We start from the raw sequence: 105,785 nt of genomic DNA on the forward strand, positions 1-105,785 counted from the left end.
GCAGATGGCAATTCCCAGTATGTGTTTTTCCCATGCGGGGACATTAAAGTGAATGTATTGAATTCTGGTTTATGAAAATGCTTCGATGTTTGTCAATTCATATCTTTAACGTCCAGGTTTGTTTTCTAGATGATATTGTGGTTTAAACGCCTCACGGGACAGAAACATTAAAAACATCCAAATATTATGCTTCACCAGATTTACGCCTAAAATGTACACAAAATACACATATGTACATAAAATGGACTTTTCCTCACCCACTCATGCTGCGTCTTGATTTAAACTTTTCGGCGATGATTAATTCCTGCGAACAAAACATCAAATTATAGTAAGTTGCTCTCCACTGCGACCTTGTGCTCAAATACATTGAATTCGTGATAGAAAGGCGACGCAAACATTATTACGGAGGAGGCAATCTGAGTCACCTAAATAAAGCCTGAGTATTTCATGGAGTGGTTGGTGATTATAGTGGAAGAGAGAACTGTGATGGGATTGAAACTGCTGCTGAAACATTGGAGCACATAGTTAACGTTGACCATTTATTGAGGGGGTGATGGATGGATGAATAATTTTTCAGCATAATAAACATAAATCAATATATAGCAGTGCCTACCATTACTAAAATAAGAAATAAATATATATATAAATGTGCTTAAAGAACGTATGCGTCCACAGAGGTTTGAGGGCAGCATCAGCAAATGTAAAAACAGCATCATAGAAGATAATAACTTTATCCTCTACACTTTACAATTCAATTTATAAGAGGTAGTTTTCAACTAAAATCACCAAATGTTTGGGGCCATTAGGAACTGGTTTAATATCACAAACATTTAGGGAATCTGGGCACATAATAGGTAGAATAAAGCAAAGGAAATGAAATAAGCTGCTGGAAGTACAATTTGCCGAATGATTTCAAGCAGACGTACCAGTGGCCGCATGGTCTCAAACAAAGAGATTTTGGTCGGACACACCCAAACCTTATAAAACCTCCCCTCATCCAAACTCCTCCTCCGCACACACAGGTGAATCCTGCAGCTGCTCCCGGGCTGAACTCACCACGGACAGAATGTAGCAAACATTTATTAGAGAAGAGAAGATTCAAAATTCCCTTAGAGCCGCCGGTTGCCCGAACGAGGTAGAAAAGAGGACAAATGAAAGTATAAAATAGATCAAAAACAGGCAATAATAATAAAAAGGAATATAAATATATAATTGGCACTGCGTTATTTACAGCCTGCGATCTTGACGCCCCTTTTCTAGCTCTCTAAACTCATTCACCCACGGTTCAAAGTAACATCTTCACCTGCTCTGTCACTGATTTCAGTCTAAAAAAACACAGGTGATGGTTAAAGAGAAGTTGGAGACGGATGAAAAGACTCTGAGGCCTCTGGGCTTAATTAAAGACATTTTTTTGTCTTCAGAGAACAATCCTGGGACGATTTGATTGATGCTATTTATTTACCTGGGAGCGCATGTTGGAAACCGCTTCCTCCGAGGTCAGCGACCATTTATTCAGCATGACTCACTCGCCTCCGGCACAAATTCCTTGAAAGTATGAACTCATGTTAAAATGAATATTAGCGCACAGGCACACACCCCCGCAGACCTGCTGCTGGTTTGCCCACACACACACACACACACACACATGCAGACTGTGTGTGTTAGCGAATGCTGTCCATGCATGTCTAGTAGAGCTGAGCTATGTGGAGGGGATCTTTGATGTCAGCCAGGCAGCCAACCAGCTTCTCCACTATTTGCATTCAGTCTCCTGGGTCCGTTGGCTCCTTGGCCCCTCACCAGCTTCAGATGCAGGTTACAGAGGTAGCCAGAGGGAGATTCCCACACATTCCTACTTGTGAGAATGTGTGTGTGTGTGTGTGTGTGTGTGTGTGTGTGTGTGTTTAAGGTTGTGCGATTTTGTGCATGCACGAGCCTGTGTTGTTGCCGGCTCAGAATGTAGCCGTGTTGAGTTTGTGTGTAGGAGACATGCAGAGGGAAGAAAAAGAGGCCGAGCGAGAGTATACCTGGGCCGGCACCGCATCAAAAGTACAGAGGTCTTGACAGCGAGAAAAAGCGAGTGAGAGGAGAGTGGAGAGGGAAAACAAGCTGGAGAGGATGAGGGAGAGAGAGAGAGAGAGAGAGGGAGAGAGAGCATGCACGGGTAGTGAGCGGAGAGGGAGTAAAGAGAGAGAGGCCTCTCCAGGAGGTCACTGAGTTTCTGGATCTCCGCTCCTTTTGTCCCACAGCACATTCCATAGCAACAATCTGACCAGTCAGCCAGGGAGCCGCAAAAATGAAAAGAAATATAAAGAGGAAAAAAAAAAGAAGAAGAGAAAACTCTCAGCCCACCTCAGACTGGCGTAGAGAGATTTTCAGATTTGAGTTCCTCCGCAGCACAGATTTGATTTTAGACTCTTCGCTCCCTAAAGGCCTCCAACACATTTTTCAATTTTTTTCTTTTTTACAAAACTCGCTTCCCTGGAATTTAGATTTTGATTCCTTTTAATCTTTTTGATTATATGTAAATTTAAAGGATCAGAGATTGACAAGCAGACTCAATAAAATTCAAAAACATGATGATGGAAGATATTTATGCTTTATTAAAAAATTAAGCACATGCTGCTCACGCTACGTCTCCTGTGTAAACTCGCATTTCAGCTGACAGCAGGGGGCAGTATTGGAAATTTCTCGCATTACAAAATTTCGCATCCCTTTGCCACTTCCCCGATTGACAGCTGGTGGCGGAAATGTGCCAAGAAATGTAAAAAACATGCCAATTACAAGGTTTGTTAAGTTTTAAGGTTCAAGCTTTCGAAAACACAAGGTCACTCATTAAAAGGAACGCATTAAATAAAGAACTCTTAAAAATATTTGAAGCTTTCAGATGCACTGGGAATAAAATTGAATTGTGTAGCAAGGTACTTTTGTGAAGTGTACCCATAATGCAGTGCAACAGGAGAGCGGACGGCTCTTCCAAGGCCAAACAATCGTGGATTCAGAATTCACTTCCTCCACATGGCTGATTATTATTTAGATCTTAATCGAAATCATGACATGAGAAACTGACAGAAAATCCAAAATGCTTTATATTTCACTCAACATGTTTGATATTAATCCGATTGAGACAATATTCTGAATAGGACACTTCCATGTAAACAGCTTTCTCTGATAACCTTAACCTGAATATGGTCACACTGGGAATAATCACTGATTTAAAAAAGACGAGGAGAGTATTTCGATCGCATTAAAACGTCCTATGGGAGCTTTCACTTTATTTTATTTTTTATTTTGGCCCCCCCACATGTACGTCAGGCACCAACCGCTCGATGACATGTCCCCTGGGCTCGGGTGTATACAATAGTAGTAGTGGTGAGTGGTGAGTGCATAAAGCTGCAGACAAGCAAATAACCAAGTAGCAGATATTAGGGGGGAAACAAACTTCCTTGTTTTGGCTGATTTACGTCGGAGTGGCCCTCAAAGCGGCTATTTCCAACTATGCAAATCAGCTCCGCCTCAACACAGGAAACCAACAGATCACCTATTTGCTCGCTGATTTCAGCGGCGCTCTTAATGCATCTCCCCGAGCAAAGAAGTCAGGGAGTTTGCTCTCGTTCCCGTCGGTAATTTGAAATGTAATTACCCATCATTTTGAAGTGCTCCAGGAGCCTGACACCTACATCTTCCTCCCCCAGCCCCCTCCAGCCCCCCCACCCCCCTCTCTCACTCTAGCTGTTTTTGTATGCTGCTGGAGGATTGTATATTTTCCACCACCGCACATTTTTGAGCACCACCCCTACCATTACCTATGTAAATGACTCAGACGGGCAGTTTACAGAGCCACCTCTCCCACACCATGACTAAATGAGTGCTTTTTACATGCGCGGGCAGGATTCAGGATCCTTTCCCTGCCGAGGTTCAGGGAAAAAATCAGATCGGCCCGTAGATGAAATGTTAAAGCAACAGGACATGAACAGGGATGTTTAAATGCATCAATAATGTGTGTGAACCATAGATATATATGTATAAAGATGTACGACAATACCTGTGCTCGACCAATCTTCAAATAACTAAGTAAAACCAGACATACAAGGAATTAAGCTTACGAGAAACTTATGAGAAACTTTAGCTGTAAAATGAACACTTGGACATCCACGAGTGAGTGATGGGAACTGCCAAAATTGGTGGAATCCATCTTTGAGAAAAAAAATCCATTCGACGTGTACTTAGTGGGAATGAATTTGAAGTTTATGAAGCTGCAGGATTTAGTCTTGGACGAGTCAAGCGATCATTTTCATTTCATTGTCTGTATCGTGTGTTATGCATAAACCTTCCCCCGTGCAGCTTGGCCTCTGTAACCTCCTGAGCTCAGGTTCCACGATGAGAAATATTAGTTTGGAAAACATCCACGGAGACTTGCAGAGCAGAGAGCGCCAGTTTATTAATGAGGTGGGTGCAGGTCCAGCCCTGAGAACAGAGGCAGGTACAGTCTGTAAAAAACAGCAGAGGATTCGATTCATCTCTGACAACACGGGCCTGATTCCGTGTTGTCAGAGATGTGTTGTCCTGTGAGCTCCCGCGGTCTGAGATTGTGCAGCTACCTGCAGAGCGCCGGGCTTTTCACAGCGTCCTTGCTATTATTTACAGTTGTTTACCTCCGCCTGCCTCACGCACAGACAAAGAGAAAGCCTTGCTCTTTGTCAGATATTGTTTTACATCATTATCCCTGGAGAAATTAATCAATTTTTCCATTAAATTAAAACAAATCTGCTTCCGATTCTGCCAGATAAGGAGATTGCACCACTGATGAGTAGAAATCGTGGCTGCAGCTGTGTCCTCATCCCATTTGTTTCATATTTCTGTCCATGCACAAATGAAAATGTGGGTTTAAACGTCTGAGACAAGCTTTTCTGTGACATTATAAGTACAAATGCTTCATTGCCCATAGAAGCCACAGGTTGGAGCCTATGGGATGGAGGGACACATTCAGAAGGCTTCTCTTCTGGGGAGCTGTCGTGTTCCGGTTCCAGATGTTCTGCCCGGTTCCACATCTGGTATCGTCGTCCTCTGAATAAACTGCAGCTGAGGCGAAGCATGTGGCAGCTTTCATCCTCCGTAGCTCCACAGACGTCTGGCCTCCTACCTCGAAGATGTTTTCATTTTTTTTTAATTCTACCTCCATCTCCCTTGTCAGAAGTCATCATTATAGTGATGAAGCCTGTCGGCCGTCAATCACTCCTCCTCACCTGCCAAACCCTAATCATCACCCACTCGTTCTTATGATGGCTGCGCATTAAGAAACACAAAAAAAAGAAACTATTTCCAAGTCTTAAAACAGAAGAACTTGTATCTTCTTTAAAAAATGATACAAACACAAGATTTTAACGCTGATTCTCTGAGCTTGTCAACATGTTGCATTCTGGTAATTTTCTTTGCCAGTATTAAATTTAACCCCTGGTGATATCACCGCTGAATCGCTTCACATCTGATGGCTTCACCGCCTCGCAGAGCCACACGCAGGCATGAATTCAGACCACTATTTTTAACCTTGTTGCAGTGCAGGTGGCTCAGATTCCCTTTATTTCAAATTAGCTCTGGCGGCTGAATATCTCGAGCTCTCGTTTCAATCCCTATCGAAGGGAATCAACATTTCTCTTCATCTTGGAGTCATTCTTGTGCAGAAATTCGGTGAAAGAGTATTTCTGTGATGTTCAACGTTATGTAAAAGCCTCACAGCAGGATGAGTAGTTCACCCAGGTAGCCTGATGGCCTGTAGCCGCCTATTCACCCGCTCCGCCACATGGTTCTTGCCCATATTGGATGTAACCACTGCCATTACAAGCTACTCTGCATGAGTCACAGGTGTTCAGAGCCCGAGCTGGGGATACTCTGCTGCCCTCCTCAAGACATATACCCCCCCATCCCCCCCAAAAAAGAAAAAACATGCACACAATTGATGCGTAGGGGTGTGGAGTGGTCAACTGATGAGGCACTGTGGAGGCTGAGAGCTCTGGAGAGTGGTGTGTGTGGGTTGGAAGCCTCCTCTCCTCGGAGTAAAACACACATACACACACCGACACACACACACACACCGACACACACACAAAGCTGGGGGAGGTGGAGGCAGCCGAGCTCGCCTCGCCGGCTGTCCATTGATCAGTGGAGAGGTTGGTAGACTTAAAAGATCAGTGTGGAGACTGGTGGAGAGCAGAGAGAGGGATGGAGAGGAGGATACCGGGGTCCTGAATGCAGGATGAGGCAGAGACGGAGAGATAGAGGGGAAGGTGAGCAAGGCAGAAAAGAGAGAAAGGGAGATATAAGACGTGAGGAAAGTGTGTGAAGAGAGAGAGACATGAGGGACGAGGGGGAGAAATAGAGAGGCAGATGAAGACGTCTGCTGGCTGTCCTGGGTTTTAACAGTCTGGATAAAGCCTGCTGGTAAGCACTTGATGTTCCTGTGTTTTCTGCATGCAATGTATGTATATATGTGTGTGTCTGTGTGTGTGTGTGTGTGTTCCCACATTTGTATGCCTGCCTGCGCCTCGTGCTGCCCATGCTTCGCCGTAGAGCCACTGCAGAGAGCGAGATGCCGGGCGTTTGTCTCCACGGTGCAGCAGCAGCAGCAGCAGCAGCAGCAGGAGGAGGCGCACCAAATCCTCCAGGCTCTCCTCACACTGCAGACAAAAAAAAAAAAAAATGTCCAGTGTGTTATCTGTTCAATTAAAAACAGCAGCGCTCTCCGGGCTGCTGCTGCTGCAAGATGCATTCACTCACCCAGCGTGCATGTGCATGTGCATGTGGAAAGGTGTTAGGGTGGGAGAGAATCACACGCAGACTCTCAAGTTGTCGCCTGTGAGGCAAAGAAGAGTGATGTTCCCCCCCCCCCTGACTGCAGCTTGTGTGTGTCTGTGTGCATGATTTGACATTTCTGTGTTTTTCCTACCAGACTGTTGCATTGCCTCATGTTGCCCGTGCTGCAGGCAGTTTGTAAAACAAGCCCGAAAGTAATCACTGCAGTGTCCCTCGGTCACAGGTTCGATTCCCAGCAGGGGCCTTTCGCTCATTTAGAGGCTGAGGCATCGAACCTGTGACCGAGCTGCAGTCAGTGGTGGTGCAGTCGGTTTGATAAAGAGGAAGGTCCAGCACTCGGAGGGACCACAACGCAAACAACCATTTGAAAATAATGGAGAATATAGAGAAAATGCTGCTAAAATACTCAAATTACTCAACATTCAAAACCACGTTTATCCTCATGTAATCATCCAGTCGTGCATTTCAAAAATAATGGTGACTATAGAGGAAATGCATGGTCTCGCTAGAGCAAAAACAACATTAAAATCGTATGTGCAATTGGAAAATATACATCTCCACATGTATGATTTAATTATCCAGGAAACAAAATGAAGGAGTGGTCGTGCACATGTATTTCAAAATGATGGTGAATATAGAGAAATGCATGCTCCCTCTCAATACAAACATGTGTGCAACTGCAAAATATTCATATCATTCATATAAGGTTTTAACACGATTTTAGAGACAAAACCTTTAAATCAACGTAAAAAACACCGAAATCAGTACAGTTGATCCAAATGATCACATTGGAGGATGCACACACACACACACACACACACACACACACACACACACACACACACTTGTTGCCCGCTGCCTCCGGAGGGGCCCCGGACCACCGCTTGTGCACCACAGAGTCCCCCCCCCCTTATGATATGGAGAAAACACGCGTTGACGTGTCGCGCTGCTGCGCTTCCGACCTCTAGTATTGGTATGCGTCTCTCTCTCTCTCTCTCTCTCTCTCTCTCTCTCTCTCTCTCTCTCTCTCTCTCTCTCTCTCACACACACAGACACAGACACAGACACACACACACACACACACACACACACACACATTCTCTCTATCTCCTCTCTCTCTCTCCTCTCTCACACACTCTCTCTCTCTCCTCTCGCTCTCTCTCTCTCTCTCTCTCTCTCTCTCTCTCACACACACACTCTCCTCTCTCTCTATCTCCCCTCTCTCTCTTTTCTCTCTCTCTCTCTCTCTCTCTCTCTCTCTCTCTCTCTCTCTCTCTCTCTCTCTCTCTCTCTCCTCTCTATCTCTCTCCCTCTCTCTCACACACACACACACGCACCAAATACTCTCATGGGGACATGCGGCCGAGCGGACGCAGCCTGCACGGTAAGTGGAGCCACTTTTTCACATTGGGTGGGGGGGAATCGAACCCACAAGTGTTGCGTCGCGGTTGTTGTTATTGTTGTTGTCCTCGTCGGGATCGAGCGGAGACTTTAGGACACTTTCCCTCTTGTCCTCTTGTCCACGGCACCGCACTGTCCCCGCAGATTGCGCAACGCGGCGTGTGATCGCGCCGGAGGAACCGGGCGAGAGGGGGGGGGGATTCAGTGTTGTTACTTTTTGTTGTATTTTGTGACACATTGTTGCCGTGAGTCCACCTCATCGCTTTGCTGGGGCCATGCGGGGTTTCTCCTGGGGGGGGGAGCACATTTCAGCCTCTCTACACAAAAAAAACGCGGATATTTACTCACAAATTCACGTGTTTATTTTTTTTCCAACACAACCCCGCATCTGCAGTGTTGTGTTGTTGAATCGTCACTTTGTGTTTTTCTGACTCACAACTTTAATGCTGCGCTTCTTTGGGGGGGCCAAGTGTGTGTGTGTGTGTGTGTGTGTGTGTGTGTGTGTGTGTGTGTGTGTGTGTGTGTGTGTGTGTGTGTGTGTGTGTGTGTGTGTGTGTGTGTGGTGAGGGGGGGAGCAATGCGCAAAGTGTGTGGTCTCCAAGCTCACCCGCGCAGAGACGCACGGTTTACGCACGCTCTCTCTCTCTCTCTCTCTCTCACACACACACACACACACACACACACACACACACACACACACTCATGTCTCCGGGCCTCAGGAATGCACTCCGGTGTTTGTCTCTGTATTTTTCACATTAAGAGAAGTTTCTCTCAGAAGCGTCGCCTGCTCCAGAGTCAAGTCCGCCGGCGTCACACCCGCACATCCAGCGTGAGGTGAGAGAATAATGGTCACACTTTTCCAAATTGTCCCTCGATGGATCCACTCACTGTGGGTGAAGTGCAGTTATCACTGAAGTCACTTATTGTTAAATCAAATCAACAATTTCACATTTTTTAACAGTTGTGAATTATTTGTCGTTTGTTTTTCAAATGTGGATTCATGTGCAAATTACTGTATTCGTGAAACAATTGATATTTGGTCTATAAAATGCCAAAATGTACTTGAAAAAAACCAATTGATATTCTTCAAAAAACAATAATAATCTAATACCTGACAATTATCATTTATAAAGCAACAAAACATAACAGAAAAGAAACGTTTATTAACAATGTGTTAGTTTCGCTCAACAAAGTTCATTGACAATAAGAATAAGATTTTCAGCTATGAATAATGATGCTGTCTCTCCATTGACTTCATATATAATCTTAATATGATTGCTGTTGTAAAGGCAGCCTTCATATGTCTTTATTTTCCGATATTGGCCAATTGTCATGAGCAAACACAGTCTGTTACCATGGAGATAGTCTGTATCATTTTATAACATGGCCACTTTTGTATTTGCGGTCCAACTAGTTTTCTCCCGAGTGCTTTTAATTTGAATGCAAAAGCCAGAGCAGCTTCCGCTTGGTTCCTGGTGAACTCGAGCCAGTCTGACACTGTTGGAGAGAGGGAGAGAAGGAGGGAGGGAGGGAGGGATGGAGGGAGGGGGTAGCCCCAGCCTGGAGAGGAGAGAGAGGGGGAAATTCTTGTGTTTTTTGGTATGCGATTACCCAGTGGAGAACCCATGACTGAGGGGGAGGAGGAGGCGGCGGAGGAGGAGGAGGAGGAGGAGGTGGACCGGGGTTGAGAGTAGGATACATTCCTCGTCTTCCTCTTTAAGTTTGAGCCGCACTAGAGGAGCAGCTGACATGTTGCCTTCCTCGCTCACTTAGCAAAGTTCCCAGACAGAGGAAGAGAAGCGGAGACACAAAGAAGCTGCTCTCAACTCCGGACATTCTCCCGTTCGTCCGAGTCGGCTGCTCAGAAGTTGAATTTTTTCTGGAACTTCTCCTGCCACGTTCCAGAAAAAGGTCCTGAGTTTAGCCTGTGTGAGAATACAGCAGGAAAATCTCCAGGAGTTGGTTGGTGATGTTTCTAGAACACAAATATCGGCTTGAGGGCGGCTCTAAACAAAAACATGTGAAGTCCAACGCAGAATTTATACGTCACGTCCCTCCTGCACGCTCGACCGGACATCTTCCCGTTGTTGTGACCTCGCCTGACCCGGAAGATCTCCTGACGTGTTCTCCATAGATGAAATGGCAAAAATGTCCACAAAATTCCAGAGTAAATAAGAAAAATGTATCTAATGTCGACCAAATTTACCTTTTTCCCATTTCCTCTCGAGTAATTTGTGCAAATTCCTTAAAAAAAGGATGAATTCACCTCGTCACCGTCAAATCCTTTTTACCCTCAGGTGGTCAAACACAAAAACACACACACACACACACTCACACACACACACACACACTCCCTGCTGCTAACCCCACATTACATCTGACACATGAAAACGGTGCCTCGGCACATTTGCATAAAACCAGCCGAGCTCTGCCTGTTCATCAGCATCCATTGAAAAGCATATTCGCCCACTCGCTAACGACAATTACTATAATGGACTGATCGGCGGATTATGCCACCAAAGTGGTTTCAGCACGCATCTGCATAATTGTTCTTAGCACATATGTATATGCTAAGCGCCCGTGGGCTCCTGGCTGCCATTAACTGCTGCTGCGGAGAGAGAGAGAGAGAGCGAGAGAGCGGCGCGATGCTTGAAGAACAACGGCAAATTGTGTTGCCAACTGTGTGGGTGTTTGGAGTGTGTGCTGGGAGGAAGTGCACAAAGCATCGTCTTATTAAAGTTGTTTTTAGGATTAGATTCCTTCTGGTACAGAGCAGAGGCTGAATAGAGCAAGTTACACACGCAGGGGTCAAGTCAGGGGCTCATGAGCAAGGCACCGAACCTGCAGCTGCTCCACTGTGCACATGAGGAGATTTATATGCATTTTAAAGAAAGATGTTTGAGCTGCATCCTGCTGAATCAAACTTGGTAAATGATAAGTTAAGAAGCGATTTCCCGATTCGTAAAACCGATTTCAGTTTTTCACCTTTTTAGCCAGAAGTATTTAATATTAAAAAGTAGTGATTTTTAAAGCCTCTTGCAGACGTAATGTTGCTTTACACTTTTCACCGATCCCTCATTTCATCACCTCCTATTGCAAAGACCCACAATGCATCAAATATTCAAACAAAAGAACTTCAAAACTCAGACATTTGCTTGCAGGCTTTCTCAGATTCATTCAGAGTTTCTCACACCAGCGACGATCCAAGTCGCAGACAGACGAGGAGACAAAGACGAGATGTTATCGAGTGTCCCGCTTTGCCAAAGACTCAGAAAGGAGTGAACCCGGCGTCACGTGACCGACAGATGGACGGACACATGCGGCAGCGCGAGCCAGATCCAACAGCTGAACCCAGACTTCCTGTCGCAGCCGCTGTTCAAACACGCAAGTGAAGGCTTCGCAAATCTGCTGAACTCTTTCCTCCGGGAGGAAGAAGAGCTGATTTCCTCATCGAATTCAATAATGTAAAACAAAAAATATTTTAAAAAAGCACCGGTTATTGTCCTGTGGCTGGTGCGTAGTGATTTTTCACGCCACCAGGCCGCTGTTACTTCATCGCCCTCATCTCTTGAAAGCAGGCCAACATCACACACACACACGTGAAGAATCACACCCGTTCGCCCTCCCTCCATTTTCTCCCCACAACTGTGCTAATTACTCGCCCGTTACCATGGTGACGGGTAGCACTTTCTTTCTTTGTCACCGTCCATCGCAGAACACGCGTCCCCACCGTTCAGCCGAGGCGACACTCTCCACACCGTCGTCCCCCAATTAGCAAGAGCTCGCAGATAAATGAAGAGTTTCTACTTTTTGTGAATCCACCTTTTATATAGTTCTTAATGTTGCATTCCAGGGATTCTTTACATTTCCCAGAATGCCTTTGGACACGGGGTTGTATTATGTGACGACAACAGCAGAGATTCAGTTTTGCCGTAAACATAAAATAGAGTGTCTCATGAGGTTCCAATGATAATAACATGGCTTTGAAGATGTGAATGAATGCCCCCCCCCCCCTCTTTCTCTCTGCCTCCTCCGATTGGACGCAGTATAAGTGAGTCGCTTTGTCTCAGTCGTGAGTTTCTATACATAAACCTGTAAGTCAGCAAGGGGTGGGGGGGGAGTGTGTTAACATTGAAAAGGGTCAGAAAAAACATGGAGGGGCGGTATTTTCAGGAGGGAGAAAGAAGACTGGAGGATTCAAGGTGTGTGTGTGTGTGTGTGTGTGTGTGCGTGTGTGTGGAACCAAAGAGAGAGAGAAAGAGCGATAGCCGGAGATTATCACACCTCGCTTCATTACTCATTAAACACACAGGAATGTGCCGCCTCTCTGTGTCCGCCTGGATGGAGCGAGACTCAACAGGATACTTTAAAAGAATTTAATTCACTTACACTTCTGCTTATTTAGATTTGCTGCGCTACACTACACTAGACACACACTGTTTGTGAGCTGTTGACAACAAACAACATTACTACAGATTCTGTTTACATGTAATAAACCACCAGTGTTTATTCTCTTTCGTTCGCATACGTCCAAGTGGTATTAATAATTAATTTTGCAGGGTGAAGTGGGCTGGCTCCTCCTCCCTGCACGTGCCTTTAATAACACATTATCCTCAATGACCCTGGGTTTTATGAATGGGCAGCAGGGAGCTCTGTCATTGGCTGGGGGGGGACGGCCAATCAGGGAGGAGCACCGGCAACAGAGGTGGGAGTGGATGAATGGAGAGTCAGACATTTTTAGAGGTCAGGGCCCGGTGTGTGTGTGTGAGTGTGTGTGCGTTAGTGTGTGTGTGTGTGTGTGTGTGTGTGTGTGTGTGTGTGTGTGAGACCTACTTGGTGTATTGTAGGCATCTATACATAGCTGTGGGAAACACGGGGCAGACAATCGGCCCCGGTTTAAAATTAGCAGTCCGGGCCACCTGCCTGTTCCTCCACAAAGGCGGAAACGAGGAAGCGCCGGGCGGAGATGGAGGGAACAGGAAGGGGGGGAAAAGGAGGGATGAGAAGGGAGGGGGGGATATGGGGCATTGATCCCTCTGCTGGTTTAACTCTTTCTCTCCTTCCTCTCTTTTTGTGTGTGTGCGTGTACCTCCCTCGACACAGGGAGACATTGTTGGGCAGACTGGATCTGGATTTGAAGGTGGGGGGGCGGGGGGGTGGGGGGGGGGGGGGGGTTGATGGTCCCGGGCCAAGCAGAGTTCACATACCTCTCTGCTGGAGCCCGGCCAGATTTCACACACCGTATAAGTGGGAAACAGGGATGGGGGTGTGGGGGGGGGGAGTTAAAGGGCCCTCTGCGATCGGAGCCAATGAAACACCACAACGAGATTTCTTTCGAATTAAAGAGCCACCTGCACCCCCCACTCCCCCCCCAACCTCACTACATTCATCACCAATGTCACCATATTTCACAACTCGTGTTTCCTGCCTTCGCCCGACAGGAAGTCTTTCGTCTTCGTAACCTACACGCATGTTAACACCTCGTTTCCTAGAATCCACACCCACCACACAAGTTTCTTTTCTTCCTGTGAAGAAGGGAAACGTCTTCTTAAAAAAGCAATATGAACAGCGAGTGGTTGCTTCACGGCCCCCCAGAGGACTCCGCTCTTATTGCTGCTTTCAAATGCGTTTGAATATTATATCTGAAACTGTCGGATGCTTAATTTCCCTTGGACCCCAAAACTCAGTCGTCTTGTTCTCTGTCTGCACTCTGATATAAACAAAATGAGTCTCACCAGTGTTTTTCTTTTCCTTTCCAGTGTTTCCAGTTGTCCTCCTTGGTCAATCTGTGCAGCTCGGCTCCGACGACGGCCATCTTGGCTCCAGTGTGGGAACAGAAGGACAGAACAGCTCTGAAAGGCAAAGAGGGAGATTCCTTTTTAATACTCCCCCACATGCACCTCAACCTCTTTTTCCATATTTGTTTTAGAGATGCTCTGATTCATGAAGCTGCTAAACATCCAGGTAATAAACGCCCAAATGGTTTCGATCACATGGAGACAATGGACCGCAAAGATGGACGACACGGCTCCGCTTCCTCCCACGATCCAGATATGAAGCCAAAATATCCTGGATACGAACGCTGCCATCTTGTGTAAAGTCTGTTCAGTAGCGTTCAGGGGAAGGAGGCGTGGAAGCTCGACTAATTGCATCAATTAAAATCAAACTTGAATCAGTGAGTCAAACTTCACATTTGATGTATAATTTGACTTTTTAGTTGTCATCCATGTCTCATCCAGATGTTTTGGCTTCACTTTTGGGGAACACATCGCGTCCATCTTTGATTTACAGTCAATGGCAGAAACACGCTTGATACTAGAAAACAGAAAAGAGTCAAACAACTTTTTCCCATATTACCTCAAGAAAATTGCTAAAATATTCATGGGTAAAGTTGAAAAAGTTGCCTTATCTTCCTCTAATTGTTTTATTTATGAGTCTTTCCGATGCAACGTCATCATTATTCAAAGACTTTCTGTTAAAAGTTTGTTTTACACACCTCCTACCCCAGGAAACACACCTCTTGTCCTCTCAGTACGAGGTTTGTTTTTCTCCTGTTCCACCGTTTCCTGTGTCGGCCACAGCGTGTGAACATCAGGCGGCATCATCCTGGCTCCGGGTGGCGCTGCAGAGCTGTGGGGGGGGGGGGCGCCCAGCGGTTGCTCAGTAGTCAGTGTAGATCCTGTGGGGCTGGCAGCAGCTACATCTGGCTACTGGGTCTCCGCTGGCAGCCACGTTACCCAGGATACAGTGAAGACACAATTGAATGTGATGTTGTCGTTTGGATATCAGGATTATTACAAAATAAAAGTGAAAATGAAGAGAAATTGTATAAGTTCTGAACCTGGCATACAGTGTAGGATTCTGTGTGTCAGTCTACAGCTACATTGTCTGCTGGGTTTCAGGCCTGTACTCACACACTCTTCTATTTGTATTATTCTAAATAACTACATGTACTGTGTGTGGGTGTGAATGACGACATGAACCAATGAAAAAAGGATAATTTGACAACTTTGTGTTTATTGACTCATCATAAAACATTCTTCAAACAATAAAACAATTTTAAATGTCCGTTTCTGTACAATGCTTGCTAAGCAATTTTATTTATATATAGAAAATGTAAGAGGAGTCGTGTTAAAATGACAAAACTCCTTCAAATTTAATGGCAGGTACTCTGGGAAAAAATAACAGCATTCCATCGACAATTTTTTTTTCCAAGCAATAAATATGTATTTATAAATAGTGTAAATTTACATCAAGATTAGAAACAAAACAAAAAAAATCACAAATTAAACTTTATTCCATAAGTCTATGTGCAACCCATTTTCTTTGTGACTTGGCTAGTAAGTTTTTTTTTTCTAGTTATTTCCTTTTTTTTACCTAAGAAACAAACAAAACGTCGTAGTTTGAAAAGAACGAGACAGAGATAAAACATAAAAGCTGTATAAAAAAAATTTAAAAAAAGGAAGAGAGAGAAAGAAAAGAGAGAAATCACCTAAACTCTTCACATTACAAATTTTTTTGGGGAGATTTTGCTGTCCAAAGAGTCTCTGAATTACCATCTATACCGTAGAAAAAGACCAGTTCGGCTAGTGCTCGTTAGGAGGGAAGAAACAAAGAGAATTCAGGGGAAATCTATAAATCAAATCCAACATTTCATCCTGTTACCAGAATGGAAAAAGAGAGAGAAAGAGAAGGAGGGAGAAAGGTTGTCAAGTCAGTAGTCTTTTATGGGTGGTGTTGCCAGTTGTGTCAGTGAACAAGTATCTACAAAACATTTTTATCACGCCTTAAAGAATCCCGACCCCCCCTGTTCCCAACCCTTTTTGATTAAGTCCTCCAGTAAAACAGGGCAGAACTATTGTCATTAGAGGGGGCAGGCGGGGAGGGGGAGACAAGTCCTGTTTAGCGAGCTCGGCGGCGCCCCCCTCTGGAAGGGCCGGGCCCCAGCACTTTGAAAAACAGGTTGCATAGACAGACACACTCAGCCTCCAGCCGTCGCTATGGAGACCAGCCATATGGGAAGGGCGGTGGAGAGGGCGGGGGGGGGGAGACGGCCTTGGCTTTCCTGAATATCAGAAATGGTCCGTGTATGAAGATGTTTGTTTTGTTCCATTTTTTTTCTTTTTATTCGTTTATTTATTTAACACAAGTTCCTGTGCATGGGCGTCGCGGCTCCGCAGCAGAAGAAGAAAGAGGCGTCGCCTAATGTCAAGATGAAGATGAATGAAGAGGAGGGGCCTGGGCGGGAAAATGATACGAGAATTAGTCATTGAATGCATCACAGGCCTCTGGGGTCAACAGGTCAAGCACCACAGACACAAAATAAGACCTATGTCGTTTAGCATGTTGAAGTTGTACTGCAGATATATTTGGCTTTATATGTATAAAAAACTACTGTCACTGGATGCTTGATAATCAATAAAGCACCTAACACCTTTCTTTAAACTATTTATTGTATTATAAATTGAATATTAACCAGTCAACAAACTTTTTTATTATATATAAACATCCCTGACTCTTTGTTTGGGGCGTAAGCTAAAAGCATATATAGGAAACCATGTGCCGTTAAATGCCAATAGAGTCCGACCAATATGGATTTTTGGGGGCGATGAGATATGAGGGAGTAAAAGAAAATTTATTGATGTGGTTTCAGCCAAAATAAATATATTATAAAAAATTGGCAATGATTCCTCAGAAGTAAGTTTGATAGTTTCCAGTTTAACCATAAACTTTATATCAAATAACTGTGAATCAACAGAAAACACAAATAAAACCAAATATACAGAACCTGGAATAAGAAAATATATATTTTCCACATAAAATGTAAACATAAATGCACATCATTGTTCTGTCAAATAGGTGAAAAGCTCATATTCACAGACATATTGGTCGGGCTTCAATTTTCCACCTCTAAGATAACGTGAATGGGACTGAAATGAAAAGACCATGAGCACTGGTAAAAGTTTGTGCTGTCAAAGTTGGACGAGTTCGGAAAAGATCTGTTCTCGTTCCCGCACTCTGAGAGAAGTCCAGCTCTCCTTCACTCTGCCGAGCGACTTACTAATGTGAACTGGTCGTAGACCTGCATCAGGTCGTCCATCCGGTGCATCTCCAGCACCACAAAGTCGTCCAGTGTCGCGCTGCCCTTCCTGGCGCAGTCCTGGCAGTGGACCACGTGCTGCTTCTTGGAGAGGAGCTCGCGGCGCACAAACAGCAGGTCGAACACCTCCACCTGCAGAGAATGCACACGATCCATTTAGTGAAAAACACCCGCTGCATCGTTCCTTCAGCTGGAGAAGTGTGCGTGAGGATGGACAGCAGGCACGGACTGCACAGGATGATGTCATGCACAGACAGATCCTGGAGCTGCTGCACAGACAGTGAGTAATGGAACGATTGCTACGACACAATAACAGCAGATGTTAAACGGAGACGTTTCTGCTCGACAGCCGAGAGCCCTGTACTCAAATCTAAAACCATTAGCATTAGCGAGCTCAAAAGAAGTCGGCCCTCGGTGCAATGTCACTGAAGCAAGCAAACCGTCATTGTGTTGTTGGGCATGTTAGCGGGAGCGAGCACATGGCGAGACATTCAGATCAAAACGAGTGTGAGCGATGTGAGATCCGGTGCGCTCCACTGACCTCGCAGATGGTGCAGTAGTGAGCCGATTCGTCCCTGGTCCTCGACTTCAGGACGGTCTCCTTGCCCGTCGACACCAAGGCTTCCTTCACGCTCTGGCACTGCTTCAGCGTCCGCAGCAAGCAGTACCTGCCACGAGACCACACGGGAGGTTAGAAAAAGACCGTACAAAATTCAAACAATCGCCAAAAGTGCTAAATGTGACGGATCCTGAGACTCACTTGATCATCTCAAACAGCTTGTGGTCGGACACTTTGATGTTGCGAGCCATGTTCCAGGAGAGGTGCACCATGGGAACCATCGACTTGACGCTCTGGAGCTTGTTCCACTCGTAGCGCTCCACCGCCAGCTTGTACTGGTGAGCTGCAAACACAGAGAGCGTTACGACCAAAAGCTGGGATGCACCGATTAATACGGAAACGTTCAAAACAACAATTTTCAAAAAAGGGCAAATAATTAGCTAAGACACATTTTAAAAATCACAGGAAAGGTCACAACATGAGTGATAAGTCCTGGTTGGTGGATAAATACAGAAACTTTCCCACTGGTGCATAACCAGATGTTCCTTTTCTCGTCTTAAAATGCTAAAAGATTGTCTAAGTGTTTCCTGTATCTGCAGCATTGACCGATATCCCATGATGCAATGCGCGTACCCGTGAGAGGTCCCACGTTCCACGCGATGTTGTTGCACCAGCCGATGGCCTGCACCCAGTGCACGGTGCCGGTGTTGAGCCACACCAGGTCGCCCGGCCGCTGGATGAACCGGTACACGGGCACGTCGGCCTCGTACAGGTCCTCCAGGTTGGGCCACCACGAGCCCATCAGGAAGTTGATGTTGTTCCTGCAGGTGAGGGGGAGAGAGAGAATTGTGATGGATGCATGAAAGAAAGAGGGGAAAGGAGAAAGAAAGGAGAGAAGATCATCTTACTTTTCACAGAAGTTGCTCATCACTCCCCAGTAAGGCTCGGGCACAGCGAACCACTCACAGTCTCCGGGTCCGATGTTGATGTTGACTGCACAGAAGTTGTTGTGCTCTTGGTGACCTGGAGGGACAGACGTGGAAACTCTTCACTGAGCGAAGCTACACATCAAAACTGACCGAAGCAAAAACCCTCTGAAGAAATAAGCACTGACCTGCTATCCTGCTCCCGGGGACCTTCATGTAGAGCTGCACCGTGTTCATGCCCAGGATGGTGTGACCCACGTGGCTCAGCAGGTTCCCGGCGGATACGACCCGAGCGAAGGCCGGGAGTTTGCTGAGCTCCTGGAGCTGCTGCTTCCACCTGGTGGAGGAAGAAGATGAGGAGATTGTGAATTCAGGCTTTTAATTGTAAAATAATCAGAGTCAAGAGCAGGAGGAAATCCACACTCACTTCCTTTCGTCCGACACATCGATGTTGGTTCCGAACTTGATGTGCTTTAAGGGTCCTCTTCTTTTGCGTGCAACACTGTTGATACACAGGAATATAAAATTAACCACAGTTTAGTCTGGTCACCCTCAAGAAAAGGGGGAAGTAGCAGAAGCTGTTCGGCGAAAAAGGTGCCAAACATTATGACATAGCGTCTGAACTGTAATTACTAGGGTGGAGGCTCACATGCTGGATATTGTCTTGCTTTTAAAACCATTCCTCGAACAATTCAGCCAAACCAAACCAAAGTAGTGGTGCAAATAAAACATTTAAAGGTCTGGAGCTTTTGAAAGGAGAAAACAGATCCAAACGTGACGTACCTCTCTGCTGATGCTGGCTCTGCGTCCGAGGGTTCTTTCAGTGCCTTCTTCTCATTCTCCTCCTGAAAACAAACAGGAAGAGTTTCATCAGATTTCCGTCGGTCTCTCTGATCCTGAATATGGTTCTTTAAAGTGAACTCCAGGGGGCGTAGTTGAAAGCGAAACTCACCCGCAGGGATTCCTGGAAGGAGGCAGCCTGATACTGGGCGTATTTGGCGATAGTGGTGTGGGCGCGGGCGCTTTCGCAGCGCCACATTTTCTTGGTGCCGGCCGGGTCCCAGTTCTCGTCGGCGGGCTGCGAGAGCTGAGTCCAGACCTCCACCAGGTGCTCGGGGTTGGCCTCCACCAGCGTCTTTGTGGAGAACAGACCCAGGTCTGCAGGGAAATGGCAGAGACGGCTTTGTTAACATTATTTAATCACGTCTGTGACCATAGATGAAGACAAGTGGGATACCATTTGGTCCCTTGCTAAAAAGATTTCAATTTGCACTCGGGCTAGAGCAATACAAATTAAGATTTTACACAGATTACATATTTCCCCTCACCGCAGGTCTTTCTTCAACCGCTCTCTCTCCCCTCTGTGTCTCAAGTGTAAAACTGATGTGGGAACTTTAACTCATTGTTTCTGGTCTTGCTATAAACTTCAAAGATATTGGGCTGAAGTTATAAGTGAAATAGAGAGAATTTTTCATATTAATATAGGAATGGACCCCATATCACTGATTCTAGGTCTCCCAAGTGACTGTTTGAAAACAGCAGTCAACAAAAGATTGTGTAATATTTTAACATTTGCAGCTAGGAAAAATATTCTTGTGCAGTGGATTAGTGACAAGGTTCCTTCTGTCTGTGGTTGGCGCAAAATAATTTTTGAATTGATCCCTTTAGAATATCTCACCAACATCATACATCACAGTGTAGATCAGTTCTACAGAGTGTGGCGCCCATTTTTGGATTATATCGGTCCAGACCTTTCTTCCACCCTACTAAAAGGACTGCTGTGGACTTGAATGACATTCGTGCACTGTGAGATTCATCACCTCTTGTATCATGCCATATGTTTATCCTTTATGTAAGAGCTGTCACGTATGTTTTGTGCTTGTTTTGTTTTGTGTCTAGTTTTGTAGACACTGTTTGTTTGTTGAATAGAAACAAAAAAACTGCAATAAAAACAATGAAAAAAACAAAAAAAACATAATTTAATCACAAAACAGGATGATTATGCAGCGTTTCATTTTGATAAACAATGTATTTACCCAGTTTGAGAGCTCCAGCCAGTCCTCTGATGACAGTGACGGGGTTGGAGGGGTTTGTGCAGAACTGGTGCAGAGGAGGGAAGAAAGCATCCCTCTTGTTCTCCAGCTGGTCGGGCAGAAATCAGACAGTTAACATACATACAGCCTACATCCATCTTAAGACTTGCATCCGTCCACTGGGTCCCACTCACATAGATGCTGGGTGTGGGGGGGTTGAGCTTGTCTTTGGGCAGGACTGGCGAGGGCGGAGGGGGCAGCCGGGGCGGGGGGCACTTGTCGAGGAGGATGCTGCTGTTGGAGAGGCCGTTCTTCCCCAGGTTTCTGCACAGAGGAGGAGGTTTTCAGTCGTGGCAAGAAAACAATACATCAGTAAAATAATTAGACTCACACCTCAGATCTCATGTATTTAATCCTGTATGTGCAGAGTGTAAATGTCACGTGTAACTAATCAAATGTTAAACTGCAAACAAACAGAGCTGAAACCATTCAAATGTGTTGGGAATAATATCTGCATGGCAACAGGGCTGCCCAGTCGCCTTCGGTGTTGTTTACGGTTACATAATATTTTTTCCACCATTCCTGCAGTTACGCCGCTAATCCACCGGGAGGAGATCTCTTCAAAAGGAAAAGAGACGCACAGTTCGACAGCTGCATGTCCTCATTTGCACCGACTGTAAATACAAGTCGGTGCCACACTTGACTTCATGTGTAAATAATTTTTGGAAAACATGGAAGAAACACATCAAACAAGGCTGCTTTCTTTTTGGTATTTAAAGTAAAAACAGCATTTTTAGCAGCTTCAATTTACTATATTCAAATGTTGTGACGCTTCATAATAATAAGAACGGATTCATACATCCATTACTGATGATCACGACCACTTGCATCAGCAGGAAGCTACACAGTAAAGAGGCGGAGCTGTCTCACCTGCAGGCCTTCAGCACGTCGGTGGAGCTCGGGTAGATGGAGACCGAAGACGACGATGACGAGCTGTGACCATGTGGGGGCGTGGCCTTCAGACCCGTGACGGCGGGCGGCTCCGCCTTCTGCGGGCTCTGGGAGTCCTCGGAGATTCCCCCTTTGCCGTTACCGTTCACGGCCGGTGCAGCAGATGTGGTGGTGGTGGCGGTGGCGGTGGCAGGACTGTGGACGCCAGTCTGGGTGTGTTCTGAGGATTTGGGCGAGGGCGTGGCCGTGGACATGGCGGAGATGGGCGAGGAGGCGGCCGAGCTGCCCTGCGCGTGGGGGGTGGAGGGCAGGACGGCCGGGTGGATGTTGTTGACCTTCTTGTGGGGGTCGGGCGTGGCGGACGCTGCGGACACAGTCCCGTCTGACGACCCCTCGCCCACATCGGGTCCCTTCCCCCCCGCCAGCAGGGCAGAAAGTCTCAGATTGTCTGCGCTAAGGCTCGGCTTCTCGCCGCCTTCTGCCACCGTGCCGCCCTCCCCCGAGTGGACATGATTGGCGAGGCCGTCCGCCTGTGCCTTCTTGCCCTCGGCCGACGGCAGCGGCGATGGCGTCTTGCCCTCTGTGCCCCCGTTGCCGAGGGACGCGGTCGCCGTGGCGAGGGCGGCTGTGGTGTTGCTATCTTTGGTAGCGGACGCACCGGGTGCTGCTCCACCTGAGGTAGAGGAGTGCGGGAGGGAGGGAGGGGATGGGAGGTGGTTGTGAGGCGGCTGCCGTGGCGATGGGGCGTTAGTGGAATGTCCAACCTGATTGTTGGGGTGCACAGGGGCAGTGGAGTTGGGGGTCTGCGAGTGAGAGGGGGGCCCGTCACTGTTGGAGCCCATCGCATGTGGAATAGACCCTCTCTGAAGCCCCTGGAGGAGGAAGACAGCAACTGTTCAGACCGGCAGGAAAACATAGAGCTGGGGCAACGGGTCGTTAATAAAGTTGCAAACATATAGACAATAATCAATACACCTAATGACTATTATAACTCTCCATTAACCGTCTATAATTATAAGGAGCATAAAGTACGAGTTAAGGACTCCACCCTTTGTTCCTTTTCTATTTTTAAATCTGTTACGATCATAGTCTGCGTCAGAGACTGAGGATGTTGTGTTATGTCTCACCTGAGAGGTGTTTAGGTGCAGGCCCTGGTGCGGCGCGGCGTCCTGTGGTTGCGTGCTTGTGCAGGTGTGAGGTAGCAGTGTTGGCTCGCCGCTGCCGGCAGGTTGCAGGTAAGGCACGTCTCCGTTGGGCCCCGTGTCCGTCGGCCCCGGCTGATTATTACTACTACTGTTACTACTCTTACTGGTGTCGCCCACGGGGAGGGGGTCCGAGGGCCCCAGCGTCCCGGGGCCCATGGGCCCGTTGGCCAGCAGCTGCGGCGGGCACAGGGGCCGGTGGGGTCCCAGGTGGGGCCGGAGGCTGGGGCTGGGGGAGGGGAGGGAGTTGGAGGTGGGGCCGTTGGGGAGAGAGGGACGCACCGGACCTCCTGAGGCGTTCTGTCTCATCTGCAAAAGAGAACATAATGATCAGAACAACACATCTTTAATTGAGTCACCGGTCATCGTCTGAACCTTTTTTATTTACACATTACTTGCCCAAACATGACTGAGTCACATCTGAAAACGACTGTCAGTGTTTAGACTCCTCGGAATTAGTGACAGTAATTATTCTAACAATCTTTAGCTTTTTTTGGAATCACGACCTGTGTGCCAGTGCATTACGTTTTCCCTATTATAAGCATAGACCTTCTTGCCTATATGTTCTTTACGCGGAATCTACATTTTTGACGTGTTAAACGGATTTTTTTGTGTGTGTCGTCCACGAAAATGGTTCATATGAGTTATTTGGTCTTTGACTCGAGTCTGACGTGTGTGTTGCTTGTTCACCTGGTGCTGGTGCTGCTGCATCATGGCGAGCTGAGCCTCCAGCTGCTCCAGCATTTGAAGCTGCGGTGGCTTCAAGTTGCCGCTGTTACTCCGCAACTGTTCCAGCACCTGAAGGACAGACGGGGACAAACCCCCCCCATTAACTCAGGCGAGAGTGGAAAATGGATGCGGCCTCGGCTGAGACGACTTTAAATACAATAATAGAAAAACACCAAGTTGCCAACCTGTAATTTCTGTGGGGAGAGGTACCAGTTGGGAACTGGCTGTGCTGGATTACTGGCCCATAATTCACCCTGGAGATAGAAAAGACAGTTTAGGTTGAATCCAGGACACAGGCTTCAAAATACATGGGTGTAACTCTGCATGTTATGAGAGTTAAAGACGCAAATGGATTTACCTTCGAAGGGCTGGAGGCTCTCCTCCTCTTGGCCGGGCAGGACTGGTCCTCCACTTGGCCCAGCGCGCCCAGGTGAGGGGGCAGAGACTGACCCGAGCCCCCTCCCTCTGCACTGTGATTGGGCTTACAAGCCTGGAGGGAAAGGGGTGGCGGAGGCGCAGGCAAAATGGGAAACAAAAGGAGGACATAAAGGCCACAGAAACCGGGAGGATGGATGGATTAGAGAAAAAAGGAAATTGGGTGTGGAATTAATGAAAAAATAAGATGCAGGGAGGATGGGGGATGGGGAGGGGGGTAAAAAGCAATAATGCGTTGTTTTATTTATCAAGGAGTAAAGCGGCAAAAGGGGGGGGGAGGAGGTGCAAAAAAAAAGCAGGGGATGGAGAGAGGAAGAGAGAAAAAAAGGACAGCGATATTGTCATTGTGTGCTGGCGCATAAACAAACAAGCAGGACACGTGGAGCAAAACATTCCTGCGGATCTGAAGGTGTTGCTTCATAGGGCAGCGGCAGCCCCGGGGGGGTTGCTCCTGTTAAAGAGGAATGCTGGTGGAAATTTACCACTAGCGCTTCTCATCAACACCCGCAGCGCTCGCAGTTCTCACCGAGACTCTTCACAGGGATTCGGTGCTTTTCATTTTCGGAGAGTGTGAAGGCGAATTGCAGCCGTTTGAGCAAAAACTCCCAAAAGGATTCACAACACACTCCACACACTGCAGAGCCTTACCGTGACCTCGGAGGGAGTCCATGAGCCAGATGTGACTGATCGGAAATGTAGTTTCACAAAAACGTTTCAGATTTTCTCTTTTTCGGAACAAGAATGTCGGGAAAATATGCACGGAAAATGTGTCTTGCATTAGAGAAACAAAAAAATGCAATAATTGGCAAGTGCTTTCTTATATATTAAGTCGAATTTTCACATCTGTCACATCTGACCCATTTAAACTCCATCCATCTGTTAACCTCCCGACTCCATTCACACTGGAATAGGTCTCACAGTGAATTGACTCTCACCAAGTCAAAGCTGCTACAAGTCCACATATTCCAATGCCCACGGGTCAATAGCACAACAAGGATCACGCACACACACACACACACACATTGGACACAACAGAACCACTCGCATCTACTGTATGATGAGCGTGGATGAATGAAGTGGTGATGGGGGGACACTAGGGGGCGTTGCTGAGGGGGCGTTGTGAGCAGCTGCGGGACATCTAAGGTCAACTACTGGGGAGGAGGGAGGAGGGGGGGGGGGAGGAAGATGGGACAGAGCCAGTGGGAAGCCTGGGCGCACGCCACGCCAGCACGACCTCACCAATCACACCGGGGCGCGGGTCAAAAGCCACAAGGGGGGGAAAAAAAAAAAAAACGGGCCCAAAACGTTGCTGAGAATTAGAATCGCGGCCACTTGACTTTGAATTAAAGCACTTTGATCTCTTCACAGAGGCAATTTCTCCCAAAGCAGATTAAGAGCAAAACAGTGTGGCCCAGGTTCAACAAGTTCGCCTCCTAATGTGGGATTTGTCCGTGAACCGCAGGGGGGGTAATCCGGAATACCACACTGGATTAAAAGCAGGATTGATTGAGGGAGAAATTGAATGTGGAGGGGTGGGAGGGAAACCAGCAGAAGTGCTTTGAATTTATCCTATTTTTTAATTTTATTTATTTGAGCGTGATGGGTGAAGCCGAGTGACTGGTGCGCTGAGGAGAAGAGAGGGGGGAGGGGGGGGTGCAGGGGTGGGTAACACTTGGCCGGACACGCCTCCGACGCCTTAAAGCTGCCGCGGACAAACTGCGGTCGCCGATTGAAACAGAAACTGAGCGGTGACGGTGACGTCAGCGGTCATGTTGCGGTCGTGAGCCGTTTTTTTTCTGTGCACGTTCTTTAGCCATGTGTGTGTGTGTGTGGGGGGGGGGGGGGCGTGGCGCTCAAGTGTTACCCGTGCGTGTGTGCAACAGTGCATGCTCTGGTGTTTGACCTGCAGGTATGTCTGTGTGTACATTACGATTATGTGGCTCGAGTGTGCACTCGGTCAAAAGGGAGGGAGGGAGGGAGGGACGGGAGAGGGAAGGGTCGGGTGAGGGAGGGGGGGGGGGGTGTAGGTTGCTCTATCTGGTCTCTCACCTGCTGTGGTGCACTGCTCAGGCCTCCCTGCCTGGAGGTTAGCTCGGCTGGGATTGGCAGACTCCATGCCTCCTCAATAAGAGGGAGCATTTTACTTTTACCCTGTAGGCTACTGAGCTGGGGGTTACTCAACTGAGCCTAGGGGAATGGAGAACGACGTGAAAAAACAAAAAAAAATAATAAAACACAAGGCTTTTCTTTTTAAAAAAAAATAAAAAGGAAAAAGGAAACGATGACCTCAAAACAAGGAAATGATCAGCAATGGTAAAAGGTAGAGGTTACAACACAAGTGAGGCTGCGATGTGTAAACTTGTGTCCTGGCTGGCTGATGATACCTGGGTCATGTACAGCATCCACCACACAAGGAGGTAGTGCTAACCTGGATGACATTCAGCAACAAGTGAAATCCCAAACACAGTAAGAGGTCCATTAAAACAAGCAGGTGCCTTAATGCCACCAGCTTGTTTTAACGTAATAACTGGTGGAAATGCAACATTCCTTCATGCATATGTAAAGGAAACATGACAGTTTGGACAAAAATAGAGATGAGTAACTTAACACATGAGGTATGGGGATTGTTTGAACCCCGGGTTGTTAATCTGATAAATTACTACTATAATTCCCCAAGAGGGCAACACAAGACTTGACAGTTAAGAATGTGAGATAATAAAGCCCAAGGGGGAAAAAATATAGAAATGCACCAGACACCTCGTGGATTTTTGAGCCATGAAATCAATTTGATTTCAGTTCCCTGGATGATTCGATAAGACTCATTCAGCCCAGTTGTGGCCTGACAGGGGATGTTAACAAAGAACAGGAGAAAGGCCGGAGGGTGCGATGGTGGAAACCACATTCTTTCCTCCCAACGCTGGTGGAAGTGGAGTTTTGGGGGTTTAGGAAGGTTCAGGAAGGGAAGCGGAGGAAGCCAGCGCCTGCTTTAGGTCACGTTTCAGTTGTGTTATTAAGTCAGTGGTCAGTCGTCGTTTCTATCTGCAGTTTGTGGCATTCGCTGATTATCGTCCACACAATCTATGTAAGAAATCTCGAGGTGATTTAAGGGGGAGAAGAATAATGGATGTCCCGAAGTGATCAAGGCGTTTTTTTCACTTTCAGCCAGCGGTTGAAATGAATGATACGACAGAGTGCATCAGTTAAAAACCACTGATGCTCATCTCTCGACACTTTCACATAAAATAAGTGACTATAAACAATAGTATAAGAAACCTGTTTTAGCGGTTTTACTGCCTCAGGCCATATAAATCAACGTCGCTACTTTCAATTAACGAAATCTACGCTGGCGGTTTGTGTAGAGAGCAAAGTGACGACAGCCGTTTTGCTTAAAAACAAAGTCACTTTGCATCTATTTCAGCCAAATCTTGCCATCTGTACAATTCTGTTATTGGTAGACAGGTGCACCTCGGCTTCATATATGGGATTATCAGACTGCGGCTGCATCCAAACAGCCGCCTCCTGATCTAAATCCCTCTCTCCACCCACCTGCAGGCATTTGATGCGGTGGGTGAGCGCGGTGGTGTTGGTGCAGCCCTTGCTGCGGGTGGCGTTGATGTAGCACTTGATGGCGTCGTGCGGCTGGTTGCACGACTCGTACAGCGTGCCCAGGTCCATCCAGGCGGCGGCGTGGCTGTGGTCCAGCTGCACGGCGCAGATGTAGGCCTGGAGGGCGTCCATGGGCTGGTTCTGCTGCTGGTACAACACCCTGAGGAGGGGGGGGGGGGTTTGTGGGAGGGAAATGTAAGAGTAGGGAGGGGGGGGGGGGGACAATCGGGTGGGAGGAGCAATGGGGAAAAAAGATTGAAACGGGAGAAATCGGGAGATTGGAGGTAGGTTGAATGGACAGATTGAAAAGAAAAATGTGAGGATTTAGGTCATTTCAAAATATCCATTGAGTTGACGACAGGGCCCGAGTCAGTCCAGCCTACATGATGCTTACCCTATAGAGCACCAGGTGTCGGCACTGGCCTCGGTTTTGTCTATGGATTGCCGATAGGAGATGAAGGCGTCCTGGACCTTCCCAATACTAGAGTAGCACCTGCAGGAGACACGGGCGGTGAGGGTTGTGTCTAATATAAATATAATAAATTAAAGAAAACTCGTTCTTTTTCTATTTCTGACGAAGAAGTTTGAATATTAACGAGCATGTTTTTCGCGACGTACCTGCCAAGGAAGTACCAGGACTGTCCAGAGTTGGGGTCGGCCTCCAGAGATTTCTGCAGACACTGGATGGCATAGCTGTCCCTTGTGGACCTTTCCCCGAGCTGCTCCACCGTGTGATGCATCCAGCCTAGGAAAGGTCAAATGAAGAAGTCGCTTTAAGACAAAGAGGAGTTTTCAACACTTCAATCGAAATGTGTATCAATGTCGGGCTTAATCTCTAAGGACTTCGACAAACTCAGTTTCACAGGAAGAGGAAGTTTCCCAAAAGGATCTGCATAACGGCTGTTTTCACTTACCAAGCTGCTGCAGGGTAGTGGCCTTCACCTGTGCAGGAAGATCCTCCGTTTGCAGGAGGCTCTCGTAGGCCTCCTTTGCAGCCCGGTATCTCTTCTGGACGTGGGGGAATGGAGAGGGATGGAAGAGGGGATGTTAAAAGGAAAAGGAGTGGGTTTAGCAGAAAGGGGGGGAAAGAGGGGAGAAAACACAAAAATTTGAAAAGAGGTAAAGTTGTTTATACCATCAACAATTCAGGTTCAGGCCGTCCCCACGATGTAGTTTTGGGTTTAAATATGTTTAAATCCGTAAGCCTGAGACTTCCAGTGCAGTGTTGTGTTTTGATTTTTTTTTTTAAAACAACAACCGCGAGTCGTGAAGCGCCGCTACTCCCAAAGCTGCTGAGCACTACTGTACCTCTCCACTGAAACCGAAATAAAGCGAGAGCGACCACCAGCATACAAAAGAGGGGGGGGAGAGACAGACTTTCTTGTTTCCGTGGCAACTCCGTCGATCGGCTGAGAGTAATCTCCTATCCCCTCCCGCGTACCACCCACTCATGCAAGCACCCGGCTCCCTCCTCAATTTGTCACCAGCAGGTTCGAGATACATATAAAAACAAGGCTATCCCCAGAATTTCGTGGAGCCTGTGATTTAAGAGTGCTGGTTGGGTTACCAGGCACAAGCTCGGCACTGGGCAATAAATCAGCATGCAGCACTTCACGCTCACAATCACAAGTGACAGAAATAAAAACCAATGACTTGTGTCCTTGGGAGCAAACGCAACTGAGGGAAGGTTAAAGAAAAGAGCAAGCACTTACCTGAATCTCATACAAATGAGCAATGTGGAACTGGACTGTGAAAGACAAGAAGTGGAAACATGTTAGTTAAGGTATTTCAGCTTTCACTAAAAAAAAGGTTTCCCCCACCCCAAGTCTTTGTAAAGTAATGCTGCCTTGTTAGTAAATAGGTGTCGGAAACCCGAGGTCTCCCTGTCCACGTTAAGTGTAACAGACCAGATAGAGGTAGCTGTGCTCCTGGCAGCACCTTCCTTTGTCTGGAGCGCTGCAGTGTCTGATCTAAGCTGCTTGAGTGACTCTCAGCAGATGGAGAGAGAGAGAGAGAGAAAAAGGGAGAGGAGGGAGAGAGAGGGGGAGAAGAAAGACAGGGGCTGCCCTTCCTAAGTGTGTGTGTGTGTGTTAGAGAGAACAGGAATGAGGAGGGGGGGGGACAGTAAGGCAAAGGCAAACAGCAAGAGGCTGGGCAAAAAAAATGGATATTGCTGTCGCCAAGGTAACAGGTACCGTGGCGGGAGAGATGAGAAGGCGGCGGCATATCAAATAATACCAGACTGAACCGCGGCAGCTGGACATGATCTCAGGCCCGGGACACGCCGCCTGGGTAACGTGGTTTTTATTTTTATTTTTTTTTTCCGGCACACAGTCCCAAGATTAAAGACGTGATTAAAGTGGATATACACGGAAGTCCAACAAATACAAACAGCGCAAGATCCATATCTCAGACACTGTTGCCATGAATCATCAAGGAATTAACGCTTGTCTAAAAAAACATAAGCGTTGACAAACTGTATATATATTTCTACCTTTGTGGAGACTCAACTTCCAACCTGATGAAACTCCACATGTAAACAATGCTTTGTGACGGTCCTATGAAGGTCATTCAGGACAGCAGCAGTAATCTAACGACACGACTTTACCCAAATTTTTTCCCTTTTTTAAGATGGAAACGGTCAAACCCACAAATCATAGAAAAAGACGGTAAAAACTCAATAAAACATTAAAAATAGCAGACGCTTCTGTTTCTGCATTAAATTATACGCTTCCCGTCAATGACAACTACTTATGTTGCTGCACTGCTGCCACTGGCTCACCACACGCTGTGCATTGGCAAATCAATGAACATTTTTTTAAACTTTGGCCACATTTATTTAAAAGGAAAGTCTGGTCCCACCGGTTTCTTCACAACCTGCAGAAGACTCACGATCGCACAGTCATTTGGATAAATGATTAATCTGGTGCTCATTTGTGTACAAAACAAATAAATGTGGTGAGAGCACACAGCCCCGATGGGATCCACCAGGTCCATATTCAATTTGTGTGAAAGAATGTGGTTTAAATCAATTAAAAGCAGAAGAAAAGTCAATAAAAAGCAAATGCCCAACGTTCTCCCTTCCCATCCTTACCCTGTAGGCAAAGGGACCTACCATGTCATCTGTGTTTTCCATTAATTACTCAAGACTGTAGCAGCCCGACATAGTATAATTAGTTCTGCCACGGTTTCATAATGAACCAAAAAGGTTCTTTTACACACTCATAATAAACTAAGGTCGGTAGCTTTGGCTTTTTCCGAGGTTGATTCATTGTTGAGCCGTGCAGCGCTTGTTGCCTCACGTCTATATCAAACAGTCCTGCTCCCAGCAGAGCTGTAATTCTCCCCAAAATCTTTCCAGTGGAATTAAAATTCCAGGCTACGGTGCGCGTACGCCAGTGTTGAGGCACCGACGTTGAATATTGCAGCCGCACTTAAGTACAATGAGGTTGGTTGAGGGGGAGGGCAGACATACTGGAAACAACGCGCCACTTCTACGATAGTGAGAACAAACAGATCACCTCGGGCCACTAGCCCCTCACCGCAGTGTGTCAGCGACAGAAGCCAATAGTCACAATGATCATCATCAGATTCATAGCTTGACATAAAACTGACATCTTTCTTACGCACCATCAACTTCATTTGCATCTATTCATATCACAATAAATAAGGTAATGTACATGTAATGCATGTAAGGGGGAAAATACATTAAAAAAAACATACTAATCATATTTTTCTACATATTTTATTAAAAGTCTAAGTCATTAATATACACATACAAAACAAAAAGGTAGGGCTTACTTTCAGCTTTGGACAAAGTGCAGGGGTTGGAGTCAATCAAAGCCAGCTGAAAATGCTGCCAGAGAAAAATGGGTAGAAATCAGTAATAAGCAGAATTCTAGGGAATCATCACAATGGGTTCAATAAGTATTATTCTCAATGCTTGTTAGAGAATGTGTGTTTATAGGAGCTCATATTAGGATACGTTGGGTGTGACCAACCTTTAGGCTTGACTCGTAGTCTGTGTTGACTTTGAACATGAGACCCAGCCGGAGGTGGATCTCCTTGGCCCGGGAGAACCCTGGGTCTATGTACAGCACCTCCTGGAATGCTTTGATCGCCCTGCAGGAGGCATGAAGAAGGGATGAAGAGGAGGAGGGAGGAGGGAATTTAAAAAGGAAATCATTTGACAAGAAGACAAACAGTAGGACTTGGTTGCTCCAGTGTAAATCTAGTCTATTTGTTCCCTTGTTTCTGGTGGTGGAGGAACCAAACAATAGGTGTTCACACAACCAGAGCTGCAGCACATTCTGCTGGTCAGACGCTCGGCGCTCATTCAAGTCACGCTGCTTGTGCGCCATCTTGAACTGAATACTAAAGATGTTCGGTAACAGAGAGAAGCTCATTTCTTATAAGCTTGTCTCAGTCGTCGAAATCAACAAAATCTTGATTTTCTAAATGCTACAAGAAAAAAAACATGTATGGATGAACATCTTCCCCCTTACGCTGTTCAAGTGTCCAGAGGTTCACGCTGACTGATTGTTAGTCAGTTATTAGTCACACAGATTATTGTTATTTCAGCCAGAGCGCAGTCCTCCTCTCTGGTTGTGGGGTTACCATGGAAACTACATACTGTAGGACAGCATCACTCAATGGCAGTTTTTTTTTTTTCAGCTCATGGCAGCACATGCATTTACACACGATGTACATCTGAACAAGACATCACTCTTTAACAGACTCGAGTTGCCACTGTGTGTAATTTGCCTTCTGCAAAGTTGAATTATGTATTTAGTAACAGGTTCATCTTTACAATTTGCATAAAAAAGGCTGTTGACATTAATGTATGTCCCACCCTAAATTACCACGGACTCCTCTGAGCGAGAACAGTTTTTATTCAAATGAAATTAAAAAAGGGAAGCTGGTACTCACCACTGAAAGGCATTATAGTGGAAGTAGACCATTCCCAGGCCATACAGAAAGGCAGCATTCTGGGTGAAGTGGGATAAAGGTGCAAGGTCATTAATACATGACATAAAAACAGATTAGATCCACAATGTTCAGGAAATATAACTAAAGTGAAGCTCAAAATGTTTAAAATATAAATGATATGTATTCTATACAAGAAGTACATTTCTAGCCCTTCTGTCTAAACCCAAAGTGTGGATTCAACCTTCATTACGTCATCATGTCTTCCATACTCCATTTGTCCTTGTTAACACAATACATACATATTTATATACAGTAACATTGTGGCCACTTATACCAACAATGAGAATTCAATCTCACCGCAAAGTGTCACGTTACCAGGGAAAAGTTCAAAATGACTCTGACATGAAACCCAAAACCGCACCTTGCCCCGGCATCGAAACCAATCGAGACCATACGTGCTTCCTGTGTGTGAGCGAATGCATGTGTGGGAGAGAGAGCAAAACTGCATGTGTGTGTGTAAATGAGTGTGAGAGACGTGTGCATCTTACCTTCCAGTAGTCTGACTGTAAACTGTAGTACCTCTGGTATGCCGATAATGCTGCAATTAAAAGAGGAGAGGGGGAAGCTGAGAATTAAGGCAAACTAGGAAACGATTGTGAGCAGTCGGCGTTTACGTCGAGCTGTAACGGAGCCAGCTGCATGTTGGCAGACGCTTTTGCTGCGTATGCATGGAAAATGTTGCTATTAGATACACGTAAAATCAATTAAGTTTGAATTAAAGTACAAATTAAAGTTAAAATCTGAGATTAGATGCTCAGAAATCTGTTCTAAGCCAGTTTGTAAAACCAGCAACACGCGAGGATCGGACGATTACACAAACTACTGAAGAGGAGATCACTCACCTTTCGGATAATCCTCCAAGAGGAGGTTGAAGTGGCCGAGCTGGCAGAATACCTCCGGCTCCACTTTCCCCTCGGCCTTGAGGATGAGCGAATCGTAGCAGCGGACAGCCTGAAACGGACAGAACGGGTCAGACGTGCATGGCGCTCGAGAGGAAAAGCATGTCAACATCCACGCCTCTATTATGCAAAGACAAGGAGCACGTGGCGGAGAAAGCGAGGGAGGAAAATCACAGAGGGGACTGGCGGACACAGAAACTTTTCAAAGTCACAGCACGGCTGACGTCAGCTTCCTAACTCTGGGCCAAGTGGACTCAAATTCTGTTCAGCAGATAAATATCAGCCCCAACTTACTGGAATGAAGTCTGCTGCCGATAAGGCTGCTTGAGGCCTTTTTATTTTTAAACTTCTTATATTACAGATTTTCCTGTGCTGATAAAGAGGTACAACAGCAGCTGGAGACTTTGGACGCTACAAGATCTATGCATGCAAATTAACTAAAAGCAGAACTGCTATACGTGGTGCGAACGCATTGCTGTTTTTCTCCACACATGCATTTAACCACCATCTAATCCGAGTGCATTCTCCAAGCCTCCACGGAGAGACATGCATCATCATTTATCACCACTGACACAGCAGAGAAGTTATTGCAAAGTCATTAAGCCTGAAGGGAAATTTGTTCTGTACATTTGATCACTGCATGGGAACAGGAACAGCTACAGAGCAGCGCCTGGGGAACATTCCCCCATTTCATGTCAGTAACACATTCAAAAATTCAAACGCAGAGATCTCAAGTCTCAAACACGATATTCTTACTTTGGGAATTCACCGAGAGTTAAAGCAGGTAATCAGCAGAAACATCACTCGTGTAGGACCACACACACATGTTGAGTACTAATCATGATGTTTAAGCCGGTTTTATGGCATCAAATTACTACATTTCCACCATAGCAGGATTCACCCTCTGCACTCAACATCCGATTAAACCATCAACCAAGAACATTGATTTACAGAAAGTGCACTACCACAAGCATAATTTTTGTTGGGGCATGGGACCTTGCCAGTTGACCTGGTAGCATTATATATTCTTTCTTAAAATGCCCATGTGCCATAAGGTGATGGCAGGATAAGTAGATGGCTACGTGCTGTTTTCTAGTTATGCGGTGAAAATGAGATGCCGTCGACAGCCCGAGCCCACAGTAGCAGACCCGAGCTGTGAAATGAACCCAACCATATTGTCCACATCCTTTCCCCTCCCAAGGCAAACCCACACGATTTGACCTCCCTGGCACATGACCAGTCTCTGGTGCCACGCTGAGATCGCATCAAAGATAACTCAGCTGGTCTCCCAATGCCGGGCGCCGTTCGGCCATTCAAAGCCAAGGAGAAGTGTAGATTGACGCACACAAAGGCCGACTGTTGGTCCTTGGTGCCGTCTCATCATCTATGATAGAGACAAGTTGTTCCTCTTCAGACATGAGGATGTAGATTCTGCACTCGGACGACTCTTAAGAACACAGATGTTCACTCAGCCACACAAGCAAGTGGCTGACAGCCGTCCTCATTCATGAGCGCAGAACCGCTTCACTCAGTGGCAGCAGGTTGTGTATTCACCAATGGTTAAAAGAAAAGACAACAGTGTTGGCTTTTGATTTACAGGAGAGCGTCAGAGTTTTACTGTTGTTTTACCTCTTTCCCATAAAGATGTGTCGTACGTGATTAGTTCCTATCGTGCTTCTATCACATTCATTCCAATCTCGGGAAGGCGCACCATCTCATTACGGAATAAGAGACCACATTAGATACGGCTCCATGAAATCCCTGTTTACTTTCTGTAAATTGCTGCTGTGCCAAAGAGCAGTGATCGCGCTGAGCAAAGGGTTTTCAACGGAGGGCCAATCGGCTAAAGACGTATTATTCTCAGAGTAAAACCTGCAACGTGTGGATGAAGTATTCTGCTGCACGTGGACACAGTTCAAGGGCCAAATCTCAAGGGAAAGCACTGAGATCACAGATACAAGTCACCACACACGGGTCAATCAGGGTAAAATAAGATAACATCAAAGTTATTTTGGTCTGATTATCTGACGAGGTGAGGAAAACTCCAGTAAGTCATGATTCCCGATTGTTAAAAACCTATGTAATGTTTCCAGGAGATACAATTTGGATTTTCCAAGTCTATCGATCGTCTGAGATGAAGAATAAACTTAAATTGGAAGTAATATCACTTCGAATTCATGGACAAACCAACAACATGAGGCTGCCAAACTGACGGGTGATACGCCCTTAACTTAGTAAAGGCATTATCTTATCAACCATGCATTCACACATACCATGATGCAGCTGTATCTAGTTCTTGTCTTGGCTAACACTTCCAACCATTTCTACACTACCTTGAAAGAGGATGTCTAGTAAACATTGTGTCACAAGCGTCTTCTGTGTGAAAACCAGCACGCCCTTTCAGACACAGACTAAAACAAACAATGTTAACACTATTGTTATCAGCAATTACACCACAACGAATACGAGTTGGGAACTGGGTCAAACACAATAACGGGACAGAGACGGAATTACACGAGAATGTGAAAACAAAAGATAGGTAGCATTGGTGATTTGACAACATGTGCCTTAACAACTGTTTAATATATATATTGGATTTTTAAAGAAGTTTTGCATCTTTGTGATGATGTACTTTTATTTTTTGATTATGTTATTCACTGAGTTAATCATACACTACCGTAAATAGCTGCAACACGCAGTAAAGATGCTCAATGTGGAACCAATAAAGTCAGTGAAAGCTGTCCAAGTTTCAACATTTTATTTTAAGAGTGATAAAAGTCGATACAGGTCAGTGATATGTTGACCATCATCCAATCAGCTGCTTAGTTTGCAGACAGCGCCATTAACCTATCCAAACATTTTAAATCACTCCGATCAAATACAACAGGATTATCACTCATCACACAACAGTAGGCGGTGTGGCTGCTGCTGTCGGATCTATTAGCTTTCATGCACCAGGCGTGTGTGAGCCTTGACTGATTTCAAACTAGGTGTGTGCTCATTCTGCAACATAGTACAAATAAATAGACCATGACACATCCAGCAACATTATGCATTTAACTCCTCTGCCCTGGGTGCATGCCTATGAGTCAACCGGCATGCTAAGTGGCTGTTTGCAAATATTATTACTTAAGATAAACTGTATTAAACCCTACGGGAAAACAAGTCCTCTGCAAAAAACGCCTCTCTTAACTATTCCTGCACAGAGGTCGGCCGCAGCAAAGTGTACAGCCAGTGCCTTCATCAAGGGCAGTGCACGTACAGTCCTAACTACAGTGCATGTCTTTAAGCACTGCCTTCCCAGCCTGGGGGAAACACGTGCGCTCTTCCGGCTGAAGTAAGGATTCAAATCCAAAGATTCCTGCCGCAACCGTCGGAGGAACGTTATCAACAATGCTGACACACCTTGATAATCAAACTCAAGAGTGCACCCACGTTCAAAGCGTATCTTCCGCCGGAGTTGTTCTAAGTTTACGTCACTGCAATCTAGTCACTGGTGGTGATACAGTGACCTAGTTCTGTCAGCGATGTCGATCCCAGGGTTAGCTGCATCTGCACCGAGCAACAGTGAGGAGACCACTGAGAACAGGGCAGTCACTCAAAACTAATGGGGGCGATGAGCAGAAATTAATCCATTAAACGCATTAATCATACAGTTGATCAATTTAACTTGTTTTTAAACAACTCAGCAGATTCAACACGAATCTTTCCCAGATGCAGAATGGGGGGAGACGGGGATTGAACCACCGACCTTCCAGCTAGTGGGCGACCTGCTCTACCTCCTGAGCCACAGTCGACCCAAAGAAACAAACCAGAGCTTATACAGAGCAAACAATCAATTATGATCACAGAGTATATGAATTTTGTCATGATGACGTCCAGAATCTGCATCATATAGCGAAATAATGTTTTCACTTTTGCAACCAATGCCATTAGAGGCCCTATCTACAGCTTATTTAGATGAACCAATCATTTCTCATTGTACGGCACTAATGATGTCATGATGAAAGCAGGAAAATCTGTAGCATTTCCTGGTTGCCCATGCAGAGTGTGCCTCACCGCTCTGATGCTTTTTATTTGTTTTCACAGCCCAAGAAACTATTAAGATTCAATGTCTCCCAAATGCATTACGTGTGACAGACAGAAACTCACACACTAATATATTTGTCCAAAGCTATTGTCTTAACCACCAGCATTTTCCACAATGTGTAATACTTTGTTTTTATGTCATTTGATAGTCTGTTATCAGTTTGGTTGTGATGCAATTTTCCTACTTTTCTGCTGCTTGCAATGGATGAGACATATTTCCTCTCAGTCTTTAAACCAGAGTCCTTGTTAATGCGATGCAAGGTCCATCATTGTGGCTCAGGAAGGTAAAGCAGCTTGTCCACCAACCAGAGGGTTGATGGTTCAAACCCGGTCTCCCCTGATCTGAACAGATACTAAACCCCAAATTACCCACGGAGTGTTTAAAATCTCGTAAATCTGTGTTTACTTCTCTGTGTGTGTCACTTTGAGCTGTAACAACACATTAGTTACTCAACTGTGGTTATATCCACTTCAAACACAAAGTTATAACACAGACTGGAAAAGACTGCGCTCTGTGTGCATCCGTCAACATTTGCTGACGTACTTGAGTTGTTTAGGGTCAGCCCTGTGCAGATGACTGCAACATTTTCCCCTCACGGGATGGGTTCTGGTTTGGTATGACCATGCGCGGTGGACAAACGGAACACACACACACACACATGCTGAGACTGATGTAATGGTGTAGACCTGGGTTTGCTCGTACCAGGGTGAACAAGTGTGGGAATATGACATGAAAACGTGACAATGACAAACCATAACAACCACAGCCATCCGCAACAAATCCATTGCATAAGGCACAAAATAACACACCAAGGGGGAGCATGTTTTTTTGAATGGATCACACAGGCTACGACAAAAAACACACCTTTTACATACAACCAGGCTGTTTAAAGATGGATGGTGAGCACTTGAGCACAATTGCTAAGCAAAGCATTTAAAAACACTTTAAAGCTTGTTAAACAACCCATTGCATCATTGCTGTTTGCAAATAGAATTAGAAGCTATGCACGTTGATGAGCCTGCTCCGCTTTGAAATTAGGAAGTGCCAGTTTTTTCCTCTCCTGTGCAGCCGAGGCCCGGACGAGGAGCTGCACTTCCTGGGTGTCCCACACCACCTAGCGAGCGGATCCGTGGCTGATCCCCCCCCTCAAAACCTCCAGCTGTCAAGAGCACCATCGAGATAAATCCCCCCACAAGTGGGGCTTTTGCTCTTTGTTAGCCCGGCTCTGCGATGACCACAGGTAGAGCTGTTTAACACGTAGGGAGCACATGCAGACGCAAATGACGACTGTAAACAAAGGATCCCGACGCCACCTTAGTGCTTGAGGGGATCACATCTGTGCAAAGAGCTGGGATCATGTATGGGGCATTAACACAACACTTCAGCGACACACACAGCGGCGTGTTCACATCAAATCGGGGGCTACTGCCATCGGTGTCACTCCGCCGTGTCCCGCCATCTTGGACAGGCAGCCAGCCATTAACGTTACTTGTAACGTTTGTCAACTCGTTCCACACAGACTCCGGATCGACCCCCCGGGCACAGTGGACCAATGCAGTGTCACGAAAACAACACAAAACACAATGCAACACAACACGAAGCAATGCAACAACACACGGGGTGTAGCTAACCTCGCGTAATCAGGGCTAAAGCTGCCTCTGGTGCACAGGGGGAGACGGCTGCTAGGTTCACGTTACTTCCACATACGTTATGGCCCCTTAGGAATACATGTGTGTAAAATGTGACATGTGTGAGTGTAATAGCTGCTACACAACAACCCAATGGCGACGTACAACTTTCAGAGTGCAGTGTTTGCAGCGATCGGTGTGCTACACAAAACCGTGACGATGTTGTGTTGTTGGTGGGTGCAACTGCAAGCACACATGGATAGGTTGTGTGGAATAGCCAGCCAGCTAACAAGGGAGGGGGGGGTAGCCTCGGGATTATAACGATATGTGGGTGCTAACAGTGTAACAGAAGGACAGGGGCTAGGTGGGCTAGCTGCAGGTGCAGGGTCGCCGATCATCGGATGAGCTGCAGCTAACTAGCCAGCTAGCTCCCAGGCTAGCTGAGGGGCTAGCTGGCCTCGGTATCTTTAGCGAGAGGGCCACTCGCGATCACCCTGGCTCGCCGGCTTAGAGAGCAGATTCCCCGGCGTGCATGCGGCCGGGAGGCTGGAGGAAGCACCGGGGCGATCGGCGAGTAAAACAACATCCAGTTAGATTCGCTACCTTCATCAACAGGGCCTTCGTTCTGGCGCCATCTTCATGAAGCTTCTGAAATCCAAACAGTGAGCTGCAAACAAGAAGACAACACAGGCGGCTCAGTATCGGGGGCAGAGGGGGGGGGACGGGGACATTCTGGACACGCTACGGGAGCAAAACAATTTAATTTCAGTCGTGGGAGTGCACGGCGCGGCTGTCCCGACCTGTCGATCCCGGCCAAGCGGTCCCTCTCCGGGGCTGTCAGTGTCGGGAAGTCCTCCTCGGTTTCACTCGCTTTTCCCGCCGCCATTTTCTTTCCCTCATCACCAGCAGAAGAAGCCGAGCCGAGAGTCCGGGCGGCGGCGGCGGCGGCAGCGAGGGACACGCCGCACGACTGCATGGGAGGACGGTCAAAGAGGACGAACCGCGGGGGACAAAACGAAGGAAAACTTTTCTCCCAGGATGAGAAGAAGCGAGTCGATGTAGTGAATCCTGTGGGGGGGGGGGGGACAGACTTGCTCTCCGGGTGGCTCCTCACACGTCACATCATCACAAACTCATCCTCCGCCGCAGTTTGAACCGAATAACTAGTTCCCGGGCGGGAGGATTTCGCAATAAAAAACGCGTTTCGGCCGCGGAGATAAAAGTTGTTATAATTGTGTCACCTAAGCGAACCCACGCGCCGCTGTGGCCACGCCCTCTCCCCCCCTCCTCGGCCAATGGGAGCAGCCGCGTCCCACCACATGACTCCCCCTCTGCTATATCATTCTTTTATCTCAAATATTCACATTCTCCTCTGCAAAATAACTCGTTTATCAAAAAATTATTTAAAAAAAAGTTTATTAAAAATCATCACTTGCACGAACCTGTTTGCAAAGTTCCAAAGCACCCCCCCCCCCACAGGAAAGCATCATTTCCACACAGTGAAATAAACTCAAAAATAAAAATATATCCAACACTTTTTCCATGTCGCTTTCTAGTGAAACGCTCCCTCTGCAGCTAAAGCTCGTAGCATTTTTTTATTTCAATACATTATTTTCAGCTATAAAGTTGCTATAATTGCAAAAGATCAAAGCATTTGTAACTGACGTGGCAGGGCATCATCGCGTGGGCGTGGCCTCGCATTGTCAACATCCTGGTGCGGGAGCTGGGTCTCTCCAAAATGGCGACGGTGGACAACAGAGAAGGTTGGTGATGGTATTTGTTGTAAAGAAAACGCCTTATCAACATAATTTAGATGAAAATGACTAACTTTCCCCACCGGAGATGATACTAGTGATTTACGACCTCGACATTGATGTTTACATCTGCCCATAAAGGAAATATGAGTGTGCTTCATGATGAATTGGTAGCCATTTGACGTTAGCCAGCTAGCATTAGCCTCCTTATACATTTGCATAGAAAGGACCAGCTAGCCCACTGTACAGCCTGATACAAATAATGTAGTCAATAAGAAATACGTTTACAATGTAAATAAGGAGTAATCTGAGGTGTAGTGTAATTTATTGTGTCTATAAAGCCCTTGTTCTCATTTTTTCTGCAAGGCTAGTGGCAGTATATCTGATGTTTTGTTCATAACTTTACATGTTGTTGTCTCACAGCAGGTCCGGACGACCCAGAGAGTGAAGATGAGGTGTATGAGGTGGTGGACCTGACAGAATACGCCCGGAGGCACCAGTGGTGGAGCAGGGTGTTTGGGAACAACTCGGGCCCCATCGCTGAGAAGTATTCTGTGGCCACTCAGATCGCGATGGGAGGGGTGACTGGATGGTAAGGCCTGGGCGTCCCATCTGGATCAGCTGTTTGTACTATTTCTGACAAAAGAGTAAAGTTGTTAATGTGTTAGAAACATACTGCTAATCAATGCAGGGTGCCTTAAAGGAAAAAACAGGACTGATTTCTCATGATGTGTAATTACATCCCTATAAATTAAGTACCTCCTTTCAATATCTGTCTGTACTCTTAACAATAAATTGTTTGGGAAAAACTCAGGCCCCATTGCTGAGAAGTATGGCCACTCAGCTCATGATGGGAGGGGTGAGCGGACGGTAAGGCCTGGGCGTCACATCTGGATCAACTGAGGTTATTATACTATTTTTGACAAAAGAGTTAAGTTGTTAGAAACATACAGCTATCAATGCAACTTATTCCAAAGAAAAAACATGGCTGATTAGTCATGATGTGTTATTACATCCCTATAAAGCAAGTACCTCCATTCAATATCTGTCATTACTCTTCACATTAAATTGTTTTTAACCATTGTAAACACTCCTCCCTTCTTTTCAATATACACAGGTGTGCTGGGTACGTCTTCCAGAGAGTTGGGAAGATAGCTGCTACGGCTGTTGGTGGAGGCTTCCTTCTATTACAGGTAAGGGCACCATAACACAGTGTTTGTGTAGCCTCAATAATTAAAGATTCAGATCATCCTTTTATTAGTACTACTAGAGGAGTCAGTAAAATAGAAGTACTATTACGTAAGTAAATATGCAATGGAAACCCAAGGAAAAAAGAAAAGGAAATATTCCATTCAATGTACACATAACATATATCAGCACTTTCTCTTAGTCCTTTTGTAAGATTCATATTTTGCACACTTTCATCACTGACAACTGAATATGCCATCTGCACAGCAGGATGGTCAGCCTGTCCATTCTCTACAGCAGAAAGAAAAGGCCATCTGGAATATTATGGGGTGTTACAATGCTAACGTTGTCTTATTTCCGCATCTTTGGAGCCAAATATTTCCAGACGGCGTATTTAACTTCAAATTTGACAACTGGGATTTAAACAATTATGGAATACAATAAAAGTGAATATATCCATTTTGAATACCACTTTATTTAATTTCTACAGGTTGCCAATCATAGTGGCTACGTACAGGTGGACTGGAAGAAGGTGGAGAAGGACGTGAATAAGGCAAAGAAACACTTGAAGAAGAGGGCAGACAAAGCAGTCCCTGAAATAAACACCTTCATTGAGGAGGTAAAGGTACCACCGACAAAGCTTGCTTTGTCTTTCATGCTTTTGCAAATTTTTTGTTGACTTAATCATTTCTTTCTGTTTACTAGAAAAGGGCCCCTCTCTTCTTACACCCAACATATCCATGATATGTAAAACTAAATTGATCTTCAAAGCAGCAATGCCATCTAGTGTACTGTTGGTTGTAATACACTCACAACCCATGACACAGCAGGCTGGTGAGAGGTGGTAGATCGATACATTTTCACAACATTATGGGTGTTTGGTTGTGTATCCATACCAAGAGGATATATGGTTCTGTAGGCTGGGTCGGTAGATGATTTTAATAGGTGGTATTTCCCTTTTAAATTCCCTCTACTCCTGGTTATTTTCATGGCTTACTTTCTCCAGCATCTCTCAACCAGTTCACACCTTTTCATTGATTTATCTGTTAATTTTTGATCTATCAACTCATTCTTCATCCTCTCTCTCCTACACAGGCCACAGACTTCATAAAGAGGAACATCGTCATGTCCAGCGGCTTCGTCGGCGGCTTCTTTCTGGGTTTGGCGTCCTAACGCCGCTGCGCATGCCGCAGTCTCCACTTACTGTGAATCACATCACTGCATAGGTCACTTTCCTCTCTGCTGTTTACCCCTCGACGCCCCCCCGTGTGCATTGATTTATGGACGGGGGTTATGTTGAACATTAAAGCATGATCTGTTGTGACAGTGTAACTAACTGTTTTATACTTTAAAACCAATAGCAGTTCATTCTTTCTGGGGGGTTAAGTACACATTTTGAAGTCTGTATCAGAGTGTGTGGAGAATTTGAGTTCTTGGATTGTACTGTGAAGACTCTAATGATAAATATGCCGAGCTGCCACAAAGGAGCACAGAATCATGAGAATGAGAATCAATCGATGTGTCCTCATGTATACTTGCCTGGTGGATGCTGATCTTATATTGTTATAAGTTGGCGTGTGTGGGGGCCGCTGACAATATAGAGCCACCCCCCTTTTTGGAGCTGTAAATACCCACACAAAAGGAAATATTATGTAAACAGCGAAGGCAGCAGAGTGGGAAGTTAACACTATTCCCCAGTCTCCTTGCTTTGGGCTATTTTTTTATGTAACTGCAAAGTTTGGCGAGTTTATGTGCCATTTAAGCGCCAGAGCAAACACACAATGTGTTTTTTAAGTCTTGCACACTGAATGGGGTAAACAAAATTATTTTTCCTCTCTGAGCGGGAGTTCTTAATCATATACAACACATATCACATGGTTAAAGCGAAATATTCCATCTGTTTACTTCTACTTTGAAATTAACAACAACTGTTGATTACAGATTCCCATAATCCTCAGCCACTTTACTGGCAGGACAAGCATCTGCTGTACACTAATTACTGCCATTGGGAGCTCCGATACCAAAAGAGAAACCAGTCCCGTGATTAAAGAGCATAATGGAGCAGTGATTTGTGAGTCCTCCACCCTCACTGTTGTCCCTGTGCATTTAGAAGTGTCAGTGTAGCAAAAAGCAACACAAAGGCGATGCTGTGTTGTCGTGTCAAATATCCACACAGAATAAGTTGCTCACAAGTTACTTTTTTGTTGTGTTTGCCTTTTACTTACAGTGCAATATACAGTAATGTTTCAGATGCAAGGTTTGGTTTTCATTGAGCTTGTATTGTCATTACTCCCTCATTGTTTCCATGCATTGTTGTTTTGATAACCTCATTTGAGCTGTGTCTATGGAGTTTAAGTTGCCAGATTTCTTTTGAGAAACAATAAAAGAAATGAAAAACAGAATAAGTTGGTCTGGAGTTGTTTGAATTTCTTGAGGGATCCCTTATCAACTGATTGAAAAACTACACACCCACTTGGAACCTGTACAGTATGGCCAAACGCTTTGATAGTTTTAGCTTTTATTTATAGTTAAGAATGACAAGATAAAGTTAACATGTCAAATGTATATCACAATAGTATTTACAAGAAAGGGTGGAACCTAAGCATTTTTTGCTTAACAGACAAAGTAGACAACAGGGTTAAGAAGTTGGAACATAAGAACGTTTTCCTAAAAACATAATCCTAGCAATAATTACATGCGTTTAAGTTGTAGTCTGGTTGCAAGGAAAATTTCTCCAGGACATAAATGGTGAAAAAATGCATTTCAATTCTATGTTGTGAAAAAAAAAAAAAATTATTAAAAAAAGATTAGCATGGTTGTTAAAAACAAAGGGAATGTCATATAAAAGCAGTGTGTCGGGTCCTGGCAGAAGCTGTCTCTATAATGAATGCTGCTTTTGCAAGATTGCAGTTCCTGTTAAAGTTGTTATTGCTCAGATTGGCATTTTGAGGAGGGCACACTCCGTCAGTAGAGTCAGGGTGGTGATCATGTACCTGCTGTTGGAGATCTGAAAGAAAAGGGGGGGAAATATTATTGCGTTTGCTAAAAAGACAGTGAAAAGAAATTTAAAAAAAACAGCCATTTCTGCCACATTGTACCTTGATCCTGCCGTTACTCTTGGCTGAGCCCAGAGCTGTCGTGACCTGCCTCAAACTTCCTGCCGACAGATCCAGCCTGAAGTGTCTGAAGAAATGTCCCTTCAGCCCCTGCATGAGACTCATCACCTCCTTAATATCAATACTACTCCCCTCCTCCTCTTCCTCGTTTTCCTTCTGCTGACCCGTCCTCACACTGCACCACAGCTCCCAGGCGTCTTGGGGGTTAACCGTGTAGGTGATCTGCAGCGGTGGCACCACGGGGAGAGTCCAGATCATTTTGAGGTGCTGAATGCTGTGTTCTGTGTGGCAGTTAGTCCATAACGCCACCAGCCACTGCAAACTGGTGTGGTTTATTTCCAGGGGCCCGAAGCAGCAGTCAAATGTTTGCTGGAACCAGGCTTTGACCAAACCGCTGAGATACTCGGAGCCGCTGCAGCCAAAGAGCGGCAGACAGGTGAAGTCTTTGGGAAGGGAGTGCAGGTAATCCGTGTTGCCGTTGATGCAGGTCAGCCAGCCGCTCCACACCGACTTCTGGGGCTCGTCCTGTCTGGCGAACAAAGGGTTTGCATGGATCTGTCGGGACAAAGGTAACAGTGATAAACAAAGAATACAAGGATCTCACACAGATTCAGCTGATTGTCTGACCTAGAAGTGCAGCAGCAGAGTAAATAATGTGGGATATACTGAACCATGTACCACGCCTGGCTTTAGAATGAAAAACAAAATCCTTGTGACAAAGTCAGCCTGTGCTCACCTGTATGAGGACGGTCTCAGCGTCATCGTCCGTCTCCGTCAGCCCCTGCACCACAGAGAGAGCGACCCTGAAACCGCTCTGCAGTCCCTCCACCTCCACCGCCAAGCCCTGCTGCTTCTCCGCAGCAATGAACGCAGACAGCTGCCTGGAGTAGCTCTTCAGCTGGGTGTGTCTGAACTTGTACAGAGGAGAGACGTACGACAGCTTCCACTCCGTTTTCAACAGCAAGGCCAGATGCTCTGGATCCACCTTCTCCTGTGGGCCAAGAGAAAGAGAGGATGACCATTCTGTACATGTTATGCAAAGATTGCTTTAAAAACATGGATAATAATGGAAAGGTTGGACTCACGCTGATATTATGGGACTTGGGAGCTCTTCTGCTGGTGTTGAGCCTCCGTGCTGTCAACCCTGGCGTCAGGCCGAGCCGCGAGGCGGCGCCCAAGCAGCTGCGGTACGACTGCCGGTAGCTCTTGCTTTTGCTCCTCCTCTGAACAATGACACTGGTGAGGGGAGTCCTCACCACACTGGCAATCAAACAGGTTACCACCATGGGATCAGTTTCTTCTCTTTAATGCTGAATTTGTACATTTTAAAACACCCAAGCAATTCCACAAATACTTTGGATGAATTACGAGATACAAACCAGTTGGCTTCTCTTGAATTAGTTTGTATTTAGAAACAGCAGCAAGAATAAAGTGACCTAAACTTTGCAAACAAGCTTCATTAAGTTCTCCTCACAATACCATAGTAAAGATACATCACAATCTGATACTTAAGCATCTTTCTTGTTTAAATATAAATCAAAGTGAAATTCAATAAGACATCTTGGTTAAAACTTAATTTCGTCCGTAGAATTATACACCAAACACTTGATTTGACACGTTGAGGGTCCGCTTAGGGTTCTGTTATTGTTTTATTTTGGAGGAGACACCAAAATTTAACTATTTCGATTTAGTTAAGTTCTCCGTGGTGTATTATCTACGCCGAATTGAACGGAGGAGGCTAAAGATATATAAATAGTCTCGTTGGGAAATGTATCAGTTTGGCACATTCCACATAAAGCTGAGTGAAGTTCAAGTACGTGATCGCTGAATGTTGTTTGGTTGAGTCGTGTCTTCCTGCGGGTCACAGCGGGAAGTGTCGTGTATTCAGCAGCACAGAAACACGCTGTGGACTAAACCCTGTCCTTGTGTGTTCATGAAGGTAAATGTGATTTATAAAACAGCGTGAGTTCACTGTGGAAAAGGAAGGAAGACATTTACCTGTTATGAGGCGGCTCCATGTTTGGCGCACCGAAGGAAACCGGAAACAGATTTGAACGTCGCGCTCTCTTCTTCTTTTTCTTGTTTAATCGCGGATGGCACTTGACGTTAAAGGCGCATTACCGCCACCTACCAGGCTGGAGTGAGGGTCAGAGTGTTTGGTCTGTGGAAATACATACAAACAAAAAACCTAACTTAAACTTAGATCATTTTCATTAAACCAGTCTCTTTTAAAAACTCTAACAATATTTTATATTTTCCTTCTCCAATATTAAACACATTCTTCAGGTTTACCTCTTCCACCCCACATGTCCTCAGCTCCTTTTGTCGTGTTTTTCTTCATGTGTGTTATATTCCTGGCATTGACAGATGAAAACAATAGGGAAAAAACACTAGAGAACAAACCGTTATAGCAAGGCCAAGAGTAAGACCCACAGGACTAAATAAAACAATGCACTTAATAAGAATAAAAGCCATCAGGACAGTGTGAATGTGGATTAGGGGAGGGAACGGTGGAGCATTTAATACTGGAGAATGTAATAATGTATGATTGTTTGTGTTTTTAAAAGAAACTGGATCTAAGTCTAAGTTAAGTTTAGTTTATTTGTTGTTTTATGTATTTCTGCAGACCAAACACTCTGATCCACCCTCCAGCCTGGTAGGTGGCGGTAATGCACTGTTAAGGTTAGGTTACATAAAACAAAAGAAAGAAGAAGCTGAAGCTGCTGCTGACCTGACGTCATCTCCCTGATCCTGTGCGTCATGCTAACCAAATTACCCCACAGGTTTATTTATAGTTAATTCCAAAGAATACTTTAGTGTTTCGGTTTGAGACAACACCTTCTGCCGAGCGACCACCTCCCCCCAGAGCCACACGACACGAGAAACCCGAGGATTATCGTGCGTTTAGCTTGTTTAGCGGCGTTATTCACACTTCCGGGTTAGCATAACGGTCCAGCTAGCCAATGAGCTAGCCCAGCTTAGTGCAGCTTGGGGGCTAATACACCGAGAGCCGCTTGTCAGCTTTGCTGCTCCGTCAGCTGTTCGGATGGAAACATCGTAAACAGAGCTGAGTTAACATGAAATAACCACTTTACTGGTACGTAGAACACTCCATTAAACCCAGCGCAAGCCACCGAGTCAGCTTTTGACACTTAAAAAGTCATTGATGGGGGACGTTAGCTTGCTAAGCTAACTTTCTGATTTCCAGACAAAACACACACACACAAAAGAAGCCACCACCGACAGTCGAGATGCAGAAATCGAAGAAGGCCGTTGCGGAGGAGGCCACGGTGGATGTGAAGTTTACAGATCTACCAAACGCCCTGATCGCCTGCAGAGTGCCGGAGGACCTGTTCGGGGAAGGCATCCTCAAGGTAAGAAGCTAAAGGCTGTGTAGCACTCCGTTAGCCTCACTGTTTACTAACACTGTGTTGTGTTGCGTGTATGTGATTGTAGCCGATGACAGCCGAGTGTAAGAGGGGTGCTCTGGGATTCATTACGCGTTTAGTACAATAGTCAGTTATCTGTTGTTTTGCAAGAAAAAGGCTTGATCATCATTTCTCTCATGGGGTCTGGGGAGCTGCTGTGCACGCCCACACATCCTGGAGCTCTCTCTATACAGGACGTGGATATCCATTTCTGTTGGATCATCCCAACCATATTTCATCATCTTAGCTGGGATTGTAAAAGGGGCCAAGCAACCCGATGGATCATATGTATGGGACTGATCATAGAGAACATTCCACGCCTTGTGTGTGGTTGCTCTCGGATGTTAAATCTGAACTTGAAGGTGTCCGTCTCACTGCACCATTGTAGTCCAAGGGGCTCGTTCAATTGGCCGCTTGTCTTGGTCCAGATCTAACTCCTTGAAGTTCTTGGATACATGTTCCTCACGAACGGTTGCTGATCCACTTTGTGAGATTGAAACCTCCTAACTTGCAGATAGCTGTAAGGTTCTCTACCATCAGAGTTGCATCTTCAGTAGAAGGCAGCCTTTTCAAAAGATCATCCACATAAGAAGTTTCTTGATTCCCATGGTTCCATTAAACTTTAGGGGTGTTTGTGCCAATCAGAACAGTAGTACTGTGACCCATTGTGTGTGGATCAATCTTTGTTCTTGTTCTGCATTATTGTTTTCACGTTTTCAGGCACATCGAGTTCATCTAAATACTGCAGTTCCTCCATGGTGTTGCAACATTCTCGTAGAAACAATGCACAGGCCTGTAGCCCTTTACTGTCTTCTGCCTTAACAGCTGGCCATCCAATGGTTTTGTCCACAGAGGCAGCTGTGACCTTTACTTTCCAAGGAGGTCTCTGGCCACAGCAGAGCCATGTGTTGGCAGCTGTGCACCAGATCTCCATGCTGCCCCCTAGTGAATTGCTCCAGATAGAACAAACAATCTCCTCTGCTGTCGAATGTGCCTTTGGAACACTGCCAGGATATGAGGCATTTAACTCTGATCATTTCGCTGCAGATGCCATTTCAGTTTCATTTCCAAGTTGTTCTTTTTTCCTTCTCAGTTGCTCCTCTTGCTCCTCCAAGACCTGTTTTTCCTGTAGCAGTGCAGCCCCTTCTGCTTGAAGTCGTGCAGATGATGTTGTAGACTTGCTGCCCTTTGAGACGTGACTTTTTCCACCTGAACCGTTATAAGAGTAATTGTTCTGTACAGTTTCCAAATAAGAGAGCAGAACCACTTGTACTCTCGATAAATGTATTTTCCAAAAACATACACAAACAAATCAACCTTTGACATTGCATCCCTTCCCACACGGTCAAAAACTGTTTGCTCCTTACCTTCAGCCAACACCTGGGTCAGATAACCCCACTGATTGTTTACACCTCTTGCTTGGCTGGCAGCGGCACTACTGCCCCAAGTGGTGGGAGGAAAAACAAAACCAAACAACAGCAATATTGAGATTTCTTTTCAGCCGTTAAGACCACTAGATGGAGGTAACAGTTAAAATACACACACTGTTGTTTGACTGAGCTGTCAACAAAACACTTCAGTCCTGAGTTGCTTAAAAGACGGACTTCCTAAATTAAAATTTTCTTCAATTCACAGACTAGAGGTTGATCCATAGTGGATTTTTTAAATATCACGATTTAAGACTGGAGAGCAAAAGTTAGACAGTGGGAAAAATAAAACTCTATACTTTCTTTATTTATGGTTTCTTGGTTTGCTCTAGATATAAAGTTTCTTGCCAAGCTGTCGCCCAACAAAAGCCACCTTAATAACCTGGTTCATCTGTTGGATCCTGTGGGAACATGACAGCCCGCTAAACACACACTTAACCAATTGCTGGTGCACACATGCATTTTGCCAGACATTTGCATGCACACGGGATGTGAGATGAGCCAGGGTGGAGTCTGCTGACGTTGATGGAAAAGGAAAAACAACAGAGGTGAAGAGAGGAGATGGTTTCTTCCTTCGTTTGTTCCAGGATCCTGCTGCTTTTCCACTGGGCATCGGCAAAGTTTTGAAGGTCAGCTGATGTATCATATGGCAGGATATTCCACTGAGGTGTGTGACCGCCCATGGAATTTGTGAAAACACAAACGGTTGTACTTAAATAATGGCTGGGAGGGATGGAATAAGATAAGGTAACTAACTGTGGCTGTCTGTCGAGCAAAGAGTGCAGAAATAATGATTTTGTTTAACTGCAATGTACTTTTATATATATTGACATAAACTTACTGGAATTAAACCTGAGACATGGCACTTTAAGTCATACTTTATTACAAAACCACTGTGTTGAAGCTCAGAACCTTAAAAACTCTAATAATACTCACGGTCTGGACTTTGTCTTTCAGCTGAGAAGTAACAAGAAATGGCAGAAATTACATATGATGTTACACATTCAGTAATTCAATTCCCCGACCAACATACATTATATAGGCACTTTACAGAGTGAGTTTAAAGAGAACAGAGTCAAATTGGGCATCTGTCTAAGTATAAACTCTTTTATTCAATCACTGTCAGAGTGGTTATTATAATGCTGATAATAATATATATATTCTCTGGAGAGAGAAGAACATTTTAGGTCAGTTAACAGAAAGTATGGAATGTATTTTCCAGTGTGATGTGCAAGTTAAACTGGTTTTAGCTCAGACCTGCCAGTATTAATAAACCAGCATGGAAGAACAGCTTCAGGTCAGGGAAAACTCCGATGTAGGTCTGGAAAGTCCGGCAAGTTTCCTGGACTTTTCAGGCCGGACGCACCCTGTTGCAGCTGTGGATGGAGTCACCAAGACCAGAGATGTAATCAAATTCCAATCTCAGCCTCATTATTCTGATTACAATCAGGACAGAGTGAGTGTGTGTGTGTGTGTGTGATGAAATGTGTGATCACAGTTCTCAGCACAGTGAACATCAGCATTAGTCGACAGTCTTACATAACAGGAGAAGCAGGTTCCACAAAGATTGAAGTGAATCATGTTTCCAACCACACTGACGACAAGTATGTAAACTAACCAGGTCACCCACAGCGGACAAGGAAACGGAAAATCTGAATGTTTTTGCTGGACATGCGCTGACTCAGCGTTCGCCTTATCTAGATCTGCGGCTGACTTTTCTGAAACTCTCCACAAGTTCAGTGACACAGATGCAGAGCTGGAAGAGGCACAGATGTGTCACCGTGCTGCAGGCGCTGGTTTCCTGCTCAGATATGGGATTCTGCTCAAGCCACAAGGAAAGAGCGTGTCACAGGAGTCAGGCCTCTGTAACCTGATGGGACCGGGCTAGTGTCAGGACAGTGGTGTGGGTTTAAATATAAAGATGGTGAAGCTGGTGTTTTAATTGGGGAGACAACGACATGGAAGTTATAGGATGAATGTGGCCAGATGCAGCTAGAGTGGCTTTATTTCAGAGTCATCAAATAAGTTACCGCTCCATGGTATTCAGTGTGATCCACCATCTCGCTGCTACATCAGTTATATTATTGTTACAGTATTTTGTATTTGCCAGCGTGGGCGAAGCTGTGGCTCCCACCAGTATCAACCATCACCTCGGCTTTGGAAAGAAGAGCATGATGCAATAACAATGTAGCAGCTGGCTGGTAACACAACACTGTGTCCAGTATGTGGTGAGCATTCGAGATTTGTTCTTGTGTGTGCACTGTGCATGTGCACACCTGTCTTTATGTGTGTGTGGTGGTGGTGGTGGTGGGGGGGGGGGTTGTTGCCTGTCTGTCAAGTGAGGGAATGGAAAAAATAGGAAGATGAAAAAATAACACAGCGTGATGGAAAAAATGCAGGACGTGCATGCTCTCTCTCTCTCTCTCTCACACACACACACACACACACACACACACACACACACACACACACACACACACACACACACACACACACACACACACACACACACACACACACACACACACACACACACACACACACACACAAGTAGCAGCCACACCAGGGTAAGGTTGAGGTCTGGAGATGATTAGCACCTTCCACACACACTCACTCACATGGTAATGTTTAACATCAACAAACAGCACTTACATGAGAGCATCAGTTTCACTGTCGGGAGGCTCATCAACATTACACCACTTTGCTTTCCACACACACATTTTCCATTCAGCACACACACACACACACACCACACACACACACACACAGGACAGTGCTTTTAGTCAATTCACTGTGTATTAACACCCTGCTCAGGGGCCTGAGGGATCATGAACAGAACATCTACATGTTGTTCTAATAGCAAAGGATAGACTCCTTCCAGCCAGACAACCTGCCAGGTGTCACTGCCTGTACTGCCACCTCACAGCCAGAAGGTCCCAGGGTCAAACCCCCCCGAGGTCCTTTTGTCTTGTCCAGGATTCCTCCAGTTGCAGCTTTGTCCTCTAAAGTGTCTTCTCGTGTGAATTTGAGTGTTCAGCCTGAAAACAGACTTGTGTAAACGGAACACAAAGGCGTTGTGCTGATGTCGACGTGCCGCGGCAGCAGATCTTTAAAGGCCGAAGTGGAGAAGGTTTCCGTGGGAACAGAAGTTGAGCTGTTGCTCAGGAGGCAGAGAGGGTCGTAGAGTGGTTTGATCCCAGGCTCACCCTGTAGAGTGCTTTCAATGGTCTATAAGAGGGAAAGTGCTTTATAATACAGTCCATTTACGATTTGTATGTATATGGTATACTATACTGACTCTGCCAGTCTACTAGAGAAGCTTTATGCAGCCTCTCAAGATGAACTTCTGACTGAAACATGCATTATCTGTTTTCCTTTGGAGGACTCCTTAATGGCATGGTTTCTTTTGATTGGTTGAACAGCCGCAAACCTGCCGAGGGGCAACACTTGGCGCTTGTGGCACACGACCTCCCTCTAACAAAATATCTCCGAGCAGACGAGAACTCAAAATCAATCTGTCAATAAAAGAAGTTAAAGGCGGTCAAATGGAAAACATGATCTACCATAAAGGACTTGTGGATAGATCCACCCAATCAGATCTTCTAATGGGCCAACAATTCACAGACCACACGCTAATCCAAGATGAATGCGTGCCAGATGCCTTTCTAGTGCCGTTGATTGAATAATTAATGTTCCGCTAAGTGTGAGCCTAAAAGCTTTTATCTCCTCCAGATGTTAAATGTGGGACTTTGTCGAGGATCAGACGCAACAAACCGGAACGTGTCGCCGTCTCTAACGCACGGGTGCAAGTGTTGGCCGTGTTTTTCCAACTGCACACACACACACACACACACACACACGAACACACACACACACACACACACACACAAACACTTCCCGCTCTCTGCTATTAATACCCCCATAAAAGCATGTTATCAAACTGCATACTTTCCATGAGCACCAGCGCTCTCGCCTCTTGCTTTGTATCCCTTCATCCCTCCATCATACATTCTTCCTACCAGCCGTCTCTCCCTTTGTCTGTTTGCTGCTGCTCTCTCTCTCTCTCTCTCTTTCTTTCTCCCCCTTTCTGTCTTGCTCTCTCGGCCTCATTCATATTTCCTGACATTGAGATGTTTCCACATCTTGCCCCGTGCACTCAGCAGTCAGCTGATGAAGCTCGGTGGGAAACAAGGAGGTGAAAGGCTCATTGTCACATAAGTTTCCGTTCAAACAAAGGCTTTTTTTTGTCTTGAGATGAAATGCAACAGAGAGCGGATCAGGGCTTTTTGTTTGCTCAATAGTGATGTCATTATTTTCCAGTCTCTCTCTCTCTACACACACACACCTCCACACACACACACACACACACAGGCCCTCTTTATGTCTGATTAGTCAGCATTAGCTCGTATCTATCAGTCGAGCGGTAGGATGGAAAAAAAAGGAGCAGACTGTCCCTCCCCTTTCCACAGGCGATTGGCTTGCCATGAAAGAACGGCTGAATGACACAGGAAGAGGAGGGGATGGGATTGTGGGTAATGCGTCATCGACTGGCAGGGGCTCATTTAAGCGGCTGTGAAGCAGGAGGAGAGAGGGAGAGAGAGAGAGAGAGGCTGAGCTCAGTAGAGACTGAGTGACATTTCCAGCTCTCCACACCCAAATCTCTGGAAAATTCCTCCAGTTTGCAGGCGGCTGCAGAGCTCGCTCCCCGAGGCCGACTGACACACACAGGATTCTGCCTCTTTTTCTGCGAGTGTTGCAGCAGATGACTCGATAACCTTGGAATTCGGGTTTAAGAGGCTGTGTGTTGATTGAGGTTTGAATGCAGAGGTAGTGCGTCTCGCAGCGTTTCCCTCGTGACGACAAAAGAAGACGGATACAAAAGCAGATCCATGTGCAGGGAGCCAGAGGTGGACAAGAGCTGAGCTGTTTCCTGCTGGGGAGCATCTGTAACTTCCTGCCTGTCCGTCACCCTGGGGAAGGCAACGCTCCACCGATTCCCCCCCTCCTCTTCATCCTCATCACCCCCGTCGCCCTCACCGCCGCTGAAGGCCGCCTCGGCGTCCCGTTGCACTCTGACCTCGGGCATCAGGTGGAAAAGGCTGCGGCTCCTGGGATCGCCCGTCATGCACATCAAGACCACCAAGTGTAACCGCTTCTGCTTGGTCGCCTCCGTGACGAACCAGGAAGTGTTCAGTCGTCCTGAGGCGCAGGTAAGAGAGCGGTCGAGCTTCCTGGAAATGAATTAAAATTGAATCTTGGCTCTTTTTACGGCTCAGCCCCTCGATGTAATGCGATTGACCTGCACCAGAACCTCGTCACAGGTCCTGAAGAGCACGTCTTGTTTTACTTGGTCTCAGTTCCTGTCAGTGTCAAAAGGCCTGCAGCTTTTTTCCTTGTCAATCAATCTCATCAAAACCCATCTAGATTTGATTCCAACAGGATTGAACAGTGGCTCGTTGAAGGTTATTTGCCATTTTGAGTCTGAAAAACGACTGACTCAGCAATGATCGTGTCTTATAGGTATTCACATGTAAATAGATTGGATAAAATAACACTGGGTTACGGTCTGTGTGTTTTTTGTGGATTCTTATACCCACATATTTCATGGGCCTTACTGCTCATGTGGAATTATTTTGTGAATTGCTGTGGAGCCTCTGCAGGGAGCGTCTATAAAGTGGTGGAGAGGCTGTTGTGATAATCAGGGACCTGACCTCCTAAGGCCCTCACTTTGTTCTTCTTCCTCCTTTTGATTTGGGCCATGACTCAGTGCCCAAGTCCAGGCTCGGTGATTGCTCTTGTGTTGCAGTGCAGTGGGCACAGCATGCTGACTGATGACTGTAGGAGGCACAACTATTTTTATCCACATCCTCGGAACTGTGACGACTGAAACACCACGTCTAATTTTTAGTCCGCTTATTGGACAAATTCAGCTAAAACAGTCCTGCTGATGAAGGTTCTAATTATATAATATTACACTGACATGTTGTCTTCCTTCTTTGATAAAAATACAGTGGTGGAATATTATATTATTTTTGTATTATAGATTGAATGTCCAAGTTCCTCCACACAAAACACAAACATCAATACTTTTTGTAGGGGTTTTAGGTCCAGACAACATTTCAGCTGCTCTCACGTTGCATTTCTATAAAATAAAAAGCCAACAGCCCTTGCATTTTGGTCAATATATGTTCTCTCCACATGATCTGTTTACCTGCAGGCAACCCAAGCCTGCTCACACATGATTGGTCAACCTAGAAACTGAAACCAGAAGGCTTCCATCACCTAAAGAATGTATATTTCCCACATACAGCCAATTTTTCTCCAGACTTGTATGACTGGATACTAGCGAAAGCGTCACAGGAGCTGAAGTGAAGCTGTTAAGCATTTAACCAGCAGTTGTTGATGTTGATGACTCTGTGGGAACAGATCATCATGACCAGGCTCCAGTACAACTCATCCCTTTGTCCTGTTGTGTGACTGCTTTTGATTAGCAGTTGATGAAATAATGGTTTGGGTAGGGTCCTCTTGGAAATGGGAGCCAAGGTCAGATTTTGGGATAGGAGGTGGACTAGTGGCAGAAACTTGGACTATGGGCAGAAAAGGTCTCTGGTTTGTCTCTGGTTCGACTCCACGGAGAAACAACAAAAAGACAAACCTGGATTGATCTGTGTGTCTGGCACCAGATGGGTTATAAGCAGAGGTTAAATTTCCCCTTGCATGAGTGTGCCTGTGCATGTCTGTGCATGTGTGTGGGATAATAAAATGTATCTTAGTCTTAATTTCAAGTCCATTTTGTTCTCTTAATTAGCTTCTGCAGCTATTGTTGTTCATTTAAAAGTGAGGCCACACACACACACACACACACACACACACACACACACACACAGAGGCTGTCTTGAGAAGCGTCAGATATAGCGGCTGGTAGAAGAGGCTATTTTTACCATTTTTTATTCCGAGCGGCTTCAAGTGCCAGAGCTGTGTTCACGGCTGCCTGTGGCTGGCACTGCTCCGTATTTTTAGATAAGAGGAGAGAAAAAAGAGCTCAAGGGAATAAATCGAGTGGAAGCAGAGGAGGAGGATGCAGAAGCTGCTCTCAATATCCGGATTTCGATGGTCTCTTCTGTTCTCACCCCCTCCCTCCTCTCTCTCTCTCTCCCTACCCCAGGCCAGCTTTGAGGCCCTGTTCCGATCGTTCGACCCAGAAGTGCAGTTCCAGTACTTCAGGTCTTTCCGGCGGGTCCGGATCAGCTTCAGTGATGCTCTGGCTGCAGCGGAGGCCCGGCTGCGGCTGCATAAGACCGACTTCAGTGGCAAAGAGATGAGACTCTACTTTGCTCAGGTATCGTCTTCGTAAAGCATCCTGTTCCTCCAACTTCGAGTTAAGTCATTCTGTTTATTTGAAAACTGTGACCCAAACTCAAATTTGTCCCTTTTGTCCTGCAGTCTGTCCACATAGGGAGTCCTCGGCTGGAGCCTCCCAAGCCCGATAAGCAGTTCCTGATCTCCCCCCCGGCCTCCCCTCCCGTCGGCTGGGAGCAGGCTCAAGACGCCATGCCCGTGGTCAACTACGACCTGCTGTGCGCCATCTCAAAGCTCGGACCAGGTATTGTGCATCTCACCATGTGACCGAGCTGCGATGCGTTCACTGTCCCACGTGTCTCACCGAGTCCTTTCTTCCCCAGGGGACAAATACGAGCTCCAGACGGCCACGCCCACCACCCCCAGCGTGGTCGTCCACGTCTGCGAGGACGAGCGCGGCGACAGCTCGGCGCCCGACGACAGCGACCAGGACGACCAGCCCCGCCCCCAGCGGCCCAAGATCATCCAGACGCGGCGTCCTGACTACAGCCCCGAGGTCAAGCAGTGAGCGGCGGCACGGGGGGGGCAGCAGTGTGATGACTGTAACATTCCATCCTGATGAGACTGGTCAAGAGCTGAACTCACTCTCGGAGCTTTGAGGGTTTGGCGCCCGCGGGTGCCGAGACGTCCCGTAGACGAGCATTTCATAAGAAGGAGAGAAAACATAATGTGGAATGCTGCATTCATGTCCCATGGGAAATACAGGAGATATGAACTACATAGTCTGTGTAGCCATCAGTTGATATGTAATGTGTGAATTTGCTTTTTTTTTTTGGAGATGGAACTGTAGGAAATGATGTATACCACTTTTTTTATTGTAGTGTGGTCGGAGACTTTGGTTTGTGGTGATGTTTTTGTGCGATGAAGCTGGTCAGGTGCAAATAAAGTCTGTGCAGGAGCATCGAAGCAGATGTTGGATGTTATTCCCACACGACATGAATGCAGCATCGTTCTGCGAAAATCATGTTTGCGTTTTTTGGGATGTGCCGAGTGGACAGAAAATGATCCGGCTGTCAAAGTTGAGGATTTAAACCTAACTCACCGCTGGCATGTGGTTTTTTTTGTGCGTTTTTTTTCAGTTCCCCTCCGGTTTGCGTGCTCGTTAGCTACAAGGTCACGTCGGCGCCGCAGCTCCTGTTACTCTTAACCGTTGTTAGATGTGTCGGGGGATGAGGAGCCCGGTGGAAGCTCGCCTTACTCGCACTCAGACCGGCTAACACTACAAACATGGCTCCTTCAAAACGACAGTGTTCCCGTCACGATGTCTAACAGTGTTATTTGTGGATTCTTTCCCTTCTCTGCGTCTGTGGTTTGCTTGTAGATTAGTGAAGAAGTGTTAAAACTTTTATTTTTATTGGAATGTAGTTTTAACGCCAAGCCCGTTGCCCGAGGGAAACTAATGTATATCGTTGTTTTTTGGAAAAAATAGGGCTAACTCCTTTTTTTTGTGTGTGTGTTCACTTGGGCAAAATAATATCCAAACAATATGTGTGAGAAAATCAAAGTGCAGCACAGTGACTCAGGGCCCGGCTCAGCTCTCAGCCTCTTCTCGTGGGTCCTCACTTGATCACAGTGCTCATTAGTGTGTGTGTGTGGCTTCTAGTCAATGTCTCACTGTAATCACACAAGCTGTCTGCATGTTAAACCAACATCTGTGGGCAAACACGCACCAGAAGCATGTTCTGTGTTCAGTGTTGTCCAAACCACTCTCTCTAATGTCAGAGTTCCATATTGTCAAAAAAAAACAATTTTCTTTCAGTCACTGTTTAGAAAGTAAAACCCTGGAACCCTAAGTTTTTATTTAAGGAAGCCCCAGTATAAACAGACACCTGTTTGTGTTGTCACCACTAAAACACATTCTATTCTGAAAGGAAATATTTTTATGCTTTTATTTGACGGGGACGGTGAAGACAGAAAAGGACTTTCAGGTCTAAAATGTCTCTTTAAGAGTTTGAACACAGAGTAAGAGTTCCAGGGGTTTCCTCAGGGGGCTCTGTTAGGGTCAGTTCACATCTGCACCAATATATAAATATATATATTAATGCTGCTGACACAAACTCCTCACTTATAATAATAATAACCTTTTACATGTGTATAGCACCTTTCAAATCACAGTTACAAGGCGCTTTATAAGTACAAATACAAAAACAAAGAGGTTACAACATATTATCCGAATAATTTGTGTTGAAGAGGCTCAGAATCAACTGTAAACGTGTTGTCTTGGCTTGAATGGGCTTTGCTTTTGCCATTTTTATCTCATAACGATTTACATAATCTGCCAACTTGCGAGTGTTAATTAAAAAACGGACGGCTGTTGCTTTTTTTTTGTCTGTTTCTTTCCGACGATCTTCATTCCGGGTGAAGGCAGAATGTGAGCTTGTGGAAGCAGCACTGTGAAACACGCCGGCACTGCCAGCCAGGCCGACAGCTCGTCTGTCCCACGCTGCTGCAGAAGGCTCTTGTCAAGTTTGGCTACTTTTGTACTACTGGTAATTTTGAGTTGATTTGTATTCAAGAGGAAATAACATTACTGAGTTACGATTAAATAAAAGATTTTACCATTGAAGTTGACGCGTCTGGTGTCGTGTTTTCCACTCAAGTTCAATTTACTGGACTATATTGCACCTTTCGACCATGTGTCAATGTAAATAAACAAATATTATTTAAAACCCATTGTGTTAAACTTAATATTTTAGTGCCATTTGGGAAATATTCTCCTCACAGACGCTTTGCCACCAGGCAGTTTAACCTCTATGTCCAAAAAACGAGCGTCAGCACCCTCTGCTGTTTGGAAAGAGAGGTTACATCACCCTGTGTTCATAGGCAATCCCAGAGTCGGGGAAATAATAATTAACGAGGTTATTATTCTAAAAATCAGCCCTTCATGTGAGTGATCAGATAAGAGCAGGACTGCAGAGCGTTCATTCACCATCTCTTTATTGTTTGCACACATTGATATTACAGTATACTATCATTATATCATACATATATAGGACTAAAGATCCACGACATATCAAAAAGTAAAGGATGAAAAAAAGATTTCAGAGTTAAGAAAATAAAGTCACAACGTATCGATAAGAACAGCCTGGAAACCAAAATCATTTCTCCCGGGAGAAATATTGTTCACTGTCACCATGACGACAATTACAGTACAAAGATCCATAGATTAGACTGGAGCTGTAATGGATCAGCAGAGTTAAGAAAAACAGTAATAGAGAAATGACACTGAATATGTATGTGGTAGTATCTGAAAACTAAACGTGTGAACTAATGAGATTAAAAGTAAACGATAATGTGCTAGAAGAGGATTCAACGCTTTTGAGATGAATCTGAGAGTCCAGAAATGAGAACTCAGTTCTGACTTTATGTAAATCAAACTATTCTAATGTCCCCCTTACTTTTGTTGTGTCAGAATTGATTGGAAGCAGCTTTAAAAGGTCCAGTGTGTAAGATTCAGGTGAAATAAAGGATCAATTGGCAGGAACTGAATATATATTAATTGTATAAATTGTTTACCCTAGAATGGGTCCTTTATAATTAAATACTTTTCTTTAAAGTTATTTTTGTTACAGTAGCCCAGACTGGACAAACTGATGATACAAGGCTTATTCAGCTGCAACATGAAACTTCACCACTAGATATCAATAAACTCCACACACTGAACCTCAAATCCTGTTCCGATTTTACGGATTTCTTTAAGCCTGTGAGTTTCCATTACAGCTGACCTGAGTTCAACAAGCGGACGAGTTTGGACGGAAGCTCCACTTGTCTGCTGTGCTGCGACTCCGGTCGTGAACACGGTCCAACACCAGAGCTGTGTTGAACGCACCTCGTGTTGTGTTAATCTATGGCAGAACGGGCACACTGGCACTTTGATGGCTAATCACACACTATCACTTGGGGGTTAACAGATAAGGCACGAGCATGCACACACACACACAGACACACACACACACAGACAGTCAAATACTAAAACTATACCTCCCAAGTTGTCAAATTTTAACCTGTTGTCTTGGGTTCATCTTATTTTGTTTGCTTGTCTTTTCAAATCATACAAATCACACACAAAAAAGAACATTGTTTGTCTTTCTCATGCACGCACTCACACACACACACACACACACACATCTTATATGACAGAGCCCTATTTTTTTTTTTAAGTTTTTTTTAGCTATACATTGAAACCCCAACATATTTTCAAATATGCTGGGTCCATATGAATTACACACAAATACATACTTGCACACACACACACACACACACCCATATATACACCAATAGGCTGTCGTTGACCATCACGACATTGACATGACCGGGAGATACAACAGTGGAGATTTTTTTTTTTTTCATCTTTGTTTCAGCTTCAGTCAAACTGCATCTCAGACCTGATGATGTTTTCAGTCACGTCGCATCATAACAACCACAACGTTACAACACTAGTATTTAATCGCTGCTCGGGGGTTTCACCAGCGACGACATAAAGGACAACGATAGTGTTCGGCTGCTTTGAGTGTCGACACAACACCACAGGAATAAAGTGATCAGGGTCCAAAAAGGGCAAATAGGTGACGGTTCTGTTCCTGGGACTTGCAGCTAAAGTTGTTTATATATATAACACACGCACTCGTCAACAACAAAGTACACCGAGCTCCTCAAACCTGAATAATTGTTTGAATTTGACACAGAATGCAAAGCTTTGGATGAGCTGACTTTGGAGACAGGCGGCGGGAAATGGTCTTGAAATTAAGGCTTTGGAAACGGAATGACGAGAAAGTATAAAGCTTGATGATGCACCTCAGAGTTCAAACAGGCGTGTCTCTCTTAGATATGGTCGATTCAAATGACTTATTATTATTTAGGGGTCTTTGCAACGAGTCCGGCAACATTGAGGAGAAGTCTCACTTAGGTTGAGAGGAGTTTGGATTTTACTGAGAGAAGCTGAATCCTTTTCGGATGTGGACAATGTCAATGAAGCCTCTGACTTCAATAATCTTCCCAACTTGTTTAAACCAGAATAAACTGAAGAAGACTTTTTGTAAGTACCTTTCATTTACACACACTACATGCATTAACAAACATAGGGGCCCAGGTTCAAAATTACTAGAATTCCCCTTTAAATGACGACTGGCAAGTCGAGCAATACTAGTGTTCAAATAAATGCCACATTACTGCATTACTTGGATAAAAGACAGATCTTTAACTCTTCTCAAGGAGCTGCTCGGCACAAGGCATAAAAACTCCATTGATTTGTTACACTGCTATTGATGAAAGTTATCTTCTGGTGATGATTGATATTGTTTTACTTCCCAGAGGAGCCTGCACCATGAAGAGAGAGCACACACCCACATACCATCAGCTGTGCACCATCAACCACAACATAAGGCAAATACAGATCAAAAATCCCACCAGCGACTTCCCTCATGGGAAATATTTTTCCTCTGCGAAATGAAGAGACTTAAAAGATCCAGAATGCACAGCGGCGATGCAGCACGACTTAAGATGGCGGCCGGAATAAAAGACAACAAACGCCAATAACTCACACACGACCACTGTCAGTGTATCAGGTGCACGAGCCCGAATCAGACACGCAGCAGCTCCTGGAGACTACTAACGTGTCATATTTTAAAATGCTTAAGACCTCAATACCCAGAAATCCATAGATACATCTGCACCGAATGCTACATGACAGGATGGTACAGAATCGGGGAGCTGCCCTTGATAAGAGTTTAAAAGGACGAAATATTCTCAATTATCAAAGATGTCAAAACTTTGTGTAGCTCCATTTTGTGATTAATTGTGTTCATCTTGAGGTAAACTATGTTCCTGTTCTTCCTGTGTTTGTGCTACTGAATGTTGAATCTCATTCTGTGGAGATGTGTCAACTGTTTATCCAGTACCATTAAAACACTAAACAGCTCCTAGGAGCTAGCTAGGAAAAGGGCAGCGGGAAAGTCAAAGATCTTCTTATTAATACTGAATCGAATATAGTAAGGAAAGAGCTCTGAAGAAGCAGGATAGAATCCAGAACAGCAGTAAGTCCTGCGATCTGGGTTTGAGCTTTAACACTCGGCTCCACTTCATTACAGCGTTTCATAGATTGTCCACACACAACGTTTGGTACCAAGTTCACCGAGTTAGAAGTTAAACCTGAGACTCGCTCCTCTCTTCACTCTGGGGTCATAAAAGGTTCAAAACCTGCATTCTCTCATCATCTGTAACTATTATACTTTTATATATATATATTACCACCCGGCTCTCTGTGTCTTTCTGTGAAGCTGGAGGCCATTTTTTCTTTGTTTTGTTAGAAAGGAGCAGGCAGGAAGATCGACAGCACAACACAGCACAGCACATATATACAGAGACTGAGGATCTAAGTCCAGTCGCTAGTAATCTCCCTACAGAGATAAAAGAGGACGAGCCACACTGAGTTCAGGTCGGGCCTGAGAAACACATGAAAACAGGTACAAACACATGCATTAGTATTTAGTAGTGGGGGTTCTGGAGGGTTGTTTGGGGAGGATGAGGAAGTGAATATAATTAATATTCAGGAATAAGTAGTAATATCGCGACAGGGAAATGTCTGAACACATTACAATCTAATTGAACATATAACACACAAACTATTGTGTTGTTTGGTCCGTAATGAAAACACAGTTCAAACATTCACATGAGGTTGGAAAACGTGTGTGAACGTGTCTGTGAATGTTTGAGACGCCAGAGTCTCAGGGACGTGTGGAGGAGGAGAAGAAAAAAGAAGAAGAGATTTCAAGGATAAAGTCGTAATTGAGAAGAAACTTGTAATATTACAAGAATCGAGTCGTTTGTTTAGAAGATAAAGTCAGAATATATCGTAAAATTATGACTTTACTCTCATAATCTCAGTATTTTATTCTTCAACATTGATTTATGTAATGCTCCATCACACTTTATCGCGTGCGTTTGACAAAGACACCAAAGATTAGGATAGTTTGTGTGTCATTAGTTTAAGAACATGACTTAGACAGGTTCTGACTGAAAGAGACTGTTATTACATCACAGCAGTTTGTGACTTCTGCTGAGGGAATGTGTTGTGTCACCAGGGATTTAATTTGCAGTTCACACGACGTTTAGCACTCGACGACTATGAAGTTTAACAAGTTCATTTCACTCGTAATCAGAGAAATTATTCTTCAGGGTTATCTCAGTGCTTAATAATCAGATATATAACTTAAAGTCTGTGTTGTGAACGGGGGAAATACTGTGGTTTCAAAGTGCGGGTTTACTACACAGGGGCTGATAGGAGATTTCAACAAGCTGCATTCTGGGAAATGTACAACATGGATGCAGTGGTTTGGAGATTGGTGGAATGGATTCGTATCCAGGACGTCATGGCCTCTGCTGCCATGACCTGTAAGACTTTGAGTAGGTGCAACAGTCAAATCACTGCAGAGTCTCTGTCAGTCAAAGAGGCCCCATCTGATTGGCTGGTCTAATGCATGTTCCATTTCCAGCTAGTCATGCAGGGAGGCTCATGGAACATGACTGCAAATGGGCCAATCAGACTGGAAAGAACGGTCAGAGACTAAATGAAGGATATTGTAGGATATTATGAAAGTATTTGATGGTATTTTAATTGAAAAGCAGATGAAGTGGTTTCATATCTAAGTGCTGCTGATGGGGAAGTACCCTGATGAAGCTGCTGATTGGTCCGACTAAATGCTGTATGAGAAGGCGGGTCCCAGTGGTGTGCTGGTTTAGGTGAAGATCAGATGCTGTTGGTCCAGCAGGGTTTTGGTGAAGTTGTTGATCGGCCCGATGGCGCTCAGTGACATGGCGTTGTCCCGCCCCCAGAGCAGGTTGGGACCGAACACCACAGCCAGGTTGCTGTTGGTCATCTTATTCACCTCGCTGTTGGCTGACACCTGAACACACACACACACACACACACACAGGTTGTTGTTGGTAACAGTCTGACACACGGGCCTGAGAGGCTCTGGAGAGCAGGAGCTGTACCTGGGCCAGGAACGTGATGAGGTATCGCAGCGACGTGCGGTTTTCCTCCGGCAGAGACTCGACCAGCGTCTTCAGAGCCGACACCTGGTTGTCACTGGGGACAGCTGCACAACAACAAGCACAAACACCAGTCTGAGTCGCAGCTCATTTCAGATGTGGAACAGTCAGAACCCAGGTCACAGGGAGGAATGAGGTTTTTGTGAGTCTCTTCCCTCTGCGTTTGTCAGTGTTCATTTCCTTTTTATACTATGTACAACTTCCTGTATCTGTTAATTGAAAACTACCTGTTCACACCTTCAATTTGCATTAAAACCTGTTTGAACGTACTGGCAAAGTTGACAATGTCATTGTAGAGCTGGTAGGTGAGCAGGGGCTCGGGCAGCTCCCTCAGGAACGTTTTCAGAATCACAGCCGCCAAGTGGACGTCTTCGATCTCTCTGAAATTCACCGGCGCACCTACAAGACACGCAAACACGTGCAATAAGAAAAGAAACACCATCCGAAAGAAATTGCCCTAGTCTAACATCACTTTAAATCAAGATAAGCATGCCTGTTAGTCCTACCTGAGTTGTATTTGAGCTGGACCTCCTTCACCAGAGTGACGTTGGCCGACCGTCTGAAGATCCCCTCGATCTCCAAACCTGAAAAACAAACAAACACACACAGGGTAAGAAAAGGTGGTTCTTACCGAGCGATCAATTTAGTATTGTCGACTATGTTTGTGTGACTAGCACAACAACACAAAACTTACCCTGCTCTGAAAGAAAACTGATTGTGTCTCTCATCACCACAGGAATTTGATCACCGTCTGGACTATTCTCTCTGAGCCTGACACACACACACACAAACAGGCAGTGGTGAGTGAAATCTGACAGAGCAGAATCTGACAGTCAGACAAAACACATACCGGGACTCACAATGCAAGTGGCACCCCAAACACCTGGTCGGGGAGCGGGGGGCTGCGAGCAGGGGACATGGGAGGCTGGGCGCTCGGTTTCAGAGACGCTCTCAGTTTGTTGTCGTACCTGAACACAAAGACATGTTAGATTATTAGGTGCTTTGGAGTTGAAGTGAGTAAACCAAGTTCTATTTCTGGATGGAAATGTATAATAACAAGACATAGAAGATATATGACCAATCGTGTTTAAATGTACAGAATGCAAATGCAAAATATCCACTGTGTATAATTCCCTGCTTCAGCACTCACTCTTTGACTCGTGCGGGAATGAGCAGCTGGTCACACTTCACCACATCCTCCAGCTCGCTCAGATAGCTCACGTAGTTGATCTTCCTGCCAAACTTAAAACTGCACAGGGGGAGAGACAGAGACCGGTTGTTGAAAACATGATAGTGATAGGGAAATAATCCACATATCCAAAGAATGGATTGCTTCTGTAGTTTTCTACAGCTGCCACTAGATGGTACTAGAGCCATTTTAGGGACTTTTCCCCCTTCTGTTCATGAAGTAGCCTCACATCCACACAACAGCAGCAGAAGCCAAGGGTGGCAAAGTGTCATCAGGGTGAGATCTGATGTGAGATTCTTTTTATAAACATCTTATTCACACTGGGCTCAAAACAAGACTTAGTATCTGTGGAATCTTTTCTTCACAATCACCCACACAGAAAGAATTCTGTGAGCAGGTCTGCGAATGCTTGTTAAATGTCGCCACCACTTGACCAGACACCGATTGTTATACAACAGCTTGTGTGTCGAAATGTTCTAAACAACTCTCACAAGTTTCATAAGAATAATCTGCTCACAGACCTTGGTACAGGAGGAAAAAAGGAAGTCTACAACCACAAAGCTAGAGAAATAGCGCTGCCATTAGGTTTGCTAGTTAATGATTTATTCAGATGTCTCATTTTAATCCTGTTGGTAGTAGTCTGATCACAGAAACCCAGGCCAGTCTCATCACGACTTATTTTAACCCGGCTGGAATGTGTGATAAAAGACAAGAGGTGAATTAAGCTTAAATGGTGAGAGGGAAACTAATAACTGCTCATAAGGTTAAAATGCCACATAGCATCAGTCATAGCTAAATGAGGTGTTAACATCAGCTTCAAAAACATGTTATTTGTAAAAAATAGTAGAACCTGATGAGAGGTTTGAAGAGGATCAGCAGAGTCTTGATGAACATGGTGGGATGGACAATGTACAGAGCCTTGATGTTCTTCTTGTACCTGAAATCACAGACAGCAGATACTCAGATCAAAGGTTCTGTACAGGAGATCAGAGGAGATCAGGGGAGATGTGTACGCTGGTTGTGTTGTTATGATTATGATGTGTTGCTGCCATTGAGCTTACTTTCTGTCAAACTCCCTGTACGCATCTCGTAGCCAGCCGAGAGACGGTTTGTTTTCACTGGTCAGCCCATGATGGAAATAGATCAGAGTGTAGTCACTTTCCACGTACTGGTCCAGTGTTCCTTTGAGATACCTGCAAGAAATACAACAAATGTATTGTGATTCACCAAAATGTGGATAGAAAACACCAGTGCAGGGAGAGACAAAAAAAAGCTGAAGCAGCACTTTTGCTTCCTTTTATGGAATTTAGATACTTGAGAAAAAAAGTGTTTACTTTGAAGACTACAGAGAATGTCACATTTCTCCTCCCTGAGTCACGTGAATGTGTCATGGTGAGCCAGCCGTCTGTGTAACCACAGTTTCACTGATCTGAGTCAAACCAGTGACTTTCAATAACCTGTAGTGTTATTTGTTGCTTGTAGCAGGTTAATCCCTTTGAAACTAAGTAATTGATGAATTAAGTTGTTTGTTGTTGTTGTCATTTATATTCTCAGCTACCATGATTATTGAATCAAAACATACTTTTCTGTAAACTACAGCACCAACTCAAGCAAAGTGAACATCTACAGCAGTTGAGGTCACAATAATGCTTACATCAGCAGCTTGTGATGGTCCAGCTGATGGTGTGGGGGCATCCTGCAGGCGTTAAACACGATCACCTTCCGGCCAAAGTTATCATCACCTACAGACACACAGAGAGTCAACATCACTTGTATGTAACAATAGACAGAAACACCATCAGACGAGCTTTGTGAGGACTGACCTGCCACTTCGATGATCTGATGCCGGGCGATGTCATAGAAGGGATGGTCCCAGGGCAGGTGGGGGGAGCCACTGTCAAAGCGCTGGGAGAGGTCCGTCTCTGAAACACACACACACACACAACAATACACACATATGAACATCACACAGTCGATTTAATTTAATTCTCTGTGGAAATATATCTTATTTGCAAGTGGAATATTCCTTTCCACGGATAACTCAGACACACGTGTGTAAATCTTAAGTGTCTACCGTGCTGATCTGCACATAAAAGGAATGTGATTTTATGAATAAAACTATTCAGGAACCATCGACTCCACACGAGATCCACAGACTCGTGATGCGTGCTCACAAATCGCTCTCACCTGACTTGCTGAGAGTCGACTCATCGGTGGGCCACTGCTGGTCCTCTATCGTGGCCAGCTTCAGCTGCCCGAGCTGTGCCGTCGCAGGGTCATCTCCGAAATCCACCAGCAGCTCGGAAGACATGGCGCACGCTGCAGAACGGTGCTACACGCACCCAGTCGCACACACACACGCTCGACAGGGACGCCTCAGACGCACAAAGACGCACAAAGCGGCAACTTCCACACAGCTGCAGCCAGAGTCCTGCAAGAGACAGAAAACCTCGGGTCAGCTGACAGTTCACAAGCTACTGTGACGGATCATTTATTTACAGGATGGTATTATCAATTCAAATATGCAATTTCAGAGAGAGAGAAAGAGAGGATATAATATTTAAATATGGAGATAACAGAGCATACTTCAGGAACCTCTCTGCTTGACACCATCACAGTGTCCTCCTCCGTCATTCACAAGCTAAACAACAGATATAGTTATGTAAGGAATGAAGACCAGAGAGAGCTGAGAAACTGGAAACCCACACAGCGCACTTTGGTACTACTCAGGCAATACATATTCTCAGTGTAAAGTCGCAGTGTGTGGAAACACAACTACGTCATAGCTTTCATTTCTAATTTTAAAAAATCTGTCACGTTGATTTCATGGGAAATATCTATATATTGAAAACATCTGGAATGGATGATTGGATAAACTGCTGAGGATATAATTTTGCTTATTGAAACAATCAGGGTTGGCCAATCTCTCTCTCGTGTGGTTACAATTAAATGTGCTGAGATGAAGTCATCCCAAGCATAAATAGACAATCAACACATACCATTGAAACTTAATTAAGACCACTGTTAATAATAACAGGTATTTATATATGTTAAGAGCAAATCGGACACTTTAGAAGCCGTGCAGCACCAACGGCATTACGGCAGCAACAAGATAAAGACGTTTTGAACACGGAAACAAAGAGGGACATCATCGATGGGAGACTATTTGGACTCAGTCAAATGAAACCATTAAAAATTCCGACATGCCACTTCCTGTATATCAATATAATGTCCTCCAAGGAGCTACTTAATGCATATGTGTATTCACTGCATACACTCTGCTGGATACTGGGTAAAGCTGGGATCACAATGGTTTATGTTCCAGCACTGCCTCCAGCAGCTCCGCTGGCTGAGCAGCATCATGGATCTGCTTCCAGTTAATGACTGCATCTCTCTGCCTCTTCTCACATATTAACGCTCCCCGCTTACTCACACTAGCTCCTTCGGCCCAGCCCCCACTTATTCACCCTGTATTCTCTCTCTCTATCTCACACACACACACACAAACACACAGACACACACACATGGCCTCTGTTCTGTTCTCTCTGCTCTGTGATGTTATGCTGGATGACAGCATGTTGCTTTAAATAAATATTGCTACTAACCAACGGGCACAATCAGCCTATTGCAGCTGACCAACAACACACACACAAACACACACACACACGACAGTGCTTAGGCTTTTTGGACGATGAGTTCCTGTTTTCTTGCTGAGTGTGTTCCTGAACCGTGCCCCCGAAAGCAGGTCGACCAGCTGAGGTCAGAGGGCCGAGGACATGCCACCGGACTCTGAGCTCATCTGTAGTCGTGCATTATTTCAAAGCTTACTATTCATATCTGAACAGAGAAATAACTAACACCACATCTGAAACACATCTCAGATTCCACAGTCACGGCGGTGCAAGTGTGGACGACACCAGGCTGATTCCATGAAGTCAATTCAGCAGAAATAGTGGCAAGACAATCGGATTTGAAAAGGTCACCTACTATTTTTTTCAGACATTTCATCCACATCTCGTGATTTGCATCAGTGAACGGAGCGTGCTGAGGCCTCATCATGTTTCTATGTGACTGAACATTCAAACACACACATTTGTGCATCGTCACCTCTTTTTCAAACAATTCATCAGTTCATGGACATATCAATCACTTGGTATAATTGTTAGCTGAAGCCTTAATTGATGTCACTATCAAATGAGACTTATACCTCTTTTACACGCAAAAAAAGCTCCTGCACAATGTTCCTAAGATGTAAAAATGGATATCTACGCACCAACACCTTAAAGTGCAATGTGGGTTTTAACATTCCGCTGGAAAAGGTGCAGCCAGAGTGCTAAATAAAATAGATATTTTTTTGCAAGCCTCATACCGTTTGCTTTAAGTCAGGCAGATTTGAAACCACCCAACAAAGTCATGCGTTATGACTGATGTCACATCCAGTCAACAAGACAGTCATCCAGTTAGCTGTTGAGCCAGTCGGTCAGCATACTGACTGCAGACAATAAAATCTAAATAAGTTCAAGTTGTTAGATGGTTAGCTACAATCCAACCATTCTCATATTTATCTATGATTTAAAACTCACATCCCAGCAGACAGAGAATCAGACGATAACCTGGACAAACAGTGAAACGGTGAGTTTGCTTCCTGGAGGATTTTCAGCTGTGGAGCTGAGCAGCATCCGGTGCTTCCCCCCCCACGCCCAGCCACAACACCTGTCTATAGGTGTCAGCGTTGAAGGATCATGAGGCAATATACACACACAGCCATTGTGTGTATTTGTATGAGCAGTTTATAGAAGGTTAGAGAAGCAGCAGCACCCTGCCCCCTCTTCATTTCTCCTCTCTGTCACAGCTCTGCAGAGCAGCAGTGGAAAGCAGCTTAGTGTCCTCCAGGGGGGTTGAACACTGGTTCCCAGTAAAACTATACTGGCGACACACCCCCCTCCCCACAATCACTCACTTCCTGCACAAAGATCAAAGTAAGCAAACAAAAAACAGGGAAGTTGTTACTGTATCATTTCCACATCTGGAACAGTGCACTCTCCATCCTGCCCGTCTTCATGACACTCATCACAAATACTACAACACAATGTTCAGTGTTACATTCTACTGCAGCAGCTGTCACACACACACACACGTACATGCTTTCTGTCAATAGACTGTATTTATATAGTCCGGGCTTATCAAAGCACTTAACAAGTTGCATTCATGCACACAGCACTTCTACACTCTATACACCATTCATACACCGGATCTTGCCCAGGACAATCAGGCATGCAGACTGGAGGAGCCGGGAATCAAACCACCAACCTTCTGGTTAGTGGACGACCCTCTCTATCCCTTTTGCCTTTCAATTTGTAGAAAACTGTTTCCTGGCTGAGAACAATCAATATAATTCATTTGAGACCGAGGTATGACGTTTTATTTGGATTTCCTGATTGGTATCGACAGCCTTTTTTTTTATCATGATCTGCGCCCAATCACAAGCCTGCTTCTCCTGACCTTAAAGGTCACTGCTGCCTTCGAGGTGGGAGATGTTACTGGTCCCAGTTTGTGTTTCTACATCGATCAGTGGGAAGTGTAGCTACTGTGCATGTATGCATCAGCCTGGTTCAGTCACATTAAACCAGTGGGAGATTACTGACAGAACAAATGGGAGGGTTCCAGTGTAACCAGGCATTAACCAGACACAAGTGGGGCCTTCAGATGGAATCAACTAGGTTTACTGGTTAAATGGGACATTTATTAAACTGGTTTTAATATAGTTCTGCCCTTCGCTGCCCACAGACACGAACTGATGTGTCGGCAGGTAAAAGCAACAAGTGGGTGACAGGTAACTTTCCCAGATATCAGTTTAACTGTTATCGTGCTAACTCCACTAGCCTGAAACCCCATTAGCGAGCTAGCCCGGTTCATTGAGGCACTATGTGTGTGTCTGTGTGTGTCTGTGTGTGTTTGTGTTGAAGCGCGCAGCTAAAGAGAGAAACCCTGGGAGTGATGCTAAGCTAAAAGAGCTTCTCCGCAGCGGAACACACCGATGTTATCGCGGCGGACGAGCCCCGTGACAGACGCCTGTCAGCGGGCAAACGCAAGAGAAGCCCCCGCTGCTAGTGGTGGTTCCTCAGACCCGGGCCCCAGCGAGCTGCCTCCGCGCCAGCATCGAACTCACGGCGCAGTCACCCGCGTTGTATTTACCGTGAAAGCGTCGGTGCTCCGCGGTGAGTCTTCAGGCTTTGTGGCGTCTCTGCTCTGCTCGCTGTGGCACTTCCGGCTGCGTCACTGACAACAACCGACTGCGTCAACACCTTTTCCGGTGCACAGCTTTTTCCTTTTTTTCAAAATAAGCGCACATACGTCTGTGTACGACGCCGTGTGCTGTGCGTGTCAAAATAAAAGCACGTATATGGGTTTGTAGCGCCCTCTTGTGGTTTTACCTAAACCCTTCACTTAAGCGCCTGGTAGAGTAAAATAAATAAATAAAATAGAACTGTGCTTTCACGGTGGGACAGACCTGAGCTGTATTTATTAGATGTATTTATGTGTGGAGGACAGAAACTGCTAACATTTAAAAAAAATTATGAATTAATAATCAACTTGAAGATATATAAAGTAAAAGTTCAAGAGGCCAGAGGTTTGATTTGATTAATGAGTAATGAGTGACCCTTACTCCTTGTGCTAGTTGATGGGAACAATATGTCATTTATTTGATCACCGAATATAAACTAGTGTGTCTTACATAGTGTAAGATATTGTGCAATCAATGTGGAACAAAATTCTTATTTAAGTCCTCTGGCATACCTCATGTACCCAACATGGAATTTTACTTCAATTCCACCAAACTTCTGATCTCAAAATAAATGGGAATAATCTTCTCGACCTTTTATGTAATTTGACTTGGGTTTGTGTGTCTTTGTAGAAAATAATCTGTCAACATAAAACACGTATGATTCAAATAAGAAAGACAATGGAAACAAACACCTATAGAGAACATTAGAAAGGTTTATTTGTGATAAGTATTGCATAGGCATCAACGTTGACATTTTCAAATATAAGCTTTTTAGGGGGGGGGGCACACAAATATGTGAGCACTAGTTATCCAGGAAACACAGAATGAAAACATTCAGCTGCTTAACATTAATGACAAATGTGTGTTTCCAACCACTTTGACTCAGAGTAACTATCGTACAAATACTTCAATAATTCAGTAGTATTTAATTTCAACTGCATCGATACAGTATTTCTTGATAGAACACATTTTCAAATAACCCTTGACTAATTCCCAACATTATAGTGGAGCCTTAATAATAAGATTTATTATTATTATTATTCACATTATCATCATTGTTGATATTATTATTATCATCATGTACTTTAGGGTCTTTTCAGTGCCCAGGCAAACAGTGTCTGCACTTTAGTTGCAAATCCATCACTTCTAGCAGGATTTTATATCGACATGAATAAAAACAAAAACAAACAGATAACATTTGGCCAGTAGAAAACACACACACACACACACACACACACACACCATCACACTCTACAAATCAACAGTCACATACTGTAACAGAACATTTCTCCACTGCAGGTATAGATTTGGCCAAGTGTTCATTTCTTCAAAATTCATTCAGTTGATTCGAGGCAGCGATTTGGTCGCAACTTTATACTCAAGGAATGTAACTTCCTGGGCTCTGAAAACATTCCTGATTTTATTTTGAAGAAAGGAAGCAGCTCCAGGTATTTTTTGACCTTTCGAGGCACTTCTTCAAACACAGCAGGTATTGTGTAGTTCTGTACATATAGATAAGCCTGATACAGCTTATCAGTGCCAGAACTAATCATTTGGAAAACAATATTCAATCTATAAGTTATAAGGAGAAAATAATAAATAGAAAAATAGAAATATATCTTTTGGCTGGTGCAAGATTTACCACAGCTTAGTAGTACTAACAAAGTACCATTCATATCAATTCTTTAGTTCAGTTCATCCAGTCTAAGGCATCAGGTTCCATAAGGAAAAGCACAGAATGGCCTCATGTCCATCTGTAAAGTTGTGTCACTTGATCACATTAAATGTTACGTTTGTACGTGAATAAACTCACAACACTTTTTCTGTGTTTAGTCTAAGTGCTATCAAGTATTAACAGAGTAACCAGCAGCAGCCTCCTCATGTCCTCTCCACTAACATGGAGGAGCCCGGTTTTTGACCAATACTGCAGCAGCCACTGGATCGAGGTTTATCTTCCTCTACACACGAGTCCAACACATTCCCCATGACAATAGCATGACAATCATTTGCTCCGGCTGTGACTCTCAGATTGTTCTACGCTTCTCTGGCCCCTAGTGGCCAGAAGTGTTTAAATTAGTGTAGGTAAAGAAACAGTGAGTAGCCTGCAGTCGTTACACAGACTTTAGGTTTTAGTCTCTACTTTCTACTACAGTGCAACTGAAGAGTTAATGCGTTCTCTCTGCTTTGGGGCTTTAGTGCGCCAGATTCATGATGTTTTATCTGCTGGAGCTCGCATCGCTGATTGGAGGAGAGCCTCTCTCTGTTTCTGCTAGGCTGTCGGCCGTGACGTCCTGCTTGCAGCGCCTCCTGGAGGCAAGTCGGAAAAGCCCAGCGATGAGGAAGACTGTGGAAATGACTGCAAAGTAGCCGCCATAGATGAGGAACTGAGGGAAGGAAACAAGGCAACTATCAGTCCCAGAGGTAGAAAAAGCACACACATTATTTACTCAAGTAGAAGTACAGATAAAGTACTGGTTCAACATCTTTACTCAAGTAAAAGTATGACAGTACAGGCTCTGAAGTGTTCTCAAAGTATAAAAGTAAGAAGTTCCCCTCTGAAGACTATTTCTATCACCGATACTTGAGCAAATGAAACTGTGACATATATATAGTTTTAAGACTATTCAAGTTAAACCACTCTTACTTCAAAGTCGGTACCCAATGATAAACACTGAAGTAGATCAGAGACCTGAAGTAAGTTACAGTGAAGACGACCACAGGTGGCTCCATGTTACATTTGGGGGCCGGGCTTCTGCTTCCTCACCTGCGTGAAGACGTCGAGGCCGAGGCCGGCCGAGTCCACCACCACGAACGTGAGCAGGGACTGCAGCAGGAGAGCCATGAAGGTGTTGACTCCGAACACCAGGGCGTACCGCTGCGTGCTGAGACTGGCTGCAATCTGATATCTGAAGGGTCAGAGCACAGTATCACATCATGAGGAGGGTTGACAGGTTAGATCTATGGATGTGACATTTCTTGATTTATACAGCAGTTTAGAAAATGACGTTGAAAGAAAAGCTCGGAAGTAAATGTTTGTTGTGGTGAGTAAGACATCTAACATTCAAATCTTTCCTCAAACTAAACAAGAAAACTCAGAGGAAGAACATCATGATCCCTCGTCATCCTGCAGCCAGATATTTGTCTAAGCTCATGTTTGTTTTTTGTCGACGGGGTGATTCAGCTTTCCCACACTTGTCAAACCAGATCATATTAACAACGGATGAATGGGACTTGTTATTGTGGATCGGTGTGTCTCTCAAAAATCAAAATTCACTTGCACACAATAGCTTCAGATAAATCACATGGACTGTGTTAGTGTGTTTTCTTTGCACTCACGTGGCCACTGTGATTAGCAGCATGTACATGGCCCTGAAGAGGATGTATGAGGCGTAACACAGCCAGATTTGCCTCAGCGTGTCCATGACAAACACACACGCTGCCATCAGCAGGGAGAGGACGCACAGAACCAGCTCGCCCCACAGAGCCCAGCTGATCGGCAGGTAGCCCACCAGCAGAGCCGCCAGAGCCCCTGTAACAGAGCAGCTGTTAGACACTGTTCACTCACACATGTGACTGCTTCAAAGTCTGAAATCTGTTCTATATACTTGTGAGAGTAAATAGGGTTGCAAAATTCCGGGAATATTCAAAGTTGGAAACTTTCCATGGGAATTAACGGGAATATACGGGAATTAACGGGAATTAACGGGAATAAACGGGAATATAAGGGAATATAAGGGAATTAACAGGAATAAACTGGAAATATTGTGGGTAATTTATACTAACTGTATTTACCTTGTCATATACAGACATAAATATAAACATTTTGTTTTGTCATAGGCTGATTTGAGCCCTGAGGAAACTTTGGGCACTTGACTATTTGCTTCTGCATCGTTGTCATTCTTAACATAGGTCTTTGCACAGTATTTGCAAATGTACACAGCCTTTCCTTCTACATTGGATGGGTTGAAAAGTCTCCACACATGAGATAGTGCACGTGGCATTGTTCTGTAGAATAAGATGAGAAAAAAGATTGTAAAAAAACGCTAATGCAATGCCAGAGATATAAATAGTTAGCCAAACAATTGGAATCGTCTGTAAACATATTTTACAATTGATGGATAAATGAATGGAAATAGGCTAGATGAACAGATGAACAATCCTCAATCAGCATGCTAATATATTTTCCCAGTAATATCATCGAATCTTACCTGACTAGTCCTGCACACTACAGCAGGCCTCTATAGCCCTGCTGTAGAGTGAAGGATGCTGGGAATTATCTGTGCATGTGATGTAAGAACGCACAGTGGAGGGTTTAAACTCAACATGCAGTGTGTGCTGCATTCCATACATCTTTAAATAGTGTTTTGAATGATGTTTTTATTGCTCAGCGTTTAATTTGCGTATTTTTTTTTTTTTTCAAAATTCCCGAGCCAAACTTCCCATGGTAAGTTTCCGGAAAGTTTCCACCCCTTTGCAACCCTAAGAGTAAATCAGTAGGATTCAATTGAGCCCCAGACAAAGCTGGCGAGTTTAGATTCTCACAAAGTGGCAGTGGAAAGCAGCCTCACCCAACAGAGTGGACAGTGTCTCCACATAGCCGTTGTAGATTTCATATTCCTTGGATGGACGGATGTTCTCCCACAGCGGCTGCGCGTAGTTGACCACCTGGAAGTAGCCGCACGTGGCCAGAGCCCACCACACCGACCAGGCCAGCAGGGGGCGACACTTGTAGCACTCCAGGAAATCGGCGAACAGCATTTGCATCACCTCCACGAGACCGCTGCTCTGGCTTTCTGCCTCGGAGGACCTGGTTATCTGCACGGAGAGAGAGGTGGATGTAAAACAGAGCGAGTGAGTCACGTTTGAACAGATGCATTAAGACCCTGATATAACCGGATCAAAGCAGTTTGTCTCTCACCCTGGAGTCATCACAGCTGCTCAGAGGCACTTTGCTCTCCAAGTCCTCCGCCTTCACCATGAGGGGGGTGCTGCTGCTTTGCTGCGTCTTCTCCGCTGTTGCCGAGCTCTTGTGGAAGAACAAGCTCCTCTTGGGCATGGGTAGAAACCAGGGAGCAGCGAACGCCACGGCGGCCGACGCCAGAGTGACAATGACGAGGTGGCGCAGCTGAGCTTTGGCCACAGAAAGCAGGAGCTGTCCGATCAGAGAGCCCGCGGCCGAGCCAAACAAAGCCACGCTGCGGCAGTAGCCCGTCACTCTCTGGTAGTGGGCTGGCTCCACCACGCTGTAGATGTAAGAGTAGTAGGCCACCTCCGAGGCCGTGGCCAGCCCGAAGAAGAACTCCACGAGCTGCATGGCCACCAGGCCCTGGGTCTTCAGCAGCATGACGTAGGTGACCACAAAGCTAATGGCCTGCAGGACCAGGACAGGCTTATAACAGAGGTAGTCAGTGGCCAGGAACACGGGGAACAGCAGCGCCAGGTAGGAATACGTCCAGACGGGATAGATTTCACTGACAATCTGGAGAAAACAGATAAAGATTTGTCGTTAGAACTCAGGGTCAGCCATCATAAAACCCTCCTATCAGTTTTTGCTGTGTGTTTAGGAACAGCTAATCCCTACGTCCTGTCTTCAGTTTTTGTCCCTCATCTGCATACATAGAGATTTTGCACTCAGCTGTGTGGGAAAGCATTTTGTATGTTAGGGTCTGTACATGATAACGTGTCCCTGTGGCAAAGTGTAACTGAACAGGACAACAAAGAAACCTTCTCCTTCCCTTTTTCCTTGATTTTGGATGCCACACACAGAACAGATAGAGGTCAGTGATTTATCTTAGTACGGTCATTCTGGGCAAATTCTTCTCCTACTGAAGGATTTTACCCCGGGTTCCTCTATTAAGCAGATGGAGCTTATTATAAGAAGGATTAACGAGGAAATTCCAATGGATCTGAGCTTTGTGTTCCTGGGGTTTTTTCTGTGTGAGGCAACTCGAGCTCTGACTCAAGCGGCGCTAGATGTGGTGAAACCAGAAACCAAGAGTGCAGCCTCTGCCAACCTGCTCAGTGACAGGATGTATGGTCACAGTCTCCCCATTGTTTCCTTGGTGACAGCAATTGAAGAGTTTTTTGCAGAACATCAAGGTGCCACAGTGAAGTTGACTATTGACCTTTTCTAAATAAAATGTCATCAATTCCTCATTTCAACAAAGTATACACATGTATGTTAAACTGCATCGTAATGACTATAGATTCTGTTTTCAGAGGTCAAAGTCCTTGACCTTTGTTTTCCCCATTAAGGACAGAGGATGTCCCACCTTGTGAAGCCCAATGAGCCAAACAGGGATTTGTGAATATGGGCTATAAAGATAAAACTGGATTAATTTGATTGATTGATTTGATTGATTGATTGCCCACTAGATGTCACTAGACTCCACCCACTGAACCTGCAACCCTACTATTAACTGAGGCGTCTGTGATGACACCGGCAGCAGCGTTGTTGCATCAGGTGCTACTGACCTGGCTCTCCATCAGGTTCTGGTTCCAGACTAACCCGGCTCTCCGTCAGGTTCTGGTTCCAGACTAACCTGGCTCTCCGTCAGGTTCTGGTTCCAGACTAACCCGAGGATCTACTGACCCGGCTCTCTGTCAGGTTCTGGTTCCAGACTAACCCGAGGTGCTACTGACCTGGCCCTCCGTCAGGTCTGTCAGGTTCTGGTTCCTAACCCGAGGTGCTACTGACCTGGCCCTCCGTCAGGTCTGTCAGGTTCTGGTTCCTAACCCGAGGTGCTACTGACCTGGCTCTCTGTCAGGTTCTGGTTCCAGACTAACCTGGCTCTCTGTCATATTCTGGTTCCAGACTAACCCGGAATCTACTGACCTGGCTCTCTGTCAGGTTCTGGTTCCAGACTAACCCGAGGTGCTACTGACCTGGCTCTCCGTCAGGTTCTGGTTCTGGTCTAACCCGGAATCTACTGACCTGGCTCTCTGTCAGGTTCTGGTTCCAGACTAACCCGAGGTGCTACTGACCTGGCTCTCCGTCAGGTTCTGGTTCTGGTCTAGCCCGAGGTGCTACTGACCTGGCTCTCTGTCAGGTTCAGGTTCTGGTCTAACCCGGAATCTACTGACCTGGCTCTCCGTCAGGTTCTGGTTCCTAACCCCAGGTGCTACTGACCTGGTTCTCCGTCAGGTTCTGGTCCGGCCCCATCAGGTAGGCGGTGAGGAAGGGCTCCGACGGCCGCAGGTTGGAGAAGAAGCCATAAGCACACAGCAGGAGAGTCGGGTAGAGAACAGACATGTCTCACACGGACGAACTCGACCTCCACGCTCACTGCAACTCATGCTCATGCAAGTACAACACCCGCTTCTTCTGTGGTGCAAGTGACGTAAGCCTGGAGTCGCACCACCGCCTCCTGCTGGTGTGAATATAGAAGGGGAAGCCATTCTTACATTTTAGATGCTGTGTCTCTGAACTAGTTCATTAGAAGATGATGTATGTTCCTTGTTGTTTCTCCTCACACATTTTCTGATGTAATATTTTGCTTGTTTTCCTTTTTAATCCTGATATTAATTCCCTGCTTTGTTCATTATATTTGTTAGACCCAATCCTTGCATCCCTTCACTGGTTGCCAGTTAAATCCCTGCACAGATTTTGTGACTGCTGCTTATCAGAGTAGGTATTTAGTTTAAGAAGACATAGAGGTAATGATGTAGCCAGTCCAAATTATCTTTAGCCTCAGCGTTATTTTTATTTATATTTTACCATGTATTTTGTGAAGCATACCTAACTTATTTAGATACGGACACAGAAATACAGAAATAAATCAGTGTAGAAATACACATATGATTAAAAAATAAACATGAAGGAATAACTGAGTAATGCAGAAATTAATTGAAAAATTTAGAAATGCAGAAATAAACAAATAAATAAATCTGTGTATAGATACAGAAATATACCAATGAATAAATGTAGAAATAGATAAATAAATGAATTGATAAAGTAATACGAGTAGGAATTAGAGAGGATTTTACATCCCAATAAACAAATGCAGAGACAACCTTCTGTATACAATATTTGGGAAACTCTTTATTGATAAATGTGCATTAGTTTAAAATGTGTTACCACTGAGCTTGTTAGATCTGGACACTGGAGCAACAGAGGGTACAGAGAGTATTCTACCCCACCAAGCGACAAGGAAATAAAAGCAGGAATCACTGAAGCTCATTATTGTATTTAGTTGAGGAAGTGCCGTCAGAAACATGTCACCGTAATGAGCCAAATGCAGATTATAATCCACAATCTCATGAACGACACAGCCCAAGAAATTCATTGAAGGGCTGTTCACTGACAAATCTGGTTGTTTGGTGAAAGTGCAGCACATCCGAGGTCACGGTCAACCTTCACACAGACACAGTCATGGGTGATGCATCACACTTGTACAAGCAGGGCTGAAAAAAATGTCTCGTTGATCCAACACAAGCTGCAGAGGTGAGAAAACCGTCCGTCGCCACATTCAGAGAATGAAGAATTAAGACAAACTGGCATGAGAGGGGCTGATGACGTAAATCCTGCAGAGAGCATAACAATGAAAGCAATAATAATCACTGCAGTAAAGCATGGGAACAAATATCAATAATCTTTCATCAATGCTGCTGTCCAATACAATATATATATTTATCTGACAGCAGCATCTTTTGGGGAAATTCTCTTTAACAGCCAGTGTCCACCACCTTCCAGGCAGCAGACAATTCCTTCAGGAGGCGGTGGAGACCCAACGCAGAGCTAAAAGCAAAAGGGGTACTGGACTTACATTCATCATTTGGATGCAGCAAAGTTAATGCTCACATTGCTCAGCGAAAGTAAACTCAAGGGATGGACACTTTGAACAACCAGGGCTCATTCGTTTTATGAAGGAAGTATAAGTGCGGAATGGGGTGAGTTTTGTAATCTTCTTAACACGATCTTGTTGTGGTGATCACAACATTAAACCTGCAGAGAAATATCAGAGGAACAATCCGGCTTTCAGGACACAGCCTTGTCTGGAGTCTCAAAGCAGAGTCAGGATGTGGTTAGTCTAGTCAGCTTTGTAACCAAAAGTGAAGAACACAAAGTAAGAACTCGAAACAAATATATCCACATTTGTTGATTTTTTAATTTTTTTAAGTACGTTAAATAGAAAGATACAACATGAAACTGTTTAGACAAATCCATCTCTGTACTGGACACATACTGGTATATTAATCTCCTTCGCTGACTTGTTTTAATGGAAAACAAGGCTGTGTCCCGAAAACGTCAGATTGTTCCTTTAACAGAAACATGCCTTGAACATTCCCGGTGTCCTGCGCCCACACAAAGTCTCTCAGAGTAACACAAACACACCACGCACCAGCAGCAACCTGAGCAGACCACATACACAATCTCCCATCTTTTCCCCCCATGTACAAGATGTTTAAATGGATGAAGCGGGACCCGGATGAAGCTACATGGTGAAGTGTCTCGTGTAGTCATATTCTATTGTGGGAATGACAGCCTGAACGAATTTGAGGAAAATCAGAAGATACCTGAAAGTCACAGTTAAGAGAAACACGTGGGAACATGGAACAGTTACAACACCTTAGTAAGAAACTAGAATTAGAAACATACAAACTCCATGAGGGGTGCCCTCTATCTTTATAACCATCATTCAGAACTGTTGCATATGTCAAAGGTAATTTCGTATGAAAAGGATACATGTGCACGCCGAGCTCTCCTCCGCCTTCTGCCACTGTCTCGATGATCTTTTTCATCACTTCAGCATGTCTGAAAGGAAAACTTAAATAAGGTTCTTCTCAAATAAGGGTGGAAATAACGTTTTTAATTAACACAGTCACAGTTTAAGACTGAATAAGACTTATATAGTCAACAATTCCCTTATGAAAAAGCATTTAAAAACCTGCATCCACCAGGGTGTTTGCAATCTGGTTCTACATAAAACCCACAGTAATGATGGTGAAACCAAAAGTGTCTCACCTGCAGGGGTGGACGGAGCACATGGCAGGTGGAGGAAGGTGTGGGTGGTTCTCGATGGTGACCGTCTTCTTCACGTGATCCTGGCTGATATCCTCGTACATCTGGTCCACACTCAGCGGTTGCCTGTCCTGGGAGACACCGCAACAGAGACAAAGAGTTTCCTCTTAAGTAAGACATTACTTTCTTGGTTACTTACTATGTGAAAAGTCCCACCTGATACATACTTCATCATATCCAAACAGCCAGAGTCGAGGGGTCTGGTAGTATTTGTCGTATGTGATGTACAGGTCATATGTTCTAGTCTGAAGGATGTCGTCTTCATTCCCAGGGTCTGCTTTGGGTTTTGTTTCGACCATTTTGCTGGTGTCCAAGGTCGCCTGCACACGAGAACATTGTCAAGTATCAGTGGGACTGACGATCACAGACATAACATCACATGACACACGACGTGCTGCAGAACATCACCTCATCGGTTTCCAACAGGCCGCTTTCCTCGTATTCTGAAAAGACAACACAAAAACATCATGAGTTACACTGCAGCCTGTGTCGGGCTGCTTCATTACTGCCAGGATGCAAGTGAGATCTGAATACCTTCCATGTCTGCTGCTTCTCCTCCATCCTCATCGTCGTCATCGTCGTCATTAGCAACGCCGCGTGCTGCAGACTTGGCGTTCATGTTGTTGTCCTGCAGGATCACATATTAAAAGAAGCCATTTGTAGATTTGGGTAAGATAAAAAGGTCACAAATCATTTCGAGTGAATACTGTACATTTGCACTTTGGGTTTCACATTGATTTTAACACCAAAATACAGGCATCATACCTTATTATTATCCAATGAAATTTCTCGTACAGCTTCTGTGACTCCTAACAAACCTTATAAAAACAGATCATGTTTAGAAACTTGTAATACAGAATGTGTAATCATGCTTTAAGTCTTCCAACCAATAACAAAGTAATGTATTGATATTGCCAAAGAGATTGAGTCCAACCGTGGTTGTGGTAAGTGTCCACCCATCCTCCGTCTCCATCATCCTCCTCTATGATGGCCTCCAGCTCGTCTGAATACTCCATCTGTTTACAGCGCTTGTAACAGGGAACTGAAAACACGAACAGAGTGAGCACACAGGGACGACGGGTTGAACACACAAAATAAGAAGAAGTAAAAGGTGACAGTCTTCATTTCACAACAAATCCACCTCTTACCATTGCGTGTCAGGAGAAACTGTTTGTCCTGCGGCAAATACGGCTTCACCTTCACCTCTTCTCCTGCGGCCCTACAGAGAGATGGAATCAGGAGCATGTTGTTATTATTTCTCCGGCCATAGGTTTGGTGCTCATCGTTACCTCTGCCAAGGATGATGTCTGTTCATCTACCTTTGTTCATCTGTTAGTTAGCAGAAGTACACACAAAGTATTGAACAGAATACCACAAAACTTTGGAGGGATGCAGAATGGGTCAGGGGAGAACTGAGAAAACTTTGTTTTGGATCCAAATTACCACTTTCTTTTACATTTCAATGATTTATGGGGCAATTAACCACATTTTTGTCGATTTGTCAAATAATTGAGTGTGAATCTTGAGGGGACTGATATCTGTTTGTGTGCAATTTAGAGACATTGATTGAATTTAAAAGGGAATGTTGGGCCTTGGTAGAGGTATGTGCTCGACTGAGGGCCATTCTAGCGTTGTACTGGCAACCCACAACTGTTTGGGTGTTAGAGGAGCGAGGTTTAGACAATCAGAAATTTGAAAAGTCATCCTCATCATAAGGGGAACAAACAAGACACTCACCACTTCCATGTGGGGCAATGGTGAACCAAGTGATCTCCAGCTGCAACGAACTAGCACACAAACAGAAGTGATCACATATTGTATTACACTTCCCGATGAGCTTTATGATGAGTGAAGCCACTAAACAAACACATATGTCTCCACCGTGTCCTCACCTCCTCTGGGGTGATGACTCCGGTCTCTTTGAATTTCGACTCCTGTGATGAAAAAGCAAAAGCAGAAGCACATCAGGGGCGAGTAGCAACATTAGCATCTGGCTGTCAACAGAAGGTTTTACAGAATCAGCTGATCGACCCATTCGCTCCGGATCCAAATGACAGCGACACAAACAAGCTGTGTTTGCTGACAGCTCCCAACCAGCCACCACCTATCAACAAGCTAGCTGCTGCTGGGGCTGACTGGGTTTACTGGTTTACCTTCAGCACCGGGGTGAGGAACTCCGCCACTCCCAGCGCGGTGCCTTTCACCGAGTTGATGACGTTCTGCATCTTCCTTCTCGAAACAATAAAACCTCTAAAGTGTCGTTTCTACTTATTTGGCCATGGCTGCCTTCACGACGAGCAGAGAGTGTGCCTGGAGAAGCGGAATCACGTGATACGCCTGAACACTTCCGGTATCGAACTATCGCGATACCGGCGGCGGTGACAGCGAAGTGATAGTAAACATGTCCGTGAACATGTGTCAAATTAAATAGCTTAAATTCTAACTCTGTCACTGTTTTGCTGGTTGCTAACGCCGGACAAACAGCTAGGCTAGGCTAGGCTAGGCTAGGCTGGGCTAAGCTAAGCTAAGCTAAGCTAAGCTAAGCTAAGCTAGGCTAGGCTAGGCTCGGCTCGGCTCCAGCCAGGTGTCACGATGCTGGGGCACCCGGTGAGGTCGTTGCTGCGGGAGATGAAGCTCCTCCGCCGGGCACTGAGCACCGTCCCCGGACCACAGATCCCCCGCTGCGGTGTCCCGGGTAAGAAGTGGACCCGACCCGCCGGGTTCGACACCGGCGTGAAGACTTTCAACAGCCTGACCCAGCAGAAGGAGCCGCTGGTCGTGGCCACGGAGGGAGTCGCTACCTGGTAGGGAACAGCCAAATGGGATCCATGTAGCTTTCACCCTCACAGAGATCCAGATAACCTGACTCTGCTGTTCCCAGGTACAGCTGCGGACCCACCGTGTACGACCATGCCCACCTGGGTCACGCCTGGTAAACACTCACACTCTCAGGTTTGTTTTTTGCACCAGATCCATTCAGTAAATGTGTTAAATAGCTTGTTGTGTGTCTGTCTGTCTGTGTGTGTGTGTGTGTGTGTGTGTGTGTTGTGACAGCTCGTATGTCCGGTTTGACATCCTGCAGAGGGTCCTGTCCAGGCTCTTTGGGATCACTGTCATCCAGGCCATGGTGATCACTGACATCGATGACAAAATCATCAAAAGAGGCTTGGAGGTGAGATATCAGCCATGCTATTCCCAGTCATTGCTGGTTTGAGGGTCAAGGTTCAAAAGGTCAAGTTTTAAAGGCTTTATTGTCAATGCAAAGGAATTCTTAGTTCTCTTGTCTCTGCCTGGTGCTGTCAGTTATTAAAATAAAAGTGTGTTTATTCAGATAATCCTTGTCTTTACAGGAGAATGTGTCTCCAACCATCATAGCCAGAATGTATGAGGAGGAATTCAAGAGGGACATGCTCTCCTTAAAGGTTTGTCATGCTTCATGTTTATTTTGTTAATGAATCATTTACTCACTACTGCTCCTAGTTAAGAATGTTAATACTTAATTTTATAACACGTCAAAAAACATAACCTACTACTTATGTATGTTACCGCACCTCTCTTTTGATATAAATGTCTCTTTGTATTCTGTTGTTGTTTTTTGAAGGTGATTCCTCCTGCAGTGTATTTAAGAGTCACTGAGAACGTGCATCATGTGGTCGCGTTCATCGAAGGCATCATCAAGAATGGACACGCCTACGCCACAGAAGAAGGTGAACGATAAGTAACCCCTGATTGTCATTTCACTAATAAATAAAATGGCCACAGCACCTGAGTTACCATTTGTGAACGGCTTTGGTTGCAGGTGATGTGTATTTTGACATCCGGTCCATTGGGGATCGTTACGGCAAGTTCGCAGGAGCTGTGGATTCTCATGGAGAACCTGGTAGGTGGAGTGATACAGTCTATTATAGGATAAAAAATCACACTATTCAAGTATTTAAAGGAGACATAATATATTATCGTATTCAGGTGAGAGATTTGAATTTGGGCTCTTAATTGAGAATTTCTGTCCATTTCCCTGACTGTGATTACTGGCCCTGCTTGTTCTGCATGAGTTCACTGTATGAACACATTTTACTAATGGACGACAAACTGCGTGGTGTTCCAGGCAGCTCAAACAAACGAGACTCCAGGGATTTCACTCTGTGGAAGAAGTCCAAACCTCAGGAACCCTACTGGGAATCTCCGTGGGGCAGAGGGAGACCTGGCTGGCATATTGAATGCTCCACCATCGCTAGGTTAGGATCAATAATAACCTGTCTGCTTCAAACATGTCATTAGATTAATAATAATACGGATGTCTTGTCTCTGTGCTGGTTGAAGCTGTGTGTTCGGGAGTCAGCTGGATATCCACTCCGGAGGCATCGACCTGGCCTTCCCTCACCACGAGAACGAGGTTGCTCAGAGTGAAGCCTATCACCAGTGTGGACAGTGGGCCAACTACTTCCTCCACTCGGGTAAGTCCACATTGATTCTGAATGAGATTCTGCTTTGATGAAATCCTCGTTTCTTTTTCTGAACAAGGACAAACCAAGCTTGAACATTTTGGAAAGGACTCTGAGACTTTTTGATTGATTTCCGTTTGCCTGATTTGTTGTTGTTGTTTTTAGGACACTTGCACCTCAAAGGCAGTGCCGAGAAAATGTCCAAATCTTTAAAGAACTATATCACCATCAAGGTACGGCTATTGTGGATCACTAATTTCTTCACCCAGTAACTGCTGTGATAATAAGGACCTGTATTTCTAACAGTGCTGTTTGGTTTGTCCTCCATTAGGATTTCCTGCAGTCGTACTCTGCCAATGAATTCCGGATGTTTTGTCTGATGACGAAATACAGATCAGGTACGAAATAAATTATTTTAGATATATAAAATATCTACTGTCATCCACAGTAATGAAGTCTTGTCTGAACAGTAGAATGTTCCTGATTTCCTGTGCTGTCTCCTCAGGTATCGACTACAGTGACAACAACATGTCAGAGGCTCGGACGTCCCTGGGAACCATCTCCACCTTCCTCCATGATGCTCAGGCCTACATGCGGGGTCAGCTGCAGTGTTCACCTGTACACGAAGCTTCTCTCTGGGAGAGGTAGGAGCTTTACTCCTCACTCTGGCCCTTTCAGGCCTAAACAGACAGCGTTAAGAACATCTGTTCACAGCTGTCCTGTGTCCTGAATGTGTCTCCTGTAATGAATAAGATGTATTCCGTGATCTTATTTGTAACTCGTGTTTCTTCAGGTTGGCTGAGACTAAATCCAGTGTGGTGAAAGCTTTGGCAGACGACTTCGACACCCAGAGAGCCATCGGCGCCGTGATGAGTCTGGTTCATCACGGAAACCGCCAGCTGCAGCCTGTATCCACGGTAAAGTTTCTGTCTCACTGCACACGAGACTCTCCTGGGATTTCACAAGAGACTAAAGGTTACAGATCTGCTGATACTGCAGTCGCTAGAAGAAAGACTATGGGCTCGCATGGGCAATTTAAAAGTGATATAGCAATGATAACAAATGTGTGTGTTTGTGTTTGTGTGTGCCCTCAGGCTGACGGAGTGGCTCGGAGCCCTGCAGTATTCGGAGCGATGGTGAGCTACATGAGAGAGGTGCTGGACATGTTCGGGATCGATCTGCTGCAAAGCAAGGTGAGTACATGTGGATTAAATATACAGAATCTGCAGATTTTTAGATTCTCATCTGGCAGGAAGAAGGTGTATGTGTGCATATGAGACACACTCACTGAGCAGGTTTTTAGGAACACTACACTAACACTGGCCACCTGACAGAGACAAATCATTGTGATCTCAAACTACACATTGTTTGCAAGTTCGAGATCTCTGGAGGCCACTGAAACCAATTTGGAATCAGCATGTTTCTTTGTGACGTTTCTTCTCTCTGCCGTCACGGGCATCAGGCTGAGGTGGCGAGCGGTTCTGGAAACCTGCAGGGCGTCGTGGAGCAGCTCACTCACTTCCGAAGCGAAGTCAGAGCTTTGGCACTCGCTCATCGGAAGGATCCGGCCACAGCATCCCTCAGAAACCCTCTCCTCAAAGCCTGTGACACCATCCGAAAGGACCTGGCGCCGTTGGGTGTTTTGATAAAGGTACGCCGCGGTGGCTCTGATCCAAATGAAAACTTAGCATCTCCCTCAATGTTTACTGTGTGACTGATGTGTGTTTCCTGTTCTCAGGATAGAGGAGCCACCTCTACGTGGGAGATAACTGAGCGAAAACAGAGAGTCCAAGATCAAGGACAGGAGACGTCCAGCTGAGGTCGGCCTCTGGCTCTGAGACCAGCCTTAAAGAACTTTAAATTCATTGTCTCCTCATTAGAAGGTTTAATACATTTTAAGTTAACTGTAAATACTAGAGTATATTCATTGAATCAATGCAAATAAAAGATTACATTTAAATATCCGTGTGAATGTTTGACTCATAACATTAATATAAGTGCATGTGAATCGAGCAGCGCATTCTGAACACTGCGTCCTGTAGGAAGGGCTGAATGGATTCCAGAGGTCACCATGTAGGTGTCAGACATGTGATCAGTGTGGGAGTAGTGACGCTCCATTAGATGACATCACCATAAAAGTCACATGATACATAATTCACATAAGACCAGACTCGGACAAGATGCAACAAAGCAAGTATTTGCTTTCAAATGTTTTTTTAATTTCACACACTGCATATAGAGTGTCAGTATGTGTTTATATATTTTATTTTATTTATTTTTTAATTAACAAACATAAGTCCTGGTTCATGTGCAGCCTTCCTGTCATCTCTTCTGTACTACAAGCCAGAAGATGATAATATTAGAAGCCAGACACTGAACAGAGCAGAACGCACTGTCCACAAATTGTCGGGCGAAATCTTCACACTGATCCGAGTCCAGATCTTTTTGCCGTGTGGTCTTGCAGCCGTCAGGCAGCACAGCGGCTCTCAGGCGTCAGGTTGATCAGAGAGTTACTGGCCTGAGCCAGTTCTGTGATGGACACTCTGCCTCTCTGTTTGATGAACTGAGCCACGGAGTCCAGCTCCTCTGGAGTGATGGAGATAAACTTCCCTCTGTCGTCAATCACTCCTGCAGAAAACATAAACCAGCTTATTAAAACGTACATTTATATATATATATGTGTGTATTAAATATAAACAGATCCTGTATAAACATTTTTATGCATACATAGATACAACTTATTATCTCCCACATTTAGTAATGTTCCCCTCTGTGGGACTAATAAAGGATTATCTTTCAAATTGCAAAAACCACGTGTTCGAAGACAAAGTTGACCACTTAGACATCTGTCCACATCAGACCTTAATTTCTCTGTATTTCCTGTGTTGTATCTATTTCAGCTGCGAACTGGAGCATTAACTTTTTCCTGCTTCACAGGCTTCAGATGAAAAAGTCAGCTCACAGTAGGCTTCAGAGATAAGAGCTGCTTTGGGTGCCATGGATCTGGAGTTAGGCCTAGAGCCAAGAGCCATGAGCGAGCTGCTCGGCTCACATTCTGGCAGGAAGGGATTCTCTCTAAGACAAGGCCACATTCCTCTCTTATTAACTCTTGATTGAAGCCATGATAGCTCACGTTTCTGTCTGTACTCTGTGCAGCTAGATCTGGATCAGCCCTGCTCCCACTCACCTGTGAGGGAGCCTTCAGCCAGCAAGTCCTGCAGTCTGCTGATCGCATCCTGAGTCCTCATCCCGAATTGAGAAGCCAGGTCCTCCAGCAGGACGACCTTAGAGCTCTGCAGGATGGAGGGACTTATTATTTTCAATATTAACATACGTCAGTAAAGGCTGGAGAGTGTAGAGTGAGTCAGTCTCACCTCGATGTAATCAATGAATTCCTGCAGCAGGTTGCGTGACTAAGAATAGAAAGCAAACATTTATTATGTCATGTTTTAAACACATGTTTATTTGTTCTGTACAAGTTAAAAAATAGTCTGACCTGGTCCTCAGTGAGCTGCTCCTCCTCTCCCTGGTCCTCTACGGTGAAGGAGGCTTTGAGTTTTAAGTACTCCTCCTCCTCCCGCCGGTCCTGCTCCTCTTTGGCCCGTTGCTCCTCCTCCTCCTGCGGTTAAACGCCACCACAGACAGTTTTAAAGTCAACGTCTCGTCATGGTGAACACACAGGGATAAAAGAGTCGGCGAGAGGTCCGAGCGCGTCACCTGCTTCTGCTCCAGTCGTCGTTCCCTCTCGTCATCTTGCCGTCGCTCCTGCTCCCTGAGCTCCTGCATTTTCTTCCTCTCCTCCCTCTCCTCCACCTCCGCCTGCAAGTGAAAACCCAGTTCAATACAAGTGTCCGTCATTTGGTCACGTTCCCAGTGTGAGCAGCTCAGCATGCATTGCATCTCTCTCACCTCTCTCTGGGCTTTCTTGGCCTGTTTCTCCTCCAGCTTCCTCTGCTTCTTGGCTCCAACCTTTGCCGATAGCCCGAAGTTCTGCTGCTCCTGCTCCTCTTCCTCCTCCTGCTCCTCTCCCTCCACCTGTTCCTCCTCTGAAATCCACAGCACACATCATACAGGTCACATGTTTTACCATTTTGGGCTATAAAAAAAGCATAAATCAGATGAAAAACTCCCAACATGTGATGACCTGAACGGGTGTTTACCTTGTTCCACGGCTTCTCTCTGTGGTCGTCTGTTGGCCATCACCGTGGCGAGGTTCCTCCTCCTGCGTGGCATGCCCGCTCCTCGCTCCTCCGCCACGAGCTGAGGGCGCCCCCCCGCTGGCCGGACCACCTCCCGCTGCTGCTCCTCATCTTCTGATCACGCAACATACAGTGTCATGTCATATTATTGCAATAACCACGACTTCAGAGAGATGATGTTGATACAGAAATACATTACATGACAGATTTAAAAGTATAAAACAATGAACTTGTATTCATTTCACTCAGTGTTTATTATTAAAAGCACTTCCTCTTTTGCTATAAAGTAGAGTTAGAACAGGAATAAGCTTAGCTGGAGTAAAGGAGGATTCCCGATTGCCATGTCCTACTGCAGCTTCCGTAGTCTGACAGCACTGAGCTGACGTAGCCTGAAAAGTTCACAGGTTCGATCCCCACTGTTTCCTTCCAGTCCTTCAATATTTACCACAACATTAAAAGGTACAAGTGACACAGGTGGTCTCACAAGCCCCACGTCACAGCAGCTGCTTGGTAAACACTATGCTAACACTTGTTAGCATTAGCTCACCTTCCTGTGTTTTCCTGCGCAGCTTCAGCACGAACGCGATGAGCACAATGAGGATGACAGCGGCGACTAGATAAAGAGCCACGTCCATCTTTATCTGCTCCTACAACAAGCTCCCAGCGAGGGTTAAACGATCCTCCACGTTAGTTTCAGTCTCCTGCTCCTCTGCGTTCAGCTGCTTCTCCTCTGTTGATGTGAGCGTCACACAACCAGCACAGACAAGACAAGTGCTGCCACCTACTGCCCGGAGTCAGGACATGCACTCTTAAGACTTTTTAAAGGAAATGAATTAATGGAGAACGTATGAATGCAGTTTTTTATTTTTTTTGCTATGATTCATTCTTGCACTTCACCTTGTAAAAAAGATTGATGTTCTGCCCGGACATTTTTTTTATCTATTAATAGAATATAAAAGTGTGTAGGTAGGCAGGAAGGAGGCCACCTGAGCAGATCTGAGATTCAGTTCTGCAAGTCAGCACTTTGTCCCACTCTCAGGTCACACGCAGTACAGCCTGACTTCCACTAGGTGGCAGGCGTGCTGCCACTGCAGGCCTCTGCTCACACATCACTAATGAGCACATGGGTGTTAACCATAGTGTGAATGGCCTGTGAGAAGTTCTCTCTGCACAACCACACACACACAGGTTTTCTGGTCAGCTATCCTTATTACGACGTTCTATTGGCTATCGTTGTCAACAGCCTAACCTTAACCATGACCAATATTCATGCCTAACACTAACCCATAATTAACATCTTACCTATAACCTTAACCAGGACCTCAGAAAAGATGTTTGGCCTCATTAGGGCCGGACTTTGGTCCCCATGAGGACTACTGTTCCTGAAGAGTTAACAAAATGAGTACCCACAAACACACACACACACACACACATACACACATGATTTTATATGCAGACAGGAACGGTGTCACATTCGCCAGAGATGCTGATCTTTACATTTCTCCTTTACCAGGAAACTAGAGCAGTACAGTTCCTGTCTCTCTCTCTCTCTCTCTCTCTCTCTCTCTCTCTCTCTCTCTCTCTCTCTCTCTCTCTCTCTCTCTCTGAATGTGTGTATGTGTTTGCTCACTCAGGTCTTCTCTGGCCTGCTCTGACGCACACACACACACAGAATGAACCAGCATAACCTCATCCATCCAGTTGGAGAGGAGATCATGTTCACCGTGCTGCGCTCTCTCCTCAGTGATTCACACCTGAATGCATCATCCCCAGCTCAACGCATGGTGACTAATTAAACCATCATCACACTAAACACTATGACAAAAGTGCAGCCAGACAAAATGAAAGGTTGGGGCCCCTGACTGTGAACTGTGAGCCGTTTCAATCCTCTGGGAGCAATATGAACACTATCCCATAATCCCCAGGTTTATTCAGTGCTTTTACTTTTTACACTTTTTCAGAACTACTGAGAACTTGTGCATCAGCAATGTATTGTTTTCTATAATAGAGGCTATTTCCCTCTGACATGTAGAGGAGCAATGTGGAGTTTCTTTCCTCTCACTATGGTTAATGCATTTAATCTATACCCATCATTCGCAGACATGCAGACTGGAGGAGAAGGGTGGTGAGGACAGTCTAGTACTGCTCAGGCCTTCTTTATAAGTTTGACCTGGACAGGTGATGAAGGTCAGTCAAGGTGGTTCCAGCCATTTTGCAATACCCTGCGTTCTTATTGTTTTAGGGTAAGTGACACGTACCAGTAGATTAAAAAGTGAGTAAGAACATACTCAAGGAAACAAAAACATTCTTATAAAAGTACTATTGACATTTACACTTGGAAGCTTATGATATATGAGCTTTTTTTAATACTCAAAGCTCCCCCTCTGCTTGGTGACAAAAAAACGGGTTAAACCACCATAAGATAAAAAAAACATGAATCTTATCTGCATGCAGAGCCTTTACAAGCATCTCATGTTCCTCATCTACCAATAGGAAGTCGTCACTGAAGTTGGCCTGCAGGTAGAGCAGAGTGGGGTTTAAGGGACACTTCACCAGCTCAACAAATAAAGGCAGGGCCCCTCTCAGCTTCTAAAGACATTATTATAGTTATAGCTTTAAAATAACCCCAATGTCATCATAGTGATGTCATCAGGCTTATCGCAACTTGGCTTGATACTAATTTAGAACAAGAAACTTGTTTCAAACTGATGATGTGATGCGTGTGATGCACGTGCTTTTACCACTCATGGACAATTTCAGTCCAAGGACACTGTTCAGTTGCATTATGGGAAGTGGAGGATCCTGTGTTTTTGGGGGCTACACACTGAAATGTAAGGTGTATCTGGCTCAGTGATGGCGGGAGAGTGTGTGCGGTTTTTTCAACACAAAGAAACGGGGTCACCATGTGTTTAAGAAGAGATGTGGGTGTGTATATGTGAACGTGGGACGGTGAAGTGCAATGAGCTCATTCTGTGCGTGCACAGCAGGAGCTGAAAGAATGTCCCAGTCAGCAGTTTAGGTTTTCAGTTGGAGAGGAGCAGCCGAACGCAAGAAGGGGACCGAGGAGAGAAAATGAAAGTGAGGACGGCCTAATCGTATAATCCCTTCTCCCAGAGAAGGATGTGAGGCTCCGCTGGCTGTGACGGTACTTTTCCATCAACAGTGACATCTGGAGGACACAGCCTCGCTCTGGAGCCCCGACTGCAATCTGACACCCCCTCCCCTCTCTCTATTTATGAGTGTGTGTGTGTGTGTGTATGTGTGTGTGTGTGTATGTCTATGTGTACAGTATTGTAAAGGGAAATGTTTTGTTGCTACTAATAACACATTTCATCATGCTGGTAAAAGAAGAGTGCAAGTGTGTGTGTGTGTGTGTGTGCGTGTGCGTGTGCGTGTGTGTGTGTGTGTGTGTGACATATGATGTCAGTATGATGAGTTTGTCCCTGGAGACCTCTACGCCGCATTACATTTTTACTACGAGCTGTAAATGTGCCTCTGCTGTCAGATGAGCATGATTGCATTTAGGAAACTGCTTCTCTTTGCCACCTGCCCATCAGATGCTGCCTTGAGCTCTGCAAGGGATGAAAGAGACGAGTCTAAAGTTGAAGGTGAGCAAGCGAAGGACACATACATCTGCCGCAGTTCTTACTTCCTGGTTCTCCACTCAGGTGATCTACAAGGGGGAGGGGTGCCGAGCTTGCAGAGCGTCCTCTCGTGGGACGTCCTTGCAGAAGAAAGCTGCAATGTACAGTAGAGAAGCACTATTGTCCCCCCCACTTCCTTCTGGGTACAACCTCTAGAGGTCACTGTGGCCTCAGTCGCACGTCACGGCCGTGCAGGTGCAGCAGCAGGGACAGAGCAAGAAGCAGAGACCAGGATGAAGTGGTGGCGAATGGAGAGGCAGGAGGAGGAGGAAGACAGGAAGAGGAGGAAGACAGGAAGAGGTGCAAAGACAAGGTCACTCCTCACCATGCAGGCGGAGAGCTGTTAATGAGTGCAACCTGAGCAAAGTCCACACACACCTGCACAGACACACAATGTTTGCATCACACATCTCACACAATTGTTAACAGATAAGCCACATGATGCCCCACTTGCATTATTATATATTTCATACCTAATGGTGTGATCGGCTGTCAGGCATTATAATAGCTGATAGAATCCCACTCCCACTGGGTTTTACGTCACATGACCAAAAGTTTGCAGACCTGAACATTACAGCCGGATATGGTTGTTGAACACGTGATTCAAAGACACTGGACCTTCCAGGATACGTCTGTGCACTGTCAGGGTGACATGTTCCTGTATGAACACACACTTTAGTTTGTTTTGGATTCATCTGCCTCAGAAAATAGTCCCCGACAAATGTGCCATCTCTTTCGGTTTGAGTAGTGTTTGTTTATTGCTTTGGAAAAAGCTTTAAATTAAACCGTATATCGGTGAATTGTTTTTTTGTAATCAGTAGGAAGCAGTGGGCTGAGAGCAGCGGACAGTGAAGGAAAGTATTGAGAGATGAATCAACACATCTGCTCACCGGATTTGTTTAATGTTCCCGCAGCTGTAAAGCTTATTGATTAACTTTTTGTTTTATTGTACAAAGGAACAGATGTAATAATAACCCTGTGTGGGAGAGGAACAGCCCGGAGCAGTGACCGGTGTAAGGAAACGTAACCTCAAGTGAAACCTTCTCATCGCCACCAAGGAAGTTATGTTTTCACCCCTGTAAGCCTGTTTGTCTGCCAACAAGATTACAGTAAAACAACCAATTGTATTTCCACCAAACTTGGTAGAAGAACGGGACATAGGCCAAGAAAAATCCATTAAATGTAGGTACTGCTCTGGATATTTCACAGATTTTGATGAAAAATATCTATGACGGTGAACAAATCGGTGTGGACCGGAATAACAGTCCAGATTAACCTGATTTAAATATGTTTAAAAGCCACAGTCTTGAGAAAGAGATGACATCTAGCTGATTCTAACAAATATATACCCCTATCACACTTCTGTCATCTAGAGCCATTAGAAAATTGAGGGTCACCATTCAAGTTTTGACAGTGAAAGCATTTGAAAAGTAGAAAATGCTTCGAAATCAGCATCATTTTACAAATATGCACTATGGTGTTTGAAAGTCTCTGTGTAGCGGATGTGGTGCTGACTCAGCAACGTGCTCACAGATTTCAAAAGATATATCTGATAGAAATCTGCATCCATAATGTTCAGATCTGCTGAGTGCCCTTCAAGTTATACCTGTAACCTATAGCAACCCAGCAGGGACTGACAGCTGGGTTATTGGTTTTCTACTCTACATCTTTTGACATCTTTAGATCTCTGGGCTGTGTTGGGCAGCGTTTGATGGAAATCCACCCGGATGGAAAATAGTAATACGATTATCATCTCTCCTTAACCTGCACATACCTGGCTACCAGTCCAACCACATGCTGCCATTTTCCCCAGGGGACAGGTGAAGGACAGGTCGGGGGCAGACATGTCCTCCTCTAAAAACAGACTTTGTTGACACTACAGCTGCCTGGTGATCCCTAACAACCAGTTGGTTGTCGTCACAATAGAAGCCCATGACATCCAATGTCCTTATAATGCGAAAAACCTCATTATTAGATTTCATGAAAGGAAATAGACTTAAAAGTTTCTCAAGACTGATTCCTTGATGTGTGTGGTTGTGCTGCAGTATGATGAAAATCGGTTGTAGAGTGTTTTACAGTATAACATTCCCTCAGAGTCTGTTAATGGTTGTGGGGATTTTATGACTGCCGGTCAGAGCGGTTGGGACAAGGTGCGCTGGGTTACTTTCCCCTTGTGCTTCAAGGGCATCATGGCTTCAGGTAGACTCCCAGTGTTCCTGACGTCGCTCTACCTTTCAGCAGGTGTTAATATGAGGCCAGGCCGCTCCGCCACGGGGACTGGGGCTCTGCTGGACTGGGATCTGCCCACGTTACCCCTGTAACAGAGAGGACACATTCATTACAATGTCATGAGGTCAAAAACTTATGAGACTATGTAATGTCCCCACCAAGTTGGGTAAAAAAGAGAAACACATACGCACACTTGTTTAGCTTAGTTAATAAAACTGATACGGAAACTGCTGAAGTGTGTTTTGGTGGAACAGTTCCTCCTGCAGACCATCACTGACTTCTTTGCCCTTCAGTCAACACACGCCCTTCATAAGTGTCAATGCTCCCATTCATCACAATAAAGTGGTCAATGTCCACAACTGTGACTGCGCTTTAATTAGTGTTTAATCATTATTAGCGATATCTGCTCGGATATTCTTTTCATTCGAATAAATCAGTAATACTGACGCATACAATAGAAGAACACGATGGAATAACATTATATTTTCTTCAATGTAATGCCACCTTTTTTCCTTTAAGCAAACATATAATAGAATCAGATTTGGAAGTTAAATTGGAAAACGTCTGAATTCTTTGGAGGGCAATGTTTCCTGGAGATTTTGGATCTGATCAAATTCAGAACAGAGTCATATACACAATATTGTTTTTGATTAAGAAAAACATGTTTTAGGTGAAGTCAGGGGCTCAGGGTGCACACAGAGCTCCAAGCTGACAAAGCAAGCAAATTTTCCTGAGCTCTTGATTGTTCCCTGCGGGGAGAGTTTCCTCTTTGGAGTAACACCAGATTGAGATCGAATCTTTATCTGGAAAAGACCAGTTGCATAATCACTAACGGGTGACCATGCAGTGCTAAATTGTTCCCAGTTCAAAGAGCCGGAGTCTAATTCTGTGCTTCAGGTTATCTATGCGGCTCAAATATTAACCATCACATGAATTATTGGACGGATTGAGTAGTAAACTTTGCACTGGGGTAAGCGGCAGCTAAATATGAGTGAGATGTGGATTAATTTGTAACTAGCCGGAGGTTTCCCAATCGCCTTCCACAGCCGCGGTGAGCAACCGTGTGATGTGCTGGGGGGGGGTTCGGAGCTCGGTGACAGAGGAGAGAACACTGAAAGTTTAATAAGGAGAGTGTTGTTACACCGTGGACACCAGCACCTAAACCACATGTCAACGACCTACAGATAAATAAAAGACGAAATAAACTAATAAATCCATTCTTTCATCACAGTTAGTCACTCATTTACAGTCTCTACTTTCCACTCGCTTCATTTCCCACTGATACATTTCCTCTACATCCCATTTATTTGCAAATCTGCACGTGGATGACAGTGGAGTTCATGAAATGTAGGCTGCCCTATCTTGTTCCCACCTTCGCTCCGTTGTGACATCACGCCCTGCCTTCAGAGGATTGGGTAACAGAGTCATACAAAGAAAAACACTCGCTCGACTCTGTATTGGCGACACAGATGCAGGTGTATGAGTGACGCAGTGTGTTTTTTAAAATATTTAGTTTTGTGTCGGTTTATAATCGCACAATGTGGAAAATGCATCTTTTTATCTATTTAGTACAATCCTACTTATTGTACTTGGGTAAATGATTCCTACTTAGTCATGTCCCTGAATAGTAAAACCAGTATTTCCTTAAATGTGGTTTAATTTGTCCTGCGTACATCTCAGTTCTTCCTGAATCCTCTACCGTGACTGTGGCTTCCAGCTCCAAACCAACTGGATCCTGCTGACGATGTCAATCTTCAAAAATGACTTCACAAATCTGATGAATCCACATTCGGAAAACAGGGATCCATTACAACAGTTGGTGTCTTTGAATAGATTATAGCAATGGAGCTCCCTGGCTCGGAGGAATGAGATAGATCCATATTAGGTCTGTGATGTGGTAGCTTGTGTTTTCTGGATGTCACACCTTGTTGAGCCCCCTGAGATAAATTGTGAAGTTTGGTATTTTTGCACATTCACCTTGACAAAAACCCAACAGGTCATACCTGGTCGCTGAGGCCGCTGACATATAAACGTCACTGCTTATACTTAGGTTAAGTCAGTCGTCAGGAAATGCATCCCGGCACCACAAGATGATGCAACTACAAACAAAGATACATCTCAAAATCCTCATTGTCCTTTGATTGTTCACTAAACTGCACAGATCGAGTTCACTTCACATGTGAATTGTGAAGTTCCAGTGTGGTTGAACAGGTGAAATGTACTAACAGGTTCTTTTCACAGCTCTACACATTAACCAGTGCCTTTGACAGACTTCCCATAATGATCCTCTGTCAATTATTGACCTATGGGGCATTATGGTGTGGCCTTGGGTTGTGAGTGACTAAAGGACTTCAGACGTTCTATACAGCAAAAGTTAGAGGCAAGCACCGTGCGGCTTTAGCATTAACATGCGCCTGTGTTTCTCTTTGAGAGGCAAGAATTCAATCACAGGTTCCGTACCGTGCTTGTGTGTGTCTGTCACACTCAGGACTTCTCTGCTAAACTTTTACGAGTCTCTACACACACACATACATACAGACACACACACACAAAACACACAAACACCCACGTACAGATCCCAGGAAGCGCATTGCTGTAGTTACCTGTTAAACCAGAGAGCATTTGAAGGTGAGCAGTGTATCTCTGGTGAATATGACAGTGTTCCGGGCTGCAGATAAAGTTGTGTGTATGTGTGTGTGTGTGTGTGTGTGTGTGTGTGTGTGTGTGTGTGTGTGTGTGTGTGTGTGTGTGTGTGTGTGTGTGTGTGTGTGTGTGTGTTTGTCACCTCTGTAGGACCGTTTGCACCATAAACACTGACCTTGTCAGGACCAGTAGACCTCATGGAGACCTTGTCCTAATGAGGCAAAAACTTAATTTTTTTATCACAATTGTACAAAACTCCTAATGCATGTTATCAACCAAACTCTGAGATTTTCTCCTCCCTTCCTGTTCTTTTTATAATCAGACACATTATACATTTAATACAGCAGTACCATATCACAACAGGGTTTTTTTACAATCAGTCAAACTAAAGCGTGGAAGGCACTAACTGTTATTGCAGTTCACAGTTCACTTTGCTACTGTCACTGAACTGTGGATCACTTACAACTTTCAAGATGAATGAACTATTTACTCACTCAACCAAAGGTCACCGTCTTCCATTGCTCATTTAAGTTTCGCCTACGTTTTTCTGTCTGGACTGATTTGATTTCTTAGATGCATATACGCATAGCTTTTAGGCGAACATAATAATCCCATATATTCATCTTTGTCAGATGCCTGTGGTCGTTTTCCATTATCTGAGCTCGTGAGACTATGGAGATGGTGAATAGAAGAGGGCCAAGAATGGAGCTTTGTGGGATGCCCCATACTGTGTGTGGTCGAAGTGTGGTTACAATTCAACACAAAGTCGTCCCTATTCTACAAATAAGATTAAAATCAGTTGAACTCTGGACCAGTGGAGTCTAGGTGACTGGTTAACATGGAGACAATTGCTCAGGGAAAAGACAAAAGGAATTGTTGACTGTTTGCCGTGCAGTTAGAACATTTTTCAAAGAAGTTTCCCCCAACTATTTTCTCAAGAAATCCACGTCCTATTCTATCCATAGTTGGGTGACACCTACCCACTGCCTGTAAATCCACTTCCATCAATCTACTCCCTCCTACCAAAATGCCACGCACCAGTATTCTGCAACAAAGTGTACGATTGCATTCCCTTCAGTGTTTCACCTATAAACAGCCGCAGAGTACAGTCTGCTATCAGAGTGCACAACGTGGTCAAGGTCAGGAGCTTTGTCTGTGGGCACAGATACAGGCGGAAATGACTGTCTGAGAGCCCGAAACGTGATCCTGTAGTATTCTGTCTATACTCGACATGACTCTATGTATGAGAAGGAAAGAGACGTTAAAAAGATGTAACATGAGTCGTCAGTTAAAGGGACCTATAGTTCAACCCCTGGATATTCATGAGGTTTGCATGAGAAGCAGCTCAACACAACGAGCGGAACGACAATTCAGCCTGTGGCAACTCTTCAAAGATATAGTCCCATTCCATGGAAAAACACCATGGACCTGGAAACCCTGTCACCTTCTCAGGTCAAAGGTTTACCTGCAATCAAAGGTCACTTCTTTGCTCTGATGACCGTTAATCTCATGTCGGTGCACCTAGCACAGAAAGCCAATGCCTAGGTTTGTTTTCGCTGAGCATAACCTGCTTTTCAGACATCCATCATGGTATAAAACGAATGTAATACAACATATCAATTAGTGAGCTTCAGATGTGTTGATAGTTATATGTGTGAACTTTGGTCATTCCCTGGATACCTACTTAGAGCGTTTACGCTACGCTTACCACACTTCCTTCCAGACAGATGGTTGACGTGGTTAAAATTCCAATGTTTACGACTCAGCACTCGACTATGCTGCAGTAAAGATGTCACATTATGCATTCAATGTATTTATATGTAAGGGAAACAATGTATTTCTTCCCTAAAATGTTATTCTGCTAGAATTTAATAAAACATGATCATAATACAAAAGTAATGTAGTGTATCCCTGGTATTTAAAATTAGTTCACACTGAAGCTGCAAGAATGACAGTTAACAAGGGGTCAGTGCTAAAGTACAGCGTTATAATCCTCAGTTCTGTTTTAATTATTCAGTAATTAACCTCTTTGACCCTGAATAGACCCGGTAGTGGGTCAGTTTCCACCACCTTGAGTTAAGTTATAAAATCCACCTATTTTACATTGTGAGAGCCAACTTTCACTGCCACTCTCCAGCAAAGCAGATTTGTACCGTAGAGGTCAGAGTGACCTGGGACTCTACTCTCCGGTTTCATCAGAGTGACACACCCCCATCAGTCAGGAATACTACTGCAGGCCGGAGTGGGGGAAAAGGATGGTGAGAGTTGATCGGCTACAGAAACATGCATTTGCCGTCAGCCACCTGCACGGGACATAAACCAGGAAGACTCACTTTCCCTTCGAGTCACCCTCCCCCTCTCGACCTATCAACATACACATGTTTACTGTGTACACACACCAACAAGACGCATCAGTTGTCTGGGTGCGGTTGCTGTCAGACGCCCCGGCTGTATCATTAGGGGAAAATGGCAGACTTTATCTCAGCGGCTGCTCCACAAACTCTGTCTATGTGATTCCAACCTGATGGTTACCTTCAGCGTATCAACACAGGAAATGAGCATTGTAGTCGTGCAAATTACGGATCAGGACAAATACTCAGCACCATCCTGGTTCTGAGTGATTAGACTGACTATGACTGGAGCGGGAACGAAGTCAAAAAAGATAAATAAATAAAAATAGGTGTAGCTTGAAATACAGTACTCTGTCTAATGTATATTGAGCACGACATTCCCATGTTTTTTTCCCACCCTTCAGTATCCTCTCAAGTGAAGTATGGTAAGCAGATAAGCCTTGAGATATTGCAGGCTATAATTTTCTTATTGTCGATAAATCCCAGGAAAATACCTAAACTATCGTGTTCCTCGTGTCTCGGTGGATCTCAGCTAAAAGGATGAAAAGCTCCTTAAAGTGAGAGTTGGTGATAAATCTCTGAAAGTTCTTCAATACGAGCACTTTAGGAAACACAATATTGATGAAATTGGTCTCTTGTTTAAACACTTTCACACGGTCAATCAAACTCAACCACCACCAAAACTCTGCCAATTATGCACGTGCTGTTGTAAAAACTTTAACATACTCCGCGTCTGGTTGACATATGGTAAATTGGGCCTTGGGATGCTTATGAGTTTTTCCTTCATGGTTTGTTTTAAAGGCCGTTGGACAACATTAATGATTTCACTTGTCTTGTCCTTGGTTTGGTATTTAAAGGTCAAAACGCCCTTTGTCGGATCCCACCGACACACGCGTGTTTACATTCAAACAAATGTACGCAGCACGAGAAACACGGGTGGCAGCACATTGCTGGGCGATTTCACACATGCATGCATGAACACACACATTTCACACAGCCAGACAAGAATGTGAAGTTGAAGGATCTACATGCGTCTGTGTCACCAGCCTCTGTGTGTGTGTGTGTGTGTGTCTGTGTGTGTGTGAGAGAGCACGCACTGCATGGTTGAGGGGCAGGTCATCAACAGTTTGAGTCATTCCTTGTAAATAAAATGTTTAAACTATTATTTGTATTCATTTAAATGAGCCATGTGCACCATTTAGGAGCCGCAGTCATTTAGCGCCGGGTAATTTAGATCCGGCTCAGATAGAAAATTGGGTCATGGAGTGGCACCTGGCGCTGGCAGCAGAAATGCCCTTGGAGCCGGCTTCAGAGAGGGGTTATGGGCTGTAGCTCGAAGGATAAATATACAGGTTTGTATGTGTATACTTGGCAATGCTGTGTAACTAGAGCTTTTTATCCCTGTGTTGTGTGTATGTGTGTGTGTGTGGGGGGGGGGGGGGGGACACACAGGACACCCACCAAGTTAAACTGGGAACAGATCTGTGTGTGAGCCCATCACAGGCCCGGAGCTCAGATGTGTTAGTGGACGGGATGAAACTCTTCTCATAATGACTGTTTGAGAGGAACTGACTTTATTCAGAATTGTAGGTTGGCACACTGTAATCTGGTATTCGGCATGTGACTTGTGGTAATTGTCGGCACGCCGTGACTCAACCTGAACAGTCACGCTGAATAATGAGCCTTTAGCTTCTGCTCTTCCGAACAAAAAGAGGGGACATGCAATGTCATAAGGTCAAAATCTGGAATCAAGTCCAAAAAGACCAGCATCTAGTTTCTGCTGCTATAGCACAGGGTCCAAAATTATGTTTATTCTGTGTGGATAGTGATGATGTGGTTAAATTGAATCCTCTTCTCAGGGGAAACATCCTGGAAATTAATCTGATAAACAGATATTAGCCTCATAAGAAAAAGTCTCTCTGGTTTATTGTCCCTCTGTGGTTTGAGACACTTCTGAGATGGATGCATGTCCTGGAATATCTCAGGCTGGCGTCACTGTACTTATCTCTGCTCAGTATTCATGACCAGTGGCTGGGTCACTGGAATAGTGGGCGCTGGGAAGGTGTATAAGGGGGTGGGCGGTGTGAAAAGATTCCAAGGGCCTAGATCTTTATCAAGATTCGCTGTGCGAGAGCCGCTGAGCATTGTCCCAAGGAGCTGATATGAATGTGCAGCGGGAACTCCTGACTGACACAACAGATCAATGAAGCTGCTGGCATGTCGTCCAGATTACACAACAAGCGCCACTACACCACAACGTGAACCAGGACCTTGTCCTTACAGGGGGAGCTGGAGCCAATCCCAGCTGACGTTGGACGAGAGGTGGGGTTCACCCTGGGCAGGTGGCCAGTCCGTGGCCGGGCCAACAAATAGAGACAATTACTCACAATAACATTCACACCTTCAGTCAGACTTTGAGCTGAGGCTTCGGGAGGGAGAGGTTCAGGTCGGCGGTTCAATGCCGAAGTGTCCTTGGGCAGGACATTAAACCCCAAAGTGCCTCTAACGGCAGTGACGTCAGGAAGCACTGCATAGAGGCCCTGTCTGAATGTGTGTGTGAACCGGTGAATGGAAAAAGACACATGTTCACCGCACTTCATGGTTTCCCCTTGTTTTCCTTCCACCATAATCTACAACCTTTGTGCATGTATGCATGTATACGTGACAACACATTGTACGTACATTATATAGCTTAACACCTAGTACAATGAATGTGACAGCCCTGTAATGAATCCTCCTGCATGTTCATTTTGTGCTGAACCTGTTTCTGGAGTTGCTGATTCATGGCTTCGTGCTGCAGTTAGTCGTGTCGTGCAGGAGGGCGCTCGTGTCCTTTTGTCCGCCGAGGGCAGGCGAACATGACAGATGCACCGGCTCGAACCAGCTCTTCTTTAGAAGCAGTTTCAGAAACAGGAACCTTCGGGGAGGAGGATTTATTAATACACTGTCAGCTGTGTGCGTATGATTGATTTGTATTCATGGATTAGCAGACTATAAGACAATGAAGATCCAGAGGCTAACATGTTAAAGAGAGAGAAACACGTGTCTTCACATCGTGGTGCCAAGATGAGAAGACAAAAACTAAATTTAAAGGGATAGTTGACC

At 45.1% G+C, this 105,785-nt stretch overlaps 9 protein-coding genes across 15 annotated transcripts; 3 read left to right on the forward strand and 6 right to left on the reverse strand.

The window, feature by feature from the left end:
* Positions 1 to 15,227: 15,227 nt before the first annotated feature.
* Positions 15,228 to 40,577, reverse strand: LOC132996483 (lysine-specific demethylase 6A-like). 2 transcript variants are annotated; one of them, XM_061066769.1, is made up of 30 exons: positions 40,156 to 40,577; positions 39,959 to 40,022; positions 33,581 to 33,689; positions 33,227 to 33,276; positions 32,679 to 32,737; positions 31,751 to 31,871; positions 31,551 to 31,605; positions 29,462 to 29,496; positions 28,664 to 28,757; positions 28,368 to 28,494; positions 28,144 to 28,242; positions 27,690 to 27,909; positions 26,193 to 26,330; positions 24,067 to 24,198; positions 23,894 to 23,962; positions 23,670 to 23,777; positions 22,905 to 23,288; positions 21,757 to 22,649; positions 21,021 to 21,150; positions 20,830 to 20,935; positions 19,746 to 19,951; positions 19,577 to 19,638; positions 19,221 to 19,295; positions 18,982 to 19,130; positions 18,776 to 18,890; positions 18,501 to 18,688; positions 18,069 to 18,210; positions 17,850 to 17,976; positions 17,270 to 17,440; positions 15,228 to 16,446 (listed from the first exon to the last, which is right to left on the reverse strand). In XM_061066769.1, the coding sequence occupies exons 1-30, from the start codon at positions 40,329 to 40,331 to the stop codon at positions 16,417 to 16,419; spliced, it is 4,434 nt and encodes a 1,477-aa protein (XP_060922752.1). In that variant the 5' UTR covers positions 40,332 to 40,577; the 3' UTR covers positions 15,228 to 16,416. The 2 variants fall into 2 exon arrangements, with proteins under 2 accessions (XP_060922752.1, XP_060922753.1); XM_061066770.1 differs by lacking the exon at positions 26,193 to 26,330.
* Positions 40,578 to 41,087: 510 nt separating this feature from the next.
* On the forward strand, positions 41,088 to 44,704 carry LOC132996589 (FUN14 domain-containing protein 1). Of its 2 annotated transcripts, none has more exons than XM_061066896.1 (5): positions 41,088 to 41,118; positions 41,533 to 41,701; positions 42,227 to 42,302; positions 42,788 to 42,922; positions 43,393 to 44,704. In XM_061066896.1, exons 1-5 carry the CDS (start codon positions 41,094 to 41,096, stop codon positions 43,468 to 43,470), a joined length of 483 nt encoding a protein of 160 aa, XP_060922879.1. In that variant the 5' UTR covers positions 41,088 to 41,093; the 3' UTR covers positions 43,471 to 44,704. The 2 variants fall into 2 exon arrangements, with proteins under 2 accessions (XP_060922879.1, XP_060922880.1); XM_061066897.1 differs by having other exon boundaries at positions 42,788 to 42,916.
* A 189-nt stretch (positions 44,705 to 44,893) lies between these two features.
* On the reverse strand, positions 44,894 to 48,175 carry cenpl (centromere protein L). The gene is given in 7 exon segments (XM_061067373.1): positions 44,894 to 45,304; positions 45,396 to 45,968; positions 46,150 to 46,404; positions 46,499 to 46,673; positions 47,412 to 47,445; positions 47,448 to 47,491; positions 48,150 to 48,175. Coding segments are annotated over 7 exon segments (1,182 nt in total). The 3' UTR covers positions 44,894 to 45,229.
* Positions 48,165 to 60,193, forward strand: LOC132996673 (calcipressin-1-like). Of its 3 annotated transcripts, XM_061067005.1 has the most exons (5): positions 48,165 to 48,510; positions 48,622 to 48,787; positions 57,434 to 57,607; positions 57,712 to 57,871; positions 57,951 to 60,193. In XM_061067005.1, the coding sequence occupies exons 2-5, from the start codon at positions 48,665 to 48,667 to the stop codon at positions 58,133 to 58,135; spliced, it is 642 nt and encodes a 213-aa protein (XP_060922988.1). In that variant the 5' UTR covers positions 48,165 to 48,510; positions 48,622 to 48,664; the 3' UTR covers positions 58,136 to 60,193. The 3 variants fall into 3 exon arrangements, with proteins under 3 accessions (XP_060922988.1, XP_060922989.1, XP_060922990.1); XM_061067006.1 differs by having other exon boundaries at positions 48,165 to 48,787; XM_061067007.1 differs by lacking the exons at positions 48,165 to 48,510; positions 48,622 to 48,787 and adding an exon at positions 54,883 to 55,478.
* A 354-nt stretch (positions 60,194 to 60,547) lies between these two features.
* On the reverse strand, positions 60,548 to 73,144 carry arhgap1 (Rho GTPase activating protein 1). 2 transcript variants are annotated; one of them, XM_061067009.1, is made up of 13 exons: positions 73,061 to 73,144; positions 69,053 to 69,296; positions 68,689 to 68,787; positions 68,520 to 68,607; positions 67,927 to 68,058; positions 67,716 to 67,802; positions 66,827 to 66,925; positions 66,537 to 66,644; positions 66,371 to 66,447; positions 66,183 to 66,260; positions 65,947 to 66,075; positions 65,620 to 65,723; positions 60,548 to 65,528 (listed from the first exon to the last, which is right to left on the reverse strand). In XM_061067009.1, exons 2-13 carry the CDS (start codon positions 69,174 to 69,176, stop codon positions 65,361 to 65,363), a joined length of 1,293 nt encoding a protein of 430 aa, XP_060922992.1. In that variant the 5' UTR covers positions 69,177 to 69,296; positions 73,061 to 73,144; the 3' UTR covers positions 60,548 to 65,360. The 2 variants fall into 2 exon arrangements, with proteins under 2 accessions (XP_060922992.1, XP_060922993.1); XM_061067010.1 differs by lacking the exons at positions 67,716 to 67,802; positions 67,927 to 68,058.
* Positions 73,145 to 73,844: 700 nt separating this feature from the next.
* slc19a2 (solute carrier family 19 member 2) lies at positions 73,845 to 80,454 on the reverse strand. Its single transcript, XM_061067008.1, has 6 exons — positions 80,281 to 80,454; positions 78,070 to 78,630; positions 77,720 to 77,966; positions 76,488 to 76,680; positions 75,916 to 76,057; positions 73,845 to 75,535 (listed from the first exon to the last, which is right to left on the reverse strand). Exons 1-6 carry the CDS (start codon positions 80,401 to 80,403, stop codon positions 75,368 to 75,370), a joined length of 1,434 nt encoding a protein of 477 aa, XP_060922991.1. The 5' UTR covers positions 80,404 to 80,454; the 3' UTR covers positions 73,845 to 75,367.
* Positions 80,455 to 81,165: 711 nt separating this feature from the next.
* On the reverse strand, positions 81,166 to 85,497 carry atg3 (autophagy related 3). Of its 2 annotated transcripts, none has more exons than XM_061066772.1 (12): positions 85,326 to 85,497; positions 85,065 to 85,106; positions 84,910 to 84,959; positions 84,321 to 84,391; positions 84,107 to 84,214; positions 83,938 to 83,981; positions 83,707 to 83,800; positions 83,581 to 83,615; positions 83,340 to 83,492; positions 83,116 to 83,243; positions 82,837 to 82,905; positions 81,166 to 82,667 (listed from the first exon to the last, which is right to left on the reverse strand). In XM_061066772.1, the coding sequence occupies exons 1-12, from the start codon at positions 85,395 to 85,397 to the stop codon at positions 82,586 to 82,588; spliced, it is 948 nt and encodes a 315-aa protein (XP_060922755.1). In that variant the 5' UTR covers positions 85,398 to 85,497; the 3' UTR covers positions 81,166 to 82,585. The 2 variants fall into 2 exon arrangements, with proteins under 2 accessions (XP_060922755.1, XP_060922754.1); XM_061066771.1 differs by having other exon boundaries at positions 83,938 to 83,990.
* Positions 85,498 to 85,724: 227 nt separating this feature from the next.
* cars2 (cysteinyl-tRNA synthetase 2, mitochondrial) lies at positions 85,725 to 89,574 on the forward strand. Its single transcript, XM_061066786.1, has 15 exons — positions 85,725 to 85,976; positions 86,054 to 86,104; positions 86,227 to 86,344; positions 86,523 to 86,594; positions 86,774 to 86,879; positions 86,972 to 87,052; positions 87,278 to 87,407; positions 87,493 to 87,626; positions 87,780 to 87,847; positions 87,946 to 88,012; positions 88,120 to 88,258; positions 88,408 to 88,531; positions 88,709 to 88,807; positions 89,077 to 89,265; positions 89,353 to 89,574. Exons 1-15 carry the CDS (start codon positions 85,765 to 85,767, stop codon positions 89,431 to 89,433), a joined length of 1,671 nt encoding a protein of 556 aa, XP_060922769.1. The 5' UTR covers positions 85,725 to 85,764; the 3' UTR covers positions 89,434 to 89,574.
* Positions 89,575 to 89,811: 237 nt separating this feature from the next.
* LOC132996497 (DDRGK domain-containing protein 1-like) lies at positions 89,812 to 92,555 on the reverse strand. Its single transcript, XM_061066787.1, has 8 exons — positions 92,361 to 92,555; positions 91,775 to 91,927; positions 91,524 to 91,660; positions 91,332 to 91,433; positions 91,111 to 91,233; positions 90,989 to 91,027; positions 90,802 to 90,907; positions 89,812 to 90,242 (listed from the first exon to the last, which is right to left on the reverse strand). The coding sequence occupies exons 1-8, from the start codon at positions 92,446 to 92,448 to the stop codon at positions 90,082 to 90,084; spliced, it is 909 nt and encodes a 302-aa protein (XP_060922770.1). The 5' UTR covers positions 92,449 to 92,555; the 3' UTR covers positions 89,812 to 90,081.
* Positions 92,556 to 105,785: the final 13,230 nt, after the last annotated feature.

Source organism: Limanda limanda, chromosome 23, assembly GCF_963576545.1.
Source record: "Limanda limanda chromosome 23, fLimLim1.1, whole genome shotgun sequence".
Classification (NCBI taxonomy): domain Eukaryota; kingdom Metazoa; phylum Chordata; class Actinopteri; order Pleuronectiformes; family Pleuronectidae; genus Limanda; species Limanda limanda.

Excerpts from the sequence above, each read along its gene's own strand:
- LOC132996483 (XM_061066769.1), bottom strand. The coding sequence starts at position 40,331 with ATGCAGTCGTGCGGCGTGTCCCTCGCTGCCGCCGCCGCCGCCGCCCGG. Across the intron at positions 31,872-32,678 it reads CACTATAATGCCTTTCAGTG|GGCGATCAAAGCATTCCAGG; the intron begins GTGAGTACCAGC and ends TGCCTCCTGCAG. Across the intron at positions 23,778-23,893 it reads TCTCCCCACAGAAATTACAG|GTGCTGGAACAGTTGCGGAG; the intron begins GTTGGCAACTTG and ends TCTGTCCTTCAG.
- LOC132996589 (XM_061066896.1), top strand. The coding sequence starts at position 41,094 with ATGGCGACGGTGGACAACAGAGAAG. Across the intron at positions 41,119-41,532 it reads GACGGTGGACAACAGAGAAG|CAGGTCCGGACGACCCAGAG; the intron begins GTTGGTGATGGT and ends GTTGTCTCACAG. Across the intron at positions 42,303-42,787 it reads GAGGCTTCCTTCTATTACAG|GTTGCCAATCATAGTGGCTA; the intron begins GTAAGGGCACCA and ends TAATTTCTACAG.
- LOC132996673 (XM_061067006.1), top strand. The coding sequence starts at position 48,665 with ATGCAGAAATCGAAGAAGGCCGTTGCGGAGGAGGCCACGGTGGATGTG. Across the intron at positions 48,788-57,433 it reads TCGGGGAAGGCATCCTCAAG|GCCAGCTTTGAGGCCCTGTT; the intron begins GTAAGAAGCTAA and ends TCCCTACCCCAG. Across the intron at positions 57,608-57,711 it reads TGAGACTCTACTTTGCTCAG|TCTGTCCACATAGGGAGTCC; the intron begins GTATCGTCTTCG and ends TTTGTCCTGCAG.
- arhgap1 (XM_061067009.1), bottom strand. The coding sequence starts at position 69,176 with ATGTCTTCCGAGCTGCTGGTGGATTTCGGAGATGACCCTGCGACGGCA. Across the intron at positions 68,788-69,052 it reads GTCGACTCTCAGCAAGTCAG|AGACGGACCTCTCCCAGCGC; the intron begins GTGAGAGCGATT and ends TGTGTGTTTCAG. Across the intron at positions 65,529-65,619 it reads TCATCACGTTCCTGGCCCAG|GTGTCAGCCAACAGCGAGGT; the intron begins GTACAGCTCCTG and ends GTGTGTGTTCAG.
- slc19a2 (XM_061067008.1), bottom strand. The coding sequence starts at position 80,403 with ATGTCTGTTCTCTACCCGACTCTCCTGCTGTGTGCTTATGGCTTCTTC. Across the intron at positions 77,967-78,069 it reads GCAGCTGTGATGACTCCAGG|ATAACCAGGTCCTCCGAGGC; the intron begins GTGAGAGACAAA and ends CTCTCCGTGCAG. Across the intron at positions 76,058-76,487 it reads CTGCTAATCACAGTGGCCAC|ATATCAGATTGCAGCCAGTC; the intron begins GTGAGTGCAAAG and ends CTGACCCTTCAG.
- atg3 (XM_061066771.1), bottom strand. The coding sequence starts at position 85,397 with ATGCAGAACGTCATCAACTCGGTGAAAGGCACCGCGCTGGGAGTGGCG. Across the intron at positions 84,960-85,064 it reads GAGTCATCACCCCAGAGGAG|TTCGTTGCAGCTGGAGATCA; the intron begins GTGAGGACACGG and ends TTTGTGTGCTAG. Across the intron at positions 83,244-83,339 it reads GGCTGTTTGGATATGATGAA|GACAGGCAACCGCTGAGTGT; the intron begins GTATGTATCAGG and ends GGTGTCTCCCAG.
- cars2 (XM_061066786.1), top strand. The coding sequence starts at position 85,765 with ATGCTGGGGCACCCGGTGAGGTCGTTGCTGCGGGAGATGAAGCTCCTC. Across the intron at positions 87,053-87,277 it reads GGATTCTCATGGAGAACCTG|GCAGCTCAAACAAACGAGAC; the intron begins GTAGGTGGAGTG and ends GTGGTGTTCCAG. Across the intron at positions 89,266-89,352 it reads CGTTGGGTGTTTTGATAAAG|GATAGAGGAGCCACCTCTAC; the intron begins GTACGCCGCGGT and ends TCCTGTTCTCAG.
- LOC132996497 (XM_061066787.1), bottom strand. The coding sequence starts at position 92,448 with ATGGACGTGGCTCTTTATCTAGTCGCCGCTGTCATCCTCATTGTGCTC. Across the intron at positions 91,234-91,331 it reads GACGACTGGAGCAGAAGCAG|GAGGAGGAGGAGCAACGGGC; the intron begins GTGACGCGCTCG and ends GTTTAACCGCAG. Across the intron at positions 91,028-91,110 it reads AGCAGCTCACTGAGGACCAG|TCACGCAACCTGCTGCAGGA; the intron begins GTCAGACTATTT and ends TTCTATTCTTAG.